The 144,179-nt window shown below is 35.9% G+C and overlaps 1 protein-coding gene and 1 long non-coding RNA gene across 6 annotated transcripts; one reads left to right on the plus strand and one right to left on the minus strand.

Moving 5' to 3' along the window:
* Nucleotides 1-1,427: 1,427 nt before the first annotated feature.
* Nucleotides 1,428-30,412, minus strand: LOC126816393 (uncharacterized). Its single transcript, XR_007678329.2, has 3 exons — nt 30,303-30,412; nt 2,706-2,839; nt 1,428-1,945 (listed from the first exon to the last, which is right to left on the minus strand). It is a non-coding gene; the product is annotated as an uncharacterized LOC126816393 (long non-coding RNA).
* LOC126816388 (fasciclin-1) lies at nt 28,249-115,818 on the plus strand. Of its 5 annotated transcripts, none has more exons than XM_050542858.2 (23): nt 28,249-28,473; nt 33,303-33,675; nt 95,187-95,355; nt 96,713-96,822; nt 98,159-98,313; nt 98,889-99,048; nt 100,549-100,666; nt 101,334-101,478; nt 102,175-102,349; nt 102,552-102,666; nt 103,724-103,871; nt 104,433-104,595; nt 104,805-104,922; nt 105,739-105,886; nt 106,464-106,623; nt 108,326-108,440; nt 109,054-109,198; nt 109,848-110,010; nt 110,589-110,718; nt 111,386-111,539; nt 111,845-112,013; nt 112,417-112,531; nt 113,965-115,818. In XM_050542858.2, exons 2-23 carry the CDS (start codon nt 33,493-33,495, stop codon nt 114,249-114,251), a joined length of 3,345 nt encoding a protein of 1,114 aa, XP_050398815.2. In that variant the 5' UTR covers nt 28,249-28,473; nt 33,303-33,492; the 3' UTR covers nt 114,252-115,818. The 5 variants fall into 5 exon arrangements, with proteins under 5 accessions (XP_050398815.2, XP_050398816.2, XP_050398817.2 ...); XM_050542859.2 differs by having other exon boundaries at nt 33,306-33,675; XM_050542860.2 differs by lacking the exon at nt 28,249-28,473 and adding an exon at nt 30,564-30,662.
* The last annotated feature ends 28,361 nt before the right edge of the window (nt 115,819-144,179 follow it).

Consider the following 144,179-nt stretch of genomic DNA (forward strand, 5'->3'; position numbering starts at 1 on the left):
ATTCTCACGGGAAAGGAGAAAAAAAATACTTAAAAATGGTAGTGATCCCCGTCGTAAATTGGTGGTCCCTGTGTCCTTGTGTGGTGACTTGGTTGATTGCCCATCCGTCCTCTCACCGAGGGTCATACATATGCCCAGCCCAATGTAGTGAAACAACTTTCGTTTAGCTGTAAATATTGTTAGTAAAGTTAATCAACCGGTGTTTCTAACAGAATCGACAAGGCAATTCTTGCGACCTTTAAAGGCTATCCTACTTTCCGTGTATGTTGATTTTTGCCTGTTTTATATGACATAATGTTTAGCCCCGACTTCATGATGTAAAGATGTCAAATTTAAAATGCCGGGAAAAGTAAGCTATTATCGCTTCGATTTAAAAGAGGCGATTTGTACCTGGGTCAGGTAGGATTATAAGCTTAATTGTATTTGGGTGTGGCAGAAATGTTATAAATAATAATCAATCGATGTTTGGAAGGAAAAAATATCAATTTTGCTTATTTGATGCCCGATGTGATCAGCATTGGAGTTTGCCAGTTGGATCTACATAGTACCATCTCTTATCTCGAAACACGGAGGGTTGAGAGATGAGGATTCTTGTCAAGATTGGGACTAACGTCGCCTGTCCGGGCTTATATGTTTCTCGTTGAGTAAGGCACTGGATCACTTACCAGGGGGTCCATGGTTCGATCCCGGTGATAGCCGATACATTTTCCTGGAATTTTCTGTCATTGCAGACCCCATAGCACACGGTATGGCGCAGGTCCATCTTTATTATCTCGGTAGGTGCAGAAAGGCAAGTATCCCTCTGTCAGTGGAATACAGGGCGGGGGACCTGGCAGTGTCTATAGTCATTTGGATGGGACGAAAACCGAGGTCCCATATACACAATGGTATGTACGTAAAAGATTCCTTAACAGCTGGAATTCGAAATAAGAGTAGGCCGTAAAATAACTAAATTTGATTGACTTTTAGTTCTTGCAAGTGTTATCATTTACTCGCCCAATTCAATCTGATTAAAACACTGATCCTATTTCGTTTCGTTTTTATAGTTCAAAATTTCGTTTTACTTGTCTTTACTACACTAGGATCTGGAAGAGTTGTTATCATTGACGTGTTCTAAATAGTGCGAGATATTAGCCAATGAAACGGTCTGTTACGGCGAGCTTTAGGCGTGTTTTGCACGGAACTGTGGGTAATCCACTAGTAACACTACTTCTGATTGGTTAATCAAATGTCTGACGTGATAGGCTCACTTGCCGCTCGTTTGACCTCTGACGTGACATATCGCAACAACCGGTCTAATCTTCATGGAATGTAAGCCATTGAAAGTATAAAAACGAAACGAAATATAGATCTGTATTTTAATCAGATTGTCGCCCAATTATACTATATGAATTAACTTTTAATATGATTAATTAAAAACATGTATGAAATCTGTTAATTGTTCTTTATTATTTCCATTCGAAATAAATTTACTTCTCAATAAACTACTTATAAACATGTTTTAAAATTGTACTTCATTTGAAAGATAATAATATTTAAAGCACTCCATCACCTTAATAGTCAAAATATTTGATCTGTAAAGCCGTTATAACAATCGTTTTCAAGCCTCCCAAAAATCATTATATTATATGCAATTGATGCTGTTTATGCCAGTTTTATATTTTTGGCAGACTAAAACAATTAAAAATGGCGACAGGAAGCCAATAGACACAATTATCAACTACCAAAAGGATATAATAGTTATAATTTTATGGATTCGAATAATTTTAGACCAACAGTTGTTCTTTAGATTTTTTAGTTTATATATTTGATTTCATACATTGCTGTTCATCAAATTGGTCAGGATTTAATATGTTATTAAAATGCCCAGCACCCAACTTGAATGTCGTCTTTATACCAATTGTTGTTACAGGATACCTGACCATCTACGGTGTCACATTCAAATCTGAAAATATACATTGAAAATGGTGGGGGTTTTTTTCATTTCTAATACACGATGTCGTGGGGCCGCGGGGGGGGGGGGGGTATTTCTTTTCATTTTCAAGTCGTGAGAAATTTGGGCGAAAATGAAATTGTCGCATCGAGCATTTTCATATGGTTCTTGGTCAAAACATTAGATTATATTTTATCTAATAATTTCAGTGTTTGATGTATATATGGTTTTTATTTATGCTCCGCTAAATTGCTAATATGGGTCACAAAACATATAATAATGTAATATGAATGTATATAAACTAATTTACATTCAATCTTTTCCGTTTTTACTCTAATTTAAAATCAGTTACGTTAGGCGAAAAAAGCGAGAAGTCTCAATCGAATGGCAATCTCTAGCGTCTTTTTATTCCAATCTACACCGGTAGTATCTATTGCACATGCTCTCCAGATAAGAACATGGCGTCACCGTTTGAAATGACTTGTGGAATATGTCTAGCCTCGTTCTTCGAGACCCTTGTTACAAATGGCGTTGAAACGCATTCGCAAAATGTTTTGACTTAATTATTGGATATCAGAAGCCCATCTTTTCCCGGTAAGATTACAACATCAGCGTTGATTTAAATTGACAAATAATTCGTGTTTTCAATGTCGAAGACTGGATGATATTGAGTTAAAGACTTAGCTACTTTAAATAATTAAGTTACTCGTGTTAAAGCTATATAGTATACTGTATACATAATAATTATAGCGTGACATGACAGGGAACCAACCTGCACACTGCATCCGGAACAAGAGGGCATCCATTTTGTTCACCTTGACACTCAACAGCATTAGTTGTAGTTACAGCCAACATTACAACAACCAATAACACTACACAATACATTGTTTTCATCTTGAACGTCTCCTTAAAAAGTAATTTTCATAATTATAAAGAGGAAGTAACTCTTGTAAGTAACTGTCACTGTAATTTATGAAATGAACCACTTAAAGATACATTATGGGAGATAAGATAAAGAGATGGCAGTTCTCGCTATAATAGTTAAAAACTATATAGTGTAAAGGTAATTTTCTGAAAATTTCTGTCAAATTGATCCACTATGAGCCGAGAAAGAAGCGGGTGAAATTTTTGCATAGTCTCGGTCATCATTACTAAAATCATTAATATAAACAGCATAGTCTCGATTATCCACTTTTTTGATTTAATTATCAATGGCCGTTAGCGGCATATAGGAATCTAATCCAGCCAACATCGAAGGCTAGCCTTGACATCGAGAGTTTATTATGGTCTGGATAAGTTAATTAATGTCTAATTGATAATTTAGATAACATTTCAGGCCTAAAGAAAGACTTGTAATAAGCAGATTTTGCTCTTGCATAATGCATCTTTAATAAATAACCACACATCATTTGAAGCTTTTAAAGTGGACATATTGTTCTTTACAAAAAGAAACTGTTGGAAACATATTATATCAATTAAAGACCAAAATTGAGGATGGAAATTAATAGCGTTAATGGGCTTATAACTTTATATTGTCCATAACATTTACATTAAACATCACGAATTATAATTTAATATTGGCCCATTTCAGCCAATATTGGTGTTATTATCTTACCGTGGGCTCCATTTAAGGCACGGTGCATGGCACACAATTAATTCCCAATGTCGGCTTCTCTATTGTCTCGAGCACCATTTGTAATGAAGAAAGCAAAACATATCCCACAAGTCAGTGCGGGAGTAATAGTAATGGTTTGATCCACAAACGACAAAAACAAAAAGAGAAAATTGTTTTGGATTGTACAAACCAGATGCAAACTACTGACATTTGATTTGGACTGCTCACGTATTTCGTCGAACATAACTGATTAGAAATTACAATTTTAATTGTAATTTTAATTTTAATTATTGAAATAAAAGTAAACCATATGTTAATCCCGAAATGACCTAGTTTGTGTCGAGTAGACGTTAAACCCCATTTCTCTTTCTCCCTCCTTGTGTAGTGTCGCAATGAGTAACAATATTGTTATTAATTTATAAAAATCAACCACGCACAGTCTTTGGATGGAGTCATTATAATATGAAGTTTTTTTTATATTATGGTGTTGTACAAACTTATTGAACTTCACAAGCGTTCACATTTCTCAAATACAACTCTTACAATTCTTGAATTGGACGACTACCAAAACTCTTAAACCTAACCCGGGACCTATAGCCCCAAATTCTTAAACCTAACCTACAATCTCGCCAACATGCAACAATCACGCGCCCTGACAAAAATTGTGCTGGCATTATCAAATAGATTTAGCTATCGAGTGATACATAATCGACATTATTCAAGAATATTGCAAGTAACGGAGCTTAATCTGTAAATTTATATGAATATTCAACAATTGATTAAAGACAACTATTTATTTTTATTTTAATCATTGATTATTTGAAAGTCGTTGTGGTCTGACGGTAACCCAAATGAAAAGATGTTTTAACACTTTAACTTATTAATAAATGAATTGCTACTTACTTTCCAAGTCGAATGGTTCTATGTAAAATGGGTTATTATAATATCCAATTGTCTATATACTAACATTTGATAATTACATAGATGCGACATTTATACGAGGGGAAGGCCTATTATTTCTATATTTCCTATCTATATACTTTAATATGTCTGACACATCCTCTAATTACGAGACTGACATTTTAATGCGTATATCCAGGGAAGTTAAAGTAGTCAAGCCTTTAACTCAATATCATCCACTGTCTTCGACATTGCTAACACGACTTATTGCCCAATTTAAATCCACATTGACGTTGTTACCTTACCATGAAAAGATGGGCTTCTGGTATCTAATATTTAAGACCAAATTAAAATTTTAAAATTGGCACACGAATCGCGTGCCAGAATGCTTTGAGCGTTATTTGTAATGAAGCGACTCGATGAACGAGGCTAAACATATTCCCACACAGGAGAATACTACAGGTGTAGACTGGAATAACCAGACACCAAAGACTGCCATTCTATTTGCACTCTTCGCGTATTTCGCCGAACACAAGTGATTAGAAATTACAGGAAAAAACAGAAACAATTCAACTTAAATCAGTTTATATACATTCATATTACATTATTATATGCGTTGCGATCCATTTGTGTCCATTTCTAGATGCCTAAGAATACAGATTTAGCTCTTTTAAATGAAGGGAATAAAGCCGGTTTAACTGCAGTGGTTTACCCGACAATATTTCTTATCGGATGAATAGATTACAGTATACATGCAGCGCACACACATAATTTATCATTTATATTGCAATAATTAAAAAAATATGCACAGATGACAATAATATTAGGGTAGACAATTTTATTAAGCATGCAAAGCCAAATTTTATTGATATCTTTCAGTTAGGCTAGTTATTCGTGTATGAACTTGGGTGATTGAAATGAATTGACGTTTAACGTCCTACTTTCTGCACCGATTGGGCTAATGAAAACGTTCGTGTGCTATGAGGAGGTTTTCTCCGGGACCTCAGGGTTTCCTCCCACTGCTACAGACCCTACGCGCAAGAGAATTATTGAAATAAAATTGAACCATATGTTAGTACCGAAATGACCTAGTTTGTGTCGAGTGGACGTTAGATAAATTGCCGCAAGGTATTAGAATTTTATTCAGCAATCTCCGAGGAGAACCCGCGGAATAATCAAAGTAAGTATATCTACTAGTCGGTCGGATGGGACGTGGCTGTGTGGTTTAACTTGCAACTTATATCATCAGGTCAGTCATGGACTGAGTACGGGTTGTCTACCTACGTGGGTCTTACTCCGGGTGCACTGGTATTCTCCAACTGCTAAAGACACTTCTCTCACGAGGTCCCGCATAGACCCAAGTGCTGTTTGTACGGTGAGAGAGAGAGAGAAATGGGGTTTAACGTCCACTCGACACAAACTAGGTCATTTCGGGACTAACATATGGTTTAATTTTATTTACATAATTCGCTTGCGCATAGGGGTCTTTAGCAGTGGGAGGAAACCGGAGGCCCCGGAGAAAACCCACGAGGTTGGACAGGCGACCCTACTCCTTGCCACGTACAACCGGGGATTCGAAACCACGCCAGTCGACTCAATGACAGACTTTATGATACAGCGCGCGCACGCTAACCATTCAGCCATCCAACCCCCCTTGTTTGTACGGTAGCTTGCCTTTAACTACGTGGGTTTTACTCTGGCGTTCTCTAATTACTAAAGACACTACTCTCTCTCCAGACCAATTCTTATTTCGAATTCCAACTGTCACTTAGGTGAGTGATAATAAATACATAATCCTTTCACAAGATGAGGTTTAACGTCTACTCGACACAAACTAGGTCATTTCGGAACTAACACATGGTTCAATTTTAGTTCAATAATTTGCTTGCTCTGAAACCGGAGGACCCGGAAAAAACCCAGGAAGTTGAACAGGCGACCCTACTCTTTGTCACGTACAACCGCGAAATCGAAACCACGTCAGTTGACTCAATGACAGGCCTTATGATACAGCGCGCACGCGCTAACCATTCGACCATCCAATACAACCCCCGGTTATATTTATAAACGAGTTGACTTTTGACTCATATTTGAGCGCTATCCAATCACGTACAGACCACTACCACTATAACCGGTTTTACGATCATATTGATTGCATCGTACCTTGCTGAATATATATGTCGAAAATCATGTAATTATTTTTTATCATAAATATTTCCAGGCAAAAATAGCCGTCACCGATTTCTGACTGTGACAATTCCATCCCAATTGAGTTTCCCAAAAAAAAACGTCTTCATTAGTCCAGTAGGAGGAGAAAATTATGACGTTTGATTTCATTTCATTTTACTTGTTTTCAAAATTTTATTAGACTTGGCCCACCAATGTGTTCACTCTTAGTTGGACGTTAAACCCCATTTCATTTTCATTTGCGTTAACTCTTTAGAGAGTTGTTTCCCTTTGATCATAGTCACGATTACGTTTTGGCGTAAAATCCAATCTAAATATAACATAAAAAACAGACACACAAAAATATAATTAGGTATTTTTAAATCTCCAAATCGTATCAATTATTAGTTTTGAAAAAAAAACAAGCAACAACGGGTATCGTCTGCCATCTACCATAATAATAATTTTAAAAATAAGTGGCAAAATGTACGATATATTGACAATTTCAGTCAAATTACTTTATTAGGTATGTTTGGAGTTTTGACAAAAATAGCATAGTCTCGATTGTCATTGCAACGATAATAAACGAATTCTCGATTTTCCACTTCAATGCTAACCGATTACATAGCGCGGATGATCTAATCCACTGAATACACAAGCCATCCTATGCTCTAGAGAGTTGATTATGGCTTGTAATGTGAATACTAATATAAATAATAGTCTATTAAACATTTGAAACCAGAAAAATATCTCTAATAGGCAAATTTAGCTCTTGCACAATGCATATTTAACCTCGTTTCCCCAATTGCACCCGATCATCACTAAATAAACTGTCATGTTATAACTAACTATTTAAAGTACAATCTTAACTCTTCCATAATACACCTCTAATTGTACGGCTACTGCAGTCACTAGTATCAACAAGTTTTTTTCATCTAAACTGAATATTACGGCCGCATACTTTGTTCGCCCTGTTAACACCTTGACTCCAGTGATCCAGTATCCCAGTTATCCAGTCTTATAGTGCTCCAGTTATCCAGTGTTCCAGACTCTTGTTTTCCATTATCCTATTTACCAGTTTTCCAGTATTCTATTCTCCAGTTCAGCAGTATTCTATTCACCAGTACTCTATTCACGATGAACCCCATAATCAAAACCTACGAAGTCCCCGAAGACGAGACCAGCAGGGTGTCCTACCACGTGGCGGTCAGTAGCACAGAGAGATTGACCGACAGGTCTATCTTGAAGTGCCTGATCGACCTGCTCGGCAAGTGGGACGATATATTAACAATATATCAGGTTAAAGAAGAATGGCATGTCCACGTGAAGACGAAAGAGGTCAAAGCCACACTACTAGAAAAAGAAAGCCACACCTACATGGGGATAGAATACAGATTCTTCAGACGATTCTCGAAAGTAGTAACCCTCACCGTATATGACTTTCCAGTCTCTTACTCAGACGACTATTTTCATAATATTATGACCGATATTGGGTACGTCAGATCCTTCAAAGACCAAAGACTGCCGGGCACTAGAGTTTACAAGAGAGTAAGAGAGGTGGAAATAGAAATCAAGACGGAGGAAATGAAAAATATTCCACAGATAATAGTTCTGAAGACCCCTCACGGAGATGCCAGAGTCCGAGTCGTAACACCAGGCCAAGCTTCTCCATGCTTCCGATGCGAGAAGTTGGGCCACTTACGCAAGGAGTGCCCTCTTCGAGGCCCAGAAAGGGAAAAGAACAAACGGCCAGCACAACACCCAGTTCCAGAAGCAACAAAGCCAGTCGAGGACAGTAAAACAGTGATCGAAACAGTAACCCAGTCACCGCCAGTAACACAGTCTCCGCCAATAGAACCAAAGGCACCGAAACGAAGGAGAGAAGAGGGAGGTAGAACAACAGCAAAAGAAACAAGCTTCGAATTTACAAAGCCAAGACCACCTGCAATAAAAATAAATGAGAGCAGCTTTAACATCCAAGAATGCAGCTACCATCCCTCAACCTCAACACCTCTTGAGATCAGCTTCGATCCGAACATTGACAGTTTTATTGCTATCGACTAAAAAAAAAAAAAAAAAAAAAAAAATCCTTAATCAAACATAAAACGTGATTGTCTGCGATATCACCTCGGTGGAAGCGGACGTAAAATACAACAAACTACTACTACTGTTTCAATTTTAAGGACATTTTAACTCTTCCATAATACACCTCTAATTGTACGGCTACTGCAGTCACTAGTATCAACAAGTTTTTTTCATCTAAACTGAATATTACGGCCGCATACTTTGTTTCAATTTTAAGGATATTTTATAATCGCAGTAATGGGGTTTAACGTCTTATGGACAAAATAGTTGGCAATATTCATTTCAATGTAAAAGCCTGACAGGAATTTTACCCAGACATTGGTGTGTTTGCCTACTAACTCTTCTTTGAATTCATGCCGCCAATTAAGGGGTCTGTTAAATGTGCACCCGACATGTACACGATGGACCTTTATTTATCGTTCAATCCGAACGGCTAGGCACACACGGATTATAAGTGAGAACGAAAGTGTTTCTCGACCCACTCCGGGTTTGGCGTCAGTAGACCAATAGAGAGAGCAGTGCTCTGCCGCATCAATCACCGCGTCCCCTATTTTATAATGCAACTCGGCCCTAAATTACGATAGGATTGTTCCTATGGAGTCCACGATCTGGTACGTGCAGATACGTTCGGATACATTTCGATACGATCAAGACCACAATATAATATGATAAGACCTGATAGGATCACCACGATTGCTCCACGATTAAAACCACGATTTCGATCGTAGCGCGAATCGTGATAGTGGGAACTTAGCATCAAATGGGATACAAACCGTGTCAACTACACCGCCAATTGGATCTCGAAGTTTGCGGGAATGCCGCTTTCCGGGGAACATTTTCCTTATAGCACACTAGCCTATGTCCGTCGTCATTTTCCCGGTTGGTGCTGAAAAGTAGGACGTAATATTATAACCAATTTCATTTTAATTATAAAAAAATACTATAGACCTACTATTAGTTACACGTGAAGTGCACAATTTTACCAAGAGCTATAACTAAGGTTAGGATTAAGACAGGTTTATTATTAGACTTTAGTAAATGAGACTCTAAAACCATGGAATATTGAAATCTCCAAGGAGAACACTAGACTGATTTGTAATTGATTGTAAGAGAGATGTTTATTATCCTCATCAACACCGTCTTTAATAAATATTGTCCGAACGAGGATAATCGGCCATGATGGGAGAACTCTTTGATTTTCACCATAAGAAATGAATGAACAAATAAGTCGTTTTGTAATATTATTCCTGGCGATGAGATGAGGAGAGGTAGGGTTGATTTTTTTAAAATTCTTTCTCGCTAGATATTATCGAATATTAAACCAAAAAATATTAGTTGATGCTTCGTTTTATGATTGATTAAAATGAAGTAGATTGGAATTTCTCTTAACTTTTATATTAGAAAATATTTTATGGTTTCAAAATTTATTTAGTTTACACTTGCTTCGACCTAGCGTATTTTTAGTGTTTAGACAACTTACTTAACATGTAATTGTATCGTTAGCTGTTTGTCCGGGGAAGGTACAACGTATAGTCGTTCGGATGGGACGAAAAACCGACGTCATGTGTGCACATTGGTGTGCACGTACAAGATGCCTTGGCAGTTGGAATTTGATATAAGCGTCGGTCGTAGCATCGCCGTCCGGGCAAAATTTCTCTATAGTCCATTATATGGCGTATGCCAGTCTTCATTAGCATTTCGTTTCAGTTGTCTAGGGTTACTGTCCACTCGTTTCATAACTTAATCTAGAACATCTAATGCCACTTCGCATATTATTAACCGTTTGTATTGCAAATGATCAGATTATTTAAAGTAACTTTCCATCATCTTTGATTAAGTCATCCATACACTGGCGTAATCAGTTGAAAATAAAATAAATGGGCATGGGGGAGAGGAGGTCTGTATTACGTTGCTTCCGATTGACTAGAATTATGTCCTTGCCGCCCGACCAAATTTCCACCCCCGTCCAGCACCTTAGGGAGATGGGCACTTGTGTAGACATGTATATACGATCTCGGCAAATACAAGGATCAAGTTCGGGACTCTTGGTCAGTGAGCTCGCTCCGTACTTACTAAATCGCCGGGATCCTTCTCGACCAATGCCGGGATCGAACCAGGACTTCCTGCTTAGTGAACTAGCGCCATACTCACTGATGAACCTTGACCCCATGTTATATAAACTTAATCAATGAACTTCATGAATTATTAAAAATTTAAACTGCTGGATAATCCTTTTATATTAGATAAGGTAATCCATGTTCTATATTTACCGTTAGTTGAATATTAATCAATGGTTAAACTTATATAAGGATGTCTTATCTTAATACGACAATACAAGATTGAGATTTTATAAACATTACTTCTGATAAGCTACAATAGGGAATTTATTGTTAACAACATTTTAAAACATTCTTGGAAAGTCCCACCCACACGCAATCTGATTAAAACACATATCCTAATTCGTTTCGTTTTTTATAGTTCAAAATTTTGTTTTACTTGTCTTTACTACACTAGGGTCTGGAAGAGTTGTTATATTACCGGCGTTCTTGTGAAGTGAGGGATTAGCCAATGAAATGGTCTGTTACGGTGAGTTCTTGGCGTGCGATGCACGGAACTGTGGGTAAACCACTAGAAACGTCAACGCCGATGGGTTAATCAAATGTCTGACGTCATAGGATCAAAAGCCGCTCGTAATATGATCACTGACGAGACCTTCCAGTACAACCGGTCAGATCTTCATGTAGTGTAGGCCATCGAAAGTATAAAAAACGAAACAAAATATAGATCTGTATCTTAATCAAATTGACCTACATGCAAGAGATGGTGGGTTTCAGAGTTTCAACTACCAGGGGGAGTTGGATGGCTGTATCATAAGGTCTGTCATTGAGTCAACTGGCCTGGTTCTGATTCCCCGGATGTAAGGATGTACGTGACAAGGAGTAGGGTCGCCTGTCCAACCTCGTGGGTTTTGTCCGGGTCCTCCGGGTTCCTCTCACTGCTAAAGGCCGCTACACGCAAGCGAATTATTGAAATAAAACTGAAATGACCCCGAAATGATCTAGTTACTCTCTTTCTCTCTCTCTTTGGCCGCACAAAATATTCTCTGTTTTAAAAAAACAAAAACAGAATAACCCACTCTTATATTGGATTCCCACCGCCAAGGGATATTTTACGTGCACGCCAATTTATACACCGGACCTCGGGTTTTCGTTCCATCCGAAGGACTAGGCTAGACAGCTGTCCTTGTCGGGCCCTCCATCCTGCACCACTAACAAGTGGAAACCAAGTCGGAAAATCCCAATGAACTTCCTCGGCCAATGCAGGGATCGAATATGCGACCTCCAGGCTAACGAACCTACGTCTTACCTACTTAGCCACCGTTTTTATAAAGGAAACGTCGTTGTTGTTTATGATTTATGCTTTAATATAGTATAATTTATCAAATAAAAAGAAGAATATATATTACACATGTTTACTATAGTAGGAGAGATGAACACATAAATTATGTTGTTCGTACTAAATATATCATCTAGCCTTTAGGGTACATTCAACTTAGTTCACCTAGTTTATTTCGGGGGGGGGGGGGGGGATCACGTGGCTAAGTGGGTAAGACGCTGGCTCGCTAGCCTGGAGGTCGGGTGTTCGATCCCTGCATTGGCCGAGAAAGTTCATCCAGATTTTCCGGCGTGGTTCTCCCTTGTCAGTGATGCAGGACGGAGGGGCTGACAAGGAAAGCTGTCTATTCGTTCGGATGGGACGAAAAACCGAGGTCCCGTGTACACATTAGCGTGCACGTAAAATATCCCTTGGCAGTTGGAATTCGATATAAGAGTAGGCCGTAGTGCCACTGCCCGGGCAAAATTTCCCTCATAGCACACAGTATGGCGTATGCCCGTCTTCATTAGCCCAGGTTAGGAGCAGAACAGTAGGACGTTACACCCCATTTCATTTAATTTCAGTTTATTTCGGTTGTTGGATTTACCTTGTACATAATACACATGATCCGCAGAACGTGTACCACTGGGGGTGAGAAATTGGCCTGGACAGCGCATACTCTACGTCCAGTTCCAACTGCCAATATGCTTCAATTTTAATGACTAGCTTTAACGTCCTACTTTTCACCAACCGGGATAATGAAGACAAGCATATATCATGCAGTGTGATATTCTATTCACATGCTATTTCCAATTTACCATTCTGCACACAGAAATCCATCTACTTCATTCCTCAAGAATAGATCTCTGCCCTAAATGGCCGCCATATCAAGAAATTAGTATACTGATTTGTAATGCGTTTCTACTCCGTTTCACATCTGTCATACACACAAAGACTAAATCAACTTTTTTTTTCAATTTTAATTGAATGGAAGCAAAATATAAAAAAAATCAACAAAATTCTCGAAGTATACATAGTGTATTCGGCTAAAATCGTCGATTTAGGACTTAAATGTCGGTCAACTAGCTTAGTGTCTGTTGACCTATACCTAAGTTTAGTATGCCAATTTAAAGGACAATATTGGTGTCAGTCATTATAAAATATGTGATAGAACTGGTTAAATACATCCCAAATATAACTGAAATTCGATCGTTTGTCTGTTACCGCTCGTTACTTCAGTCTGTTATATAGAAGGACAACTCGTGTTTGTCATGTTTGGCGTCACTTCCCGTTTCTTCACGTGCTTGTTACACGTCTCCCGTAGCAATGATCTCTGTGTTAAAATTATATTTGGAAAGTATTTAACCAGTTCTATCACATATGTAATTATGACTGACACCAATATTGTCTTTTAAGTGCACGCCAACAGGACGTTGTTTTGTCGCGTAAAAGGAACAGGTCGATGCTGTTCCTTGTCAGGTGCTCCTGTGAACCAGTCTGGAAGATCCCTTATTTTTTTTTTTTTTTTTTTTTTGCTGGGGGGGGGGGGCACTGGAATCGAAACGGAACCCCCATGTCAGTAGGCCAGCACCATAGCCTATCCACCGAACCATCGTGATAATTGTTTTAAAACAATGACACAGCTCGAATTATAATATCTCGACCAAAGAAAAAAAAGAAAACAGAACATAACAAAAGACTATAAATAAATAAACATCGAATGAACATTGATATATTATTTGGTCACGTGTCACTGGTTCATGTAATCTACACCTTTCAGCGCGTTCTATCATCAAAGACACAAATATACATATATATTAATAAATAAATTCAAAGCCTAATCTTATCACAAAATCTAACTTGATTCAGAGAAATCTGAAGGAAAAAACAGTTAAATGATTTGGAGTATATTAAAAGATCTCGACATTAATAATACAAAATAGTATTTACAGGTATTTCTCGTTTAACACCTGTTTCTCCTCAATAACTATTAAGTCATGCAATCTATTTATAGAAATGACGTGTCTTATATACATCTATCATGTTATTAATCTGTTTTTGGTCTTCAATCGTTTAATATTTAAGTGTGATTTTCTAAATTCCCAAAGCGATCCGACTTCATTTATAGTCCGGTGATTTTAACTCCGATTTTAGTCCGATTTTTAAATTTGAATTAAGAAAACCACTTTGATGACAATAATACAAAATATAGATATATCTGATTAAAACACAGATTCCTATATTTTGTATTATTGTCATCAAAGTGGTTTTCTTAATTTAAATTTAAAAATCGGAGTCTTTTAGCAGTGGGAGAAAACCGGAGGACCCGGAGAAAACCCACGAGGTTGGACAGGCGACCCTACTCCTTGTCAAGTACAACCGGGGATTCGAAACCACACCAGTTGACTCAATGACAGGCCGTATGATACAGCACGCACGTACTAACCATTCGCCCCCCCCCCCCCCAAAAAAAAAAATCGGAGTTAACATCACCGGACTATAAATGAAGCCGGTTCGCTTTGGGAATTCAATCTGATTAAAACACTGATTCCTATTTCGTTTCGTTTTTTATAGTTCAAAATTTATAGTAGAAACATCAACGCAGGGATCGAACACCCGACCTCCAGGCTAGCGTCTTACCCACTTAGCCACGTGATCCCCGCATTGGCCGAGAAAGTTCATCCAGATTTTCTGGCGTGGTTTCCCCTTGTCAGTGATGCAGGACGGAGGGCCTGACAAGGACAGCTGTTTAGTCGTTCGGATGGGACGGAAAACCGAGGTCCCGTGTACATATTGGCGTGCACGTAAAAGATCCCCTGGCAGTTAAACCCCATTTAATTTTATTTTCATTTTTTGTATCAAATTGTAGCGTCTTTTATTCTATTCCATGCTGGAAGATTAATGTCGATCGCGATAAGATAATATGGTCATGGATCAATTTCAACAATAATATCGAAAACACAGATATTTCATAAATATTTTTTAACTGTTTTTTACATTTAATTATAATGATAAGAATTTATACAGTATATCCTTTGTTGTATAGAAACCCTGGCACCTAGCGTTACATTTTACTTTTAATTGTGTTAAGTGTTCTGTTCACCTAGTGAGTTCACAGAGTTATGTCCCTTGCATGTAAGCTCTTTAGTGATAGAGTCAGTTGTATAATTTTGTTTTTCAAAGATGCTAATTCACCCTGGATAAATTAAAATGTAAGCCTTTAAAATATCTTTTTGTAGTATATACTGCCATAATTAAGCCATTTAATATGTTTTCTGTATATCTTATTCAATATAAGTCTTGTTTGAAATAGAGAAAATACTTTGTTAGTCTGGGTTCAGCTGTCAAATTTTAGAAGTATGGTGACTTGTTTGGGGCATATTTTTCGGTGAATGTCTACACTTTAGTAAATAATAGTGAATGGTTGTATTTCTTCTTTAATTATTCGATTATATTTCGTTCTGTTTTAAACTGAGATTTATGATTGCAATTTCTGTATTTACAGTCTTTTACTGTCGGCTGGTTTTTGGAATGACATGACACCTACCTGTATATTAGTTGTATTAAAGCCTACTGTACACGAGACTAACTGTTATCGTCTTCATTGGGGTTACAGTATAGTAAAAGAATTATGATGTCCAGTGATGAAGAGCAAGATCCTTTTGATGTTGATCCCGAGTTTCAGTTCACAGGTGATAGAAAAAGACTTAGGAAACTAACTCCCAAGGCTCAGGAGGAGTTTACACAGTCTGTTCTTCACAAACTTAGCACGCTCGGAAAGTGTTGGGCTGAAATACTACAATTAACGAATTCTGTTTCGAAAAGTGAGAAAACCGAAACAAATGCACATACGTCTATCAGCATTTTAGAGCAGCAGTTTACTGTATACACTCAGCTATCTAACTCGTTTATTGATTTTCTTGAAAGGACACGAACGGAAGAAAGCCTTGGACTTAAAAATGAACACTTAGATGAGTACCAGCAACAAAAGCAATTAGTTGAGTTAACGTTATACAAGCTCAATACCATGCTCGCTTCAGTTTCAGAAATGTCACCCAATTCTTCGTATGGTGGTACTGGTAGTATACAGAGTAAAGCAGCAAATGCTCGCGCTAAGGCTGAAGCAGCTAAGGCTCGCTTATCGTTTATGGAAAAGGAAGCTAAACTAAAACAACAAAAGGCTGTCATAGAAACTAAATTAGATGTCATAGCTGCAGAGAAGGATGCCGCCGTAGCGGTGGCTGAGGCGGATGCTCTAGATGCGTATGGATCATCACGGCGATCAAGAAGCTCGCTCATTTCGCTGCCTTCAGAAAATAAATTGACGCGTACTAAAAATTATGTGGAAACCATACAGTCACAAAAAAGACCTACCGGTAGTTCCCCTGTATCTCAACAAGATGTACATGTTGCGGAAAGAGTTACATTGAATCCAAGTGCATCGCCTTTTAGTCCACAAATTAATGCAAACACAGACACGTTCTTTGCATCGGAAATAACAAAACTACTTCTGAAAAAGGATTTATTATTCGCAAGTCTCACAACTTTCAATGACTCCCCAGAAAACTATCAGTCATGGAAATGCAGCTTTAAAGATAAAATGAAAGAACTCTCAGTGACCCCTTTAGAGGAAATGGATCTTCTTACAAAGTGGACTGGTGCAACATCGAAACAGCAGGTCATCGCTTTACGGTCAGCTTATTTCAATGCCCCTAGCAAAGGTGTTCGTGAAATTTGGAAAAGACTTGATGAACGATTCGGCTCCCCTGATGTGATTGAGTCGTCATTGAAGAAAAGGCTCACAAACTTTCCAAAACTTTCCTCTAAGGACACTCAGAAATTGTATGAGCTTGCTGATATTTTAACCGAAATAGAAGCAGTTAAAAGTGATACCAGGTATAGTTCTGTGTTAGCTTACTTTGACTCATCAACTGGTGTCAGTCCCGTAGTTAGTAAGTTACCATATAGTCTACAGGAAAAATGGACAGCGACTGCGTCTAAGTATATGGGGACTTATAATGTGACTTATCCCCCTTTTACCTGTTTTTGCGACTTTATAAGACAACAGAGCTGTATACGCAACAATCCTAGTTTCACTTATGATAATAACATTACACGTTTTAAAGATTCAAAGCCAAACATTCATTCTCGAAAAACCACATCGGACGTGAAAGACAGTGCTGTTCCAGTGATAAACAATGGTGTCACAGAAATATGTCCGGTTCACAACACAAACCATTCGCTCTTAAAATGTAAACGGTTTAAGTCTAAACCTATAGACGTTAGAAGGAGATTTTTACAAGACCGTAATTTGTGCTTCCGATGCTGTTTACCTGGACATTCATGGAGCGATTGCAAGAATATAGTCAAATGTGACGATTGTGGTAGTAATAAACACAGCACAGCCATGCATGTACACTTTAGATATGACCCAAGTAAATCTCATGGGAATCAAGATAAAGAGCTAACTGATCTTAAGCAGTCGGTCACTTCAGCTTGTGCTCAAATATGTGGAAATAGTTTTAAAAGTAAATCGTGTTCCAAAATCGTGCCTGTCTGGATATGGCATAGCAAGTGTCTAGATACAAGACTGAAGGTTTACGCTTTGATCGATGATCAAAGTAATAAATCACTTGTAAAACCGGAACTCTTAGACAGATTTACTGATATCTGTACATTTCCTGAAGTGCAGTATTCGTTGACATCATGTGCAGGAGTCACACAAACTTCTGGGCGACGTGCTAATGGGTTTGTGATTCAAAGCTTGGACCGAACAGTAATACTTGATTTACCTGTGCTGACTGAATGTAGTCAAATTCCTCAGGATAAAGATGAAATACCCACACCTGATGTTGCGCATTATCACCCGCATTTAAGTGACATTGCCAGAGATATCCATCCATTGGATCCAGATTGTGATATTTTGCTATTACTAGGGAGAGACATCGTCGAAGTTCATCATGTTCACGAACAAAGAATCGGAAGTAAGGGTTCTCCCTACGCTCAAAGGCTGAATCTTGGATGGGTAGTGATAGGGGAAACATGCCTAGGTGGAGCACATCGTCCTGAAGCCGTCGTGTCTACGTTCAAGACCCATTTACACAGCAATGGAAGACCTTCATTGTTACCACCTTGTCCGTATCAGTTTAATGTTAAAGTAGGCCAAAGAGACAATCCTTTTTTGGACTCGCAAGACATTTTCGAGCGGAATCTAGACAGTGAGAGACCAGGCAGGTCTATCGAAGATTCTCAGTTTCTTCATCTGATGGAGGCGGAATTTAAACCAGACCCTCATTGTAAATGGACTGCACCTCTTCCATTTAAATCCTCACGACAACGACTACCTAACAATAGACAGCAGGCTTGGAAGAGAGCACAGATACTTCATAATTCCTTGGAGAAAAATGACTTGAAGAAGGAACACTTTTTTAAATTTATGAAGGGCATAATTGAAGATGGTCATGCCGAGATAGCACCTCCCTTGAATCCTGGAGAAGAGTGTTGGTATTTGCCCCTCTTTGGAGTATACCATCCTAAAAAAAGGGATAAAATTCGAGGAGTGTTTGACTCGTCTGCGGTCTACGATGGTGTCTCTTTAAATGAAGTGCTTCTTAAAGGCCCAGATCTCACCAACAGCCTTGTGGGTGTTTTGCTTAGATTTAGACAAGGAACTGTAGCGATCAGCTGTGACATTGAACAGATGTTTTACTGTTTTGGCGTTAGAGAAGATCACAGGAATTTTCTAAGATTCTTTTGGTACAAGAACAATCGTCTCAGTGAACCTCTCATTGAATACCGAATGTGTAAACATGTTTTCGGAAATAAGCCCTCACCAGCAGTCGCCAACTTCGGTCTTCGAAGAATTGTTATAGATGCTGATGATGACGTCAAAGAGTTTATTGTCAAAAACTTTTATGTCGACGATGGACTAACATCTTGTGATGACACAAACTCTGCCATTGACTTGGTTAAGAGGACACAGCAGGTTCTTAAAGAGAATGGACATGTTAGACTCCATAAAATTACTTCAAACAAGAAAGAGGTCCTAAAAGGTTTTGATGTTGAAGACATCGCGAAAGATATCGTGAAATTAGATATGGAGCTTGAAGATATCCCTCTCCAGCGAAGTCTTGGTATACAATGGGACTTACGTGAAGACTCATTTACATTCCACTTAGATTCTAAATCACGACCGTACACGCGTCGTGGGGTGTTATCAACTATTAATAGCTTGTACGACCCGCTGGGATTTGCAGCACCAGTCACTATTAAAGGACGTGTTTTACTTCGAAACATGATGGCAACTACCACAGATTGGGATAAACCCCTGCCAGAACACTTTAAATTTGAGTGGGACTTGTGGGAGAAGAGTCTAAAAGATCTTGATATTGTTAAGATACCCAGAGCGTATCACAAAACACCTAATCAGGAAGTTGTCAAATCAGAGCTGTTTGTGTACTGTGACGCATCGGAGAATGCAATAGCAGCAGTGGCTTTCATACGGACGGAGGACACTAAAGGCAACCTTAATGTTGGATTCGTCTTCGGAAAATCTAAGGTAGCTCCCAAGCAGGGACATACTATACCGCGCCTTGAACTGTGTGCATCTGTGTTAGCCATAGAAGTGGCGGAAATCGTGACTCAAGAACTGTCACTCTCGCCTGAAGCAGTATCATATTTCACAGACAGCAGAGTAGTCCTAGGCTATCTTAGCAATCAGACCAGAAGGTTTTATGTCTATGTTACCAATCGAGTCCAGAGAATTCTGAACTTTTCAAAACCTGGACAGTGGCATTACATACCCACTTATGAGAATCCTGCTGACCATGGGACACGATATCTATCCCCAGCACTACTTGGAGACAGCTCTTGGCTTAAAGGACCACAACATATCTTCTCAAAAGATGTTGAAGTTTCTCAAGACTTTGATCTAATTAAACCAGATCAGGACCGAGAAATTCGTCCAGATGTTTTTGTTGTTAAGTCGGAACTTGAAGTATTGGACGCTTCGCCCTTTGTTTCTAGGATAACACGATTCTCAAGATTATCAAACCTTATAAGAACAGTTGCGTTCCTCAGACACGTGGCTGTCAGCTTTTCACTACAAAAGGAAGAACCTTGTTATGGTTGGCATAAGTGCTCAGAATACAAGAACATTGAATCGTACAAACGAGCTGAAACATTCTTGATTAAAGTGGTCCAATATGATATCTATGATAGAGAAATCAAATGCCTGAAAAATCAAAACCCACTTAAACGTGACAGTCCTCTGATTTCTCTGTCTCCAATTCTTAGGGACGATGGAGTTCTCTGTGTAGGTGGCAGGTTACAGAATGCGGACATCCCTGTCAAACTCAAGAATCCTGTTCTCATACCTGGGAAACACCACTTAGCTCTTCTTATTGTACGTCATTTTCATGAAAAGGTTAATCACCAGGGACGCCACATAACAGAAGGAGCTATACGGGAAGCTGGTTATTGGATCATAGGCGGCAAGAGATTAGTTTCGTCGGTAGTTCATGACTGTGTCACCTGTAAAAAGGTTAGAGGAAAATTAGGAATGCAAAAAATGTCGGAACTTCCTTCTGATAGACTAACTCCTGGTCCTCCTTTTACTTCGGTTGGTGTAGACTGCTTTGGTCCATGGCATGTCATGGTTCGTAAAACTCGAGGAGGCCAGGCCAATAGTAAAAGGTGGGCAGTTTTGTTCACTTGTCTCTCTTCTAGAGCAGCCCATATAGAAGTTATTGAAGAAATGAGTACCTCGTCTTTCTTAAACGCGCTTCGTAGGTTTATTTCAATCAGAGGAAAAGTACAACTCTTCAGGTCTGACCGTGGAACAAACTTTGTTGGTTCGACAGAAAAGATTGGTATCAATATTGAAAGTGCTGAAATTAAAGGGTTCTTACTGGTCTCTAGTGCAAAATGGATATTTAATCCACCTCATGCCTCTCATATGGGAGGAGTGTGGGAGAGAATTATAGGAATAACACGAAGAATCCTGGACTCGCTCCTGCTAGACACATCTAGAGGTATACTCACACATGAAGTGCTTTCTACCTTCTTGGCTGAGGTTACGGCGATCATAAACTCAAGACCTCTGGTACCAGTGAGTTCAGATCCAGAACACCCATTCCCTCTCAGCCCTTCACTTTTACTCACACAGAAGAGTGATGCTGTTTGTAATGTTGTCATCCCTTCAGATGTCCGGGACTTATACAGAGCGCAGTGGAAGCGAGTTCAACTACTCGCAGATATGTTTTGGAAGCGGTGGCGGAATGAATTCCTGCAGATGCTTCAAGAACGTCGAAAGTGGACAGATGATCAAAGAGACTTCAAACCGTCCGATGTCGTGCTTCTACGAGATAAACAGATTTCGCGCAATAGTTGGCCGCTTGGTGTTATAAATCAAATCTTTCCTAGTGCTGATGGAAAAATTCGAACTGTTGAAGTTAGGACTGTAACTAAGAACGGAAAGATAACTTTATATACCAGACCTATTCATGAGTTGGTTTTACTAATTCCAGTGTAATAGACAAACCTTATGTGTTCGGTTCAAAGTTTTTCATAATTTCATACACTGTTATTTTGGTCTATAGATTTGACATATTGCTTTAAATAGTACTTGAATCTTTTTGTGTTCTAATATTTCATAAAATATGTTTAGTTTCATCGTTTGCATGTATACAAAGTATGTAAACACATTTTGTTCCAGTTTAGTTTTTGTGTATATGCTGGATTTTGGTTTATGATATCCTGTGGGTATCATGGGGGGAGTGTTCTGTTCACCTAGTGAGTTCACAGAGTTATGTCCCTTGCATGTAAGCTCTTTAGTGATAGAGTCAGTTGTATAATTTTGTTTTTCAAAGATGCTAATTCACCCTGGATAAATTAAAATGTAAGCCTTTAAAATATCTTTTTGTAGTATATACTGCCATAATTAAGCCATTTAATATGTTTTCTGTATATCTTATTCAATATAAGTCTTGTTTGAAATAGAGAAAATACTTTGTTAGTCTGGGTTCAGCTGTCAAATTTTAGAAGTATGGTGACTTGTTTGGGGCATATTTTTCGGTGAATGTCTACACTTTAGTAAATAATAGTGAATGGTTGTATTTCTTCTTTAATTATTCGATTATATTTCGTTCTGTTTTAAACTGAGATTTATGATTGCAATTTCTGTATTTACAGTCTTTTACTGTCGGCTGGTTTTTGGAATGACATGACACCTACCTGTATATTAGTTGTATTAAAGCCTACTGTACACGAGACTAACTGTTATCGTCTTCATTGGGGTTACAGTATATTAAGATAATTTGGTATAAAATATACTTTAAAAGAACGCTTGTAATATGAAATTCATTTTTTTTCTTCTGTTCATTGTAAAAGAATAAATGTCATAACATCAACTTCTTTATTCAATAATAATGACACATCGCGTTATATTTTTTGTATAACATAACTTTGCTAACAATAGAAGTTCAACACGTTTTTTTTTTCCAGAACTTCTCATTCATTATCAGTGAGTCAAATAAGAATCTGTACATTATAACATCGCCCGCTTCCCCATAAGTCGCGAATACGCCAGACGCAATTTCCTCAATACTTGGGGGGTACTCGATTGAACGTTCCGGAATTGAATTCCTTCCATTCCAAGAATAGTGACAATCGAGTGAAAATGTGATTTCGGGCTACAGCGCATGCGTCGACTGAATAAGTAAATATCTCAACCAACCGTGCAGCCGAAACCTTTTAATTACGTCACGATTCTACTCACGCAGTCGGCACATGCATTGTAGCCCGAAATCACCCTTTTCACTCGATTGTACTTTTGGGATTGAGAGAATTCTGCTCCGGAACGTTCAAACGAGCATCCCCAGGGGTCATTTGCGTATTCACGATTGCATTTAGTAAATGAAATGGAAATACACAGGCCGTAATTATATGAAATACAACAATCTGATTAAAATACAGATCTATATTTCGTTTCGTTTTTTTTATACTTTGGATGGACAAAATTTTGAACTATAAAAAAAAGAAACGAAACAGGATCTGTGTTTGAATCAGATTGTGGAATACAATTACTGAGCGATGCTTCGACTAGGCTTCTCCATACTTGTTGGCCCTAGGCCAAACCCGTCGGTGGACCCACCAATTGCAGATCATTGTGGGCCTACTTATTGCACAACAACCTCCATATTCCGAACCATATACCGATTGTATAGGTGACATTATGGTTAGTATACATTATATAATTAAATACCTGGAGTACAAATAGAACAAGGTTATAGGCTGACACGCTGTGCGACGAATTAGTTTCATTGGGCCCCTAGATACCCGTGTGCCCTAAGCCAATGACCTACTACGCCTATTGGTAAACCCGGTCCAGGGGCGGATCCAGCAATTGTTGCAGGAGGGGGTTCACCAGGTTCCTGTTATGGAAATTTGACAGTGAATCATGCCATGATCACCTCCATATCACGTAGGCATACATACACACTGAGCTTTAAAAAGAGAAAAATCCAACACCTCATGTGACGTCAATTGTGAGTCAATTTCATCCATGCAAAGCATTAATTGTGATATCACATGTCTATGATTATCTCGCGCTTTGAATGCCCATCCCATTCCACCATCTGACGACAAAGGATAAAGCACACGACCGTGACATTTTTCTCATAAAAAGTGTTGTTTTACAAATTTTGTTATTTAGCTGAGCACGGTGGGGTGGTGGACCCCCCACCCCTCTCTGGGTCTGCCCTGCGGATCTGGAATATGCGGAGTGCCTTGATTACCGGTGGTATGAGACAACGTTTCACTTAAAGGGGCATTATGGGGCATATTAAAACTGGGTTCGGGGAACCACGAGAACATCTGTCAAGACAAAATGGTCTTGGTGAGACTAAAACAGGTTATATATTCTATGGTCACCTATGCAATGCTAGGGAGGAGAATTTTGCCCAGTTGAATTCCAACTGACAATGACTCTTTCGTGTACGCTAATGTACATCATCCGAGCGCCAAGGCAACGTTTCCGTTGTTAGTCTCACAGGAGCTACTCCATACTAAACTTAGGCTGCCTGTCTACAGTTAGCTCCGCTTAAGAACAGAAACTAAGCTTGTTGACCAACATTTTAAGTCCTAAATTGACGATTTTAGTCGAAAACACAAAGAATACTTCAAGAATTTTGTAAAGTATTTATTCTGCTTCCATTTAATAAAACTGAAAAAGTTTATTTAGTCTTTGTGTATGTGACAGATGTGAAACGGAGTAGAACCGCATTACAAAACATTATACTAATTTTTTAATATGGCGGCCGTTTAGGACAGTGATCTATTCTCGAAGTATGAAGTAGATGGATATTTGTGTGCAGAATGGAGCTACTCTTCGGCACCGGGGTTGAAATATCCTGATACCAGTATTTGATCCCCGGGAGATTCTAGTCGACTGTCACGTACCCTTACCGCTTGACTACCACTGCGCCGCTGACTGGAGCTTAAAGTAGCTAAGTCTCTAACTAAATATCATCAAAAATCTTCGACATTGAAAACACGATTTATTTGTTGTGGTCGTACAGGAAAAGATAACCTTCTGATATCCAATATTTAAGACAAACTAACATTTTACAATTGGTACACGAATCGTGTACCATAAGGCGTCCAGCGCTATTTGTAATAAGGGACTCGAAAAACGAGGCTAGGCATATTCCACAAGTCATGTCAAACGGTGACGCTATATTCTTATCTGGAGAGCATGCCCAATAAATACTATCGGCGTAGACTGGATAAACCAGACGCTAGAGATTGAAATTCGATTGAGAATACTGGCGTGTTTCGCCGAACCTAACTGATTAGAAATTACAGTAAAAACAGAAACGATTGAATGTAAATCAATTTATATACATTCATATTACATTACTGTATGCGTTGCGACCCATTTGTGTCAATTTCTAGGTCCCAAATATTAGCGACTTAGCTCCTTTAAGTTAGGTGAAAAAATTCCATCAGCGCATCGGCGTTATCACTGGATAAAACCCGAGCCCGGGCCCACTCTCGATACGATGAAAAGATTTCCCAGGGCGAAGAGACACTTACGATTTTTTATTATATTTTTGTATTATTTAAAGCTATAAAATGTGTGTAGCATGTACATAAAGATTTGGGGAGATATAAAAGAAAGCTGGTATTGTATAGACTGTATAACTTATCCACAGACATATCACAGCTGGTTAATAAACCTCATATTGTTCAACAAAATCTGGTCTGTGTTTGGTTTTTGTAACTTGAATCGTGTAAGCTATCGACAGATCTCTTCTCAGGTATAATAATAATAAAAAAGTTACTAAATCGGAGAACTTAAGAGGAGTATGTGAGTGATAAAGGGTCGAGAACTCCGTCTGAAGTCGACACATAAAGGTAAATAGGTAGAGTGACCGTAGCTGGCGTGTGAGCTAGAGATTATATAAGAACTGTTAACTATGCGAGTCATGGATTCGATCCCGTGCTTGACACAAACACATGGTTCAATTTTATTTATGGGGGGAAACCGGATGACCCGGAGAAACCCCCCGAGGTTGGGCAGGCGACCCTACTCCTTGTCACGTACAACCGGGGAATCGAAACCACGCCAATTGACTCATTGACAGTCCTTATGATATAGCCATCACCCCCAACCCCCCCCCCCGGACATTAAAAGGAGTTTGGTCGCCTGTCTACATCGTTCGTTTTGTGCTCAAGCGAATCATTGAAATAACAATAAACTTTTTGTTAGTCCTGAAATGACATGGTTAGGGGCAAGAGGATGTTAAACCTCATTCACCTGTCTCATATACAGGTAAAACACCGACATTAGAACAATCCGATCAACATATTAAACATACATTATGCAAGAGCTAAATCTGCCTATTGCAGGTCTTTCTTTAGGCCTGAAATGTTTTCTAAATTATTAATTAGAAATTAATTAACTTATCCAGACCATAATCAACTCGGATTTCTCCTATATTAAATAGATTAGAACAGTTCAGCCATATTTTGATTTAAGCTAAAAATGGAGGAGCGAGACTTAGCTTCGAACAACCAGTACGGTGGTTGAAATTATTGCGCACGTCTTGTCACAGCTTCAAAGGCTAATATCTTCGCTCGCAATAGAGTAATTTGATGAAATTTTCAAATTATTAATTTTACATTATCTATTTTCGAACTATTATAGCAAGAATGGCTAGCTCTTTATCTAAATCTTACATAATATATGTTTAATTATTCTTTCTTCGTTTTATATAATTATACCAAGCCTTCATTTCATATACTGTAGCCAAGAACACAAAAACAAACCTTATATTTATTAAAAGGAAACGAAACATGATATTGGGTAAAAGGTTGGCCATCATTGATATCAATTTATAGAAAGTATAAAATATAACCAATATCACTGACTTACAAAGGAAGCGGGATGGGTGGGGTGGGTGAGTAATGTTTCGTTAATTTTCCGACGTGGTTTCCCCTTGTCAGTGGTGCAGGAAGGAGGGCCTGACAAGGACAGCTATCTAGTCATTCGGGTGGGACGAAAAACCGAAGACCCGTGTATACATTGGCGTGCTCGTAAAATATCCCTTGGCAGTTGGAATTCGATATAAGAGTAGGCCATAGTGTCGCTGCCCGGGCAAAATTTCCCTCATAGCACACTGTATGGCGTATGCCCGTCTTCATTAGCCCAGTCTGAGCAGAACAGTAGGGCGTTAAACCCCATTTCATTTCATATGATTTTCTATTTAAAAAAAGGCCTTATAGAACATGGCTACTTCTTCGAAAGGGAAAACTGTTGTTTTCGTATAAGACACAAGACGTGGGATATGTTCATTCTGAAACAGTCCTTGCCATTTTCGCCTGTCATATCATTCAGCTTATTGTTCCTTTAAATCTAGTGTAATTTAATATAAGAATTCTCAATCCCTAGTGAGATAGACGTGATTCATATACTTTGTCATTTTAACGATTATCTTAAAGCACCAATGCAACACAGTACGAGTGAGAAAATATTTCGTGAAACCTAATCGGTTTTAACGTCATACTTTTCTGCGCCAACCGGGCTAATGAAGGCGGGCATACGCAATGCAATGTATGATAAGAGATATTTTGCCCGGACAGCGACGCTACGGCCTATATACTCTTATTTTGATTTCAAACTATCGTTGATCTTTAACGTGCTACCATTAGTTTAGACTAGACCTCGTTGGAAATTGAAATCAATGAGAATACGCCGGGTTAAAACTTCAATCATAGTGCACCGTATAGCACATACCTGTCTTCATTAGCCTGGTAGGTAGGGCGTTAAACCCCATTTCAATTCAATTCATTTTAAATTCCAATCTCAATTTCAATTCATTAATAACCTACTGTACTATATGCATGTATTCAATTAGATATTTATCTTATTTAAAGTGGGGGTCACAGTAGCTAAGTGGGTAAGACGCTAGTCTGGAGGTCGGGTGTTCAATCCCTGCATTGGCCGAGAAAGTTCACCCAGATTTTCCGGCGTGGTTCCCCTCCCCCCCCCCCCCTTGTCAGAGATGCAGGATGGAGGGCCTGACAAGGACAGCTGTCTAGTCATTCGGATGATACGAAAAACCGAGGTCCCGTGTACACATTGGCGTATACGTAAAAGATCCCTTGACAGTTGGAATTCGATATCAGAGTAGGCCGTAGTGCCGCTGTCCGGGCAAAATTTCCCTCATAGCACACTGTTTGGCGTATGCCCGTCTTCATTAGCCCAGTTCGGAGCAAAACAGTAGGACGTTAAACCCCATTTCATTTCTTATTTAACGTTTGACATTTTGATGGCAATCGTCCTGTCTGGTGGTCATCCTTTCCCATCCCCATAAAATGACATCAACCTGAACCCAGCAATTATCAATTTAGCGTCATTGTTATCAACACTTTAAAACATATAGTTGAAAACAATGCTTTGAAAAGAGCAACAAATTGTGTCTGGAGGGGCCATGACGAGAAAGACACTTTTGTTCTTAAATGGGGGATGTTAAGTTACGGGGACCTTTACAAGTAGTAGGTAGTAAAATATAAGTACATAAACAATACAACGGGGTTTAACTCTTTCACATTTAATTAGACAACTCCTTTCATTTTCTACGTAAGTTTGGGTAAACACCTTGTCGTTTGTAATAAGCTCACAGTTGAGTGCTTGGGATAATAGTATAGGTAGCGTTTCGGTTGAGTGGTTCCAGGAGACTTTAACAGTCGGTGTTGCTTGCACGGTGTGTCACCCATAAGAAACCGCTATCCATGTCATGTTCGACGCATAGCTCTTTAACTGAACACACATATCTGTGAACTAAAGGTCCGCTGGAGATACCAGAGAGGTTTTTGTTTGTGGAATTAACGGTGACAGGTAAGGTGGTCTTTTAAATCGATGTGATTTGTGATTAGAAAAATATAAAATTTTCTCAAGAACCAACAGGATTTCTTAATTTTTTGTAATTTGAAGGATATGATAGTACAAAATATAAATCAAAAGACTGTCAAATGGATACCCTTTCTCGTAAACATAAATCATTTTATAAGTTGTTTGTTTCGGAGAGATATGGGTCGGAGTGTAATATTAATGAATGCTATAAATCAACACATAATGAATTACTTGTGGCTGTAGATCTGCTCCCGTCAAAAGGCAAAACCTAGTAACTCAATTTTTTATCAAAATTGAGTTAGGACCAAATTTGTAGTTACTAGGGTATGTGCTTCCTGTTGTTGTACTAGAGCTTCCAATCTTTTGATTTTGTAAGCAGTTACACCCATGACAAAACCTAGCACCTTCCTTCAAATTGCCTAGAATACCACAGCAAAACCTAGTAACTCAATAGTGAAATCAAAGGATGAGCTGGGGTTTAATATTCATTCATTACGTTTTCCTTTGTTTTCTCAAAATAAGAAAAAAGTGAGTTACTAGGTTTTGCCTTTTGACGGGAGAGTCTGTACTCACTTATTTATTTCAATATAGACCTATGTTGATATGACGTACGCTAGTCTCAAACCCTAATCCAGATAACTATGAGGAAGTATTAGTCTCATAAACTGCATTATGGCTATATAATATATTGAGAAGTCTCAAACCCTAATCCAGATAACTATGAGAATAAATTAGTCTCACAGCATTACGGCTATGTAATGTACTGAGAAGTGTGGAATCATCACACGTAAAAAATAAAACTAGACCCCCTGTTCATATTTTTTGACGGTCGATCGATTATCTTATAACACACGAGATTATTATTTTACAAACCGGTCGAGCCTGCTTTCTTAAGTCGACAAATTCTGCATATATTGGTCGCGATAAGCTGTTTAAACTGATATAGTATATATCGTGTTTTAATATTTAAGATATGACAAAGAACATATTACAGGAGGATCAAAATCAGCAGTTTTAAAACGATGTTATTTAAGAAAAAACAACATTTATGTTATCAATCCGTTTAATACACAAATTAGACAAATTTGGAGTGTTTGTTTCGTGGTAAAATCTCAAATCCAGATCTAGGTTGATCTGTGATGTATGGTAAATAATAGTTGATCAGTTTTTTTTGGTAGTCTTTTTGTCTTTTTTCCAAGCCCGTTAAAGTTTATGGGATACCTTTAATCGAAACGAAACTAAAATGAAGCGAAGTAATAATAATACACTTTAGAACTATATACAGTCTAACCTGAATCACGTGAACATGATCTGTCGAAAACAACAATTAATATCGGAGGTGGATCTTCCACTATCACGTCACATATCAATATGAAACGAGAGAAAATAAGTTCTAATTTGCTGAATTCCCTTTAAAATAAACTTTGTTCACAAGTTTTTAACTGTTTTAAAAATAGCTGCTAGATTATATAACTCAATAAACATCATTATACATCACGTGTGATTGTTCATCACGTGTGATTGTTCATCGCGTGTAACGGGTCGATCTTTGTCCTAGAAAAGATCTTATACGGACAAACCGATGAGTTACGATTGCATTTTTGATGGTTGCTAATCTGGACGTGATTTGCAACCCTGCTTCATATCAGGATCGGGGAGATCAGGACTTCGATCAGGGTTTGACATAACAAAAACACGGGTTTACAAAGTTCAACACATATCACTCCGAATCAAACACTTACGCAACATTTTATAATTACTTACATATTAAAACAGCAGATATAGCCCTGAATATAAAAATAACATCCACTTACTTTTATTTTAAAACAAAGCGACTAAATATGTCGGCTTAAAATACAGTCTTTCACCTCAGTTCAACCTACTGTGTCAACATAGTTGTGGAACATATATATTCCTTGAGACATGTTGTTTTCCACCTTGTCTGCGATATGACTTATTGTGAAAGCAGGCGTTAATCACCATGTAACAAGCAAGTTAGCATGTACGTTCACCACGTACATGTATCGGCCATTTTCCTTCAAATTATTATTCAAATGTTACATAGAAAAGGTTTGGTTGTTTGTCAAAACACTATGCCAAGAAAGCTGTTTTTAATTGCTGCACATGTACCTCTAAAGGAAGTACTAGGAACGGGATGTTTTGGAAATGTCATGGTTTGTATCAGCGTTTGGTTCAATATAATTTATATAGAAACGACCGTTAACATTACCTGTTTACATTTAACATCAACGTTTACAATAAGCGCATTCAAAACTTTCATGGTGTGGTTTCGATTCCCCGGTTGTACGTGACAAGGAGTAGAGTTGCGTGTCCAACCTCGTCGGTTTTCTCCGGTTTCCTCCCACTGCTAAAGACCCCTACGCGCAAACGAATTATGGAAATAAAATTGAACCATATGATAATCCCGAAATGACCTAGTTTGTGTCGAGTGGACGTTAAACCCTCTCTCTCTCTCTCTCTCTCTCTCTCTCTCAAAACTTTCAATTAAGACACGAATGTTTGGAATTATGTTTCGAATGTTCTTTGAATATAGTTTATCATAATGTTGATTTTAAAAGAATGGATATTCTTCCAGTTTCTTTTTGATCAAACAAATTTCAAAATAATAAAAACATGACTGCCACTTACAAAGATGAAACTGGTCACCATAGCGTGTCATAGTCAATCGATATTTTTAAATTACAAATAGCTTTTTGAACAAAGATTCTAATTGTAGTTACACAATAATTTCTACTATAAAACTACTGAACAATCGGAAACATTATAAATATTAATATTACATTGTCACGTATGCACTAAATTTAGTTGTTTCGTTTCGGTTATTGATGGGAAAATTGTTTGGTCCTGAAATATCAAGCGGGTCGGCTTGTTTACAAATATTAGTTAAATTTTTGCTTTAAAATGTCGAGAATTGAACACAAAAATCAGTCATTTTCTTAAAATCGGTAGTTGATCGACCATATTATTTTATACCTTAATGAAGGAGGAATTCTCATTTAAGATATTATAAACATCTAATTAAATTTGACTAAAGCATAAACAGATGGCATTTTTACATTCCAGTGGAAAGGTAAGATTATCGTTAAATCAACACAATACATTGTTTATTGGGACTAACAGGGATTTATTTCATGCCACGATAGGCATTAAAGTGTTTGCTGTTCACAGTCGATTTCAAATGACAGAAAAACAAATTCTTTAACTTAGTTTCTGACCGATTTACGGGAATACAACAGCATTAGCTTAGCTTTGTGAATCTCACTATTAGAAATGGTATTACACGTAGGACCCATAAACATACTCTGCCTCATACACGATACCCACCACTATAGCTCATCAGCGTGGGCTTCAGAAGCTTTTGACCTAGTTCAGTTAAATAATGATTTTTTTCTATTTATTTTGGTGTTATGATGGTGACAGGTAATGCATGATGCTCTCAATAAAAAGCTAAGCGAACAAATAAAATCGTGTATTTATACCAAACTATTGAAAACATGCACCATGTTTGCGTTACAAAATTCGCATTATGATCTGAATAGGATTAAAAGCCCATCACATAAACTTCTATATCATTTTGATAAAATTATTTTACTATCCTACAATAGCCATACCCTTAGGGTAATTAATGAACAAAGAACTTTACGCAGTTCGTCTTTGAATTAATATAATAATTCGCTTGAAAATAAAGAAGTAAAACTAAACTTGTATGTTGAGTTCAACTCACCTATTATCAGGTTTTCTAATCGTTCTTTGCACTGAAGTAAAATTGAATCAAAACTGTCTTGCAATATTGTTTGTAGATCCGTGTAATATGAAACGTGTAAGAACGTCGCCTTTTATAAAGCCGATGTTATCGTGCATTATTTGCACACCAGATCAGTCTTTTATTGGATATACCTTAATATTTACACACACAAAAAAAATCTTTTGTCGATGTTTGATAGATAGCAGAGAGATATGGGGAGGGGGGGGGCTTGGGTTTACCGTCCTCACAACACAACTAGGTCGTTTCTAGACTAACATAATATAAATTGTTTCAATAACATTTGGTAATTGAACTGAACTGTAAATACAAATGACTCAATTCTATGGAATATAATTGCTACCGAAACGTGGCTCAGTAATAAATAGTAATTGTATTCTATGTAAGCATTCCCTGTTTATTAATATATATAATACAGTGTCCTTTTCACGCATATAGGTAAACATAAATTAAAGAAAAATAAAACATATAAAACGCCGTGTAAAACCAGACTCATGATGATAAATACATAAAGTGTGGTGGTAATTTATACTATTAAAGATACAAATGTGCAATAGCTATCTGTTAGATGTGTAATCAGATGTTCTATAAATAGTTAGCTTGTAATGCCTTGATTTTGTCTGTTAATAGTTCGTGCGCGCTGTATCATAAGGTCTGCCATTGAGTCAACCGGGGTTGTTTCGATTCCCCGCTTGTATGTGACAAGGAGTAGGGTCGCCTGTCCAACCTTGTGGGTTTACTCCAGGTCCTCCGGTTTCCTCCCACTGCTAAAGACCCCTACGCGCAAGCAAATTGTTGAAATAAAATTGAACCATGTGTTAGTCCCGAAATGACCTGGTTTGTGTCGAGTGGTCGTTACCCCCCCCCCTCTCTCTCTCTCTCTGTTAATAGTTCACCCTTTACAGTAATTTTACTTGTAGCTTATGTCAAAAATGGTTTTAACTTCATCATTCCTGTCGTCCATAAGTTGAAAACCGTGTGTACTTTGTATTGTTTTGAGTAAATAAAGACTATGTTTCTTGTATTTCAGTAGATTAAGACGGAGCACCTGTGGGATTAGATTAACTTTCAACAAGGACTACAATCATTTACAAAGTTTTCAAGACACAAGTACGACTTAAACTGGTGATTAACGGAGTATTTGTGTTAAACATATGTACACGACCTACGATCCATTCTCACTTTTCGAATAGTTCGAACAAAACAGTTGAACCACAACCATGGATATTATTAAAGCTTGGAAGTGTGTTTTAGTTATTCTTTCGTTTATTTCAAACATTTCTGGAACATCGGTATCAACAACGGAAACAACCACAACGGAATTATCCACAACGGAAAACCCAGATATTTCTGTTGGGAAACCGATCATTGAATATCTGAAGACAGAACCACTGGTTCGATTTGTAAGTACCATTTTATGCCATTTTATTGACAGGACACCAAGCAAATAAACAACTCATACTCTGCTAAGTGTGTTGGTTTGGAAGCTCAAATTTTCACAGCTTGTTATTTAAGGGTTGAGACGACTTGACACATTATATACTCTTCAAAAAAAGTACGGGATATTGAAATGCAAATACCTATGCAGGTTGTGATATGATAAATAGTCATGGACACTTGACATGCTTTGAGAGTATGTTCATCGATGAAGAACTTATCGCCCCAACAGAACCACTGAGCTGCACATGCGACACGCAATAGCGCCATACACGTGGGAGGGGTTCATTGTCAAATTTGACACTTCAAGGAAGGGTTGATGAAAACTGCGCGTGCTGGTTTATCTATCCATGTTAGCATTCCTATCGGTTCTGGCATAAGATTTACTGTTTAGCATATCTTTGCTTTAGTGTGTTACGTTTATTTCCATCGGGAGACGTGTTCGTCGAAGTCAACGTCAACCGACAACACTGCAAGAATTGGCCGTGGCACTGCAAGAGGAGTGGGTCAGATTGCCCCAAATCGTGATCGGAGGTTGATTAGGAGCATGCCACGACGAATTGCTGATGTCTGAGGATTGGTGGAGCAATTACTCATTATTAAGACAAAAATCAAAAACGTCCATTTTCACTTTTGACGGTGTATCTCTTTGCGAGTGAAATGGGACCATCAGATAAGCCGCCCATATGAACTGTTTATGTTCATGTGTAGGCAATTGGCCTGTTATTAACATACACTGGTTACCTCTAATAAAAACAGCAGTGTATTTCCGCAGTTTTGTATTGTTTCTGAATATTCCCTACTTTTTTTGAAGAGTATATAACATTATCATCTTTTCATCTTTTGATAATAGTTTCTTTTATACATTTTAAAATTTGTTGATGACAACAATATTAACTTTTATCTACATTGTAAGTTCTATCATTGAGTCAAGTACATGTAGTTTGATAGCCCCGCTAACACCGTAGCTTTTCGCCCAGTCCTCCGGTTTTCTCGCAAATCTGCGTTGCAATCAGAGGGGATAACGGGCATTGGTGATTTCTTCGTTTCTAAAATCTAGAAGCGCAACACCTAAAATAGTGTTGTTTTTTTTTTTTAAAAAGTTGAACATCTCTAGTAGATATAATCGGTGATCTTACACTATATATCTTCATGTGCATAATAAAGATGGGAGTACCATCATCCTCGAAACGATGTTATTCAATATACTGTAGAAGTTTTAGTGTTTTATTCTTCAATTAGGGGGATTGGATGGCCGAATCGTTAGCGTATACGCGTTGTATCATAAGGTTTGTCATTGAGTCAACTGGCGGGGATTCGATTCCCCAGTTGTACGTGACAAGGAGTAGGGTCGCCCGTCCATCCTCGTTGGTTTTGTCCGGGTCCTCCGGGTTCCTCCCACTGCTAAAGACTCCTACGAGCAAGCGAAATATTGAAATATAATTGAACCATGTGTTAATCCCGAAATGACCTAGTTTGTGTCCAGTGGACGTTAATCCCCATTTCTCTCTCACTTTTTATTTTTTAATTAATAAATTCTTTTCAAAGATATTATCTGTGGTTTCCGAGGGGTGCATGCAAAAATTGACACTTGAACTTACTGTGAGAACGCAAGAACCAAGTTTTTGTTTTTATGTATTTCTTCTCGTGTCAATTTTGTAGAAACACAACTATTATATCTAGACTTACTAACCTATAAAATCATCGAAACACTAATATTTTATTATGTTCTATAAAATCTATAACTTTAATTTTTTCAAAATTCGTTTTTGGAGCCAAGTAGTTATTCTAATTTACACCCCCAGAAAAATACAATGTCATTGAAGTTCTTTATTCTGTTCTTTTAAACGATGAACTTGGCTAGTTATTTTTCGAATTGACTTGTTATTTTCGTCTTAAACACGGTATTTTGCAAGTTGTAAATTATTGTTTATTTTCTATAATTACCTGCTTTGGCGTGTCTTTTATCTTGAGGTTAGAACAACGTGTGAAATATTTGTAAAGGTGTAAAATAAACAACAATGTACTGTATTTAGCCTACCTGTTTATAGCTACTTTTACAGTACAACTCAACAGTCATATAATCACTAAATTCTAAGGGAACGAGAACGACTTATTGCACCGAGAAAAGGAAAAGGAAATTAAATGGTGGTTTAACGCACTACTTTTGCCCCGGAAGTGGCGCTACGACCTACTCTTATTTCGAATTCCCACTGTCAAGTTTTCTTTTACGTGTATGCCAATGTGTACACGGGACCTAGGTTTTTCGTCCCATTAGAACGACCATACGTTGTCTCTAGTCAGGCCCTCTGTCCTGTGCCACTCTCCTTCGAATTCCGACGTTCAGGGGTTTTTTCACGTGTAGACCAAGTCTGCACGAGTGAACCTCGGGTTTTTTTCCCATCCAAACGACAAGGCTTAAATTCCTTGGCTACCCCGCAGTCGCCATCCCTAACAGTATCAGAAAGAATGTCCCGGCTTTCAATCGGCGAAACGTGGTTGATTGTCATGTGTGATTGTTTTGAAACAGCTAACGTGATGCATTGTTAAACAAAACCATCAGTACAATATAAACATTGTATAAAAACAAAAGGTTTTAACCCCTCGGTTGCTTGCTCGTAGGTGATAATGAAGGGGGGTTTATCAAGTGAAGGGTTCAAGTATGACCATAAGGGCGTAACTGAACTGCTCAAGAGCGAGTTCGGCTCAAAGGATATCAGGGTTTAATTGGAGAAAGATTTCGCTAGGAGGGGAAAATGCTGTGATTTATAAATTAAATGTATTTATAATTGACTGAATGTGTCATAAACGTTAGTGATTATTGAGGAGTCTAGCTAATTGAGCATTTGTTTATTCCGCATTTGTTATTTACAGTAACACGTAAATCGTAAATATACATTTTTAATGCACTAGGATGAGTTCGGAAATGAAATCAACTGGGTTTTAACGTCCTACTGTTCTGAGCCGACTGTTTACATCAGACGTAGTAATATAAACATGTCCGGGCAGAATCGGTGCCTTTTACTCATTTTATGCCTTCGCGTACTATTTTATGTGCCCAGATAAACTTTCAACACCTATATTTTTTTCTAAATAATTTAAAAATTGTTTTAGAATTTCATTTGCAAAATAAAAGAAGTTAAAAATACATTATGGGAGATTGGATAAAGAGCTGACAGTTCTCACTATAATAGTTAGAAACTAGATAATGTAAAGGCAATTTGCTGAAAATTTCAGTCAAATTGATCCACTATGAACCGAGATTTTAGTGATTGAATTTTGGGCCTAGCCTCGATCATCATTACTAAAGTCCGTACGTTTAACATGTTTAACACTGAGTGGGTGTCACATAGTCCTTTGTGAAAAGTCTGAAACCCGGCTGTCCGGACAAGAATCACCCCCTAACATATTGTAGACGTGCGCATAGAACACGTAACAATGTGATTTCGACGGGACTTCATTCCCATCCTAATTTCAAAAGTCAGTATGACTAGGGCATTGCTCTACGAGAAGTGAAACATTCAGAAAGTTTATGAACGAGCACGGATGAAAGATTTTAAGTCAGCTACAGTTTAACTTCTTTTATCAGTCTGATCATAATACTGATGTAGCGTTTTCAATAACAACGTATCACCTTAAAAAACACGCCATTAACAATCTTTCTATACATATACTGTATCATTATTTAACATCAGCCATCTGTGGCGTAATAATAATAATAGCGTCGCGTGCACTATAGAAATAAACTGTTAGATTTAACGTATTTTCAACGATGTCGCCTTTTTTGACATTTTTGCAACTATCTTAACTTTTAAAGAAATACAGATACTAATTGAATACTATCGTGTTAGTTATAAGATGGGTCACGTAACTAGTGGTGTTGCTCAACGGGTGCTGTATTCGTGTAAACCTGCTGTTTTTTCTTGGCTTATTTTTTTTTTAGCAGTTTGAGCAGTTGGGCTTATTGTGTGTAGTTCTTATGAGATATGTCCCATCACCGATGAAATGAAATGTAATAACGTTCAAAGTTCTGCACCGACTTGGCTAATGACGACCATACATTGTAGTGTGCTGCTATGGGGGTTAGAATGCCTGGACAGCGACGATGCGGCCTACTCTTATTTTGAATTTCAACTGTCAGAGGTTCTTTTACGTGCACGCCAATGTGTACACGGTACGTCAGTTTTCCGTCCCACCCAAGCGACTATACGTTTCTCTTTAACAGTGTATATTGCAGGTAAGAAAATACAATGGGATGGTGTCGTGAGAAATGTCATGTTTCTTTCAGTCAAGTGTTATATAAACTTCTTCTTTTCTTCCTAATCATGTGACACAGATTTAAAGTAGCGAAATCTCTTTGATTTAAACTAAATATATAATATTATGGTGATTTGTTATTATTAGTATAATATCATTTAGATAGAACAAGACCTTTAAGATTATGTGGAAATAGGTTTATTTAATATTAGTTACGATTTTGTTTAAACTGCTAAGTGGATAAGACACTGGCTCGCTAGCCTGGAGGTCGGGTGTTCGATCCCTATATTGACCGAGAAAGTTCATCCGGTTTTTCCGGCGTGGTTCAGTGATGCAGGACGGAGGACCTGACAAGGACAGCTGTCTAGTCGTTCGGATGGGACGTGGCTGTGTGGTTTAACTTGTAACTTGTATCATCAGGTCAGTCATGGACTGAGTACGGTTTGTCTACCTACGTGGGTCTTCCTCCGGGTGCACTGGTATTGTCCAACCTCTCTCATGAGGTCCCGCATAGACCCAAGTGCTGTTTGTACGGTAGCTTGTCTTTAACTACGTGGGTTTTACTCTGGCGCTCTCTAACTGTTTAAGACACTATACTCTCTCTCTCTCTCTCGCTCTCTCTCTCTCTCTCTCTCTCTCTGTGATATATTATCTGTGAAGTGAGTATTGGGTAAACCACCTAGACGACATCCACTATAATATATCGCTGTTCACCAGACTGTAGAAATATCATTGATTGATTATATGATTATCATTAATATTCCATTTCGACCAACTGACTTTATTTTACTACCACAGTGTTCTCTGTCAATATAAATATTTCTCCACTGAGTTAAGAAACATCCATTTACATCCCAGACGTGATAATCCCGTTCCCATACGTTTTCGACAAATATATTGAATAGTTTTGGCGTTAATGTACTAGGTCGGGTTTCTTCTGTGGGTATAAATATTTCTCCAATTACTGTTTAATGGTAAAATATAAAACACAACATATACGGAAGCATCTAATCTACAAACTTTCATGTCCCGCGTCGTATAGTTTCGCGCTATTCAATTTTGAAAAAATATTTCATAAAGTTTGTCCCAGTTTCCTTTGAGTCAGGCCCGTAACTAAGGGGGGGGGGGGGCGCAGGCCCTGCAAAACGTTTCACTCCCCCCCCCCCCCCGCCGTGAAAAAATTGTCGACCATAGATATACATTGTCCGTCAATTTTACAGCACCCCTGAGAACACTTTCCGCGCCCCCCTCGTTGCTCTGAGCTAGTTACTGTCCTGCTTTGAGTTCATGTAAATATAGTTCTTGCTGTAAATGTATTTGGTTCCTATTATGTCTTGCAGATTAAATTATTTTAATGATTTCACATCGCCACTTATAAAGTATTGACATTTTGAACTATAAAATCGAAACGAAATTTTGAACTGTAAAACACGAAATAGGATATATGGTAAATATATTTTTACTAATTGTGCTATCTTTTTCGAACAAGCAAGTTCATTCTATTATAAGATCTCTAATACCCAGATTGTGTGCTTTATTCCATACTTACAACCATCTTTAAATTAAAATTGTGCTTGTTAATGACTTTGAGATACACGTGAGTTGTGTCATAAACTCGGATTTGTGTATTGGCAATTGACGAGTTAGCTTATAGTATTACAAGTTCGTTATGTGGACCGTAGCTTCAAAATTAATTGAAACGAAAACAAAGATTTTTAAAAATCAGATTGGTATGCAACGGTGACGACCATACACTGAAATGAGGTTTAACGCCCTGCTGTTCTACTCCGATTGGGCTAATGAAGACTGGGCGCCTTAAAGGAATTCTTAATGGCTATTGAGGCCAATGAAGAAGGACATGTTGAGCACTATAATACCTGCAATTGGAGGTTAATTATAAGCAACAAGAAATGGTGTGAACGATATATTTACTGTCCTTATCAGACCATTCTATCAAATGATCAAGGACCTGCATGACTTAACACAATTTTCATTATAGACAACAATAGAACTGATGAAAATGAGTAGCGATGTTTATGTATTCTACCTGATACAGACGTGAACCAAATATTTCCCGTATCTTTTATTGACGGTTTGCTCCCCCTTACCTGTAAGTTCACACCCTTGATGATCCTCCGAGATATCACCCATCTTACTAGCACCCACATGGACGAGATATGACAGACAGATCTTGTTTGATTATAATAAAAGAAGACACGAAACAATATGTACAAAGGATCTCCGATTTTCAACCCACCCGAACGACTGGATACTCTTCCTTGTGAGGGGAAACTGTTAGGGGGAAACTACGCTGGAAAATCCTGATGAACTTTCTCGTCCAACACCGAGAGCGAACTCGAGACCTCCCGGTTAGCGAGCCAGCGTCTTACTCACTGAGCCATGGCGGTTCACTATATGACAAAGAACTACTCAAAATGATAACAATAAAACCATCATTTTTTTTAATTTTAATACTGAAAAATTATGCGGATATTATATCAAAAAATGTTCAGCAATAACGTATTCATATACAATTCATTATTAATAACATTCTTTGCGTTTGTGTACAAAAAGCGTTTGCATATATATAATACACAAAATTAAAAATGGCCTTCTTATTAAAGAATCAATGAGGTATATTTTATTTATAATGAAAGCTTAGCCCATTTGTACATTTATGGAGATCAGAAATGTATTTTTTATTTCAAAATCGAGTTAAAAATACAAGATGTATTGATTCATGATATTTTTTAAACCACAAACAAAAATGCTTTTTGTGTAAGTTTCAGAGATATATCACTGTGAGTCTAATTACCACCCAAATCCACACAAAAGCTGATCTCATCTTAATGGTATGCATAGAACTAACTCTACTTTGATGTAATTATTTTTAAATTTATCAAACAGTATAGCTTAAAAAGTAGATCTAAATATTTATATGTTTTCAAATCACTAAACAGTAAATATATTTAATTGCTTTCTTTGATGAACCGATCAGAATAATATATGTTTGGGAAGATTTTATCAACAGTAAGAAATAAGTCAATTAATATTAATTTGTCTCTTTGTAATATACATGTTCATTTATACGCTACAGCAAATCCAGAGTAAAATATTTTAGCACGTATGTGAAAACACACTATTTTAAAAAGTAATGTCATATCGATCTGTGGCTTATATTCCCAGAAAACATTTTTTTATGGGAAATAATCACTAGTTTTATTCTAAAAGCACCACGTCTGTGATTGATAACGATAAAAGGATACTTGTCGAAACGTCGTGATCTTAGGATAAAACTAGTGATTGATTCCAACAAAAAATGTGTTCTGTTAATGTGTTTCTCAATCGCTAATTGCCACTTAAAGATTAAGACTTAGATTTTATTACCCTGGTCCTATAATACAGCTTACTTATTATGTTCTCGGGGTTTGGATGGCCGAATGGTTAGCGCGTGCGCGCTGTATCATAAGATCTGTCATTGAGTCAGCTGGCGGGGTACGTGACAAGGAGTAGGGTCGCCTGTCCAACCTCGTGGGTTTTCTTCGGGTCCTCCGGTTTCCTCCCACTGCTAAAGAGCCCTACGCGCAAGCGAATTATTGAAATAAAATCGAGCCATATGTTAGTCCCGAAATGACCTTGTTCGTGTCGAGTGGGCGTTAAACCCCATCTCCAACTCTCTATATTATGTTCTCAGAGAGGCGGGTCAATTTCTTTAATACCATATATGAAAGTTCTCACTGTATGAGGGTCGCCACTTTTCATACCACGGAATTGTCTAATATACTTTCAATCTGTTATAAATATTGCATTTTTAAAATTCAACTTTATCGTTGCATTGAAACCGGGTAGGGGGCTATGTAAGCATGATTTCTTCCAAACGCGAAGAAAACGTTAGCATATGTTGGCGTAGACCATATAGGCTAGTAATAACTGTAATTTAAGATATTTATAGAGATATCAAAATCTTGTATATTGCCTACTATTTAATTATACACTAGAATGTATAAAATATTACTTCGAGTTACAAGACTATTTCTTTAAACATGCCATATATCAAGGTAACATTTACGATTAGTAACAATGAAGAACTAAATCACCATGTTTATATATGAGTTGTGCACTGATTATTTTCTCTTGTTTCCTCTTAATAATAGTTCCTGGGCGATATAATACCTTAAACAAAGTTCAAACTTAAGGTTTTTTACTGCTTACAGACTCACATCATGCTATGTAGCAATGACGCTAAATGATCGCCTTTCATACAGATATATGTGTTTACTAACTTGATCATGCAACAAAACTAACACGGATACATAAATTTACGTCCTTAAGACCCCACATAAATTTGTTTATATTCGTTGATTATAGTGTTTAAATGGTAGCTAGCCTCTGTACGTCGTTTGTATACAAATTACTCAGGGATATCATTAAATCATGTAAACCAAGTATCAAAATTGTTTAAAATCTCATCCTGATTACTATCTGTTATTTTCTACCGTGTAGCATAATCATGTACGTACGTACGTAGCGGTTGCACTCTATAGTCCAAAAGGTATAACTTGAATATGATTCTTATTCATGGCTTGGCTGTGCATCAAGAGTCCAAAGTAAATTTCCACTATATGCAATTTGGGCCACACCTACACCCATACCCCCACCCCTCCTCCGCCGGGGTCATATGATGCTGATAGCAAACACGAATTACTTTAAACATCCCCATCCCACACCTTTTCTCCATACATATTACCAACTCTATTCGACAATTGAATATTTCGCATTGTAATAATTCAGTTTTGATTGTTGAGGATATGGGACCCGTTTCACGAAGCGTACATAAAGTTACGTACACGTACGTTTAGTGGCGCTATATAATACAATATCCGATTTACGTGTACGCAATTCTTAATTTTTTCAACGTTTGGATATTTCAGGATCTACTCTCCATTAAAATTTGGTACAAATTATTGGTTAGAAATTACTATTCTGTCGTTTCTCTCCAATGGTAATTTTGATGTATTGTTTTACAAGATTTTATTAGCTTAGTTGCACCGTGTGATAAATGTAACATAACTTACAATATAGAAATTTACGCATATATTGTTGGTAGAAATCGTATACCCATGACGCCAATGAGAAAGGTTAACTCTCTTATCAAAACCTTTGATAGAGTATAAAGTTTACAGATTGGAAGCTGGGGTAGAATCTTTCTTTGTTTCAACAGGTATTACATACTTGATGCCACAACACGTGTCTTTGATAACAAAGAATTCCTTGTTGCTTATCTGATTTGTTTCTTAAGAGATCAACCATCTTAAAAGACAGAACACGTAAAAATACAAGTTCTGTTTTCATCAGACCACGTTCAAAGATTTCTGGCTGCCGTAGGTCAACTTTCCATATTCAAACGGAATTTACTCGTACATATATATTTGACAATCAACAATCAAATCAAACTTTTCAAACTATTGTAGATCTTTTGGAGGTAGAATTTGTCTGAGGTAGTTTAAGTTATTGGAAAAAACGAATACATTCAAACACTACATTTCGAGCAATTGTCATTTTACCTTCCAATTTATGGATAATTTATTCATATATAGCGCATTACAATATACAAATAATATCTCAACGCGCTTTACATAGTTGTGCGCAGAAATTGAAGTCAAGTACTTCAATATTGCTAAACAATTAAAAATTAATGGTAATACTCTTTAAATATATACGTTTCCAACGATGATTTAAAGGACTCGTATTTTTCAGTATTTCTCATTGGGTGATTCATTCCAAGCCTTTAGTGTGCTGTATATAAATGCTGGACTACATAGTTGGCAAGTTGAGTCTGATTTGAAATTAACAATTTATTGTCTCTTTTTTTTAACATGGCAAAGTTTATTTGAGAACTTAACACAAAAGGAGGTGATAATAATATATGCGTGTATATGTTTGTCTAGTTTATCTTTCATCTAAATGGTAAAAGTTTACTGGAATAAAGAAAACAGCCCGGGTTTTTTCTATGTCCTATTTGTGATTTACGTTTGATTATATATGATTCTCCTCCTTTAAATCCTTTAAAAAAACAGCAATACATATATTTAATAAATCATGTTGATGGATGCATAATAAAGTATATTGGTTTATGTCCTATACGGCATATAAATCAAAGAAACACAAATTCAGAAGAATCAAATTTATGGGTAATTAAATATTGACTTTGATCTTGGTTTTTTTTAGACTACATGTATGTGCATAATAAAATGAATAAAAAAACATAATATATCTATCATCTATTTCAATATAATATTTAATCGCTTGATTAAATATGAAAATAACCTTCGTTTACAAGCAATATGCACAATATGTTTACAGCCAATCTGTTTGGGTGGTTAAATTATCATTGTCTATTGTAGAAGAGTACGTTTATACTGTGGGATATTGTGTTATGGGGTTCCAGTCTGATTAAAACACAGATCCTATTTCGTTTCGTTTTTTTATAATTCAAAATTTCGTTTTACTTGCCTTTACTACACTAGAATCTGGAAGAGTTGTTATATAATCCGCGTTGTAGTTAATGTAAGGGATTAACCAATGAAACGGTCTGTTGCAGTGAGTTTTTGGCGTGAGATGCACGGAACTGTGGATATCCTACTAGAAACGTCAACGCTGATTGGTTAATCACATGTCTGGCGTCATAGGGCCAAAAGCCGCTAGTATGACCCCTGACGCGACCTCCCACTACAACTGGCCAAATCTTCATGTAGTAGAGGCCATCGAAAGTATAAAAAAACGGAACGAAATATAGATCTGTATTTTAATCAGATTGATGGGCTTCCAACATAAATAATCCTTTCCGACATAATTCGATTTTAAAATTAGGTAAACTCCATATAGTAGGAGGAAATTTAATAACCAATCAAATATGTCCTGGTTGATTCATTCTGGATAAAAAATGAATGGAATGTCTAACTATAGGGTCATTTTTCGCTTTAATTTAAAGTATTCTCTGACAATAAGAGTATCTAATTACATTGTATTTGCTGTGATAGCCGGTGGGTTGTTTCCGGTAATCAGAGCTAATCATTAAACATACATTATGCAAGAGCTAAATCTGCCTATTTCAGGTCTTTCTGTAGGCCTGAAATGTTATCTAAATTATTAATTAGACATTAATTAACCAATCCAGGCCATAATCAACTCTAGATGGCAGCGCTAGCCTGCGATCTTTAGTGGATTGTAAGCCGATTTACTGCATAACTTTCCTTCTCGATTAAACGATTAAATGGATAATCGAGACTATGCTGTTTATCGTACTGACTTAAGTAATGATGACCGAGGCTTATGGGAATTTCAGTCGCTTAGTTCTCGGTTCATAGTGGATTTCATTTGAATGAAACTTTCACCAAATTGCCTTTACATTATCTAGTTTTTAACTATTATAGTGAAGACTACCAACTCGTTATCGAATCTCCCATAATGTATCTTTAATTTATGCTACATGCGATTCCACCATCAGGCCATATTGGAGCTACGATTATGAATTTATATTTTGCCAGGTGAACACTCATGAATTTGAGACCAAAGGATAACAGAGTCGGTTATGTTGAAATGTAGGGTTATGGTGAACGTCATACATGTTTTTGATTTTGAGCAAGGCGTCCATCACATCACCTAATTTGTATACTAAGTTAGTTTAAACCTTACTCCTCCGGCCTTGATTATCGAATACATCCAATATAATGAGCTTATACATGTAGAATAAATTAATATGGCGATATGATATGGTGATTATTATTATATTGATCAATCAACCTATTAAAATTACTCTAGTGTATAATCCTGACTCCTATAGCTCTTCATATTCCGTGATGTAATATGAACATCATTAGATACGGCTTATCAACTAATACTCATCAACTATAATCTCCAGTAGCCATGGGCGGTATTAACATACCAATAATAGCATTATATTCACATCTCCGCATCTTCTACATGAAACTGGTGAGATGTTTATTCCACCTCAAGCCAGAAAAGGTCACATTTGTGCAATTAAATGCAGATTTACATCATCTTAACTGCAGTTTCTGTGAAAGAAGTTCTCGCTCTGGTATTGATTTGAGTGGCATATCTATACATGTCGTGGTAATTCCCCCGGGGGACTGGACCCGTTCTGACAACCACTACCCATGTAATTATCACTTATAACTCCAAGCAATTAATTATCACCCTATTGTTGAGGTGTCACGTGACATAATACGCCACCAGAAAATCACGTTTCGGGACAGCTCCGCTATTCTTCCAAAATGCACGCGCACGACTGCCCTTCAACCGCGAGAATGTTGCGTGCCTAAAGGGACTAATTAGATCGGAGTCAATTATTTTATTTAACAAAACTTTGACGTTTCTAATCAGCATGCCCTTGGATGGTTTTAAGCATTTTTGACAAAGTAGCACATCATTAAAAGTATTAAATGTATATGGCATCTGCGTTCAAAATGTTTGATGACTGAAAGCAAATAGAGCAGAATTGAAACGTGGGAAGTCAATTACAATTTTTTAAGCTAATTGGTTCGATTTCTTCGCACCATGAATGTTTTTGTTATGGGTGCAACTCACCGCCTTAAAAAGAACCATATGTTTCACCAAAGAAATGCACAGAATTGGTTTCGTATCCGGTTCTGCAGACAAAATTTGATCTCGACTGGCTAGAATTTTTAATGTTTATCCACCATTTTAATGGTATTATTGTAAATTGTGTGCCTATTATTTACACGTAATTGATTTGATGACAGGGCATACAAATAGGGTACCAAAGGGCAAAGACAGAATTTGATTTCACTCTATATACAACATGGGCACAGAAAATGTTAATGTTTTTAAATTTAAATTAAGGCTGACATCACGGTTTCCAAAAGGTTGTTAAAATATGCAAATCAAACACCACAGTGTGCGGAAATTGTCCATAAATAGATGTACTAAAAATTATAAGCCATTTTATATGGGTTGTGTAACTCTAGGGCGCCCATATCCAAACAATTTTGGATCCTGGGCCCTTTTCCCCCAATAGAGCAAACTGAAATGCGGATTTTTCATTGGACGATTAATTATAAATTGCGCAAGAACTTGAATGTCCTCGCCAATGAAAAATATACAGTGTTCTTGTCAGTCTGATTAAAATACAGATCTATATATCAGTTGTAATGGAAGGTCGCGTCAGGTGTCATATGATCGGCCTTTGACCTTATGACGTCAGGCATTGATTAATCAATCAACGTTGACCTTTCTAGTGGTTTACCCAACGTTCCGTGCTACTCACGCCAAGAACTTGCCGTAAGAGGCCCTTTCATTGGCTAATCCCTCACATCATCCATAACGCGGGTTATATAGCAACTCCTCCAGGTCCTAGTGTAGTAAAGACAAGTACAACAAAATTTTGAACTATAAAAAAACGAGAGAGAGAGAGAGAGAGAGAGAGAGAGAGAGATGGGTTTAACGTCGACTCGACACAAACTAGGTCATTTCGGAACTAACATATGGTTCAATTTTATTTCAATAATTCGCATGCGCATATGGGTCTTTAGCAGTGGGAGGAAACCGGAGAAAACCCACGAGGTTGGACAGGCGACCCTACTCCTTGTCACGTACAACTGGGGATTCGAAACCACGCCAGTCGACTCAATGACAGACTTTATGATACAGCGCGCGCACGCTAGCCATTCAGCCATCCAACCCCCCATAAAAAAAACGAAACGAAATAAGATCTGTGTTTTATTCAGATTGAGTTCTTGTTAATGATCACCCAGGATTTCAGGAGCCGGAGTTGACATCGGAACCAAAGTTCATCAGCAACATGTGATATTAAAATCACATATTTCTCGACCCGTACTATAGATTATGTAATTCATTACATTCTGTGTTTATAAAGTATATTATTATAGACATATAAAGAACGTATGTTACCTGTATGTTGAAGGTAGATAAGACAATGTTTACACTATAAGTTTTACTTACCATGTTTTATTGTAATTTATATATAGAACCAGAAATATTTATATCCACATGTTTTACTGTTATAAAACACCTGTGACTTGTCTAAATAAATTAAATTTATATGTCTAGGAAAAAAGACACCAATTGGAAATACCAAGTCTAATAAAATCGGACATGGACACATTAGTGTGATGTTATCTGTTATGGAAACTGGGCCTCCTAACTCGCAATATCCTAGATTCACATATGCACACCACATAAAGACAAACCCCAGAAGACACCAACCCAGAAAAGGAAACTGTTCCGCTCCAACCGGGCTATTGAAGAAGAACATACGCCTTGCAGTGTGCTATGAGGATGTTCTTCCGAGGATTATTTTACGTGCACGTCAAGCTTTATACGGGACATACGATTTCGGTCCATTCGAACGATATCCTTGTTAGCGAGCCAGTGCCTTATTCACTGAGCCACCGTGGCTTCCGATCTTATTCACTCAGCCACAGCACCGTGGCCCTGAATCTTATTCACTGAGCCACCGTGGCTTTGAATCTTATTCACTGAGCCAAAGTGGCTCCCGATTTTATTCACTGAGCCACTGAGGCTTTCGATCTTATTCACTAAGCCACTGAGGCTTTCGATCTTATTCACTGAGCCACAGTGGCTCCCGATCTTAAAATCAACACATGTAGGAGAAGATACGGTTTTACTATTAAGAGTGTTTGACTTGTTTAACGACATCGTTCAAAATACTCTTTTGATTGATCTATAAACAAAACACAGGTATTCTTGGTTTACCTTTAACTGGGGAATTTATGAGCTAGGTGGAACTAATTGGTTCCGGAAAGAAACCAGACTGGTGGTCTGTCATGCTTCTGTTGAAGTGAAGTTAACTTTATATATGTTTTGGCTTACTGTACAAATTATTTTCTTGAACAATTTCTGTGCTAATATATTATGGGATTATAAAGGTACATTATTCAAGAATCAAATCATCCTATTACAGGTCTTTCTTTAGGCTTTAAATCTTATATAAACTATTATTTAAACATTTATTAACATGACTAGCCCATTTTGACCCCGATTTTAAGTAGATTAGAAAACTTGGTCACCTAATGACTTAATTTAAAAATGGCGAAGCGAGACTAAACCTCGAATAATCAGTGGCGTTGTTACGAAAATAAACAATCTATGCCATATCTTGTCAAAATTTTAAACAGTGATATCTTAATTTTGCATTACCTATTTTGGAATCCTGCAGAAGGCGATCAGTCGCATACAATTTAGATTACAATTTCGTTCTGCTTTTGTCCGACAACATTATGAAACGAAACGAAATTGAAGACCACAGATATTAAAACTACAGACATTGGTTAGTTACCACTGTAACCTCGATTAAGGTTTAGATGACGCCGAGACGACAGACGATTACAAGACACCAAATTGCAACTGTGAACCTTCAACCTCAACCTTCCTGTTAAACCGTCCTTATAGCAGAAATGGACTACAGACTCTGTGTAGATTATCCAAGCCTTGTTAGCCAAATTGGAAAATCTTCGCAGAGTTTTTCCAAGCGCCTTCATAGTCAAATCCCCGTCTGCATTATCCCAGTCGGTACAGAACAGCAGAACGTTAAACCCATTTGACTTTTTATGTTGCTCTTTCGATATATGATTTTACCACTTATATTCTACTCATATGTTTACACAAACAGATGGTTTGCTTTATATACAAGGTGGTTTATATTAATTGTCATATCGGATGATCAATCTTTGCTTTTGATTATAAAGACCTTATTATTCCGATACCAATACTGGAATGAATCCAAAATCATAATTTGAACGGTTGTATTCCATAGTGACTATCCCACCAGGTTTCTCGTAAACATAATATGAGGGCCATAAAAAAGATTTCTTCTTTTGATGAACGACAAAGCTGGTGATTGTAGAACATCCTGACATCTTGTATAGTAAGATCAGAAGAGATTAATGATTTCCATAATAACAGTTTGTGGCCATATGTATAGACTGTGAGTCGTCCAATACAATAGTTGTTACTGTGGGTTTGCTTTTTTTTGGTTTGCAGTATCTTGACATTAACTATAGATAGATAGTCAAAGTATCTTGACACTAGCTATATTCACAGTATCTTGACACTAGCTATAGACAGTCTCAGTATCTTGACACTAGCTATATTCACAGTATCCTGACATTAGCTATAGTCACAGTATTTTGACACTAGCTATATTCACAGTATCTTGATACTAGCTAGTCACAGTATCTTGACACTAGCTATAGTCATAGTATCTTAACACTAGCTATAGATAGCCACACTAGCTTGCATTTCTTATGATCATGAATTAACGAAATGTTTTTTTGAGTTACTGAGTTCAAATGTATTTAAGCTTTTTAAATACAGTGTTAAAATGTACAAACAAGAAAATATTTGTAATCTCATTTTAAAACATATATCAGTAGAAAGTTTGGCTTGTAAACACACAAACCAATATAGAGTAAATTTTGTGTTTATATCGCATAGCAGAATCTGCTGTAAAAGCAAGCAAACTTTGTCTGTGTGAAAGAAATTTTAAAATGCGAATGGTCGGTGTTCGTAATATTTACAGGCCGTATTTAATACCCTGCTAAATTTAAATTGGCTGTCAATAATTTCACGCCATCATGTTTTCTTGTGTTATATCATATCATTGGATTTAATGCTCTTGGGACTGATATTGACCTCAATTTTAAAGATATTGTCCCCAGGTCCAGATGATATTGATATATTATCAGGAAGTTAAAGACTAGATGTATATAAATTGATCACATCACAAATAAATTGGAATTCAGATTTATTCATTCGTTACTCAAAAACTAGGCAGATCAAACCGCTTTTACAGCGTTGAAGATTGAATTTTATTTCAGTCCCAAATCGTTTTGGCTGCAAGGGTTATTGCGTACCCCCACCGCTGAAAGAAAGTGCCCCACAATCACGAGCACCTGGCGCTCACATCACCAAAATCCACTGAAGTTTTTTTCTCGCGTCCAGGTGGATGGGGTGGGGGATAATCGCCCTTGGCCCCAATGCTTCAGATTCTTAAAAAAATGCCCTGAAATGTAACCCTCCGCCCTCGTACACCCGGTCCATACGCCATTGATGTAAAATAAGGTGTAATACTGATATGATCATGTTTTGACTTTGATTCTAACATTGTTTATATTATATAGTTTACATCATCATTTAAAACTTTACTATCAATAACAAACACGGCGGTATATAGCTTTATAGACCTACATGATGAGAAAGCTACTTTGGCTGTTCGAGTTCCCAGGGTATTCTTTCTTCCCCCCACCGCAACGGCGTATCAAAATCTTTCTTAAACCAACAAGTAACACAGCTGGTGTGAAAGGTGTATTGTATACATGATAAGAGATTTTATGGCCATGCCATTATGTGATATTTTGGAGCCACGGTGGCCTAACAAGCATTGATTCACTAAAGCCTAGCACACAGCCCGCCGTACGTGTCTAAGGGGGGAATTTTAGCAAACCCGTTCGTGAGACATACGCGTCTATTGCGTGTGTTTGGCACCGTAGAAGATCACAGACTGGCTGTAGAGACTTTTAGTCCTGCACATTTTCACCCAGTTCCTTGCGGCTGGTCTGCGACCTACCAAACCTTACGACCCTTGCATGTCAAAACACTTACGGCGGGTTGAAAGCTAGGCTTTAACAGAAGGTCCCGCATATACATAAAAGAACACCTGGCAGTTGGAATTCGACGAAACGTAGACAGAAACAACGCTGTTCGTCCGGGCAAACTGTCTCCACGAACTCCTGCATTCATGGGGAGATTTTATGTTTCAAATGCTGATTGGCTGACAATTATGTTTTGTGAACCAATAAAAGCTTACAATACAAATAACCGCGGTAAACGTCGTACGTTCTTAACATGGTTAGTTAAATACATCAAAGTAGACTTTATAGGGTTAAATTCGCCACCTTAAGCATGAATTATGCAAGAGCTAAATCTGCCTATTGCAGGTCTTTCTTTAGGCCTGAAATGTTATCTAAATTATTAATTAGACATTAATTAACTGATCCAGGCCATAATCAAATCCCGATGCCATCGTTAGCCTGCGATTTTTAATGGATTTGAATACATTTTGTGATCGATAATTAAACGCAAACGTGGATAATCGAGACTTGTAAATTATAGAACCAACGTAGTAGCCTAATGGTGATCGAGGCCAGCCGAAAATTAAATCGTTAATATCTTGGTTCAGCGTGAAGCAATTTGGCTTGAAGTTTTAGCATTTTCTATTTTTTAACTATTATAGCGAGAACTGTCAGCTCTTTATCTAATCTTACCTAATGCCCCTTTAATTGAGCTAAATATACAAGAATTAAATATAAGTGATAACAAGGGCATGTGTATGTGGCAGCTTTGAGTATATCCAGATTAGTAAAAAGTATTCGCCAAGTACATGTGTATGCAATGTGTACAATATCAATTTCTTGTCAGCGTATTTGTTACTGTTAAGTTTTGTTGGTGCCAACATAATTCGCAAATATCAGTTTTCTGTGCTGACCTTCCAATAGGTACTAACACTTTGTCAAGACCCTATCCTTAAAGTCGTGGGATGGTCTAGTTCTAGGACCACGATAGCGCCATTTCATTTGAAATTGAATTGGGGAATAGGCTAGGCCTATTTTGATCCCTCTCCAGAGTATTGTTTTAATGATCGAAGCTCATTGACGTATTTGGTGACGTGGAGATCGCTGTTGACATCAAGCTTTACAATATAATTAAGTTAAAGATGCATGATGTAAGAGCTAAATCGGCCTATTGCAGGTCTTTCGTTTGGCTTCAAATGTTATATAAACTTTTAATTAGACATTTATGCTCACATCAAGCTTATAATCAACTCTCTAGGTCATCGGATGGCCATGACTTAAATGGATTTGAACACCCGTTAGATTTAAAATTTAACGATAATAAACAATCTACGTTATATCTTGTCAAAACTTCAAACGCTGATGACAAAAAGGCAAGTATAATGATTCGAAAGGCTGTTGTTAGAACACTGGCGGCTCACAGTGTGAACAGTGTGTCTCTTTAAAACTGCAAAACGGCCTGAGAAACTGACCCGGATATAGAAGCTCTGCCGTATAACAATCACCCCTTTTGACATGATATGCGCGACTATCACTTACTTTTGGCTCCTCCAGCCCCAAACATAATGTGAAGTTGGGAGATATATTGTTAACCACACTTGAAAACTGATAATTTCTATTTAGTCATAAAAGGGGGGAGAGAAAGAAATGGGGTTTAACGTCCACTCGACACAAACTAGGTCATTTCGGGACTAACACATGGTTTAATTTTATTTCAATAAAATGGTTGCGCGTAGGGGTCTTCAGCAGTGGGAGGAAACCGGAGGACCCGGAGAAAACCCAGGAGGTTGGACAGGCGACCCTACTCCTTGTCACGTACAACCATGGAATCGAAACCCCGCAAGTTGACTCAATGGCAGACCGTATGATACAGCGCGCGCGTGCTAACCATTCGGCCATCCAACCCCCCTAGTCAAAAAGGATTTTCCGATAACGATACTGGTTTCGATAATAGTTTTTTTACAAGTCTGTCACTCGGCATTAACTAGTTTTATTCAATAAAAACTACCCTTGGTAGCTTCTTTAATTAGTACAATATATTGACTGTACTCGTGTTAAAATAATACGACTGGAATTTTTTAGTTTGGAAAGTAAATTAGAACGGGTTCATATGCACAAGAAATAATAAATACCAAATCTAATATATGATGATACAAAACAATGATTTCTTTAAATAACTTTAAATTATTGAGAAAGTAATCAAATCGTATTATTTCCAGTTATCAAATCGTATTATTTCCAGTTATCAAATTTCAGAAATAAAATTTAAACGTAGAAGTAAAATGTCCCCAATCACACAAATGCAAATTTCTATAAAATTAATTCACATTTGTTGTTTATAATTTCGTAAAGCCCAAATATGCCAGCATACAGGTTAAATATAGACTTTTATATCATACATAATCAAAAATACTTTCATTACAAAAATTGAAAAAAAAATAGTGTTCGTCTAAAAATTATTCAAATAGATTAGTTAAAGATTTGCTGAAAATTTCAGTCAATTGATCCACTCTGAACCGAGATTTAGCGATTGAATTTTGGGCCTAGCCTCGATCATCATTACGATAAAAAAAACATAGCCTCGTTTATCCATTTCTTGATTTAATCATGAATAAGTGTTGGGCAGCAGATCGGATCATAATCCAATAAATATCGCCGGCTAGCGATGACACCGAGAGTTGATTATGGTCTGGATTAGATAACAAACCTCATCTCTCAACCCTCCGTGTTTCGAGATAAGAGATGGTCCTATTTAGTTCCACGTAGCAAAGCCGAACGCGAATCACATCGGGCCTCAGTGAGCAAAATTAACAATATTTTTCATCAAAACAACGATTGATTATTGTTATTTATGACATTTCTGCCACACCCAACTAGCTTACAATTAAGCAGAAAATCCTACCTGACACGGGCACAAATCCTCTCTTTTTAAATCGAAGCGATAAAAGATTGCTTTCTCCGACATTTTAAATTTACGTCTTTAACACATAAAGGCGGGGCCTCATGTGCAATAGCCAATCAAAGTACTAACCTGATCATTGTTGCGATGTCCGTATCAATTTTGATAAAAAAAACAACGCTTGATTTACTTTATTGTCAATATTTGCTGATAAATGAATATTGTTTCAGTAGACTGGGCTGCGTATGTGTAATAAGTACGAATAGTATAAAATTAACTTATTTTTAAGATGGTACATGCATTAATAAAGAAATTAAGTTTGCCAGGTGAAACTAAATGCACCCAATCGTAGCTAAAAACAGTCACATCAGTATATCTCAACGTTTTAGTTACGTTCTCGTAGTTAGGTCTGGATAAGTTAATTAATGTCTAAATAATAATTTAGATAATATTTCAGACCTAAAGAAAGACCTGCAATAGGCAGATTTAGCTCTTGTGTAGTATATGTTTAAGGCTTTTTAATGTTTACATTGGATTCTATTGAAGGCACCGCGACCTTTGTGTGTCTTAAATAAACAAAGTAATAATAATTCTTTACCTTTCTTCGTACCAGCTGCCTATTTTTAAAACTCGAATGTACATAGTAACATCATTCTCTCCATTAAAAATGGTATACATATTTTTATTTGCGTGACATACGTGAACAGTCTGATCACAGGCGGATGGGCGGATGGGGGGGGAGTATCGGGGCATATTAATCTCTGCAGGCCACATCAAGTAGCAATTAACAAAAACAAACGTGGCAAAGCGTGTGCACAGTATTTTAACTCTTAGTTCCACATAAAATTGTCTTAATCTGTCATTTGTGCGCATTATGAAAATTGAAGCCAAGACCCAAAGCGTGATATTATGATTATTTGGCATTATTATATGATTTGGCATTATAATATTCCTAATTCTAGTATTTATCAAACATGACTCCAACAACCATACTTATAAAACATTTTCAATCACATAATAACCATATTAAATATAGAACTTTATGAAATAGACTATAATAACAATATTTATGGAACTTTATAAAATAGACTATAATAACCATATTTAGAAAGTGTGTAGATAAACTAAATGTTGCTTTTTGTAGCAGACGACGTGGAGTCACGAACGTAAAGAACATATTAATATAGATTTCCGGAACGAGAAACAAGAAGATTGAGATTTTCTAGCAATAATTTCCTGTGGGCCTATATTATTATCATATATCCATGTCGACATGATCACGTTTCTTCTCATAGTCATAAACAATGTGTATACATTTCATTTTCAAATCAATCGTTAGCCGAAGCCTTTAGAAGGTTAGTTTGCAGGGTTTTTCAAGGAACCAGGGGCAATAACTCGGAGAGTAATTAACAGGATATCGGTAACAACTTATAGCAGTTTAAACAACCGCTATCATTTAGTTTTCGAGCGATAGGTTCGGGTGAACCGATAGCCGTCTTTTTCCATATTCCTCAAGAAATGGCCCGAGAAATCCCTCTCTAGCCATTGCTGTATTGAGAATGAAAACATGAGTCTTTGACGGAGCGTGTCCACCCTCATCAAATTTCTCCTGAATAAAATATAGAGAATTTTCATGACTTAACCGGGGTGACCTCTTTTTTTTAAAAAAAAACCCTCCTCGTGTTTGTTAGTGCTGATTTCAAGAAAAAAATTACCCTTGGATGCACCGGGAACAAACATCGATACTCGCAAAGGTACATTTGGCTGAAACTCGCTATTGGAACGAAAATTCTTTGACCCAAATCACCGATATAAATTCTATAAACGTGTACCAATTATTACTGCCTACCTTTAAATATGCGATAATATCTATCCATTTTTGTGAAGAAAATCCATGAATTATTTATTTCATTAAAAACACACGTCGTATTTCTATCCAGTTTGTTGACCCTTCTTTTTGATCTGCTGTGTGGTCCAAGAAATGAAGAAAAAACAATTCCACGTGCGCTATGATTACCAAATGTTTACATTGTAGCTATTTTGGATAGCCTCGTTTATCACACAATTAGTTACTCTGCAATATTATGTTATGCACTATGTAATATTGGGCGCACGTTCTGACTTAATGTTGCCGCGTTTGTCACCAGACACTTTACGGTATCATATTTAGCGCTCTGATTAATCCCGATTGATTTTGTTACGTCCTTGTACTGGCTGTTAACCAGTCATATTTTGGGACAGAAATTTGCGCTGAGTATAACAGTGTTTGAGTGGGATTAGGTCTAATCAAACGAAACACGGCGAGGAGTATGTCTTCGCCCTATGAACTTAAACATTGTGTATAAATTTCAGTCAATGATAAATGTAGCCTCTACGGACGAATGGACAGAGGTGACGACAATGTACTCTAACATTTCAGTCTGAACGTGTAAAACCGACATGTTCTAGATGACCTTTAATCTAGCCAATGAAAATTCGCATTAGCTCGGGAAAGAATGTTTTAACCAACCAATTTGTATAGTATATGTACACTTTAGAGTTTTGAATTCTTCTTTACATGATTTAAAATTTGCTTTAAAGCGATAATTTCATATTTTCTAAGAAAGTCAAAACATAATTATTTCTATGTCTTTTGCTCAATAGGTTGTCAACTCACTATTATACGGTCATAGGTATTATTCTCCCTCTTAAAAATCCTTTGACCCCGGAAATAATAACACAATTACATCCCTTGTTTTTCTACCCCCCCCCACCCATGGAATAGCTATCTTCAAATGTTTGAATTTGAAGTTGAAAATGATATTTTTGCCAATTTCTCAACTGGCAATAGTGAATTATAGGATTAATAGGATTATTCTTTAACAAGGTAGGACTGTTTATAGATACCATCTATTTAAAGGCTTTATTTTAATAAATTTTAAAAATAAAACTTAAAAATATGAAATTGCAACTTTAATAGTAAGTGTAGATATCTGTGATATACATTAAGAGAGAGAGAGAGAGAGAGAGAGAGAGAGAGAGAGAGAGTTTAACGTACACTCGACACAAACTAGGTCATTTCGGGACAAACATATGGTTTAATTTTTTTTCAATAATTCGCTTCCGCGTAGGGGTCTATAGCAATGGGAGGAAACCGGAGGACCCGGAGAAAACCCACGAAACGTACAACAGGAGATTCGTTACCACGCCAGTTGACTCAAAGATAGGCCTTATGATACAGCGCGCACGTGCTAACCATTCGGCCATCCAACCCCCCTATACATTAACAAACATAAACACAGACAAGATAAACCCGCGGACAAGACACACAAAACACATAACACACGGACATTGTAAATAATAAAATAATAAAATAACTATAAAAGCAAGAACATGTCAATGAAATGGGATTTAATGCCCTACTGTTCTGCACCGACTGGGCTAATGAAGACGGACTTCCACCATACAGTGTGTAAGATAATGGAACTCTAGAGGACGTAAGATGTGGGCCTAATATTCCTGTAAGAACTGTATAAAAGTGGTTTGTGCTATCGACTGTAAAATGAGTTTATTTTCCATACGAATGATAGTAGTTAATTAAATAGGTATAGCTATAATTTATCATTGATGTTTAACAGCGAGTGGACAGTCTGGGTCCATATGCATGACCCCGTGCGGTCTTTCATTGGTCGAGGGTGGAATCTAGTGCCCATTTTAGCCAATAAAACGGCTGTTTACTTAAAATATTTCAGTTAAAGTATTCGTGAATAAGGCACCTGTTTTTTTTTAATTGGTCACTTTATAACCAGGGGCGGATCTCCCCCCCCCCCCCCCTGCTCAGCTACATAATTTTTTTTGTAAATCGCCCGTGTGCTTTATCCTTTATCGTAAGATTTGGGACAGTTTGGGCACTCAAAGCACGAGATAATGATATAGACATTATGTGATATCCATGAAATTGAATCCCAATGTCATTGTATTAATTCATAATAAAAATTGACGTCAAACGAGGTGTTGTTGAATTTCTCTGTTTAAAAAAGCTCAATGTGTAAGTATATACGCCAAAATGACGATAGAGACCATGCGGAAGGGGGGGGGGCGTGAGATACATTGTCTTAGGAACATGACCCCCCCCCCCTGCAAAAATTCCTGGATCCGCCCCTGATAACTGTTCATTAAATGTTTCAGACGAACTGCACCACACATAATATTCAATTAGAAACCCTGAAGATACGCCCGCGGACAATATACGTAACGCATACGACACAAATACATTGTCAATAATAAATGAAAGTTCGATCAAATCACAAGACTTGTTAAACATTTTACCATTGGTACACAAATCGTGTACCAGAATGCGTTTCAGCACCATTTCCAATAAGGAACTCGAAGAACGAGGTTAGATATATTCCACCTGGGCTGACGTCATATTCTTATATGGAGAGCATGCGCAATAAATACTACCGGTATAGACTGGAATAACCAGAGGCTAGAGATTGTCATTCGATTGGGACTTCTCGCGTATTTCGCCGAAAATAACTGAATTGAAATTAGAGTAAAAACGGAAACGATTGATTGAATATAAATCAACTTATATACATTCATATTACATTATAATATGCGTTGCGATCCATTTTTGTCAATTTCTAGGTCCCAAATATCTGCGATTTAACTCCTTTAAATATATCGTTATGTACATATATTGCACAAATTTCTTTGTGACGTCCAATCTTTGTACGATTTGATTTTCAACAAATATTATTATTCTGCATTCATTGGTGAACTAGCCAAGAAATGACAAGGGCTCTTTGAATTTTATTTCATCGGTGTTGATTTCAAAGAAACATTTTACGTCTATAGATAGTCAGGATTGAGATATAACTGAATGTCTCAATTCTGATATCGATATACATTAAGCCCAACTTAAACTAAACAACTTCCGCTTTATCTATCGAAACAAAATATTAATCGTATAAAACTTGTCCCTTCACTATTCGAAAAACATAACAGATCAACTAATTATAAAGTTTTAACAATACCTATATAATGCCACAAGTCGTATTGTACTCGTGGTCATTGAAATATAAAGACCTAGCTAGGCAAGATGTTGACAAGACGTTAAACCCCATTCCATCCCATATATACATACATTCACTTGGTGTATGTCTCTATAGTGTGCAATTATTCTTCATAATGCGTTCATGTAAGTCTTAGACTGCAAGTTTTCTTATAAAGCTCTCGTTTGTTTCAACTACACACTACACTAGCCTACAATCACAGACTACACAGTTCGGCAATTCAAGATTTACAACAAGTCGTCTCAGTGACAGAATGGCACCAACAAGTATATACTTAGTGTAAATAGTCAAACATTACTAGAAGTTCAGCAAAAGATACCGTTTCAGGAATTCTTCGATGAGACAATTCTTCTTTTGTCAACACAATACTAATCTGGCCATCAAGAGAAAAATCGAAGCACGGCCAACAGGAGTGTCTCTCTGTTAACTGTATTTGAAATGGACTCGCCCAATTTACGAAGTTTCTGTACTAGTGACTTAAGTCGGCACCAAAGCGATACAATTGTTCCTGGAATAACGCGTAACTTTTTACAGATTTTAGCGTCACGATTGCCAGAAAGATATGGAATATTATAATATATTTTACATGGCATTGAAATAGTGGATATTTACCGTTTTTAATAATATTTTATTCTAACTCTAATTCCGATAACTTTATTTGATTAAAGACAGACTTACCTGATAGTCTTGGAATTTTACAAGAGAACAATGAATATTCTGTAACTAATCTCTTGAATTGTTTGCTGAACCCTGGAGACGTCCTTGTTCCTCAACACAAGCCATGTGTCGTGTGCTAATTTCTGTGTTAGGAAACTTGGTGGTTTTGTTTCTATTATCTCAACATGTGGTTCCTGGCAATTCTGAGAAAGTGTGGGATATTATTCGAGAAGAATATCTGCTAAATAAGGTAATGTCATTGTTTATATCAAGGAGATTGTAACCTTCTATGGGAATTTGTTGTTTAGAATGTTGTGAAGATAATTTTCGTTAACAAATAATAAATAAAATAGATTTAGCATGCTACTACTTTTCTGAAAATAAGATGAACATACGCGATACAGCGTAGTTTCTACCCACTGCCAAGGGTTATTTTACGTGCACGCAGACTAGTATAACGAAGGACCTCGGTTTAACGTCCTACCCGAACGACTAGATGTGTTTCCCTGCAAGGCTAAATAAGCACAAACATATAACAGATTCGTGATCGTTAAGTATCTTAAAAGGCTTTACAAACTCCAAAACTAAGAATTTCTCGAATTCGTCTTATTGCAATTCATTTCTCTAAAGTCTTAGTACCAAATATTAACCATGTCGGTCAGAGGCTAAGCATTTCCGAAACTTTTCTAAACTTCCAAATGAAGGATTCCCTTGAACACGTACTCTTCTTACATGCAATGCATAAGTCAATAACCTGCCCTGAAAGTTATAAATTAACCATTGAAGGCCTATACATATAGTTAAGTAGTTCCGAAGTTTTGTAAACTCCCAAAGGTTCGGCTTTCTCGATTTGTAATTCATTTTCATCTAATAACGGGTAAATTTGGAGAGATTATAATTTGATTTGAGCGTGGTTAGTATTTTTCCTTAAATGTATTGTCAAACATTAAATTTAATTCAGAATATTCAACCAAATTAAGAAATTGGTAAAACAAACCTAAACGATATCTTATATTCCAAACAGATAATTTTGATTAGATATCAAATTGAAATGCCACTGATATTTTATTGTTTTGATGCAATTAGCAATTGCATAAAAAGTTAATTGGGAGTTTAGCCTCCATTAATTTCCCTCGTCGACATAATAGATCAACACTTCTAACAAATTTTAGCGTATTTACTTTCATTTTCTGCATTACGTAATTCAATTTGTGTATGTAAAAAAGTTTGTATTATACAAACTCTACTCCTGCCACGAGTAATGGTTTGGGTAGGAACTGTGATTATCGTAACGTGTCAGCGGCCGGCATTCATCAGATAATGTGTCGCTTGGAGTTAATTGGGTAAATTTATATGATCTGCGGGGTGTTTTATGTCATCAGTCAGGTCAAGCGTGCTCTTGTAATTTTAAACTAGAAAAGAGTCGTAGAAGCTTGTTGGTTGGTTCTTAAATACCAACCAGATAGTAAGCGCAAGCTACTTGATCTTTCTAGCGAAGAACTTGGTGACATCTTCAAGGTTTGATTTCTTCGGTCAGTAATGTCAGTGAGTTACTTCGTAGCAAATAATGAAGCTTATTTTCTAGATTTAATGATGGCAGATTCATGCGCATACTTAAAAAAAGATAAAAGCAACATGCACTTGTAGTAAATGTTTTGTGTAAAATTTGTCATGGCTTCAAGATTTTTTGTCTCTTGAAAAGCTGTGAAACATTTTTTTGTGCACTTTCCGGAGAGGGCAGAAAATAGATATTGCTTTCTCGGGAAGATAAAGAGGGAGGATATGGAGCAGAAGATTTAGTCTGTAAATAGGGTAAAAGTTATTATAATTTACAAAAAATGTCCGAAAATGATGATAGCCGTGATAATATTGACTGAAGGGTGCCTCGTGGGAACTATGTGTGCGGGGATAATGGGCCATTATGGGAAGCCGGGATAGGACCCCGATATAGGTAATATAAAATCATGTGAATATCATATAGACCCGAGATACATAATACTGTATAAGGTCAGTTTATGGATTTTATTAGCAGGATTTATCACGAATGTTTAGCTTTCTAATGTACACAATATTATAAAAGACAGTAATTTACATGGGTTTTTTTTGGAAAGATAATTTGTGTCCAGTGTTGGCATCGTACAGTATCCATCTGGATCCACGTCCCACTGTTTTCCCCATATGACCCCCAAGACACCTCCACACACTAATGTCGTATTGACAGATCCAGTATTACCGAGGACGTTACCGTCGCGTTCTTAAATTAAAGATACATTATGGGAGATTTTTATAGAGAGTTGGCCATTCTTGCTATAACAGTTCAAAAGTAGATGATGAAAGAAGAATATATTGAAAAATTCAGTCAAATTACTTTATTCTGAACATAGTTATCATCGTTGTAATATTTGCCTAGAAATGGTAGCGAAATGTGTCTTCACCTTCGCCGATCGTTTGATTGACAGGCGTTAACTCCACCTACATATCTCGATTATCAAGTAAAGTTTTCAATGGCATACGGAAACGCTTTACAGCGGCCTCGCTAAGTACACTCTATCATTTAGCCTCGATCTAACTGACGTATTTTCATCAGGTTACCCCTTATCTGATTTAATCAATTAGTGAAATCCTATTTAAATCCGAGCTGTAGCCGAGCCATCCGTGGGTCTACAGAGTTGATTTTGGTCTTGTTGTTTAAATAAAGATCTAATTTATAATTTCTATAACATCTGAAGCCTAAATTAAGACTTGCAATAATCAGATTTAGCTCTTGCATAATGCATGTTTAAGGGTTGAGTTTGAAAGGGGAACGGATAGGCTATTTGGTGGAACTTAAAATCCGAAGGGTGGAGGTGTGTATGCATCATTTCCTTTACATTAGACGTACTAAGCGAAGACAGGAGCAGTTCTTCTACAATCCAGGTTATCACGCTGTTTAGCTATTAATATTTCGACGGTGTCGTGTGCGAGGCAAGACATGTCTGCCATTTCTAGAACACACATTAATACACCAGTACTTGTTATTCCACAAATAGTTGTTAGTGTGTTACTGTTCAATTACTAAATGCCACTCAAAGAAGAAGTCGTATGGTTCTGGAATTTAGGTTTAAGATAAAGGCATGGCAAGGATCAGTTTCTAGTCGTTCGGACAGGACGAAAAACGAGGTCCCGCGTAAATAATGACGTGCTCCGAAAGGAGCGCTATACAGTTAGAATTCTAAAATAAGAGTATGACGTTGCAAAAGTTCCCTTCCCTCATAACACATTGTAGTGCGTAAGCTAGTCTTCATTATAACCCGGTTGGAGCAGAAAAAAACCCATTTCAGATAAATGAAATGGGGTTTAACGTCCTACTGTTTAGCTCTGATTGGGCTAATAAAGACAAGCTACGCACTACAGTGTGCTATAAGGGAAATATTGCACGGACAGCAGCTCTATGGTCTACTCTTATATCAAATTTCAACGGCCAAAGCATCTTTAACGTGCACGCCTTTGTGTACACAGGATTTCATTTTTTTGTCCCATCCGAATGACTTTACACAGTCCCTTGCCAGGTCCTCTGTCCTGCACCACTTACAAGGGGGAACCACGCTAGAAAATCCCGATGAACTTTCTCTGCAGAGATCGAACACGGGGACCTCCAGGTTGACGCGCCAACAACTTACTCACTGAGTCACCGTGGCTCCCCCGAGAAAACGTGTGCGAAATAAAATGAAATGGAGTTTAACGTTCTTCTTTTCAATACCAAACGGACTAATGAAGACGGAAAAGATATGGGATTGTAAATCAGACATGGCCGGAACTTCATGGATTAATTAGAAATAGCTTCCTACGCTAGTGGTTTGATGAAATGACGGAGAAGCCACTGATATCATCGTTTGAATGTACTATTTATAAACATGCATCCTTATTAACTTTACATTATGATGTCAACGTGGGGTTGACTGATCAAAGTTTGTCGCGTCTGGAACCTGGTTGAAAACCCAGCAAGACCGGGTTAGTTTGATATTGACAGTCGACTGTGTACTGATTACATCATTACCAAACGATGGATTATTGACCACAGAGACAAGTGATCACTTTGAAAGGTCAGGACGATTGATCAGGTCAGATTGATCGGCGACTCTAGGTACTTTGAGTATATTTGGAATGTCTGTGGCAGTCCATCGCCAATTTGGGAAGTTTGCGTACTGAATAAATTCTACTTTGACTTTTATCGAATCGTAAGTCTCGATTTTCCATCATTATTCACAGCCGAATCACAGGAATTACCCTTTGCCCGCAGGAGAGGATCGAAGGGATGGGTACGCCTTTAACCCCATTTGATCTACCAAATAATTATAGGGTACAGGTGGTGGAGGGTGGCTAGTGTGAGGAGGGGGGGGCTAGACCTGTTATCTATGTAGGTCATGGGTTCGATCCCAGGCTTGTAGGCCTACATGCCCAAGAATTGGATCGTCTGCATAACCTCGTGGGTCTTCTCATGGGTGATCTACTCGTGCTTCCCACCACGCCCATCCCTATCAAACCAATCAACCCAAGACAACTTCAACCAATCATTATCCGAGTAACAAGTGATATTAGATGTTCTCGTGTAGAACGGTTGGCACACTCCGTATTGATTAAATTGCATGATGTGGGTGGCTGAATATTTGATGAGTTTGGAAACGGACATTTCTGATTTCAAGAATATGCGTGGTTGTTTTACAAGTTAAAATTTGTTCTGAACAAGAATAAACACAAATTTAAATTCGGTTAAAATTGTCTGTTCTTTAGGTGTTTTTAAAATTTTGTTACCATTTAAACTTTTAAAATACGGAACGAAATAAGGATTATTATATTAATTATTGAATGCGTGTCCACCCACCATTGTGGTATCTATAAAACAACTTTAACCCCAACGATCATGTCAATCATTCCACCAAACCAATCATTAATATATATCATGTGAACTATAAGTGCTGACTTCGACGCCATGACACTTTGACATTATCCTGCGCAATCATGGAATTATAAATCTTTAGATCTTTATCACTAAATCCCTGCATTAATCTTTGTTTTGTGAATTATACATTGAAGTAATATGGTCTAATATAGCAATCTTCCCAGACCTTTATCCCTTAACCCGGTATAATTATACATTTTTTGTAAATTTGACAATAATTTTAACTTTTTAAATGATATTGTCTAATAATAACATTCCTGTGAGAAATTTACCGTTATATCTGAAACAATTATCTTAGATATGTAAATTTTAATAGAATAACATGTTGTTAAGTTATCTAATACCAATCTTGTCTTTGGATATAATTTACACTACGGGTGTCAAAACTCAAATTATCTTAAATTATAATAGTAAGAAAATGCCAGGAAGTCTTTTGTCACTTTTAGTTGGTAAAAAGAAGGCTTTAATCATAAAAAAACACCCACGTACACAGTAAAATGAACATGTAAACAGATAGACTATATTTTATTCAGTATAAATTGTTGGTTATCGAGTTATTAACTTGTCACTATGTAATCCATTACTCATTTGTTCACAGAGAATATTATTTAAAGGAACTAAATCTATATTCTTTAGAACCCAAAATGGACGAAAGTTTGGCATTTCACTTTCACATTGACGTTTAGTCTCGTTCACCAAGGCGCCTCATTACAAATCAAGCCCGAGAGCATAGCCTATACGCCAGCGTGTACTGGATTTAAAATTGTTCACTGTATATTAAACATACATTATGCAAGAGCTAAGTCTGCCTATTGCAGGTCTTTCTTTAGGCCTGAAATGTTATATAAATTATTAATTAGACATTAATTAACTTATCCAGACCATAATCAACTCTCGATGGCATCTTATGTGTCGGATTTTCACTGGATTTGAATCTGATTTGCCGCTCAACGTTCATTGATGATATCATCCAAAATGGATAATGGAAACTATGTTTTTTATCGTATCGACTTTTGTAATGATGATCAAGGCTAGGCCTAAAATTCAAACGCTAATATCTCGGTTCAGAGTGTGGCAATTTGACTGTCATTTTAAGCATATTCACTTTTACATTATCTAGTTTTTAGCTATTATAGTGAGAACTACCAGCTCTTTAACGCCCACTCGACACAAACCATGTCATTTCAGAACTAACATATGGTTATTTCAATAATTCACTTGCACGTAGGAGTCTTTAGCAGTGGGAATAAACAGAAGGACCAGGAGAAAACCCGCAAAGGTGGACAGGTGACCCTACTCTTTGTCACGTACAACCGGGGAATCGAAACCACGCCAGTTGACGCAATGACAGACCTTATAATACAACGCGCATGCGCTAATCATTCGGCCACCCCACACCAATAGTACAAATTGAATACAGCAAATATTCAAAGACAATAATATATTCTTCTATAGGCCCTTCTGTTTAAGATCTAGTCTGTTTAATGTTTAACAAGTGTAACGATTATTTAATAGCACATAATTTACGATCATTATACTCAATCCAAAATATCTTAAAGAAATTGAAATAAGAAAAAGGTGTTTGACTTCTTACTTTTCTGCACCGATGAAGTATGCTTTGAGGGAAAGTATTCCTGGCGTTTCCGCAGATTCTTCATTGAATTCCAGCAGTCAACATTATTTACGCGTGACCTCACATATTATAAACTATTGCACCGCGTGTATACACGTAAATCAGTGCATTGTTTGCTATGCGAACTTAAAGTGGTTCATAAAGCGTCAGCATACTTTGCCTCGTGCACAACATTTTTTTTCGAAACGGTACAATTTTGAAAAAAAATAAAATGCGTGTCAAAGTTGACCCAAGTATTGCCTGATTTGATAAGTAGAATTTATATAGGCCAAATTAAGTCACTCAGATAACCTAGGTTATCCGGCCAATCGCACAAGTTCTATCTTAAGCAGCCATTTCACTTCGATAGCGTAGACCCCTTTTATGTTTTACAAGAGTTTTCAGTTTGTTGTCCTATCAAAAAAATTCTGTTTTATTGAAAATAGTCTATGACCGCGTTTTATATAATAATTTTGACAGTAGCAGTTGACATCGTTCTCAATTCAGGTAATCTTTCCAATTACTCTTCATACATCTTCAATAGAAGGTTTGACCTATCTTTAACTCAGTACATCTTTTCAAGGCCTTCACGCAATACCTTACATTTTTCGGCACAAACTGCGATTGGTTCTTGACCCTGCTGGCGACCTCTCAGATTCCTCTATAGAAAATATTATTGCGAATACCTAGTCGCGCGCTTTCCAACTGAAATGTCTAGCTGTGATAATTCAGTTGCAAAGTTCATGGATCGTTCAAAGTCACGGTTGCTGGAGCTCTTCGCGTTTATCTTTTGTTTTTCCATTATGCAAGTAAGGTTGCCTTTCATTGGTTTTCCGTGAGATTTTCAACTTAAAAATACCAGCTTTCAGCGGCTGTAAACGAATCTATTCCTTTACGTGTTTGTATCACGTGTAAGTGGTAAAGGGAGATAACTACCTAAAAGTTTGGGAATTTCAGACTAGTCTCGCAACGGCTAGTAGTTGTAATTCTCTTCATATGGTTATGATAAGGATAATTCTAATTTATTTCAAAACATCTGTAATATCGTCTTTAAAAACTAAAACCTGTATATTATGTAATAAAAATTACCGGTTTATAAAAATACAACGTTTCTACAATCCAGACTTTATTATGCAAATTTAATTTCGAGCAAATAAGGCTGGATTTGTGCATATTTTTGTTTGAATATTTTATATATCTATTGTTAAAATTCTTTTTCACTATCTGATATTGCATGGAGTTTTTTTTTTAAAAAAAAGCAGAATGTTTTAAGCCTAAATGGAAGAAAACTGAATTATGATGTAGGGGATTAATTCCTCTGAATATATAGCCGATTTGACCTCATTGTTTTATTTAAAGCACCATGGCCATCCATTGCTCGATGCTTTACTATTTAACTTTATCGTCATTTAATGACACCGAGAACTGTAGCAATTCAACATGTTCATGGACTATTATAGGCATTCATCAATGCTACGTAATCAGTCGTATTGTATACCGGTACTTAATATAAAATCTTTACTATGTTTTTATAGTTTTATCAATATTGAACCACTTGCTTGCTAGACAGATGTGTTTTCACCCCTTCAGGATACAGTGCTTGTAAAAGGCTAATTCACTGCACCATTACTAGAAAATAAGTTTACATGAGCCAGCTCATATATTGTGTAGAACGTTTACATTACAAGAAACATAAACTTCACAAGGCGTCATCGACAAATCATGAAAAACACCATAAACATGTTTATGTTGGCTTTGTTTTAAAGTGTAGCCCAGTACGAGTTTAATACATGGGAATTATTTCACAACATTGATGGGGTGCCCCACCATAAATAAATATCTCCAAATATCTCGATAATTACACCACAATATTTATACATATACCAAGCTTTAAATCAGTTTCGCACATTTATAGTGACTAAATAAACGGCCATGTTGTACTTAATAAACTGTGACCATTTAACCATCCATAAATAATAGACTGACAAATGGTTACGAGTGTCGGTCATAACATCCTGACACTTTTGAGTATAAAATAGATTTCGTGTCTTTGTTTTGAAATTAGTCTCGCTTAACCAGTCTACCGACCATTCTCCGTCTGATTGACAGGCCGGAATAAGACTCATTTGTTTTTTTTACGAAACGTAACAGAAAGCTGGAACAAGAAATTGAATTTAGAAACACACACGTTAGACAACTTAACAATTGTTTTAAGAACCTTGTAAAAGTAAAATGAAACTACTGCTAGTATCATGTTCTTGCCTAAGGCAAGTGTTTCGGAGATATTATTGGAAACCAAAAGATGCCGGTCCTAACGGTATAGTTAATGATAAAGCAATTTAAAAAAATTAAATGAACTTAATTTCTAAAGCTGCTGTAATAACCAAAAGGCTTAATATTACTGCTATTCAGAATCGTCAACAATAGATTTTTTACGGCTGTAATAGTTGGACGTATTTTTTACGGCTGTAATAGTTGATAGATGTGTAGAGAATTTCACGTGCGATAACAATTTAAAGACACATAGACTCTTGCGCTGAGTGTTATCGTACCGCTTGACTAGCCAGAAATCACTTCGAGACAAGTCACTGAAGCGTGCACATTCGCCGTGTCGAGTTCAACTTTCAGTAGGGAAAATTTTCGCTGCACGAGGCACCCTAACATTGAATGAAGCCGGTATCCAGGGTCGTCTTAAAAGCATTATTGGTCCCGGGGCAAAGCAGTGCACCGTGGCCCCATCACCTACACTCCCAGGAATAAAAATGTAAATAGTCAATAATAACTGTCCAACACAACATTCATAGATTAGCATGGTGTCCCTAGACTTGTGCCCCACCCCCAGGACCACTGTCCAACGTGCCAATGCGTTAACCAACAGACGCTTACAGCCCGACCCCGAATTCATTCACTTGATTTGGTAGCACTGTACTAATTATATATATTATTACTTTCAGTGTCCAAGTGATATGGGGTTGGGTGGCCGAATAGTTTAAAGTGTGAGCGTTAAATACAATCATTAAGTCAAGAGGCGTGGTTTTTACTCCCCGTTTGTACATGACGAGGAGTAGGGTCGCTTGTTCAGCCTCGTTGGTTTACTCCGGGTCCTCCGGTTTCCTCCCACTGCTAAAGCCCCTACGCGCATGTGAATTATTGAAATAAAATTGAATCATATGTTAGTCCCAAAATTACATTTTGTGTCGAGTGGGCGCTACACTCTCTCTCTATCTCTTTCTCCCTCTCTCTCTCTTAATGGAGACCGCTTGGTTTCACGAGTCGTAATAGGTCCCAGATGTTTTTCTAAATGTATATTTAGCGACAACGAATGAAAATAGATCATGGTCGTACATTTAACAGAATAAAAGCATAATCTGGTCGAATTTTGTAATACACGTATATATTACCCTTATTTTTATTCGTTAGCTGTTTAGCTACTTACTGTTTGATTGGAAATATGTCCTGGACTAGAATTCAGGAGACAAATTTCCTGTGGTGGCCGATTTATCTAATGCATACGCTTTAGATCTTAAGGTCTACCATTGAGTCAAGTGACGTTGTTTCGTGACAAGGAGTGCGATCGATAAAAACCCATATACAATACACCTAATCAGTTTATTTTAGTCGTGAAATAACCAAGTTTGTGTTGAGTAGACATTAAACCCCAATTTCTGAAACAAATTTGCATTACAACATCAGAGATTTTATTTTCCCGAAAAAATCTCCCTATATCTTACTATCACCACAACAGAGTATGCGGGGGTGTCCCTTTAAGGATATTGGAATTTGATCAAATTGTACACTGACCGATTCCATACATATTCTTAAACTGAAAATAATAACCCCAGTAGATTGAATATCCAGGAGTATTCTGACCCTTTGGGTGCATTTAGACATTGACAAATGACTTTGAAGGTTTCTGCTCCGATTGGAAAACAATCCGTTAGATGGCGCAATAGAAAGTGGGCAATAAATTGGATCTGATATATGAAATGATGAACTTTCGGTCAACGTTGATGTATCCCTTTAACTTATCGACTATTTTGGATTTAACAGATGAGAAAAGAAACTGGTGAACATTTGGTAAGCGTCTAGCTGCAGCCATTAATCAGATCTGAAGATTACAATATTACACATTTAATATCATATCATATCCTCGTTCATATAACTAGAGAAAGAGGTGTGATCAGTTGACGTTACTGACAGTCTGACATAGATATTGTAATGGTCTACACAGAGAGAGGGGGGGGGGTCTAAACAGATTGAGAATACCAGAGTACTCGGAGTAAAACTCACGTAGTTAGGCAAGCAGCTACTATATTGTCACGCACAAACAGTGCTTGAAATGATGACGAGCCTCATGATCTAAGTTTGACCTCTCAGCCACACCGCAATGAGAGAGAGAGAGCGAGATAGCGAGAGAGGGTGAAGGGGAAGGCGACACCACAGTGGTCTTTAGAATACCGGCAGCAAACTTATGATGTTGGACAGGCGACCATATAACAGAATCATATATATTTCAAACACGTCCAATTTGAGGTGAAACCAGGAAGACATTATGCATATATACACAATTCAGGTCAATCTGATTAAAACACAGATCCTATTTCGTTTCGTTTTTTATAGTTCAAAATTTCATTTTACTTGTCTTTACTACACTAGGATCTAGAAGAGTTGTTATCATTGACGTGTTCTGGATGATGTGAGGGATTAGCCAATGAAACGGTCTTTTATGTGCTACGGCGAGCTTTTGGCGTGAACTGCACGGAACTATGGCTAATCCACAAGAAACATCAATGCTGATTGGTTAATCAAATATCTGACGTCATAGCATCAACAGTTGCTCGTATAACCTCTGACGCGACGCTCCAAAACAACTGGTCAGATTTTCATGTAGTGTAGGCCATCGAGAGTATAAAAAACGAAACGAAATAATATAGATCTGCATTTTAATCGGATTGAATTCGGGTGCCGTGATCTAAAACGCGTGGGGTTTATTTTATCTAAAAACATATTTTCACTCCTCAAAAACGGGATGAACTGTTTACCATTACGCCTTCTGATGTTTATACTGCCACAGAGTTAAATTTATATAAATTCATAATTACGTGAATCCATATCTATACATATTCAAAATAAACATATATCTATAGTAGAGCATGGGATTTTAAACAATTTCTAAAACTTCTTAGAATTTAAATAGTTGTACACAGTCGGGAATCTGAGAATGTTGGTGTAAAACGAGTTTAACCCTGCAGTTTTGACACGTCTTGTGGTCACACCGAGTGGTGATAATGCTACTCGAATTCGATACTATTTAATTATTCGAATATCATTCGAATATTCGATAGACTTGAAATCATCAGTTCTTGGCGCGTTCTCATCAGTTCTCGAGATAACGATTCGAAATAGAATATTTAAATATTTGTGTGTGCGTATCTAAATGTCATCAGTGACAAGCTCTTGAAGATCTACAAAGATGCCCGTAACTAAGGGAGCCCCCCCCCCCCCGTGAAAAAATGTCGACCATAAAAACAATAGATATACATTGTCCGTCAATTTTACACTTCCCGCCCCCTCGTTGCTTTGAGCTAGTTACTGCCATGTCTTCAAAAGACTATACAATCCCGTTTTTAGACCCTGTAAAACTTGTCAAATGGGGTTTATACACAAGAGGACAAGTTCAGTCACGATTATTGATGAATTGGATTGTGTTATTAAATAAACGAGCAATACATGTTTAAAGTATTTTGGGTAATTTGTGTTCAAAATGTTTATGAACATTGAGTGTAAACAAATTAAGTTTCGTCAGTGACGTTTTTATTAGCCACATAATTAAATAATATTTCGTTAATTTGACTATAATTTTTGACGTCTTATTACATAAAAACAAAGCTAGCTCTGTAGTCATGATATCTGATAAGTTCTATGGTGTGGTGGCAGAATGATATTAAAGCTAATTGGAACCCTTCAGAGAATGTCACGTGATCGCGCTAGATTTGTCACGGTCATGTCGACATTATTGCTTGTTGTTTGTTTATAAAATATGCAATATAGACATACAGGTTAATGATAACAGTAAGGATTGGTCTTCTATTTTTTTTAACCAAGTTATAATATATTTCGTACAGGAAACTGAAAATGAGAGTATATTGTTTTCATACCGACCCGCCCGTTCGTTCATGGATCTTTTGAACACTATCCACAGGTTCACGTTTTACAGATTTTATTTATAATGAGGAATACCCTTAAACTTCACAGTTGAATAACGATTTTACACGGAGTTATTGTTCCTGTCGAGGATGACTGAGATTATCCGGCTAGTCATAATGAGGAACCCCGGGAAACCCCATTGAAAATCGTCGTTGCTCATCTGTTCTACATAGAATGGAATTATTGTACATGTGAAGAAAATCTTATAACTAAATTTTTGTTTAGTGGTTTTTCACATCTATTTTACTGAGTTATTGCCCCTTATCACAGTTAACTTGCAAACCATCTACAGAACAGACTCTTTTTTTAAGAATCAGCTTAGATTGATCAGTTTGGCATAAGGGGGGAGTTTATCGAAAGTCAGATCAATTAATTTTTATGACAACGTTATTGCCCTTTGAACTGAAACGTTATAAATATGCTGTGACGTTATGCTTCCCTTCACAAAGATGCTCGTGGGCGTATATTCTTTGCAACGCATTGTTATATTCATATGTGAAATGAAATCGGGTTTATGTCCTGTTTTTCTGGGTCAATGAAGATACGTTATAAGATGAATTTTAGCCCGACAAACTGTCAGGGGTTCTGCCAAAGTTTTCACTTGATCTCGGTCTTTCGTCCCATCCGAACGAACCACTAGGCGATGTTTTTCTTGCCAGGTCCAATATTCTGTACCACAGATAATGGGGAGACACGCTGGTAAATATTCTCGGCCAACACCTGGATCGACCCTCGGACCTCCCAGTTAGTGAGCCAGCGAGATACTCATGGTCTCCGCATACATTCATTGGTATGTGTTATTTAAGATTTAAGAGGTAAAACGTTTGTTTTCATTTAGTTTTAATATCTTTATAATGTCTAGTACTCAAAATGACAAAAAGTTTTATCGTTTAAAACAGAATTTTTGGATATAACATTTCACTTGAAGAATGCTGAATAGTGCAGTGTGGGATTGTTGTGTCAAACTGAACTAGCTGTGTCAAACTGTAATTGCTTTCCTGTCTCTTACAAATAATTTACTAATAATGTATCACCATATTTAAAATATTCTACAAGGTCATTTTGAGATTAACACATTTCATTAATAATAATAAGCTTGTACTTAGGGGTCTTTAGCAGTGGAAGCTAGGAGACCAGCTCGATGACCTAGAGAAAACCCATAAAGTTGTCACGATTAATTAAGTTCCGAATCAAAACCACACCAGTTGACCCCAAAACAGAGAGAGAGGGAGAGGAAGAGAGAGAGAGAGAACACTCGTCCACCTCACACTACCATAGAATTAAAACCCAGCACCCAATTATTTATCTTTATCAAAGATATTTTACTTTGTGATGTCTGTCACAAAGTTTGATTCATTCCATATACCCCATTTATTGACATTACTTGTCTAGAATTTGTGTAATATATCACTAAGCGTACACTACAGATGTTTAGTGCTTGGATAATGTTCCGAATGACAACAAACCACTCGGATAACTCTTTCTACTTCAAATACTTCGTGTCCACTCCAAATCTATTAATGAGCCACAAGATCTCGTTAAATAACGTCAATTCTCGTTTGACAAGAAAGCAAATTTTGAAGGAATTGATTCGAAAGAGATTTTGACAGATTGTGTGTCGATTACATCCTGGATAAATACCATCAACAATCTTCCCATGGCGGATGATAGCACGCGCCTTCTCGCGCCCTTTCTCGTGACAAGTAGCAGTTTTTAGACCCCCCTCTTTGTCAATGTCACGACTCGGGAGAAACTGCGAGGGAGAAATTATTGATTAGACGAGTTAATACCCAACTTCGTAGATTTTTTACACGCTTATCTGAGATTATTTATTTGGTACATTTTTATTAAATGTTTATTTTAATAATAGACGACTTGAATTCTTTTCGTGTTGTACGGTTTGTAACAACAGCTTAGGGTGGTGCATCGTTCTGACGACAAGCGCGTTGTAAGCTGACATATGTGGGCTTACCGAACATGTCGGAAATTTCGAGCTAATTTGAACTGAAGTTTAATGAATAAAAAATCTATACTTCCTCCCCTCCAGTGGACAACAATAAACACTCGTGACAAGTTTAGTCTAGACTTGAAGTAAAAAGACAATCTAAAATAGAAATAACAAAAGAACAAGTGTGAATTAATTGTGCTCTAATAATTGTTCTAAATTGATTGAAGAAGAGTTGCGCACCTTGTCACAAACCGTACAGAAGTATTTCATCAAGATGTCTGCACATCACATAACGATGTGTATAGCACATACAAATTTACACTATTTTAATTATTGTACTGGAATGAAATGGACGGTTTTAACCTCTCGACTACACAATACTTCTACTATAATGGAGAAAAGCCAGAACTCTGTCCATCGAATTCAATCTGACATCAGGGAAATACTGGGGAACCGGAGGCAACTGAGCCAAAGATGGCTCCCCACCCTTCCCCGGGATCGAGAAAAGTTTTGAAAAAACGGACTGTAAGTGATGTTTTCTAGAATATATTCTGTGTACCAGATCTAAGCGTGTGGCAATTTTACGAATTCATCAAAAAAGACGTAAATGCAAGACTAAAAAGTGCCTCCAAACTATATGAGCACATCTGTCTTCATTAGCCCAGTCGAAGCAGAAAAGTGGGATGTTAAACCTCATTTCACATGAGAACATTTGACTTCTTTAGGGGCTCCGAACCTACTATACTCACAGGCTTCGTCTTAGTCTATCCCTGCCCAACAGGCCATCTTGTATCTATTGTCGTCCGTTTGATTCATGTTAGATACAAAACGACTAGACGCTTTTCTCTGCAAGGCTGGGATATCTCCTGTAACTTTATCGGCAAACACCGAAACCGGGATGGTTTAAACCGGGACCTCTGGTGAATGAGCCAGTGCATCATGCAGGGCACTTAAAAGTAATTATTAGATAAACCAGTTGTAGACCACATTGATTTGTGTGATTAATGAAAAAATAGCTGGACTTGGTATATATGCAAATTCACAACAGACTTCAGAAGAGAACCTGCCTATTCTTTAATCATCGTGGTTTAACAAATAGCCCAGTGACTTCCAGATTCGTGACAGAGAATAAACTGAGACTTGAAGTCAAAAAATATCTTCGTGTGCTCTTCGTGGTGATTTGCTTGTTCCTATTTGCTCTACTGTTTCAGATAATTGGCATTGTTCTTTAGTCAATGAAGTGTACACTGTAACACCACCAACACAGATGGATCTGTTCTCCTTAGTTTCCCTTTCCATTCAAATGGACCGTTCCTTCCTTATTATGTATAAATTCATTGAGTACGATATCCGTGTTATACAAACACGTTAAAGCTGCTACATCTGAACTTTATCAAACATTAGAAAAGCTTCGTCAAAACAAAACCTATGAAGACATGTTGGCTTATACCACAAGCAAATTGATTTCTAACTATGAAATAATATTTTATAACATCTATCTTTCACGATCTGGAACAATGTTATGTCACTGTTTGCTGAAACTGAATTGCAGTAATTTGCCATCGATGTAACGAAGCATGCTGAGGTTGCTATAGTCCGCGCTGCTTCTGTTGGTAGATGAGAGAGAGAGAGAGAGAGAGAGAGAGAGAGAGAGAGATGGGGTTTAATGTCCACTCGACACAAACTAGGTCATTTCGGGACTAACATATGGTTCAATTGTATTTCCATAATTCGCTTTCGCGTAGGGGTCTTTAGCAGTGGGAGGAAACCGGAGAACCCGGAGAAAACCCACGAAGTTGGACAGGCGACCCTACTCCTTGTCACGTACAACCGGGGATTCGAAACCACGCCAGTTGACTCAATGACAGACTTAATGATACAGCGCGCACGTGCTAACCATTCGGCCATCCAACCCCCCTCTGTTGGTAGGTACATTGGTGGGTCAACCCCTAAAAAATTAAACACGGTAATTGTATTCGATGTGACTTGTATATTTTTTAATAAACACTACAATTATCTGGTCAGAAAGTTCTACCTTTGCTAATTATTATACGTCAATGAAAGGGGCAATGGCCTCCGTTACTAGTGTGCCCTTTAGGGTTGTCCCACCCACACATTCTCCGCACATAGTTGACTTCAAATGCTCATAATTATCTCTGATAAAGGTAATTTTATTCCGGACCCGATTGAAATGCAATGATATAGGTCGTCGAAAGCTCTAATCACTAGTTCAGTAATTACAACTTTTTATTCGCCCCCCCCCCGTCCCCCCCCCCCCCCCGGCTTACACACACCCTCTCCTACAGTTTTTCTTCCACTTCAGCAATGATCTTTTTTTGTTAAAAATAGAAACACAACAAACACAACTGTGTTATCACAGATCTCTCGAATACGCAAATTAATGCAGTAAATTCAGCAAATTATTGATGCAAGTAATTCGACTCCCAGTTGGGTTACCTTTATTCTTACCAGTGTGAATAGTTCAGCCCTTCTCACCAGTTTCCTGAATTTAGTTTCAGAAACCTTTCAAATGCTGCAATCACACCCATACTATTATATAAAAATGGACATCAACCTTTTCCAAAAATCGTAATTTCATTGAATCTAATTTGAATCGTAATTTCTAGTAATCAAGAACGGCAGTTGATGACAGATAGCTTACTCCTTATCTGGCCGGATTTTGCGAAAACCTGGGTTGTGCGCAGGGCTGAGAGCTGAGCCACCCACCCCATTTCGGAAAAAAATGATACGCGCCTGGTGTTATGAATTGTCAGCGTTGACTTTAATGAAGTCGATTGTTTTCCTTCCAAATTGATTCACTTCCAACTCATGAGATAACAAAGTGGCAAGCTATTTTATATGATAACATTGATCTATTGATAAAACTCTGTGAATTTTATTTTTACTTAACGATACAAATTCGATCGATATAAGGAAATCCCTTATTAAATATTCAATCGGTTACTTTTTTCTATAATGTAAATTTCTTGTCATTCGCCATTTTGCACAGTCGCTAAAGAAAATGTCGACGATATTCCAAATTGTAATTACAGATGACGATTTGATGACGGTTGGTTCATGGCATTGGGCCTTCGAGGCTATTAATATTTGACTCATTTGAATATTTCTTTATTAAGATATGGAAGGGTATAATGAAGGTTATTGTTGGCAGACTTAACAGTTTCTTGTAGCAGAAATAGCGCATTGAATCAGACGTCAAATTTAGTCAACATTAGTTGATTAAGCGTGAAATGTTACAATGGCGTCCATGACAGATTAGTCACTCACAAACTAAAATCCCAGTGTTTGATTTTATTTATCATTACAGATCAGCCATGTTTATTGGGTGATTTGATATCCTTGATGCCACGGGGTTTAACGTCTTTCGTTTAGACACCAACTGGGATATTGTAAATGGATCTTTTACGTGCACGCCAATGAGTACACGGGTGAATTTTGGGTTTTCGTACCATGTAAACTAATAGACGCCCCGTCCTAAACCGCCGACGGGGGCAAACCAGATTGGAAAAATTAAGCGAAACCCGGGATTTTCATATTCCTAAAGCAATGGCCCGAGAAATCCTTCTCTGGCCATTGCTGGATTGGCTTCTGATACTTGAGCTTTTGAGGGAGTGTGTCTGTTCTTCCTGTTCAATCAAATATATCCCAAATACAGCAACATGACAGCCCTTCGTTTAATCTGGGGTCTTTCCTAAAACTTTGGACAGTATTGTTTACATTATATCCGTCTTGAATGCCTCGGTTGTCACGCAATTTGTTTTTCTGCAATATCCTGCTACGCACTGGTTAATAAAATCGTGAGTCATAATTTAACGTTATGCAAACATATTTGGTCTAATTTGGAACTCTGTTTAAAGCTTAATGATATTGTTACGCAGTTAGCTTTTGGTTGTTAATCGGACTATTGACCAGTCATAATTTGGCACAGAAATTTGCTTCCATTACAGCAGTGTTAAGTGGGATTAGCTCTAATCAAACGAAACACTGCTAGGAGTATGCTGGTTAGTGGACCACTGCAATACTAACTGTGTCACCGTGGCCCGGGTCTGGTATAAGTAGGGCTAGGCTTGTGCAGATGATATATTGGAGTTATGCCATATCTTGTCAATCTTCATTTTGATTTTTTTTTATTTTCTTTGTAATATAAACGTTTATATAATTCGTGATTATAATTTTAAACAATATATTTATAATTTGTTTTAAATAATTTCTTACGGGAGATAAATTGATAAAGGGTCAGATTTGTTTTCAGATTCCTTAAAGTTTTGTCGTATTTTACAAATATTATGGAATAAATAGTGTTATAAAAAACGACACTGCCCAAAACATGGCAGAAGTAAAAACCAACTCCTTGTGGTGTTCAGGGTCGGTGTTCGTTTATCAGTACCAATCAGAAATTACGACCGTTTTATGTTCTCCACCAATATGCCACGTTAGTCAAAAGTTTCATAGAAATGAAATAAAATGAAATGAAATGAGGTTACCAACTTACTATCTGCACCCACCGGATGTTTCACAGCTAGAAAAATGGCGATTTGGTTTGTTCTATTTTCATTCCAGTGCAGACAATTAATAGTTATGTTGTATTCATATTAAAACACAGATACATAGAAATAACATACCTAATATTATCATGTCGCGATATACTGACTCAACACGAGATTTAAATATTGGTCGATGATAATAATTATACAAGTTGTAACTGTAGCAACCATTTTATTGCTTTATCGCAAATTTGAAATATCCTGTTTTGAACGTTAAAGTTTTATTTTTAGGCGATTTACTAATCAGCGCTAAGATGTATTCAAATTAATTATTTAACATTTAATAAAAAGTTGTAACTGTAGCAACCATTTTAATGCTTTATCGCAAATTTGAAATATCCTGTTTTGAACGTTAAAGTTTTATTTTTAGGAGAATTACTAATCAGCGCTAAAATAAATTCAAATTAATTATTTAACATTAAATAAAAACAAATCAAAAGTAGATAATTTCCCGGTTTGGATTGAATCATAATAAAACTAGACCCACCTGACATCTCACTTACAGGGCTAACTTGTTTATATCGTTTTTATGTGGTGCCGGATGTGGCGAATTATTCAATTCGTCATATCCTGTACATACTGATGGGAATTGTACCATTTATTGTACTGATATTCAACTTACATAATATTGTAGACCAGCGGATGACGCGGCGCTGCTCGGGTTGAAAGTAGTATAACTCCAAAACCGGATGCGGTAGGCCAGCGCCACCTTATAGCCTATGTTACTCCCCGGCCCGAGCACTGATATTCAACTTACATAATATTGTATACAACTCCAAAACCGGATGCGGTTGCCCAGCGCCACCTTACAGCCTATGTTACTCCCCAGTCCGAGCTATCCCTCTACTAAGATTTCAACCTCGGGACAGTCCTAGTAAAGCCGCCATCCCTTAACAGACAGAGAGACAAACAAATGACAGTCACAAGTATTAGTATAGATTGCAAGATATTCAACATCCATTTAATGACAATCGACAGCTTTCACATAGCTATAGAACAGTTTCCAAAATCTTTCTAAGTCTAGTTGTTTTGGTGAATTCTAATTCGTGCTTGATTGAAATAAATATATCATGCTAACTTCAGGAAATGAATTTATGGGGTAATGGGTTTATTGACATTTTGTTTAACACTTTGAAAATATACACACCCGTCCTCTTGCCCTCAAGTTACAGAAACAGTTGAGAAATTGAAAGTCAGGGGAAAACTTGGCATATTCACAGAAAACCAATTATAGCCTTTAGAGTTTTAAATGAAGAAAGATAAAACGGGTTCCGTCTACACTTATAGAATATATGTCTTCCTGCACCTCATCAAGTATTTTAAGAGTTAAATTAAGAGGTATATTTTTAGTAATAAAGACATCTAAACAACAATTATAAAGCAGCCGGTACATGTTGCGAATGAAGTGTTTATTAATCTGTATATGTGTGTGCCAAGTTGGTGTTAATATGATTGTATATTATTTGTGAAAGAAATCAGAAAAGGGTGGAACCGTTTTTGATGCTTTTTATGTGAAAATGATATATTTCTTACTGAAGTCTGGTGTAGGTTGCAAAGCATAATGCTGTTCGGATTATATGTGGAGCTCGGGAAATCTTCATTGGCTGCCAGTAAAATCCCGCATCTTTTTTTAAAACACTGTGCAACACATATAAATTGCAATACTTCGATTCCCGTACCCAGTCTACCTGAAAAAACTTCTTACATATTATTTTAACCAACGATCTAATCTGAGATCAGTCGATGAAAGAACACGCCTTGTTATCTCAAATTTTAACAACCGAGTTGGCCAATTTTCACACATACCCCTGTAATTCTGGATCAATCTTCCTGTAACCATTAGACAATCAAATTTGTATCATATATTTAAGCGTAAACTGACAATTTATCTTTTTGGACAGCGTTATGATGGGTCTTGTGTTTTTGTGAAGCGCTTAGGACCATTTTGATATGTAATATAGCGCTATATAAATAATAATAACATTTGCATAAGTATACAAATGGAATGAAATGGAATGGGGTTTGGCGTCTTATATTTCTGTACCAATCAGATTAATGAAGATGGTCATACGCCATACTGTGTGAGCTATGAGGGACATTTCGCTCGGACAGCAGCGCCGCGGTCTACACTTATTTCGTTTTTCAACTGCCAGGGGGTCGTTAACGTGCTGTCTATGACACACGGCCTCGTTTGTCATTCGAACGAATAGACCCTTTCATTCTGTCAATGGTATACACAGGATATATTTTTTGTGCCATCCATACGACTAGACACAATTCCTTGCCAGACCGTCCCGCAACATTAAATAGTGGAAACAAGCTCTGGAAAACCCAAGGAACCTTCTCGGCCAACATCAGGAGCGAACCGACGACTCCTTGGTTAGTGACTCATGCCTTACTCGCCGAGCCTTTAAAATGTGGAAGGGGTTTTTCTTGTATACCCTGATAAGTTGAAAGAAATAAATGAAAATAAATTTTTGATTTAACGATAGATGAACATTCTCCCGCCAATAAAAGGAATAGTTACGTTGGTTGAAGGTTAATTGTGAGGCACTGTGAATCCTGTTTGTTATGGGAATGGCAAAATATCAAAACAAAATCCCTTTATCGTAGAGCGTATACTTTTGTATTCAAATATCGCTTATTTTGTAATGGAATATATGACATTTCAAAATGTTAAAGCTCCCCGTATGTACATATATCATTAAAATGAATGTTGTAATATTCATATAGAGATTTTCAAATTTTACGACAGATTTATTTCCGAAAGGTAAGCTTATCTTTCCAATTTCCTAACTAATAAAAAGGTCTCATATATCGATTTTTTAGAGGCATTTAGTAACTGGATAGAGCAATAAACTATAACACATACTTATGGAAGAACAATTACTGATTTACTGATGAGAGAATACTCTTCGAAACGTCGCCCAAATAAATCAGTAATTGTTCTTCCATAAGTATGTGTTATAGTTTGATTGTCTCATATATCGTGTTGTATATACTACTCCCATGCTAATAACAATCTGACACAGATTTCATTGTAATTATAGGAAGTGAAAACGTCTACAAGGCTTAGTGCACTATCTCTCTGGGTGGAAATCCACGATATCCCCCCAACAAGTAGTAGTAGGTTACACAAAGCTTGTTCCAATCTGATTAAAACACAAATCCTATTTCGTTTCGCTCTTATAGTTCAAAATTTTATTTTACTTGCCTTCACCACACGAAATGAGATGAAATGAAATGGGGTTTAATGTCCTACTGCTCTGCTCCTTAACTGGGCTAATGAAGACGGGCATACGCCTACAGTGTGCTATGAGGGAAATTTTGCCCGGGCAGCGGCGCTACGGCTTACTCTTATATCGAATTCCAACTGCCAAGGGATCTTTTACGTGCACGCCAATGTGTACACGGGACCTCGGTTTTTCGTCCCATCCGAACGACTAGACAGCTGTCCTTGTCAGACCCTCCTTCCTGCATCACTGACAAGGGGAAACCACGCCGGAAAATCTGGATGAACTTCTCGGCCAATGCAGGGATCTAACACCCGACCTCCAGGGTAGCAAGCCAGCGTCTTACCCATTTAGCCACGTGATCCCCCTTCACTACTCGAGAATCTGGTAGAGATGTTATATAACTAAGGTGTGAGGAATTAGCCAATGCAATTGTCTGTTGTGGCCAGTTCTTGGAGTGCGGTACACGGAACTGTAAGCAGATATTCGCAGCGAAGACAAAGCAAAAGTTGTATTTCCAAATACCCACTTGAAAAATCAAAGCTGATTGGTTAATCACGTGTCTGACGACATAAGACCAAAAGCCGCCGGTATGACCCCTGACGCGATCTCCCACTACGACTGGTCAGATCGTCATGTAGTGGAGGCCACCAAAAGTATAAAAAAAACGAAACGAAATATACATCTGTATTTTAATCAGACTGAGCGCGTTTATAAATATGTGACTACTGAAAGTTTGCAAAATGCACCAATGAGCAGGGCCCCCGGGCAAGGTAGTGCACTGGAACCACTACCTACCTACATATCCACTCACAGGAATATAAATGTAGATGGTCGATAAAATCAGGCATATTCATTGTTTAAACTTTAAAAAAACATGCCGTACAGCAACGATTAACCAGTCACAACATATATAGATTAGCAGGGCCCCCGGGCAACCGCCCAGTGTTCCCATGCGCTAAGATGACCCTGCCAATGAGATTCCGATAGTCGGGCAGAGCCGGGAAAGATATTTCGAAATGTATTCCACACACTATTAAAGATACAGTATGTAAGATTTAGATAAAGAGCTGGCCGTTCTTGCTATAATAGATAATGTAAATTTCATTCAAATTATTCTGAGCCACGTCAGCACTGTTTGTAGTTCTGACAAGATGCAGTGCCGGACTGGGCCCACCTGTCTACCTGCCCGTGACAGGTGGGCCTAAGCTCATTAAAGAAAAGTGGGCCTAAGCCTATAAAGAAAAAAAAAGAGAAAGAAAAAAGAAAAAAAGAGAAAAGAAAAGAGAAAGAAAGGAGAGGGGGGGGGGAAAGGAAAGAAAGAAGGAAGGAGGGGACAGGACAGGACACAGGACAGGAGAAAGAAAAGATCGGAAAAAAATGACTGACAAACAACACAAAAAAGAAGTGTACTAGAATTCTCAAATTCATCTAATGGTAGTGCTCTTAGGTCATTCTCTTATCTAATTGTATCAGGAAATCAAAATTTTGCCTTCTGCTTTGGTCTGAAATGCTTGGAAAATGGGTTTGCGGTTGTCAATTTTCAAAATTTTCAAAAGACCCCCTCGGACGTTCGCTTGCCTTCGGTGCGCTCGTGACGCGCCTTCGGCGCGTACTTATATGGGCCTTGGTCACTGACAAGATGTGTGCATAGTGGTGACCAGGGTACTGGTATATTCGAGACTCAGCCTCGCTTTCCCATTTTTAAATTAAATTTTTTTTAAATGGTGAACCGTTCTGATCTAGTTAAAAGCTGGAGTATTCGATGCCATCGAGGGTTGATTATGGTCTTGTTTTGTTAATAAATGTCTAATTAATAGTTTATATAAAATTCCAGGCCTAAAGAAATACCTGCAATGGGCAGATTTAGCTCTTGCATAATGTATGTTTAACAGGCTTGATTCACTCAAACGTATATCCAGAAATGTTCCTGTAAAATAATATGCCATGCCTTCCAAACCCTCGATTTTCTATTTTATTTTATCGTTTGAAATGAGACTATAGACTACAACTACGCGTCAGTATAGATCTATAATTAAGGATATTAAGTATTTCCTCGATAGATCTAAAACAAAAAGTTAACACAACTCGATCACGGAAACCTGTTAATATATTCTATATATCTATTGTCAAAGGTACCACGTTACAATAGGTTTAAGTTATTAGTCTACAGCACGCAATGGAGACATACGACATTTAAGACATCTATGTGTAAAGTTTAACAAGTTAAGTGTTGTTAAGAGTCAATTAAAAAAGTCAAGACAGGTGTTTCTACATTTTGATTGATGTCAAATTAATGATTTTATTGCATGTTGTGTCGTACATTAGCTTTGTTTCGTATAACAAGACTTGGCTGTCTGTGCAAGGGAATAAAATACAGCTTATTCGCGTTAAATTCGAAACCTTAATCAGTGCGATTTTAACTTTAAGATAAACATAAGGAAATTGTCCATTAGTGCCGAAAAGTATTAAAGAGTCCTAAAGGGTAATTTAGCGAGAGTATAGTGGAACTGCCTTGTTTTATTTATTTGTGGTTCAAATGATACGGGATACACCAAGAATAAAGTTAAGTTCCCCCTGTATGACTTGAGTTCCGAAGTTTGACATATTTGTCATTATCAATCACAATGTTGAACTGTGTTTCTGACTTGACTGCACCTCCATACTTAATGCGACTCCTTTTGGAATTGGGGAGCCACGGTGGTTAAGTGGGTAAGACGCTGACTCGCTGTCTGGGGGTCGGGTGTTCGATCCTGCATTGGCCGAGAAAGTTCATCGGGATTTTCCGACGTGGTTTCCCCTTGTCAGTGGTACAAGACGGAGGGCCTGACAAGGACAGCTGTCTAATCCTTCGGATGAGACGAAAAACCGAGGTCCCATGTGTACATTGGCATGCACGTAAAAGATCCCTTGGCAGTTAGAATTCGATATAAGAGTAAGCCATAGTGCCGCTGCCCGGGCAAAATTTCCCTTATAGCACACTGTATGGCGTATACCCGTCTTCATTAGCCCATTCGGAGCAGAACAGTGGGACGTTAAACCCCATTTCACTTCTTTTCCTTTTGGAAATAAATCTATGTTTTCTTATTGTCAAAGGTGTATTCTTGCAAGCCACATGTGGTATTCCGAGGTTATCTTATCAGGGGTTGAACGCAAAACTCATTGTGAAAAATGATGGGTGCTTAACTTTTTCCTTTGTGTATATTATTATAATGAATATCACAATTAGCACAACCATTATACTTATGGGTCAAATACCCACTATTTTTGTTCGTTCGTTCGTGGGGCCTAATGCCCGCTAGCACCGAGGTTGATATCGCTGATAAATTGTTTTGGTTATGAATGTTCAGCCTATGATCGGATCTATTTGAAATCCTGCATTAGCTAGGGCTTTAGGAAGATTTTGATGCAACGTATCCGAATCCTCCGGCTTTCTTTTTGGTTTTTCCCAGGTCAAATTGGAATGAAATTAATACCAACACAAGAAATAGTTACTCACAATCAAGAAATAATTTGAATGTATAAAGGAGTCCAGATTCGACCACGCGCGGAAAGACAGCAAACGTCTTATCATTATATAGGAAAACCCTGTAAGGTACTGTCTAGAATATAACTTAAGTACAATCCTTGGCATTTGAAATTGTAAGATCTATTCTTGAAGTGCCATTTAATATTTAATTTAGGACAGTATTGGTCAACATTACATGTACCGGTATTAATCCTTCTTCATGGTGTGTGTGTGTGAAATAGCTTTATTTAACGTCCGCTTCCATCGAGGTGAAACCGCAGACAATCCTTCTTTGAGGACCAAATTAGATGAAACTTTTACTGAGTTGATGCATTTATAAAACTCCACACTCCACGACTTATAATCTGAAATTGCTGATTTCAGATTGTTCATGATCAGAGCATGCATATTTTAATACTTTTTGCGATTTCAAGTAGCTGTATTGAATATAACGTGGGCGTAATAAACTTTATAACCTCTGATCGTATGGCTATCATCCGTGTGAATGCTATACATATGTATAAGGTGTAACGCCGTTTTAAGCTAGCTTATTTCGACTACAGCCGTAAGCTAAAATCAGTGGGGATTCGTCTTGAGTCCATAAATGATATGAAGTTGTAGATGGTGTATACCTCTCTTTAGTGAAATTCCAGGATAGGACTGGAGAAAAAAGCACCAAGGGAGCTGAAGGGGGAAATCATTGTAGACAGATGTACCTGATTAGCGAGATATCAGTAACGGTAACGAAGTGGAAAACATGTACCTTTACCATGTTTGTAACCCGTAACCTGTTAGTGTGAAGGTACAACCAAGAACAATCTCACTGAACATGATCATGATCTGAATTAGAATGTGACTGATAATCTCCGGAGCTTTCAGTATAAAGGAGACCCACCTCGCGTGAGATCAAATAGTATTTATGTTTTTTTTTTCTCTTGTGTCAAGATATTAACACGTGAAGATTTGCTTCATTGGATAGACACCAGAAATCATAATCCAAGCAATCTCTACGGCTTATAATACAATAAGGTCTGGTTTAAACGCTCGATATCTTGGCTGTAACAAATAGGAAAGCCTTACTCACAGACTTGAACCTTTTATAAACTTTAAGATATCACAGAAAAAATAGGAAATTGCAAAAAAATGTTGTGGAAAGATTATTAACAGTCTTAAAATGGCAAGATATATTTTAGAATATATTTATTATTCAATGGATATTGTTGGATTTTCCTGGGAAAAAGCAATAATTTATCGGGCTTTTATTTTCCAAATTGTCAACTCATAAATAAAAGCTAATTATTATTTTCAATTTTTTAAAAGATTTTCTTTAGGCAATCTACCTACATTAAGTTTATCTTAAATTGTAACTAAACATTATTGAGTACAATATTAGAGAGAGAGAGAGAGAGAGAGAGAAATGGGGTTTACGGTCTACTCAACACAACTAGGTCATTTCGGGACTTTTTTTATTTCAATAATTCGCTTGCGCGTAGGGGTCTTTAGCAGTGGGAGGAAGCCGGAGTACCCGGAGAAAACCACGAGGTTTGACAGGCGACCTTACTCCTTGTCACGTACAACCGGGGTACAAAATTATAAGGAGATATCTGTTTATGATCTTTTATTACAAAATATATGATTAGGCAATATTTGCTATGAAATTACTCTTTTTGTTTAATAGTTGATAGTTACATTGTATAGGCTGGGCCAAATGTAGGTGGCGATTGACCCATGTCCCCTCCCCACCCTTTGGTTTGTTTTGTTTTACCAGATACACCTAACTGACCTTAAATCGGGTAAAAAAAACATCTTCTCTTGTTAAATTGCTACAAATTAAAGATACATTATGTAAAATTTAGATAAAGAGCTGGCCATTATTGCTATAATAGTTCAAAAATAGATAATGCAAAATGAATATATTGAAAATTTCATTCAGATTACTTTATTTTGAGCGAACTTGTCTGTGCATGTAGTTTTGACAAGATGTGTGAATTGATTGTAACCATCGTACTGGTCATTCGAGTCTTAGCCTCCATTTTTAAATTAAATCATTAAATGTCCAAATCATTCTAATCTAGTTAAAATCTCAGGCATCCGATGGCACCCAGAGTTGATTGTAGTCTTGTCATGTTACTAAAAGTCTTATTAATAATTTATATAAACACCTGCAATAGGAAAATTTAACTCAAAGGCAGACATGTTTATGTAACTAAATTATACTCTGTCAATTATACGTTTTAAATGAATCATACCCCAAAAAAGACCTATAAATAAATCACTCCATAAACAGAATCAAAAGCCTTCCTATAATGATATCATCTTATTGAAATACAAAAACCCGCTACATATGTTGTTTTTTAACAACTTGTGTATAATTTGATTATATTCTGTGTTGTGAGGCTTATCTTCAAGTTGCAATAAGCGATAAAAATAATGAAACATGTATAGGGAATTACTGGTTATTGTGTTGTTATTATCGCTAGTATGCATGAAAGGGAATCGTAGTAACAGTGGTGGACAGATAACTAGCGAGTTCCACGTCTTAACATAATTCATAGACATGCTGTACACGTTTCTTAAATCAATATAAGTTCACATTAACGATATCCCAATGAGTGCGCATGTCTCTAGCGTATACGTCTGGATAACTATCGGATAATTTTTGTAAAATTCTTGGCCCGTAAAAGGATGTCAAACTAATCGACAATGCAGCTAGACTTCCCAGCTAAAAACAGAACAAAACCGTTATGAACACAGCACATGCCACCCCTTCTTTTTTTTTTCTTTTTTTTTTTTAGCAGACACACTCTTTAAACTTCGAAAGAGAGCTGGCCATTCTTGCAAAAATAGTTTAAAATGAATATATTGAAAATTTCATCCAAAATACTTTATTCTGAGCAAAGATAGCCTTTGAAGGTTTGAAAAGATGTGTGCACTGATTATAACCAGCTTTGTCTAGCTTCACCATTTTTGGATTAAATCTACTTAAAATCGGATCTTTCCTATGGCATCAAGACTTGATTATGGTCTTGTCAAGTTAATAAATGTCTAATTAATAATTTATATAACATTTCAAGCATAAAGAAATACCTGCAATAGGTAGATTTTCCTCTTGCATAATGCCTGTCATCTAAAAAAAATACTATTTTAAATGCAGAGTTTTGTTTCAGGTAGTAAAATGAAAATTTTGTACCCCACCCGCGCATCAGAATACTGCATACACTTCTGTAACCAGATGCCATGCATTAACACATTTTAATATTATTATCTTTTATATACAAGGGGAATATTTCTGACCAATGTCTAGGTCATATGTTATTTATTATTTTTTAATTTGGTTTTTAATTTCAAATCTATATTTTAATATTCATTAATGCTTGGTTAGTCATTAGAGGCAGACAGCAATCAATCTGCCAGTCAATTAATCTCTCTTTCAATTGAATCATGACAGGCTGGTAATTAAAGTGGTTGATCTGTTAAGTTTCTTTAACTATTGTTTTATACGCCTTAAGACTTAATGTCAACACCTTTTATAATAACTAATTTATATAAAAAGACAAATATATGTAAGGTTTTTCTTTAGTTGTGGGGACCAGCTTAGGGAACCAATATAATAGTTGGAGGTCCGATATATAGGAAACTATAAGTTGTTAAATTGCTGCTGTTATTTATTTGCTCCTGAAATAAAGTGTTGAAGATCCATTCCCAAAATCTGTATTCATTTCTGATACTTAAAGAACACACGTTGATGAGCTACATTCCGTGCAGTTCGAACGGTGTTATATTGATAAATTTTACAGATTCTGATGATCTTAATGCTGTGTTAGTATTAATTACTAGAAATTTGGGGTATTTTTGATTTGGGTATTTTTGGCACCAAGATCATTCAGTATTTTTTTTTTAGATTAACCTGGTAGTTCTTGTTTTACTGAAAAAAATAAACACAACAACGACAATTAATCTGTAATTGAGGTTTAACATCCACTCAATACTGTCGTGGCCTTGAGTTCACAAAGCATTCTCAGACTTAAGTTAAAAATTTACTCAAAATTTTTCGCCTTATTTTAACTAAAATATAGCCCTTTATAAAACTTTTGTTGTTTTAATGTATCATATACATCAATAAGAAACTATGTGCAAAGTTTTATGTTTCTGGATTTCTCCAGTGAACAGTGATTTAAGTTGAGTAAATTCTTAACTTGAGTCTGAGAATGCTTTGTGAACCCGAGGGCAGGTCTTTTCAGGAGTAACATATTGTTTTTAAAAACAATAGTTATTGACAGAAACTGGATTGTAGGACAGGTTTGAAGCCTATAGACCTCCTCTCCATAGGATTAACATATGATATAAGCAAAGGAAATGAAAATGAAATAAAATAGTGTTTAACAGTCTACTGTTCTGCTCTGACTGGGCTAATGAAGACAGGCATGTGCCGTACAGTGCACTATGAGGGAAATTTTTCCCTGACAGCAGTGCTAAGGCCAAATCTTATATCAAATTCCAACAGTCAAGAGATCTTGTACGTGCATGCCAATGTATATAAAGGACCTTGGTTTTTCATCCCATCCGAATGACTAGACAGCTGTCCTTTTCTGGCCTTCCATCCTGTGCCACTGACAAGGGAAAGCCATGCCGAAAAATCCCGATGAACTTCCTCGGCCAACACCGGGAGCGAACCCACAACCTCCAGGCTAGCGAGCCAACATCTTACCCACTTAGCCACCGTGGCTCCTATAAGCAAAGGCTTTATGAGAAACAGACAAACCTATAAATATAAATTTTAATCATACGAAATGTCTGAGTGATATTGATAGAGTCCTGTTCATTGTATTATACACTACCAGTTCAGTTACCCCATATTCTTAAGACTAGCTTCACTCATGTGATAATAATTTCAGAGATATTATTTCAATTAACTGGTTTTACAGGCAATATATAAAGAACTTGACGCAGAGGAACTGCTGTGATAAATTTAGTAATCTGTCAAAAATAATTTCCACCTAATCGAAGTTGCCCAGATCTAAAATACTTTGTAAAACTATAGTATCCGAGTAAATCAATCACACCATGTATGGAACTATTGGCTAGTAATTTTATCTTAAGTGGGAACGGTATCTAGGAATACACAAATCATGTAATCATAAAATAAACAGTACTTAGTAAACAGTAGTAAGTAAATAATACATAATTAATAGTATACAAACAATATTATGCCATCAATAATAAGTAAATAGTATGTAAACAATAATATACAAATAATATTATGTCATCAATAATAAGTAAATAGTATGTAAACAATAGTAAGTAATAGTATGTTAACAATAGTACGTAATCAATAGTATACAAACATAGTATGCCATCAATAATAAGTAAATAGTTTTAAACAATAATAAGTAAATAGTATCTAAACAGTAGTATGTAAATAGTATGTAAACAGTAGTAGTAGTACGTGCATTCCAATGTATACACGGACCTCAGTTTTTCGTCTCATTCGAAGGACTAGACAGCTGCCCTTGTCAGGCTCTCCGTCCTGCATCACTGACAAGGGGGAACCACGCCGGAAAATCTTGATGAACTTTCTCGGCCTATGCAGGGATCGAACACCCGACCTCCAGGCTAGCGAGCCAGCATCTTACCCACTTAGCTACGTGATCCCAATAAGATAAGAAATACAACTCTTGATGTGATGGGGCGGTGTCGGGGTTTTTTTGTGTTTTTTTTTGGTTTTTTTAACAAGCGCAAGAATTATCACACCATAACTTGTAAATCCAGAAAAATAATTTGTATTTAAAAGTCTTTTTTTTAGGGCTATTACTCAACATGGTGTGACATTGTATCAGTTTACAGAGATAGGTGTCTGATGTTAACAACACGGCCCCCCTAGTTGAAGCTTCATTCAACAGTTTATGTTTTTACACAATAAATCTTAAACATTTTTTTTTTCTTACTTTAAACTAAAACAAATTAAAAAGATTTGGACAGAAGTCATTTGTTGTAAATATTATCTTATCGAAAAGAGTGAAAATCTGTGAAGGAAATTAACCTCTCTAAAGTAAAAAAAACAAAACTAAATTATTTAAACGATTCCATAGACCATAAGTAACATTTAAAAAATCGCTGTAATTGTTTAAAGTGAAACAGTAAATATTCCATAGACCATAAGTAACATTTAAAAAATCTCTGTAATTCTTTAAAGTGAAACAGTAAATATTGTTTTGCAGACATTCAGGGTTATATATGCCTTCAATAAACGAGGAATAAAAATATAGCTCATGTCAAACTAATTTTTTAATTTTGTTTTTTTAGGGTTTGATAAATAAATAGCCACTTAAAAATATATATGCAAGAGCTAAATCTGCCTATTGCAGGTCTTTCTTCGAACCTGAAATGTTATCTAAATTATTAATTAGATATTAATTAACTTATCCAGACTATAATCAACTCTTGATACCATCGCTAGCCTGCGATATTTACTGGATTGGAATACATTTTGTGATGGATAATTTAAGTAAAAATGGATAATCAAGACCTTGTTTATAATTACCAACATTAGTAGGCTAATGACGGTCGAGCTAGCCTAAAGTTGAATCGCTAATATCTTGGTTCAAAATAGAGGAATTTGACTGAAATTTTCAACATATTCTCTTTATATCATCTATTTTTTTAACTATTATAGCAAGAACCACCAGCTCTTTATCTAATCTCCCATAATTACCCTTTGAAAGAGCTAAATCTCTATTCTTTAACACCTAGAAATTGACACAAAATGGGTTGCAACGCATATGATAAAGTAATATATAAACTGATTTACATTCAATTGTTTCCGTTCTAACTGTAATTTCCAATCAGTTATGTTCGTCGAAATACACAAATAGTCCAAATTTAATGGCAGATTTTGGCATTTGGTTATTCAAGTCTACACTGGTAGTATTCTCCTGTGGGATACATTGAGCCCCGTTCACCGAGTCTCTTCATTACAAATGACACTCTAAAGCATTCTGGCACACGATTGTGTATATTGAAAATTTTCATTTTGTTCTAAATATTGGATATCAGAAGACCATCTTTTGATGATATTGAGCCAGAAACTGGCCTCCTTTTAAGTGTCTCATGAAAAATATTTTGTTCTGAATTTTAAAGGAAGCAAATTTTTAATTGGTGTGGCCTTGTAAGGGGATATACATGGCATTAAATATCTACGATTTTATCAGTATTAAATTTATAAGTGAGTTATCACTCAGGTTTTTGATGAATAATGTTATTTTGTAAGATTTAAAATTAGATATTATAATAAATGCTGAACTTAACTCAACCAGCAAAAAAAATGATATGCAAAATATCAGGGCTATTTTAATAGTGCACTGGAGCTCCGACACAACCCCTCAAAGAGAGAGAGAGAAATGGGGTTTAACGTCCACTCGACACAGACCAGGTCATTTTGGGACTAACACATGGTTCAACTCCACTTTAACAATTCCATTTTAACCGGAGGACCTGGAGAAAACCCACAAGGCTGGACAGGCAACCCTACTCCTTGTCACGTACAACCGAGGATTCGAAACCATGCCAGTTGACTCATTGACAGGCCTTATGATACAGCTCGCACATGCTAACCATTCGGCCATCCAACACCCCCAACCACTCAAAGGAATAGAAATGTAAATGGTTGATAAAAATAAACATATTTATTGTTTAAGCATTAACAAACATGCTGTACAGTGTGTTAATACGGCTCTGAGAAATATAACCAAAGTTTTGGTTCTGGCATGGACCTTATAACACTGAGAACTGCTAAAGGATGAATCTGTGCACAGACACCATATAAATCTCAGTCATAGTTGTTATTTGTACGTGTATCAAAAGAAAATTAATTTTCCGACTATTACTCGGTATTACCGCGTTAAAACTGTAAATAAGGTGTGTTAATTAACAAGGGTGAAAAACTGTCTGGGAGGTGAGATAATTAACGCTAGGGGTGAAAAACTATGCGACAGTGCGTTTTCAGTAGAGGTGTGTCAATTAACCGACCGGTAAAAAATGAATGTCAATGTTGTGTATTGTTTGGGCGTGTTTTCTCGCTAGTTGCAATAACTGCATCAAAAGGAGTATAATCAAGGACCAACAGGCTTTACCTGACACCTACGTGTTAAATCAAAATTTGGGAAGTAAAACTGTTTTACCGTGCGATTTATCATTCGACCGTGTGTTTTACGCAGGTCTTTGTATAATTAAAGACAGGTCTTTAGACAGGCGTGTGTGCTCGCTATGATCTGCGTTTCTCTTACGTGTCTTTTGTATTGCGTACCATATATATAAAGTTGAATTTAATGAAATAAAAATACGGACCATAATCTATCGTATACGGAAGGCAAATGTAATGTCGTCATTTATAAATACCCAGCAGTCAGCGCCCAATTTGAATATAAACGGGAATATAGAGAGTAAATCCAGCAAAAACAACAGAAATATATTTCTGTTTTGTTACTAAAAAGACACGCACTCACCGTTTGACATTTATTAAATTTATAAAAACGTGTCACGTTGCGTAAATTGTACATCTTTCCTTCAATAGCAATAACCATAATACAGAAATCTCCATATTGATAAATAATACGGCACAACCAACCGAACAGTGGTAATTTCCTCACAAATGATATATTTAAACTAAATTACTTTAGCTTTTCACTAAATTTACATGGCATACAATCCAACGATCCTCATTCCAGAACTCGTAATTTATAATAGCCGCTTTTATGCAATTACAGAATTTTCCCGTGATCTAACATATCAAAGAAGCACATACGTCCGATATGACAGGTTAAATTATTTCTTCAACTTTATTATTAAGCTGGATTGGTACATGTCCCTGGTTCTGGTTAGTAAACTGGCTTAACTGCAACATTTTTAACTTTCCCAACAATAAAGTATGTTTTATTTTATTTTCAGGTTGCTCGTTTTATTGCCAATAATACAGTTTTATCACAGATATTTGATAAAGAAAATATAACAGTTTTTATCCCATATAATGCTGCTTATTTCAACTATAATCCATTCAAGTATGGGTATAGACAAAATGATGTACAAGCATGGAAGAATATACTACTATATGGTTCATGTGAGTTTTTATTGTTTTACATTTCACTGCATTATTTTTTTTTTCAGAAGCCTTTGCCTCGTCTATTATTGACAAAACTACATTTATTGTGTATAAATGACATATAGCATAATAACAATTGACATTCTTCAATTTAATTGACATGATAAGTGAATTACAATAATAACAATTGACATAATATAACAATTACAATAATTACAATCAAACATAGGAGGGCAAGCTTCGCCATAATAGCCTACATACCAGTACAAGTTACATAATACAAAATAGCCCTTAAAGTTTTTATTGCTTGATAAAGATTTTTCATGTTAGTATATATATGCTACATCACAACATTATTTCTTTATCTGTTTGTCAATATTTTATGGTCCAGCTTTGTAATGTCTCTTAATGTCAAGGTGAATCTTCTTTAAATAGGGGGATCACGTGGCTAAGTGGGTAAGACGCTGGCTCGCTAGCCTGGAGGTCAGGTGTTCTATCCCCGCATTGGCAGAGAAAGTTCATTCAGATTTTTCAGCGTGGTTTCCCCTTGTCAGTGATGCAGGATGGAGGGCCTGACAAGGACAGCTGTTTAGTCGTTCGGATGGGACGAAAAACCGAGGTCCTGTGTACACATTGAGGTGCACGTAAAAGATCCCTTGGCTGTTGGAATTCGATATAAGAGTAGGCCGTAGCGCCGCTGCCCGGGCAAAATTTCCCTCATAGCACACTGTATGGCTTATGACCGTCTTCATTAGCCCAGGTTAGGAGCAGAACAGTAGGACGTTAAACCCCATTTCATTTCATTTTATTTCTTTTTTAAATATATGTGGTGTAAACTTGTAGTATCCTCAGAATTGCTCAATAATATGCATGTTGTCAGAGCAGTGACATATGCTGGGTTTAAATCTGAACGTGGCAGAGTTCCCATTTGTCAGGGGTAGCACTTGCGGCTGACAATGCGAAGGTGCTGCCTAGTAACTCATACAAATATCTAAGGTCTAGTCATGTACACTGAAATGCACTTGAAAGAATATTGGACATTTGAAATTAGACGAAAAGTGGTCAGAAAAGCAACTGCCTGGGCAAAATTCGTACAAATATCTAAGGTCTAGTCATGTACACTGGAATGCACCTGAAAGAATATGGACAGTTGAAATTAGATGAAGAGTGGTCAGAAAAGCAACTGCCTGGGCAAAATTCTCCCTAGCACTGCATTGCATAATGATAGTAAAAAAAAGATAACCATATGTTAAATAACATAAAAAAAGTATTATATTGATAAGATAGGCATACTCCATTCCCATCCTGTACAATCCTCTAGAGTCTAGAGTCATTATATAGAAATTACGATGATTAATCTATGTTTGTTTTACAGTGGATGGTGCTATATATCTAAAGGACATGAAAGAAAATGTCCATCTATCATCTCGTCTTGGATCAGATCAGTATTTATACTTTAATTATTACTCATCGGGAAAAGATGGGGTAAGTAATTTGTTATCCAGTGTTGAATGAAGTTGGGGTGGGTTATTAAAATCTGCTCTGTCGTTCCGCCCATTTTTTTGCGTAGCATATGTCATTATATTATTATTACAGACATAAATCTATTGTAGTAATTAGGTGTTTTGCTGCTTAGAAATTTCTCTAATTTAATAATTTTTATGTTTCTATGGAAACAAATTTGACATATTTATGGTACAGTATATGTATACAAGAGGGCGCAATGTTTTTAAAATGACTGAATTACATTATTGAGTCAGTGTCTACCGAAAAGTGTATTTCTCCCCAAAAAATTTATGGTTGGACTTGTCAATTATGGTTGTAGGGTCAAATTCCTCACATCATGGATTTTCTTTTACTCTGGCATTTCCAAAAATTTTGATCGGAGAATATCAGATAATAAAGATCTTATCCACTTTTAATATTTTGTGATGTATTTCCAAAATTGTACAAAGAGTTAAATTCACAGATCGGTCTAGAATTTGCATACTGTCAAAATTCAACATGGCAGATTTAAGATAGGGTCAGAGCAAATCTATAAATGTTTTTTACAAACCGATGTAGACATAATATGATCGCTAATGATTTAGAAAATGGCGCTTACTGATCTAATATGAAAACACAGTATTCTACCATTGACATTCTGTTTAGAAAAGTCTTCCTTCAAGTACCAGACCAGTACTAATAAACATATTATATCTTGACAGACAAAAGGGATGCAGACAAAGGCTAAGCCTGTTCCCCAAACCCATTCAGACATCCTGAATAAAATTATTGTTACCCCCCCCCCCACCCAAAAAACACCTCTTTTATTCCACTCCAGTTAACCAAGTCATGATTCCACTCTACTTACATTCATCATGATTCCACTCTAGAGACAGTCAAGACTTAACATAATTCCATTCAAGACCAAGCATGATTCTTCTCTGGACCTGCCATGATTCCACCCAGAATCTGTCATGATTACACTCTAGACCTGGAATGATTCCACTCTTGACATACCCTGATTCCTTTCTAGACCTGGAATGATTCCATTCCAGACCAGTCATGAATCCACTCTAGACCTGGAATGATTCCACTCTTGACATACCATGATTCCTTTCTAGACCTGCCATGATTCCTTTCTAGACCTGCCATGATTCCACTCTGGACCTGCCATGATTCCACTCTAAACCTGCCATGATTCCACTTTAGACTTACCATGATTCCACTCTAGACCTATCATGATTCCACTCTAGACCTGCCATGATTCCACTCTAGACCTACCATGATTGAAGAATCTGAATAATTAGTAAAGAATTATTATATCTTTTTTTTTCAGTATCATACTGTAAACGGCGCTCGCATTGTACGAGGTAATATCAGAGGAGATAATGGAATAGTTCACATAATTGATCGAGTTATTGCCCCTTACTGTAGCCATAAAAACTTACCAGATTATCTTTCTCATCCTGATATCCCATCTTATTCATTCTCGTAAGTATATTTAGAATTTGACTTATAATTGGAAATAAAATGGGGTTTAACGTCCTACTTTTCTACAGCAACTGGGCTAATGAAAGCACCATGCAGTGTGCTGTGAAGAAAATTTTGCCTGGACAGCGCTTTACCTCTTATTTTGATTTCCAACTGTCAAGGGTGCTTTTACATGCACGCCAATCCACAAGACTTGACACTGTCCTTGCCAGGGCCGCTATCCTGCACCACTGATAAAGAGGAACCATTCCGGAAAATGACTTATAATTGATTGATAATTATTTCCCTTTATATAGTGGTTCTGTTTATAGTACTGCTCACCCCACCCTATATTGCTTGACATTTACTTTGAATATTTTCGTATAGAAGTAAAGAAGAGTGTTTGAATAAGAATTTTCTGAGATTGGTAAACGATCAGAAAATAGAGTGACACATAGGGAGATCGCTTAAGAAAATGCTGTCACAGCCTATAGATTCCTTTTCAACTTGTGTAGAGATTGTCACCCATCTTCAAAATTATATGTTATCATTAATATATGTTTAAATGCTTAATAAAATGCCATTTATATTCGTAGATCAATTATAAAAGCAAAGATAGTGGTACCGATACTAGCAGCAGAAACTAACAGATCTGATTTATTCTTTACATCGTTCTCACCTAATGATTCCTTTCTTTATCCAATGCCTCAATATGGACAGGATAAACTCTTCCAGGATTGGCTACTCCTGCAAAAGGTAATATAGAATAATTTAATTAATGTTTAATTGTATCAACAGTAAATCTGTGATGCTGGGGCAGATCCTGAAATTTTTACAGGAAGGGGTTTGCCAGGTTTCTGTTAAGGAAATTTGACAGATGACAATGTATGATGCCATCATCGTCTCCAAATTACGTAGCCATACATATGCACTGAGCTTTTTAAAGAGAGAAATCCCCCCCCTCCACCCGTTTGACGTCAATTTTTATAATGAATTAATAGGATCACGTTGTGATTGAATTTCTTTGATGCAAAGCATTAATTATAATATCACACATGTCTATATCATTATCTCGCTGCTTTGAATGCCCATATAATCTCCCATCCCACCATCTGATGATAAAGCACATGTAGCTGAGCAGGGGTGGGGGGTGTTGGACCCCCTCCTATGGATCTGCCCGTGATGAACAGTAAAATTATTTATGACAGTGATCGCAGTACAAAATGTACAAAATGGCCTGTGAAATATTGCAGACTTTGTATTTAGTGAAAGTGGGAGAAGCTACATGCTGGCTAAATTGGATCTTGGTCTTGGACCTGAACTGTGTGTCAAATTGTTTGTCAAGAATAAAGACACTTGATCCCTGTATTTAAGTGGGCACTGGCTGGATGAGGTATGAATTACACAAAAAAACTGTTCCAGTCTTCATTAGCATTTGGGTCTCTTTCTACGATTTAAAAGCTCTTGGGTAAAGGGAGGTAATTAGACAATACCTGTAGAGTGGATAAAACACATTATAGATATAGCCATTATTACTGATGCACTGCTTTAGAGAAAGAGAAATGAGGTTAAACGTCCACTCCACCCAAACAAGGTCATTTCGGGATTATAATATGGTTCAATTTTATTTCAATTGCTTGCACGTAGGGTTCTTTAGCAGTAGGAGGAAACCGGAGGACCCGGAGAAAACCCATGAGGTTGGACAGGCGACCCTACTCCTTGTCACGTACAACTCGGGATTCGAAACCACGCCATTTGACTCAATGACAGACCTTATGATACAGCGCGCACGTGCTAGCCATTTGGCCATCCATCCCCCACACTGCTTTGGACAGAGGCATAATACAAATTGTAATAATATTGCAATTTGAACTTTTCAAATAAACATGAAGTGGGATCAGTTGTTTTTTCACAGCACAAGGTATAGTAAGATCTATTTGATAAGTCTAACTTCAAGTTTGGTCAAAGGTCACGAGATGTAAATAGGGCTAGCACTAATCCCAACCCTAACCCTAACCCTAACCCTGGACCTATCCCTAATGCTTACCCTAAACCCTAACCAAGTCACTCGCCAACAATCACATGCCCTTTACATTATTAACACCTCAGCGACCTTAACGAAAATTGAGTTGGCCTTAACAAATAGATCTAGCCCTAGGTATATCCAAATGTAGTGATATAAAAATGTGAACCAAACTTTAAGAAATGGATGCTGCTTATTAATATTGATTGCAAATACAAATTTTCTATTTCTAGGTTTATAAAGCCCATATTATACCATATAGTGTACAGTTTATACCTACAGTCGGAACTATACCAGATTTTACAACATCAGCTGGTGATAAAATAACTTTTACTAGACATAAAGGAAGTGGTAGGTATACATTATAAAATAACTTTTACTAGACATCAAGGAAGTGGTAGGTATACATTATAAAATAACTTTTACTAGTCAGGAAAGACCCTTGCATGCCGTAAGCATAATAAGATAAGACAACTTGTCTGTGACATCACAATCGGTGGAAGCAGATGTTCAACTTTATTAGATGAAGAAGAAGGCCCATTCAAAAATCAGCTAAAGCACTCAATGTAAAACAGATCGCTTTTCTCCCGGAACTAATAGGGTAGTCATTATTTTTGTGAATCAGGTACTAAAGGGTAAATGCATGTTATCCTTTCATCTGTAGAGAGCCACGGTGGCTAAGTGGGTAACACACTGGCTGGCTAGCCTGGAGGTCGTGTGTTCGATCTCTGTATTGGCTAAGAAAGATCATTTTCTGAAGTGGTTTCCCCTTGTCAGTGGTGCCGGGCAGAGTGTGCCTGACCAGGACAGGTGTCTAGTCGTTTGGATTGGACGAAAAACCAAGGTCCTGTGTATGGCGTGTGCCCGTACCAGTCGGAGCAGAACAGTAGGATGTTAACCCCCATTTCATTTCATTTCATTTGCTTTCATCACAATACATACAGGTGTCAATAAGAATGTTCAGTATTTTTTGCAGCAGAAAAACGATTGTATCCAGTCATATCTTCTTTTTTTTCAGTATATGTATCTAACAACCGAGTTCGAGCTAGAATAGTACAAGCTAACATACCTGTTACAAATGGTGTATTACATGTTATAGATGATTTATTACATTATATCTATCAAAATATTCTACAAAAAATGGCATTTTTACCTGATGCAAGGTATAGTACAATGAATATTTTGATCTTTGTGATAAAGAGTAACATCATAACTTAACTCATTTTGCTTTAATTATTTTTTTTACCAAAATCTAGGAGAACTAAAACGTTTGTCCCTAGTGTCCGATTAAGACATAAGGTAAACAATCTACAGTTAATATGGTGCTAGCTCACTCACCAGGAGTTTCAGGTTTCTGTCACCTTTTTGGACAAGAAAGATCCTCACAATTTTCCAGCTGGATTTTCTCTTGTCAATGGCGCAGGACAGAGCCTGGCAAGGAAAACCGAGGTCACATGTGTACCATTGGCAGTATATTAAAGATCTCCAGATAATCAACATTGTCTGCGAGAAAGTTCTCTGGTATATAATACATTGCATGATGTATATGCATCTTCATTAGCCTGGGACAGGGAGGTCATCTTGTCAGCGGTGCAGGACAGGGGACTTGGCAAGGACAGTGTATAGTTGTTCGGATGAGATGGAAGAAAAAAAGAGGTCCCATGTACACATTGGCGTGCACATTAAAGAATCCTTGACAGTCAGAATTCGATATAAGAGCAGGCTATATCACTGCTGTCTGAGCAAAATTCCACTAATAGCACACTGTATAGCCTATGCCCGTCAATGCAGAACAGTAGAACGTTAAACCCCATTTCATTTCATTTTCTCAAAGTAGTAATGGTATTGTTTGATTTCAGTAATATGTTAGGTTATATGAACCGATTACCAGACGCAGTAAAACAGAGTTTACAAAGAACGAATGAAACATTCACTGTATTCGTACCAACTAATTGGGCATTCGGTAAAATACCAATTACACAACAAGAAGAACTGAGAAGAAATGATGAAGAGGGTATGAAAACACTCAATTATGTAAGTAGATCGTCTGTTTCAATGGCATTTAGTAATTGAATTTGAAATACACAGGTCACAATTCTATGGAATACAATTTTAAGTTAGACTTCGAAAAAAGAGTAGGGCAAACTTTGCCTTATAGAAGATTAATGACGAATGCCTGTCTTCATACGCTCAGAACAGTAGGACGTTAAACTTCATTTCATTTCTGTATTTACAGTTAATACAAGGTCATATTATATCAGGAGTAGATTTAAGTTCAAGTGATTTAGAAGCTGATCAAACTCTGACTACAATAGATGATAAAATAGTTTCTATAATACACGTACAGGGAGGTAAGATAACATATTTTTATCAAGAAGAAGGTTTATTCATGGAATCAATAGGTAAAAATCATAAATGAACATTGCTGAAAATAAGCATGCCTATTTTAGAAATTTAGATATAACACATATAACCGTTAAATATAGCTAAAAACGTTGAGATATACTGATGTGCTTGTTTTTAGCTACGATTGGATACCTTTAGTTCCAAGTGGCAGACTCAGTTTCTTTATTAATGCATGTAACATCTTAAAAATAAGATAATTTCATACTATTATGACTATTTAAACATACAGAGGCCAATGTAGTGCCACAACTATCACATAACTCCAAATATTCACGTTTAAATTAATGAAGCGGTGTTTTTATCCGACATACACCGTCGTACATCTCCCATGTAAAAACGGCATTCCTAGTAACGGCTTAATTCCTCGATTTTAAATACGATGATTTATACCTGGGTTAGGTAGGATTATAGGCTTAATTGTAGTTGGATGTGGCAGAAATATTATAAATAACAATATAATCAATCGTTGTTTTAATGAAAAATATTGTCAATTTTGCTTACTGATGCCCGATGTGATTTGCGTTGGGCTTTGCTCGGTTGAACTATTATAGCACCATCTCTTATCTCGAAACATGGAGGGTTGAGAGATGAGGTTTGTTGTCTAAACGGTTATATGTGCAATATGACATCCCACATTTGATTTTTTGTAATACACTGTAGTATTAATTGGACCATTTGGATTTTTATCCGGTTTCTCATGTCTTTGATGGACGTATATCGATATCAATATATATTTATTTAACTAATATCTCTAATATCTATATATATTGATGTATATAGATATCTATCCATATTGATCGATATCGTTTTCTATCCATATTGAGTTATCTTCATATATTTTCATATTGATCTATCTAAATATATATCCATATTGATCTATCTAAATATATATCCATATTGAGCTATCTGAATATCTATATATATTGATCTTTCTAAATATCTATATATATTGAACAGTGTTATTGTGTTATTTAAATGTGTTTTTATATGTATTTATTTTAGAGACGTATATAGAAAGTGGTACAGTTCGTGCCAAGATAGAAGTAATGGATATTGGCTGTACTAACGGTGTTATTCATTTTATCAGTAATGTTCTATTTATGAGAAATTTTACTTTATGGGAAGCCATGGAAAATATTCCACAATTAAGGTAAGCTTAATTATACCAGTTGGGTAACATGATATTAGGCCTGGAGGACGTAATTTTTTGATGACCCGGGTGGTACCATAAGGTTGTGAATGCTGACTTTTGCACTGTTTGACAGCTGCAATTCTAACCAGGAATAAGCCATAGAGCCACTGCCCGTGCCCATCTCTCCTTATGCGCCATCCAGATCTTTAAGATCCCAAAATGAACAAAAACTTGCAGTTTCAACTTTCAGGCTTAAATCTTTTGGACACCGATGTTTTGCTCACTGTGCGCCTCAATTGTGGAACTCGTTACCATACAACATTAGGAACTGAAAAAGTCTAGAATGTTTTAAGTCACAGTTAAAGACACACCTATTTCTAACAGCCTATGATTAAAGTATTAAGATAGATTCTGTTTGATAGTGGAGAGCCAAATATGCCCCAGGAGCAGTACTTTACGTAATGGAATGAGCGCTCAACAAAAACTCACATTATTATTATTATTATTATCTTAATTAGCCTGGTTAGTGCGAAAAAAAATAAGAAATTAAATCACATTTCTGACATGTTCTTATTTCAGTATAATGTACTCGTTTGCTCTCGAAGATCAAGATATTGAAGACAAGCTGCTGTCAGATAATACTGGTCCTAGAACAGTTTTTATGGCGGGAAATTCAGTTTTAGAACAAGCCGATCAGCAAGTAATAAAGACATTGAGATCATTCTCCTATATTGTTCATGAGGTAAGTACCGTTAGGTGTTAATATTGCTTTTCAAAGTGTTGCAGGACTCTCATGATTTGCTCTACATAGAGAAGTGCTTGCATTTTCAATAAGTTGGTGATATTATATCAATTGAATTACATTTATTATCTTGTTGAAAATGGATGATCAGATGTACTGTAATATCCAATTTCCAATAATAATCTCACAATATTCTGTATAACTTGCAGGCAATAAAAGGTCAGATAGTGCAAGGAATTCACATGTCATCTGATATAGCAAAATCTGTACAAGTTGGAACTATGGCCGGAAAAACTCTTACATTATTTAAAGATAAAGAAACAGGAGGTCAGTGGAAAAATTGGGAATGATATTGATATTGGGAATAATATTGATATTGGTAAGATCAATAATATTGATATTGGGAAGATTAATAATATTGATCTTGGGAAGATCAACAATATTGATCTTGGGAATAATATTGATATTGATCTTGGGAATAATATTGATATTGATCTTGGGAATGATATTGAGACTGATATTATTAATAATATGGATATACATTGATATTTATATTTATAGTGGGATTGATATTGGTAATGACATTGAGATCGATCTTGGAAATAATATTGGGAGTAATCTTGAAATTTATCTTGGAAATAATATTAGTGATATTGGGATTGGTATTGAGATTGATATTGGGAATGTTATTGATATTGTGATTGATTTACAGTGTATGTATATTGGAAATACTAATGATACTGGGAATAATATTGATATTGGGATTATTGTTTGACCCTTCAAGTTTTTGATATATAAAGAAAAATTGTCTAACTTAGATTGGTATTCATTGACACGTACAATACACAATTCTTTGGAATAGAATTACTCTTGATTACTAAGCAACGCAATGAGTAAACTCTGAAATCCACAAGTACAAGGATGAATTCCATGACTTGCATAGGTAACATACTGTATGATCTACACTGCCATAATGATACCCAAATAATATATTGAAACCAAACCAAGGACATTATTCTATTGGAATATTCTAGGGATGTGGTTAGAAGACATTATTCTATTGGAATATTCTAGGGATGTGATTAGAAGTGGATAAGTCTTTCTGATTTTGCAATGACTAACTAACAAACTTTTATTTTGTAGAGTTTGAGGTAGAAGGAAGTCATGTTCGAGCACGTGTAATAGTGAAAGATATCTGGTGTTCTAATGGTGTATTACATATAGTAGATGATATTCTACATTTACCAATCAGAAATATCGTACAGGAAATAGCTAAACATAGCGATCTTACGTAAGATTATTAGCAAAATATCAGACACTTGTTTATTTCAATAGTCCTGTTCATGTAATAAAATAGGATGGGTTTTAACTCTTTCTCTGCCGAGTGGCACTAAAAGACAGTACAGCTGAGTGCTAAGCCATTTAGGTATAAATAGCTCTGATTTGGAATGGTTTGGTGACCATGTGTTAGTCCCAAAGTTGCTCAGTTCCTGTCAAGTGGACGTGTGGATGTTAAACCCCATTGCCCTCCATCTCTCTGTTATCAGAAAGTGGTATTTACTTAAGGCAGTGGTTATTAGTCTAGGAAGGGTAATAAAATCTTAACTTACATCCTGGATCACTGACAAGGGGAAACTACTCTGGAAAATTCTGAGGAACTGTTTCGGCCAACACCGATATTGAACCAGGGATCTCCTAGTCAGTGAGCCAGCGACATACTCACCAAGAACCACACTATATCCTTTCATCTTTCGGATTTCATATGGTCTTGCTTGGTCCTGCAATGGTCTGGTTGTAGCAAATGGACGGTTAACACAAATAGGAATTTATAAAAATCAGGATCTGAATATTAATGTTTTATTTTCTAGTTTTACGTCTGCTTTGATAACAGCTGTACAAGATTTAAATGTTCAACTATCTAATTTATCTGAGAATTATACAATTTTTATACCTCGGAACGATGCCTATTCTAAACTACAATGGTCTACTATAGATGCTGTATTAAAAGATATACCTCGAGCTAGAAAGGTAAGTTTGACTAAATAAAATAGAAATTAAATGAAATGGGTTTTAACTCTTAACCGGTTGACGTCATTTTGACGTCGTGACGTCAAGTGGTCAGGCTAAATAAAGGCTGACATCAAATATTTTGTATGCCTATTTCAATCGACTACTGTTGAATAATTATAAGTGATAGACTCTTGACACCAATTAAAAAGTTGAAAGGGATAAGTTGATCTATAATTTGCAAATCATTCTAAGTATTTCAACTACTTCGAGGGTCTTTAACGTTCAAGACATTGTCAAATTACGTTTTTCATCAAAAAATGTTGAACAAAGACATGTTTTTCTCAATTAAAAAGTTGAAAGGGATAAGTTGATCTATAATTTGCAAATCATTTTAAGTATTTCAACTACTTCGAGGGTCTTTAACGTTCAAGACATTGTCAAATTACGTTTTTCATCAAAAAATGTTGAACAAAGACATGTTTTTCTCAATGCCCTTGAGAAGACAAGTTCCTATCTGACAGGCATGCTTGGCCATATCAATTAAATACGAAACTAAATACACAAATGCGGCTTATCAAAAAGGTTCTTGCTGTGGTCGACTTTAGTCAATCGTGACCACTTAGCAGTATAACGCTGTGGTGACTATAGTCGACAATGACCGGTTAAGGGTTAATGTCCTATTGTTCTGCACCAACTTGTTTAAAGCAGATAGACATTCACCATGAGGGAAACGTTTCCTGGGCAGCAGCATTTCTCCTTCCTAATCTTTGTCAAAGGTTTCGTTTACACGCACAACAACTTATACACAGATCATCAGTTAATTTTTTCTTCAATTAGCTCCCATTCCCTTTCATAGACTTCAACAACAAATATTGTGTTTTCTTCTTTGAGCGGCATTTAGCAATTGACATACGTAATACAAAAACATAATATGGAACACAATTACTATTTTACTTAAAACGACGTTTCGTTGAGGGTTCTCTCAACGCTTTCAAGCAAATGATAATGAAAATAATGTACAGAGGGTTTATATACAAAAACAAGTAACAACTAATTAATCTTAATTAATAGGGAAACCATTCAACATCTTAAGGGTTAGGCCTTCTCGGTGTGATATTCTTATCGCGACACCGTAACATGTTAAATGGTTTCCCTATTGATTAGATTAATTAGTTGTTACTTGTTTTTGTATATAAACCCTCGGTACATTATTTTCATTATCATTTGCTTGAAAACGTTGAGAGAACCCTCAACGAAACGTCGCTTTAAATAAAATAGTAATTGTGTTCCATATTATGTTTTTGTATTAAATATTGTGTTGCGTAGCAAATGGTGTTCTGAATAATATTGATGATTATAGTACCAAAAAATAGGTAGATCTCGCTATTTTTTATATTTAATTTTATATGGGGTTCAAATTCCTGTCAGTAAAACTCCTCAAAAATTAGATGTTATGGAGTTGTGACTATTAAAATGAAATGAAGTAGGGTTTAACATCATAAGCAGGCCTGGAAATAACTTAGTACCGAACATGTATTAATAATATCAATAAAAAAGACAAATCAGTGCCGGACAAAATGACAGTTACCAGAGGTTTAGTGCCTGACAAAGCCTGAATCTGTGCCTGACATTGTCAGTGACAGCTATAAGGTGCCTTATTTCCAGGCTTGATTCATAAGGTCCACTTTTCTCCATAAACCGGGCTAATGTTTACTTTCAGATCTTACAGAGTCATATAATATCTGGTGTAGCTAAATATATAGACGAGATAAGAGATCGGGAAATGTTAAAAGCAGATGAAAATGTTATTTATATTATCAGAAAAAATGGACATGGTGGGTACTTATACTTTAATTAAGGGTGATCATAAACCATTAACAATGTAAAGATTTATTCTCTGTGGCTTGACGTACTTGGGTGAGGGGCTACAATGGCCATACCATCTTGCTTTGGGTCTTCAGCAATGACTAAATAATCCACATTTCCAGTACATAATACCTTATACATCTCCAATGAAAAAACCTAATTTATACATTTAATTAACTTTTAAATATCGTGCCCCCCCACCCCCTTCCCCACACACACACACTCATTTTTTCGTAAATCTGCCATACATCTTAGAGTCTGCTAATATAATTATAATATAATTAAAAAGAATTATTGAAGGAAATTAATGTCCACAATGTATTTAAGTGGTATCGGTTTTTTTTAGTTCAAACTTCTAAAGATGTTAAGTAGGGAGAGAATGCATTATATGTATTAAAATCTTTGAAAGTTATTTGAGTGATTGTTAATCCTTTAAAAACTACAGTATTTCATGAGTAGTTGAATCTCTAACAGGGAATATCATTTCCGAAATGGTTCAATTCTATTCGTATTTGTTTTAAAGGGATTACTGACAATATTTTTTGTATTTCCATATATTTATAAAGTTGATTATATTTTCAGTATTTGCTATAAATAATAATTTATGGGCAAGAGTAATAAAGCCTGATATACCTGCATCTAATGGTAGAATACATGTAATAGATACTATATTCTATCTACCTTATATGACTATTGCTGAAGCTCTGGAAAATATGGAGGAACTTAAGTAAGTTTATTATAATTAACATTGATAAATTTTATTGACTTCTGATTCATTTATTTGTGTTGTAAAACCTGTAGCCCCCCAGGCAAAGCAGTGCACTGGATCCCCTTCTTATGCAACCAGGAATACAGATGTAAATATGGTCGATAAAATTAAACATATTTATTGTTTAAACATTAACAAATATGGTTGATAAAATTAAACATATTTATTGTTTAAACATTAACAAATATGCTGTAACACTGAGATTATAATATACTCCTAATTTGTTAACTTCTATTTTGCCCCAGGTTTGTACTACCTCTGGTTATTCAGTTTCTATTTGTATCCCTGGTTAATTACTTTCTATCGGCCCCCCTTGTTAATCAACAGCTTTTGTACCCCTGGTTAATCAATTTCTATTGTAACCTTGGTTAATTAGCTTCTATTTGTACCTCTGGTTAATCAACTTTTATTGTACCCTTGGTTAATTAACATATATTGTATCCCTGGTTAATCAGCTTCTAATGTAACCCTGGTTAATCAACTTCTAATGTAACCCTGGTTAATTAACATATATCGTATCACTGACTAATTAACATCAATATTAATTAATTAATTAACATATATTGTACCCCTGATTAACTAACTTCAAATTCCATTTTTATTTCAGGCCCTTTCAAGATTTGATGAGTTTAGTCCCTGAATTTAATGATTTAATAACATCAAATGATAATCGTTTAATGACATTATTTATACCGTCTGGTGATTATATTCAATCTTTAGATTATCATAAATTAGATAAAATACAAAAATCTCCAAAAATACTTAAACGGGTAAGTAGATCTATAGCTATCTGTATCCTATTGTGTTTTATGATACAATTTCAAAATATTAGTTTTATTATTCATAAAGTTATTATACACTACTACAGCTCCCCAGAGCAGAATTTGTTATTTGTGAAATAAAGTGGGGTTTTTAAACGTTCTAATGTTCTGCTCCTAAACTGGGCTAATGAAGACAGGCATACGCCATACAGTGGGCTATGGGGGAAATTTTGCCCAAGCAGCAGCTCTATGGCCTACTCTTATATCGAATTCCAATTGTCAAGGGATCTTTTACGTGCACGTCGATGTATACACAGGACTAGACAACTGTCACCACTGAGAAGGGGATACCATGTCGGAAAATCCCTTATGAAATGAAATGAAATGTGATTTAACATGAAACTTAATTTAGACATTGTCCTTAACAAGCCCTCCGTCCTGTACCACAGACAAATGGAAACATGTTTGGGAACATAAATTTACTTTTTCTGTATACCCTTTTGAAGCGCACACGTCTGTATACCCTTTCTGAAGTCCCTTAATTTAATGATTTTACCTTTTACCCTTATCTCTTTTATTATTTTCAGTTATACGCTGGTCATGTTTTACCTCAAGCTAGATATGACGATGCCTTTCTACGTAAATATCCTGATTCTGATTATGTTACTACCAGATCAGCATTAAATGTTACAATAACTATCAGAAGATCTGCAACAGGTACATTCATTCATCATTTAATATATCTCACTTCAAATATACAGTAGTGGTAAATTTGGTGTTGATTTGATAAAGAGTAGGTGAAAACTGCTGATGTCCTGGCAGAATTCTACTTATTGGCATTGCATATACGAGCTTATAAAAAAATAACCATATGTTACCCTCACAATGACCAAGGGATTGTGTTGACAAAACATTAAAAGCTATACCTTGTCCATATATTTTACTGATTAAAACTATCTTGTCTTTGTTACTATTTCAGTCCTCTGTACGATCCTGGCATAGCTCCCCCTTGTCAGTGATACAGGACAGAGGGCCTGGCAAGGGAAAATGCATAGTTGTTCGGATGGGACAAAAAGACTAAGTCCTGTGTACACATTGTCATGCATTAAAAGAACCCTTGGCAGTTAGAATTTGATATAAGAGTAGGCCATAGTGCCGCTGTGCAGGCAAAACTTTCCTCACAGCACACTGTATGGCGTATGCCCATCTTCATTATCCCAATAATCAGGGAAGTAGAACGCTAAACCCCATTTCATTTCATTACATTTCATTTCCCTTATAGCACATATGATACCTGTCTTCATTAGCCCAGTCAGAGCAGTAGGACGTTAAGCTCTATTTCATTTCATTTTATTTCATTTCGTTTCATTTTGAATATTTACAGGTTCATTTATTGATGCTGGTTACGAGAAGACTGCAATTGATCTTGTAGCACAAGGTTTTGCTTTTACAAATGGTGTTATCTACATCATTGAGTCATTCCTTAATTATTCTCCTCTCACATTATTAGAAAGACTGCAATCTGAAGACAGTATCAGGTAAGTTCTTCACCATCTGTGTATTAACCAATTTAACATGTTTCAGTAATTTAAAGGTGTGGATCATCATTTGTATTTTTCAGACAATATCTAAATCTTACATAATGTATCTTTAATGTACCTAAATTTGACATTTAATTACCGGTAAGAAAAAAATCAACAGCAGATAATCTTCATATATAGATTCTGTCAGATTAAAAAGAGGACCATCCAAAGATTATAGGTAGCGCTGACCATATCCTGTTTATATCGTCTGCAGAGAATGCCAATTGGCATAATATTAACTTCTTTTGGGTTTTTTCCAGAACATCTATTGCATTATTAGATTTATTAGTAACACCAAATGTTACAGACCTATTATCACGAGATGGTGTTACTTTCACGTTCCTGGCACCAAGTGACAACTCGGATAATTTAATGGAATTTTCTGATTATGCAAAGAAGCAAGGATTATCTCGAGAGGATAAATTAAAAGTAAGTTAGAAAGTTCTTTCGGTCGCAAATGTCTTTAAAAATTCTTTTCCACTTGGACCAATACTGTTCTCTCTAGCTCAGGGTTGTTGAGTGGTCTAATGCATATGCTTTAGATCGTAAGGTCTGTCATTGAGTCAAGTGGTATGGTTTCGATCCCAAGTTTATATGTAGGGTGACCTGTCAAACCTCGTGGTTTTTCGATTCCCAGCTTGTATGTCACAAGGAATAGGGTCACCTGTCCATTTTCCTAAGGCTTTTAAAGACTTCTACTTGCAAGTGAATTGTAGATTTAAAATTGAACGATATATGTTAGTCCCAAAATGATCTAGTTTGTGACGTTAACGCTCTCTCTAAGTAAATCACTTTACACAATTAGCTATATGCTGTCATTTTATTATTGTAGGTATTTTGGCGTCATGTTATAAATGGGAGTGAAGTGACTTACATCGATTTAAAACAAGGCTATGTTAAATCTGATTCATTACCAACTAATGTAACATTACAGACAGCTAATGACGGTAAGATTCTTTTACAAACATCTCAATATACAGGGTGAGGGCCAAAGGCGATTGGATCTCACAGAAGTGAATGCTCTCAATCCCTTAAAAGGAGTCAGTTATACAAGATTATTGGGTGACAAGGCATGCACCAACTGAATATGATGCTATCTCGACCAGTCATCAGAGCTGAAATATTTCATTCAGCATCATATCTGTGATAGGACTCTATTTAGTGTAATTCTATTGTAATACCATCTATTCGGGAAGTTTCAGGCTGACAGTTGAGCACCCTCAAAGAGTTAAGTGAAGTTCCAAGTTAAAGTTGCCGATCCCAACAATTTTTCAGACAATATTTAATTTCTAACAGCTAAATCCATGATCACATGGATTCAACCTGAACATTTAGTTTAGAAAACAAATCCAAAATATCAATGGTAGATAATCTCCTGTTTAAAATGTCAAGAATCTGACTTGATGCCTGTTGTAGCCTAGATCTGGTGAGAAAGTGTTGATTTGTACAACAAGTGTGTATGACGCCCCCATTGCAAATCATAGGTCCTTATGCAGTTGAAAATCCTTTATGGTCACTCTGATATGTAAAACCTATCTATTGTTTAGAGAATGCATGGGAGATAACCTCATATTGTACACTGGAAATAACTCTTCTTAAAAATGTCCTCAATATGTTACGAGTGAGTGTACATTTGAGTTATTTGCCCTTTGGTTTGCCCTCCTTACAATATTATTGTTTTGGAGGAAAATTTATACACTTCTTTGATACAAACTAGTAGGGCAGATATGACCTCTTGACAACGATTGAAGATTGTTGGAAAGCAACATCTACCTTTAATTTGATTCACATTGTTCAATATGCTTGTAATGTGACATTGAACCAGTGGCATACAGATGTTTAGTGATGCCAGGGGACAACTCCTTGATTGTATATGCCCCTGAAACTCAAGGAAAGAGCCTAGTACTCAGAACTGTGAGAGAAAGGAAGACGCTTTACATATTTCAAATCCGAAGAAATAAACTTTACATTCAAATTATGTAGGATAGCTTGTACAACAATTTTTACAACAATAATTTCGAATTTAAAGAAATTTAATTAATTTCTGTCTTTGATTGAATGGCCCCCTGAAATGGATGCCTGGTGGGGCTGTCATCCGCTCTGCATGTCACTGCATTAAAGGGACCATCCCGATTTTTAATAGAGCTTGGTATACCAGTCATCATTTCCATTTTAAGTTGTTTCAAAACGTATCGCGTATATTGAGTTAGTTGCTCAGCCTAAGCTGGAGGTTTTTAAGGGCTTTTAACAAAAATTAAATGGTTTTACTCTCCCAAATATAATCGAGATTGGCCCTTTAAATCAATTATTCACATTATAAGAGATTTAAATTCATTTATTCAAAGATGTCTGATTAATACTAAATTATTTCTCTTTACAGACGTAATGTTCAGCTGGAAAGATGTTCAAGGTCGTATTATCAAAGCTAATTTATTGGCATCCAATGGAATTATCCACGTCATCGATAATTTCTTGTATTCAACATCATCACCAACGACAACTGCAAAAACTTCCAGCAGAGTATCTGACAGTGTGGAACATAGGACACCGCCTGCAACCACCCCGAATGCACAGCCTGTACTCAGTGGTGTATCATTACGCTTGGAAAAAATGCTTCTTATATTAACTGTGATGGTGAGCTGGACATCAATGCAGATTTATTCATGACAGTGATATCAAACCAAAAATATTTTCTTACAAAAAAAAAAAGACTTTCACCAGAAATCCATTCTTCATTTTTTAACATAGATGTATATAGAAACATTTGTATCATATCATTTTGTATAAATATTCATCAGTTGTATATAATGCCTTCAAAGAAGGAATCCTCCTTTTATTGCACTGTCAGAGCCACAGCGGACTAAAAAATAGCCAATGGTGCTCCTAAACTATGATTTAGTTTTTAATTCATTGGTATTTATCAGTAGGCCTATCTATATTTACTTCCTGTATCTATTTTTGACTCTGTACATGTAATGGTCACTATCTCTGCTAAAAGTTCTTTTAACTATAAATCTGAAATGTCCACTCAATGTTTCAATGATTTGTGCATGCATAGGGGTCTTTAGTAGAGGGAGGAAACCAGAGGACCCATAGAAAAACTACAAAGTTGGCTAGTGACCCCCGCTCCTTGTCAAGCACTGGCTTGGGATCAAATCCACACCATTTGACTCAATGACAGACCTTATGGTCTAAAGCATAGGCCTACGTGTTAGATCAGTCGAAAGGGAGTGCTGTAAATATAAAAGCACAAGAGGATCTTTCATAGCCCCTTAATTGAGACTCCTCGATTTATTCTGCTGAGCTTATGGTATATTATGCTTTTAAGCCCTGGTTAAAAAAAACCAGTAATCTGAATTTTTTAGGACATATCAAATCCCTCAATGCTATGTTTTGTTGGTAAGTTATATTGTATATAATAGGTGCCATTACAATGGTTGTTGAATATGTGTCTAGTTTAAGTTAGATTGGTATTTTCTTCTGGATCTAATATTTTTGTCAATTCTACATGAACATCTGTTTCCTACTGAAGTGATTATCTTAACTAACTGTTTTGGTGAACAGATCAACCCCCTCTATCAGTTGGTTGTTCTGAAGTTTGATCCTACACTACGACAAGCAATGGGGTTTGCCTTTCTACAACATCTCCATCTGTACTCTTCTCAAATTATTTAAATATATGCATAGACCTAGTCCTCACATTAAATGTTGTTTGACTATTCCACTTTAAAAGTGGGAAGAAAATATAGTATGCAGAGAAAACCCATTTATGTAGGCGACTCTACTCCTTGTGACAGACTCAGGATCCAACTCATAGATACCAGGCCCTGGTTTCACAAACTTAAGTTTAGAATTTACTCAAAATTGTTTGCCTTATATTAACTAAAATATAGCCTTTATAAAACTTTTGTTGTTTTAATGTATCAAATACATTAATAAGAAGCTATGTGTAAATTTTTGTGTTTCTGGATTAAAGATATTTCTAATAAACAGTGATTGAAAGTTGAGTAAATTCTTAACTTAAGTCTGAGAATGCTTTGCGAAACTGGGACTAAGATGATCTACACCACCCACCCAGTGAAAATAGGGGTTAATATTAATCCAGCTGGTTAAATATAAGGACTGTTTGTAAATGTATAATGTCCTCTAGTTGTAGTGCTAGTTTTTGTAGATACATTTTTCATAATAAAGATTGCCAATATATAAACATATCAATTTTATTATATATACTAAACGGCTTTGTTATTATTTCATATGCCCCACTTGTTATCAGCGAGGAAAATACTGAAACTGATTCCAAATTCCTCCTCCTGCCAGATAGTAGAATATTTAGTAGTTTCCCTCCAACCAGCTGCTCATTTATTTTGTCCGATGGTACACACCAACACTGAAGCTCTCAATTAGGTGAAGCAAAGTAGCAACAGATATTCAATACTAGATGATCTGAGCTGATATTACTTCCCTTTGATAATTTTTCCCTTGCAGTATATGCATCATGGACCATTTTAAGGAGCAACATCGAGTCAATCTGGGTTTTTTTTAATTCGATTTAGTACACCAGTACAAAATCTGTGAGAATTATCCTTAACAGCAACCTTGTGGTTAAAAGACCAACATGCGCATAGGGTTCTTTAGCAGTGCGAGGACCTGGAGAAAACCCACACGGATGGACATGCGATTCTACTCAATGACAGACCTTATGATACAACACGCACATGCTAACCACTCGGCCATCCAACCCCCCAGACCAACATGTATTTTTCGACAAGTCAAGGATTTCCACCTTCATGGTTTTGCTTATCGAACATGGCGAACATGGCGTATTCAATTTTTGGCATGATTCTACTTTTGAATTCTCAGTGGGAGTTAGTTCTGGCATGTGGCTAGAATCTGACTTGAATAAAATCCATCATCATCACCTGATTCAAAACCAGAGATTATATAATTAAGAACTACTCTGTTTTGTTTTAAAATTGCCTGCAATTTTCATTTCCTCACAATCACATCCAAAATATTTATATAAGTGTTGAGAGGGGAGAGTTATACAGAGAGAGAGAGAGAGAAATGGGGTTTAACGTCCACTTGACACAAACTAGGTCATTTCGGGACTAACATGGTTTAATTTTATTTCAATAATTGGTCTGCGTGTAGGGGTCTTTAGCAGTGGGAGGAAACCGCAGGACCCGGAGAAAGCCCACGAGGTTGGACAGGCGACCCTACTCCTCGTCACGTACAACCAGGGAATCGAAACCACGCCAGTTGACTCAATGACAGACTTTATAGTACAGCGTGCATGTGCTAACCATTCAGCTATCCACCCCACCCCCCCTCGAGGTATACATTTACATAATAATACCAAACACAATTTTATAAATACTTTTTTTTATCCTTGTTCAAACATTTTATAGAAACAAGAAAAAGTGAATTAATGTTAAGATAAGGTGAGTTTTGTAAGCTAAAGTATTAATAAAGGTTTTCTAAGAATATAGGTGTATTAATAATATCTAATAGAATATAGTAAAACAGAAATAATATAGATTATGAAATATAAATATTATATAATAAACAATATATATATCTCGACCCTAATTCAATTAAATAATTACAAAGAAGAAAAAAATATTTAGGTCCAATTCTTGTAATCTACAAGGGGGGGGGGGGGATCATAAATGTTCATGAATGAAAGATCGTTTTCACTTGAAGATAATTTCTTAATTGAAATTGGGCCCTGATAAAGCAGTAATAATAAGTGTCTTAAATATAACAACTTTCTTAAAATATATTTATATCAAAATTATCAATTTGTTCTAGAATCACCAATGCCTGTTATCAAATCCTCTCAATATATTTGTGATAATCCAGGGAATGATATCTGAATTGTTTAGGCTATATATAGAGCTCAGTCAAATATCTATCTCTATGGTGCATGGGGCAATACCCTTATGAAAAATGTTTTAACAGCTATGTGCATATATGGAGCAATATCCTTACAGCGATATGAAATAATCTTTAAATGTCTCTTAACAGCTATTTAATTTAAATCTATATTATATAATTTACTGTATATTAATTCAGGTTTATACCATTAATGTAACTATCACAGAATCCAAAACTAATGCTGAGTGGAGATCAAATTTTGTTCTTAATATTTCCAAATTGCTTTCTGGAATTTGGTTTTGAATTTTAATGTGTTCTCCACATTTGTATTAATATATTCTTCAGATGTAATAGACGCCACTTTTACATAATTGAGATTTGTTTTGTTTTTCTTTTTTAGTGTGTATATATCAGAAAAGTAAAATATTTTAGTTAAATTTTCCTTGTTTGATGCCCCTTTAAATGAAAGCCAGACCCTAAATATACAACTGAAATAAAGTGTGCTTGTTAACGAAATTCTTAAAATGCAGCAGCAACATAATTTACATTTCACAGCCAATGATGGAGCTTGAAGATTTTGATTTTCTTGCAAAATAATAACAGATATAGAACTAAACAATAACAAATACATACAGAAAAATAGTTATAATAACAATTTACATTTTTATTTCTACTTTGTTCGCAATCGAATTAGAATTACTTGAGGTACTGTCATATTGTTCTGATTGGTTTCAAGTTCCACTCAAAACTATCTTAATTCCCCAAAAAATCATATTCAAAATTATTGAATACAGAATTTATTTCTACTGCACTCAAAGGCATAAATTTTCTGATTTAGGATAAGGATTAATTTCCAAAATCACCAAATCTAAAACTAAAATTCAATCACTGCCAATGGCATGAATTTGTGCACAGGATTTAAATGAGTATCAATTTCATGTTATGAAATAAATATTTTACAATAATTGTGAGGGAAAGATTATGAAAGACATTTTATTTTTATACTATGCTTTGTCGTAATTAGAAGAAAACTGTAATAAGTGTATCTATCTATATACAATTGAAGAACACCTTGAGAAATATAAAACAATAAATAACCACTGTAGAATACAAATATCAATAATGGTATTAAATATAGAAAGGGGGGGGGGGGAATCCAGAAATATCAATAATATATAATAAAATAAAGGAGAGACCTTTCACCATCTAGTAAAGTATTATAATTATTTACAATATTTAATAAATCTTGGTTTAAGTTGCTTAGGTTTGTAAGATAGTTTTTTAAAAAGCAAGCGAGATGGTCATTACAATTTTTAAACAAGTACATCTATTGTTAAAACTTGTTAGGTTCCTTGTTCAATATCATGATAAATAATTTCCTGTACAGCACAGTTCAATAAGGTTATACAGACAATGATATAAACTCGGGATAAAACCCATGCCTTGCATAGATGACATATCTTATGATTGAAATATAGTGCCTGTTGTAATAATATAAAGTTTACTTTTCATAACGTGAGATATCAGTGCAACAAACACTAACTACAAAAAAAAACCAAAACAAACTCAACTAAGAAAAACAAAACCTAGCAAACATAGAACTAAAATAGATTTTAAAGAAATATATTTATAAATGAAGTATTAATTAACAAACACTGAACAAGTTTACATACAATACAGTATATAAACATTTTAACAATTATAAGTACTCTAATTATATTATTCATAAAAATAACAATAATAGTGTTATATCCTCACCTATTGAGAATTTTTTATGACAATGATGAAATCTTTAATTTCTATTAAACTCTGTCAAGGAATTTTAAAGATTTCTCTCTTAAATGAAGGGCATGATAAAACCCAATCATAAAGTATTGAAAAATACATAAGTAAAGGGAAGAGATATATCATAAAATATTAGAAACCGGTCCAAATCCAAATTTATCCATGTTACTTTAATTTTTGCTTGGGGAATTCTACATATATTTTATTCTATTTCCTTAAATTTTGATTACTGAAAGAAGCACTTAATAATATTTCACTTGATATATTTTAATTAATATATTATGATATTAAATATCTAATTATCTAAAATTAAATAAGATTAATTATTGTTATAATTTCTGTGTATATTAATTACCCTTTTAGGAGAAACTACATTTAGTTATTTATTATGCATATTTCAGATCTATTTAAATTTGTTTAATTGGTTATTAAATAAATTTATAATCATCTGAAATATAGGTTATCATTAAATGTAATATTAAATATAATACCTTCGAAATAAAATGCTTATTATTAATTATATCAATTATCAACTTCATCATTTATTATAATCATTATCGCCAAATTACATAAATTTCATATATTATGATACAGTTTAAATCTTTAACATTTATTACTCGTGTATATATCTATATCTATTGCATATTTATAGGCACTTCTGAGCATGTAATATCACATTTCTTCTAGGAAGATTAAAGGTAGTTTATATATTTTCTTGCTTTGACACTATTTTAACAAGTAGTATAATAAATATAATATTATAATATATATGATCGATTTCAAGTTTCATATCCATCAAAATATAAGAATTTTATTTTTATTTCAGGGCTTTCGCTTCCAACTTTGCTGGCCAGTCAATTTTTGACAATTAGATATTTTTTCAAAGAATAGGATATTTTTAGAATTATCTCAATTGTTTTATAAGTTTTAAAGTTTTTTGACACAAGCAATCTATATATTTCAATCCCTGTCAGTTATGATTGGCAAATATGGCTGAAACAAGAACCTAGGCATTGCAGCTGTATATTATTTGTTGAACCAGGGGTATTAAATCTTCTATAAAGCCCACATTGGACTCAAAATTAGATGTCATGGGTGTTAACTCTTATCGGTTTATATGCAAAAAATCACAGTAACTATGTCTAATTCAACAGGAATTGTACAATAAGTACATATAAATTTCTGTAGACAGTGTTTTACAGTAAGAGAAATAGACTGATTTTGTAGGAATATAGTAGGAATATCTGTCAATAATTATGAACTGTATATATATGATATTTATAATAGTATCAGATGACTAGATGATGATGATACACTTTAAACACCAACTATCTTTCTTGATATTAATCCCTGAAAAAATACAACAAACAAACATTTTAGGTTTTATCAAAACAAGGCTACATATATATGTAATTGTTAGAAACACCCTTTTACCTGAAGTTGCCATCAGACAGAGAGGGGAAATGTCTCAAACACTGTTATTTTCTACTACCGAATAACCAGCTACATCCAACTTAATCCGATACCGAGTCATTATCGGCATATATTATACTTGACACAATGCTTCAAATCACACATGGTAATTTTTTTATGGTGCGCGTACAATGCGAGGTAGGAGAATCTTACCCAGACAACTGCATTTCCACCCACTCTTCAAGAGTACTTTTATGTGAAGTCTAATCTGTATACGAATGGACTCTTAGTTTTTCATGCCATCCGAACAACTAGGCAGATTTTCCTTGTCATAATCAGTCCTACATGACAAGTGAAGGATTGGCTTAATAAATCCTGAAAGTTCATCTCAGTTCATGCTGGGATTCAAAATTGGCTCATTCTAGTCCAGTGATTTCACCCGTAATCCATCCATCACCACCCAACCCCCATACGACCCTGTGGAATCAAGAGTTGTTATAATAACTTACCGGGAAAGCATATACAAACAGTACAACAAGAGCTATAAAGATGAGGAAGAGAATACCACCAATAAAGTACCACTTGTATCGTTTCCATACTATAAATTTAAATGTCTTCCATGGAGATGTGAACCAAAGGAATGATGTTTCTGGTCGCCTAGTAACAGAAAACAATTATATGTACATACAGCTAAATTAAAAGAGTTTATTGTATTAGGCAAAGATGTTTAAATCTCCAATTATATATTCTCCCCAGAATCTTACTTATATTCTGTATACAATCACAAGTTAATGCAGCGGTTCTTAACCTTTTTATGTGCTTGTACCCCTTGAGCTTTCATATTATTTGCCTATACCCCCTGCCTAAATTAATGAAATTATAATAATTGATATGAAATACAATGTAAGTTTATTTATAGAATGATTTAATTACATACAAATATACTGAATACATAAATAGTCTTTCAAGTACAACCGTACTTACACAGTACACAGACAATCAGACTATTACTAATCTATACAGTATTGAATTTGACACCGTATCTCCTACCCCCTGCTTTGATGCTACGGACCACAAGGGATACACGTATCCACAGTTAAGGACTACTGGGTTAATGCATTATGTAAGAGGTGAACTGCCTGTTGCAGGTATTTTGTTCTGGCTTCGTACGTTATATAAATTATTATTTAAACATTTATTAACCTGTCAAACCTATAATCAACTCTCTGGCCTATCAGCAGGCTCTGATTTCAAGTAGATTAGATCAACGATAAAATATATAATCAAGACTTAATCATGTACTGTTGCTACAATAATAAACAATCGCCATATTGAATAAAACTTTCAATATAGGCGTTTTTCATATCTATTTGTGAACTAGTATAGTAAGAATGGACAACTCTTTATCTAAATCTTACATAATGCTCTTTAAATGGATATTAACATATATTTTTGATAGGAAATACAAGCAACTATCTTACTTTGGTGGGTCTAGTTTAGGATACATGTTTGGTTCATCTTGACCACAACCAGAAGGTCGTTCTTCAGCTTCAGCAGCTGATATCAGTTCTAACTCCATTTCTACCTTACCCTGTCAATAATAATTCACTCCTTATCATATTAATGATATCAATATTATTATCTAAATTATAAAAATAATTACTATATACAGTAGTGTGATTCTCCTTTACACTTACAAACCCAGACCCTACCATGATCACCATAGTAGAATATACATCAGTTTGCCCACACAATGGTGTTTCCACATACCGGTAGCTTCATCAAATTCCAATGTATACACAGGTGAATCTCATTTATTCATACCATTCAAAGAACTGGGCAAGATTTTACTTGTAAGCAGGATATTCTAGAGATCCAGTACAACAAAAATAATCCTAAACGAGAAGTGATGAAGGGTGTTCCAAAATCACTAACCCTATGGTCCTTCAATCAAAACTTCTATCCCTACTTAAAAAGTTAATTCAAGGCAGTATTGTTCAGCAAACTTTTCCAAGATGAAATGGGATTTTACATAATACTTTTCAGGTTAATGAAGACAGGCATACGCCACGGAGTGTTCTATGAGGAAAATTTTGCCCGGACAGCGGCATTACAGTCTAAGCTACTCTTGTTTGAAATTCAATTGTAAAAGTTTTCTTTTAGGTGCATACCAACGTGTACATAGGAACTTAGTTGTTCGTCGAATCCGTCCTGCTTCACTGATAAGGGGAAACCATCGGGAAAATAGGATAATCAGCAAGTGACAGATGTTTAGTTTTTGTACTTACCGTTAATATCCTTTCTCCCGTTTCATCATTGTAACACGGCCAGAATCCTCGTAATCTCTTTGACTCAAATAATGAGACAGTTTTAACTGTATTAGTTGAGTTAATATCTGGTATCATCTTTAAATTACATGAACGGGCTTTCTTAGCTGGTAATGGCATATTGTTCAGATTTAACTCCAGGGTACCTGATAATAAAACCAATCATTTTATAAAATCATGAACAAGATAACAATGGGCACTGGATTGAACGGTCTAGATTTGAATTCTCTAAACCCCCAAAATAATGACAAAACGAGTGAAAAGAGTAATTTCAGGCTACAATGCATGCACAATAAAATATAGAGCCAACCATGACAGCTGAATCATATTCCTTGAGTTAAAATACGTCACGATTCTACTCACACCACCTCAGTATAAGGTCTAACAGAACTGTGAAAAGATTGAATTCTGCATCTATCGAATACAGTTCTGACAATTCGAAACGTTAAACTAAACACTGACAATCGAGTATGAACCTGATCATCATATGGATGCAACCAATTTTAAAACAAAAAAAGAGAGTATCTTTGAAAGGCATTTAGTGAAAGCGATATATAATAAATAGACAGTTTTATGGATAACATTCACTAGGTTTATTAACTGCAACGTTTCAATGAGGATACTCTCACCGTTATCAAGCAATGATAAAGCTGTCTGTTTATTAAAACAAGAGAGACTGTGGTGGTATAATATTTGTAATGTTTGAGCGATACAAGATTTTCAATGCTTACCGAGGAAATCATCGGCCGAGAATTTGTCATTGTCCCAAATTTGGGTCATGAGAATTGGAGCCAAATGCTGTTCTGTTTCATCTAAGCTCCAAAAGTGTTCCTGAAAAAAATTGAAATGAATGTTTCAGGGATGATTACAACAAAGATTTCACCATGGTGGATTAAAAGATAGATTTCCCCAGAGCAGATTAAAACATTCACCATGGTGGATTAAAGATAGATTTCCCCAGAGCAGATTAAAACATTCACCATGGTGGATTAAAACATAGATTTCCCCAGAGCAGATTAAAACATTCACCATGGTGGATTAAAACATAGATTTCTCTAGGGTGGGCTAAAACCATATATTTCACTGTGTTGGATTAAAACAGATTTCAGGACAGATTAAAACATACATTTCACCATTGTGGATTAAAACAGATTTCCACTAATTGGATTAATAACATAGATTTGCCTGGGCAGTTTAATAACACAGATTTGCCTGGGCAGATTAAAAACATAGATTTCCCTAGTGTGGATTAAAAACATAGATTTCACCATGGTGGATTAAAACAGATTGCACTAGGGTGGATTACAACATAGACCCTGCATTTCATGTTGTGTAAAATCTATTGATAGGCTTCCTATGTATTCCGATCGAATACAAGTCAGGATATTATCTGTCTTTTAGTTTCCTTATTAAATTTTAAATAATCTAACAGAGTACATCTTAGCATGGATTAAACAAAGAAAAATTTGATATTGTACAAAAACCGAACGATCTGGATTGGTGACTTTCAGATCTTATATTTATATTTTCTTTATTCTGTTCATGCTTTCGGAGAATCTTTGAAATGAAAGCTTTACCAAGGAGTCAAATATTTTAAGTATTCTTACTTTTTTCTTAACCACCATACTTTGTTCAGCAGGTAAATAATCTATTGGAAAAACAAATCTCCAGTTGAAATTTCCTTCACCATCAAGAGATCTGTAATGAACATCTGTTTTCTGTCGTTCGTCTATTCCTGACATCCACCCAACTACATAAATATCACTCATCTTTTCTCCTGTTATAGATTCCTCTTCTAATACAACATCCACTGTATTCCATATAATAGCTCGTAGAACGTAGCTGTATAAACAAAAACAAATATTGTAATATGAATGTCTTTGAGAGGGAAGGGAAGGAGAGAGTTTAGATTCCATCTATCAAACTAGATAATTACTGGATTAACATATTCAATAATCAGAGACATGCTGGCTAAGTGGTAAGATGCTGGCTCGCTAGCCTGGAGGTCGCGTGTTTGATCCCTACATTGACCGAGAAAGTTCATCCAGATTTTCTGACGTGGTTTCCCCTTGTCAGTGGTGCAGGACGAAGCGCCTGACAACGACAGCTGTCTAATTGTTTGGTTGGGACAAAAACCTGAGGCCCCATGTATACATTGGCGTGCAAGTAAAAGGCTCCTTGGCAGTTGGAATTCGATATAAGAATAGGCCATCCCTGATGCTAAAAATCACCATAACAGAGTCAATCTGATTAAAACCCAGATCCTATTTCGTTTCGTTTTTATAGTTTAAAATTTCTATTTACTTGTCTTTACTACATTAGGATCTGGAAGAGTTGTTATCATTGACGTGTTCTGAATGGTGTGAGGAATTAGCCAATGAAACCGTCTGTTACGGCGAACTTTAGGCGTGTTTTGCACGGAACTGTTGGTAAACCACTAGTAACATCAATGCTGATTGGTTAATCAAACATCTGACGTCATAGGCCACTCGTATGACCTCTGAGGCGACCTATCGCTACAAAGGGTCAGATCTTCATGTAGTGTAGGCCATCGAAAGTATAAAATAACGAAACGAAATATAGATCTGTATTTTAATCTGATTGTAACCGAGTAAGATTTAGGTGAATAAGTTATGATTTATGATATACATTATAAACTTACCCTTTAGGTTTTCTGGGAGTAATATCAAAAGGAGGACCTGGAGGTCCGAGTGATTTGGGGAAGATGTCAACAAACATTTGGATTTTTCCCTGAAACAAAAAAAAAATATTTAATTATTGTGAAAATATAAAAATTCCAGAAAAACAAAAATCATCGCAAGACAAATTTTTTAAAGATTGTGACAATTTTTACCATTATCCCATTTTCTTTCTATATTTTGTAAACTAATGCAAATTATTGGTGGCGGGGGGGGGGGGGGGGGGGGGGTAAAGACCACACCCCTTACAGAACCCACACTTCCTGACACCCCTGGTTCCAACTGTCCTGTTTATAAGAAAGATTAAGGTAAATTAAATTATTCTGATAAACGTACCTGGTCAATACCAGGTTGAAGAGGGTTGTATATTGGTCGAGTTTCTACATGTTCTTTAACCAAATGGAACGTATTGAGTACATGAAGAGCTAATCGTTCTTCCGGTAATCCCCAATGGATATTTGATCTTGCGTTTTGTTCTGAAATAAATATAGTGATACATTTTAAATTAAGATAACTCTAGAGCAATAACCATTAAGTATTCTCCCAAGCAGGGTTGTCTTCCATTACTGTTCAAACTAGCCAAAATGAAATGAAATGGGATTTAAAGATGGGTTCCCAGACAAGTATTTATCGCGCGGTTATTTCCAATAAAAGTATGGCAATTTTGGTATATATGGAAGGTAGAGATATCCAATCTTACTAGAAAAATACTGGATTCCCCGAAAAACACTCATGGAGCGCATACAGGACAAAAATGTAAGGGTTTCCCTAATCGACAGCCCGACGAACATTGAGCCCTTGATGTACAATTTGATAAACTTTATCATATGAAGAGTTAGACGTACAACACTTTCTGAGATAAAAATGACGGAAAACGACGTGAGTAGTGGATAATCCGAGAATTTAATTAGGATTCGATATTTGTAATAAATAGCAAGCGATTAAAGACAGCATCGTCTTATGTATACAATGAATTCTCCTCTGACTTCCAAGAGAGGTAAGTCACGTGACTTAAACATGACCTGGTTTGATCGAACTTTTATAGCAGGGCATTCCTTCGCAATTGCAATGTTTGAGAAGGATTTGAAGCAAAATTATGACAAATTAATTTGTTAGAATATGTTTTTAGTCCATATATACCATTAAATCACCCAGTTTGTACGCAGGAAATGAAAATGAAATGAAATGGGGTTTAACATCCTACGGTTCTGCTCCTAAACTGGGCTAATGAAGACGGGCATACGCCATACAGTGTGCTATGAGGGAAATTTTGCCCGGGCAGCGGCACTATCGCCTACTCTTATATCGAATTCCAACTGCCGAGGGATCTTTTACATGCATTCCAATGTATACACAGGGCCTCGGTTTTCCGTGTCATCCGAAGGACTAGACAGCTGTTGTTTGTACGCGGGAATGTATCTTTAACTTCCTACTGTTCTGCTCTGGCTGGGATAATGAATACGGTTTCTCACTAGCCACTGAAAACGTTAACAGCTCACTTTAATACATACTAAGATTCTTAGTTTTAATAGACAATTATAAATAATTTGATGAAAACCAAATAAAAGGTAAGATATATATTTCTGTAACTATATGAAAATGGGGGTCCTCATGATGGTTAAATAATTAAATAACTTACCGAATTGACTGAGATTGTAAACTGTTTTACCAACTTTAACACTGTTATTACCATAAAACATTGGTCCAGTGACGTTATTTTTACGACAATATTCATCCAATAATTCTTTAGGTTTTCTACTGTCTCTCCACTGATTAGTACCAGTTCTAAAATAAAGGAGAGTAGTGTAATCTTATGTCACTTAACAAACTGATTCATATCCAGACTAACTTTGTATATATCAATAATTCCCTTTACACATTTGTGTGCGGCCGACCTTCTTTGTCATGAACAATACAAGCCTGGAATCGAAACCACATCTCTTGACTCAATGACAGACCAACCTGAACTAGATGGAACCAAATAGTTTCTTGAAATGGCTGTATGTGGTTATCTATGGCTACATGTACACTACTAGGTGAGAAATTGTCCCTGATAGTGGCATGTATTCCAACCATATGTATTTACCAAGTTGTCCATAAGACCTCAATTTACCGTATAAACAATTTGAACAACTAGAATGCTTTCATCCTTAACCACACTTTTCGTCTGGTAAAGAAGAGAGAGAGAGAGAGAGAGAGAGAGAGAGAGAGATGGGGTTTAACATCCACTCGACACAAACTAGGTCATTTTGGGACTATCATATGGTTCAATTTTATTTCCATATTTCGCTTGCGCGTAGAGGTCTTTAATAGTGGTAGGAAACCGGAGAAAACCCACGAAGTTGGACAGGCGACCCTACTCCTTGTCACGTACAACTGGGGAATTGAAACCACGCCAGTTGACTCAATGACAGACTTTATGATACAGTGCGCACATGCTAATTTAACCATTCAGCCATCTGGTAAAGAGAAGTTAAGAGCAAGTAGGAAGATAAATAGTGCCACATATTGTTCATTATTCATTATTCTATAATAGTTAAAAGTCATTGTAAGCAATAGGAATTCCTTGCAAACTACAATGGTTCAAGTATTTACAAAGTTATGATACATTGAAATTTCATCGATCTATGCTGCTTTGTAGTAACAAAAAACATCCATCTTTACTTTAAATCCGACTGCATCCAAGCCAGGATATTATCTAGCATTAGTATTCTTTGTTTTCTAATGTTAAATAATCAATCTGTGTACATATTTAATTAGCTGCGATTAAGCCGTGAGAAAAATGAAATTTTAGGGAAAAATGCAAATTTTGCATGATTACTTTAATAAATCCATCTACTTACACACAATATGATTTGGGTAGACCACAAAGTGCTTGATGTTTAGATAAATAACGATTTTCTAAATCTATCGTCGTTTCACCAATAATATCATCAGCACTAATTAAATCATAATCTTTTACCCTTACAGTCAAATCTTTAGCTAATGGTATCTTAGCTGTTATTTCAAACATTCTGCAAGAAAAAAAATAAAAGGTCATTCATATTTATTCCTGAATAAACCAGGTACCTGGTTAATTGCATAAAATGCTTTATATGTTTTTTTTATCATATCCAAAAATAACCGGTGAGAATTTATCTAGATTTAAAAATCGAATACAAGTCGAACTTGATTGTTTTATTTATCTAAGGTTTAAATGGTAGAAAACATTAACAAAAACATTCAATTTTATTCACTAATTAATTAAGGAATGGAGAAACCAAATCACTGACTTATAAAGAATATTATCTGAAGCATTTATGTATTACAGAATAGTCGAATAACATCATGTTTTTATATTAAACTTACTTTCCAAACACAGGATCTATTGAGTTAGGAATATATTCATCTCTTGTGTTAACCTTTTTACTACCTAAAATCACCTCTAAATATGGATCAGCCTGCAAAAAAATATCATTCAACATTCAGAAAGTATTTCAAAGAAAAGTATTTCATGTTCTTTTGTGCAATAGTAATTCAATTTTTGTGTGTTATAAACTTTATGAAAGTGGTCTTTAGGTATATTTCTTAACCCTATAGCTAGGTTGTTACAATATATTACTTAATGTCTCGCTCTTGACCATTAAACAATACTTATTTATGGTGGGTGTGATTTTAAATATTTCATCTTATTTCTGTTGGGTGTGATGTTCAAAACCAGTGGTTACCATACAAGATACACCCACATTTTGCAAGAAATGGACAGGGAACAAGCTAAAAAAGCAATTTTTTCATACCATCAGGGGCCATAATCCAGGATGTTACAGTCCGACATGCATCAATATTGAAACAATGAAAGGATCTGAGATCTTTGGGATATAAACATATATTTAAAGTTTCGTCAAAATCGAATAAAAATTGTGACCTCTAGAGGGTCCACAACCTTGGTATTACATGGTTATTATACTATTTGCGAAAAGGGGAACAGTAATTTTGTCAGACAAAATAAATATATTTACCAGTCCGCTAGAATCATTAGGTTGTAATTCTATGGCTTTGATCACATAAACTCTTACAATACACTCCTCAGGGGCACTGGGAGGTAAGGCACTTAATGCCTTGGGAGGGAGGGGTTCGTTTGGATCTTGAGGTAGAGGATATACTCGGAATGTTCCCTGAAATAAGAACAAAAATTACAATTTAATTCCATGGCACATTTTAATACCTTAGAGTCAATATTTCTAATATAGCTAATACCAAAACTTTCGTGCTATGCAATATATTATTTTGTCATATATGCTAAGATGACTGACATTGAACAATCAGAAATGTACACCAAGTATAAGCATAAAATTGCACCGCTTTACCTACAAAAGGTTTCATATCAACTTAATACATCTCTTTGAATGTGACAAAAGCAAACTGAAAAACATTTGGATCAAAAACCATTTGACGTTCTCCATCCTTATCCAAGTGTCAGTTAAAAACATGGTTGTTGAAATGATACAACTGATTTATAATCAAGTGCAATACAAATGCAATTGGAGGAGTGTTATTTAACACATGAAGAATGAGATATATAAATATTGTTGTTATTTAAGCCTCAGTCACAGGGTAATCATTCTGGGTCATTAACCTTTTTAGAATAAGGCACACACATACCTTAAACTCGCCAACAACATTGGAATCTTCTTCATCTTCATCTTTACCACGACACAGACCAAATGTATTACAGAAATCCGTAAAGTTCTTGAAAACTTCATCTTTTTCCAATTCCGTTTTATAAATCTGAAAAATATATTCGATTTTTGACAATATCCATAATACAATTTATCCTATTTTTGTGGCGGCTATATTTTTGGGACAGTCTATATCGCTGACTCATCAACTACAATGGTCTCTAGATCATTTTGGGACTAACATATAGCGAGAAAGAGAGAGAAATGGGGCCTAACTTCCACTTGACACAAACTAGGTCATTTCAGGACTAACATATGGTTCAATTTTATTTCCATAATTCGCTTACGCGTAGGGGTCTTTAGCAGTGGGAGGAAACTGGAGGACCCGGAGAAAACCCACGAGGTTTGACAGGCGACCCTACTCCTTGTCATGTAAATCCGGGGATTCGAAACCACGCCAGTTGACTCAATGACAGACTTTATGATACAGCGCGCACATGCTAACCATTCAGCCATCCACCCCCCACCCCACCTAACAGGCGACCCTTCTCCTTGTAATGTACATCCGGGGATTCGAAACCACGCCAGTTGACTCAATGACAGACTTTATGATACAGCGCGCACGTGCTAATCATTCAGCCATCCACCCTCCCCCACCCTCCTAACATATAGCAATCAGTTTTTCAATAATTCACAAGATCTACTATCAGCAAAGTGCGGCTTGTATCAAGAAATTGTAAATTTTCTGAAATGATTCCTTAATTTCTGCATCAACTTGAGGAAAATGTTGCTTGGACAAAGGTGTTTCACCTTCTCTTCATTCTGACAACTTTCTCAGGCAACACTGGGATTAAACCTGGAACTTTCTGGTTAGTTAGCCAGCACCTTGGTCACTGAGCCACCTTGGCCCTTATCGATATTGTTCCCAGGCTCAAATTAGAGATAGATCTTTCATCCTTGACACCTGATCCTTCTTCCTACATGGCATTAATAGTTGATTATATTTACTGACAAGAGTTTCACAAATTCTGTAAAAAAAAATGTCAACTAAACTTACCTTTATTTTATCATAGCCTTTCTCCATATATTTTTTACATTTGTTAGTTTCACCAATGGAAGCATAATATTTTGACCACCAGTCAATTTCATCATCAACCAGATCTTCTTTCTAAATACACAATCAATAGATAAATTTATTTGTGTTTATTACTTCAAGTAAGATTTAAGTTTACAATTGATTTAGCAAATATGGATACGAATCTCTTTGACATGTGAAATAAAGACGGGCATACAAAATGCAGTATGCTTTAAGGGAAAAAATGTGCTCGGACATCAGGAATACAGCTTAACCTTATTTCGATTTCCAAATGTCAAGTGATCTTCTTCATTGGGGGGGGGGGGGGCTCGGTTAGGTGTAACATTCGATTGACTAGCTTTTCTTGGACAGGTTCCAAAAGTAAGTCAGATTGGAATATCTCTTTTGTTCGGTTATCTCCAATAATTCTGTCCAGACATTACATTTTATTTAGTAATGATATTATTCAAACAGATCATGACAGACCTTAGTCATATCGTTAGCCACCCTTGGTAATTAATAGATGATTCAGTCTAAACACTACATAATCAGTCCGATTACATTCTTTAAGGTCTATAAAAGTCTGGTAACAATATCATTTTGACAATCACCTTCATCCTGATGAAGTACCTGTCAACGGTTATTAAATAACCTAGTAATAGACTCCAGAAAAGCCAAAAAACTATTGAACAGGTAGAGTACAGGCAAGGATTATGTACCAGTACTTAGTGAAAAAATAAAAATAATGTCAAAATCAAGAGCGGTTGCATCATCTTTTCGATTACATTATTTTTTTTATTTTTAATTAACCAGCAAAGCTTCTGCCAATAATACCATAATGAAAGACATTTGCTAAAAAGACTGGTCACATCTCTTAGATCCCTTTTTTTTATATCTGGACGATCTTTTGTCCATAATGAAAGATATTTGCCACCAAGATGGGTCACATCTCTCTGATCCCTTAACTGGAAGAACTGCTTATGCCCATAATGTTGTATTACATTACATTCATTCTGACATTTTACAAGAACTTTTTCATTCTTGTATATTATATATATAATTTAGTTTACTGCTTTATCATTATTTATTAGTAATAATTAGTTTGTTAATTACATAAAAAACATAGTCATTATAACTCTTACTTGAAGAGAACATTCAGATTATATTATGAAAACAAAAAAAATCAAATGAGTAAATCCAACACCTTTACATGCAAAGTAAATAACAATTTCCAAAATAAATACAAATTTAAAGTTGAAAATCAATCAGATTTCTTTATAAAGACAAAGGGCTTGGTATAAAAAATATTTCCTATCGCCATTGTATCAACAAAATGGTGCCTCTCCTTGACCTGTATTCCAGTATCTGAACCACACTCTGTAATTTTGATTAATCCCATATTTGACTAAATAATATCGTATCGGATTATACAGAAAATTTCAAAACCGGGTGATGATTATCACAACTAATTTTAACAAGAGGATAAATTTGTAAGCAATACGCATGAAGTGTATGTTAGATAATTTAAAAAAAAAAAAGAGAGCGAGGGATGCTTTACAGTTAAACAAGAGAGAGAGAGAGAGAGAGAGAGAGAGAGAGTTTCACTTCCAATTGACACAACTAGGTCGTTTCAGCAGGAGGACAGGCGACCTCTCCTTGTTCTCCTTGTCACGTATACGCGACAATCTCCTTGCCATGTACAATGCGAGAATTAACACCACTCTATTCAACTCAATCACTGACCTTATGATCTTCGGTCACCCAAAAGCCCAAACGACAAAAAGTTGGGGCTTAAAATTATGTCCAATAATGAAACTCATAATAGAAATACAGTAACAGAAAAAGGAGACAGAAGTTGTAGGAAAAAATTGGGACATAATTTAAATATAAGCATATCCCTCTTTTGTCTTTATCCTCTACATTATATTTCAATTGCACAAGAATCATATCATTATGCCCATTACATAGGTGCAAAAGGGACATCGGATATTCAATTGAACCAAACTATCAGAACTGTAAATGCTACACATGGAATGAAATGGGGTTTAACGTCCTACTGTTCTGCTCCGAATTGGGGTAATGAAGACGGGCATATGCCTTACAGTGTGCTATGAGGGACATTTTACCCGAGCAGAGCAATATGGCTTACTTTTATATCGAATTCCAACTGCCAAGGGATTTTTTACGTTCACGCTAGTATATACACGGGACCGCGGTTTTTCGTCCCACCAGAACTATAAAAGCAAGAAAATGGAAATGAAATGGGGTTTAATATCCTACTGTTCTGCTCCGAACTGGGCTAATGAAGACGGGCATACACCATACAGTGTGCTATGGCTACACATGGAGAATAGGAACCCTATGATAGTTTTAATTACCAGCACCTTGAATTTTTACATTAGGGATAAAGAAACATGTCCACAAAACTAAAACTGTACTAAAATATTCACCTCTGGAGGTTTTGTTTTCAAGAAAGTGTGCATTACGTTGAAATTGAAATAACAGATTTGACTAACTCTATACCATAATAAACTAGATTGTGCAACATATACAAGAAATATCTATTGATATACTATTTTAACAAAGTCTTATCAAAAAAATAAAATTTCAATAAATTGCTCAAATATTCAAAATGTTGAAGTAAAAAATGTTTTAAAAAATTTCCAAAACACCAAAAATGTGTGATCAAGGTTCAACCTCAGCTGTTTCTTCTGTTTCTTTCTTATCTACAGGCAACGGCGGCAAATCAAGTTGTGGATATGTTGTCTTCTTTTTAAACCCACTAAATAATCCTTTTTTCTTCAGAAAGAGAGGAAATAAGAGTCATAGCAATGAAGATTTAATGAGGAGAGGAAAAAGCGAAGAGTTAGTTATCAATTCAATCAAACTATATAACACAATGGCTATTCTTGTATAATTCTGACCATCATTTTTTCTCAAACTTCCATCATTACAATAATTAATTCAAACCATGTTTTATTATTTGATTGAATTGATAACTACAGAATCACATTCAAATACATGTAGTAGTTCCCTGAACTGGAAACAAGGTACACTGTACTTAACATAAGGACGGAAACAAACATAAACAAAACCATCAGCTGAAAATAATAATCTTTTCTTTTGTCAAAATAATGGTGAAGTTGCATTACACAAGCCAAAAGGCAAAAAAATTGATTTTTATTTCTTTGGGGTCTTGTTAAATAAATAGCCAGAATGTCTTGTTTAACATTTCAAAACTTGAAAATTTGAACAAAAAGCTTCGAAGAAGAGATGTGTTTGATTTTATCATTCAGTACTGTTCTATATTTTCACTGTAATGAATAAAGAAAATTATATTTTCTGTCTTAGTTCCAAACTTTCAAGTCCTACAAGTAAATATTTCTCCAAAGATACTGTTCAGCTGGGCTTATATATTTAAGACTGATTACCATTAGTTTGACATCCTGTAAAAAAGAATTCTTTTTTCGAAATAATAAAATACATCCATTGTATTGATCCTCACATTGCAGAAATAAAGTCCAGGACCAAGCCAAAATAATAGACAACACAAGGAGGTAAACAACTCTCTTCATATATTTTACCTTCCTATGTATTTTGTCAGTAAATCTATCAGACAAGCGTGCTACAGCTGATCTGACATGCAACGTCTCTTCCTTGATTAAAAAATCAAATACATTACATGATTGGCTTTGCATTTTTTAGAATAAAAATATACATATATCAGAGAAAATCATTAAAAAAAAAGTAGATTAAAGTCAAGAGTCCTCATTTGCATTTTTTGTACAATATCTAATTTTTCATGGATTAATATACTAAAATAATTTAAAAATTAATTTAAACAAAAAACAAATCAAAATATCAACAATAAGTAATCCCACTGGATGGATTCAATCGAGTATGTGGTTGTCATGTTGAACAGGTCATTTCCTATATACATATGCAACAGGCCAAAATTCTATATTAGAGTAATCGGTAACTTTCACATTCGTTTTCTTTACATTTTATGTTTGATTTGCATCTGAAAATTTAGAACCAGGACTTCTCCTTTAAGCTCAAAAGATTTACATAATCACAACTAATAAAGAATAACACTCTACCAAATAGAATACCTTAGGCAACAAACATCTCAATGTGTCTGATATTAGGTGCTCTATATTTGCTTACATTACATCTATATATTTCCAATTGTGATGACATAATTTCAAATACAAAATAACATATCAATTTACAATTTTCACTCCTACACCATTAAGCAAATACTGCTACAAATAAAGAAATGTCTGACAAAACTCAAACTTATAGATACTTCATCATGACTAAAGCCAGAAATACATTGATTCAAGTCAACAGATTCATATCTATTATGTAATACCCCCAAAAACCGCATATTGCCCAACAAATTACATATAAATAACATCATTTCAAAATGATGCAGTTTAGTAAAGTTAAAAAATTGTCATAATGATACTGGCGCTATGTTTGTTTATTTGAATCAGTGTGCGTCTATCTTTAGGCATTTGAAGCTAGTTCCTTCGTGATTAATTAGATCATCTGTTGCGCCCTCAAAATTTCTTTAAAGACCAATTAAAATAAATATATGGCACAAAGGCTATTAACCCCTTAACTGCGTAGTTTTTAAAACTTTAACTACCCCCTATTTGGTAGTCTGAAACCAAATTAAAACTAACGGTAAATAGAGTTGTCTCCCTTCAATTAGATTTCCTCGGCCAGGCGTAATATAACGTCTTACACATGCTGCGATCGTGTTCGAAGAATAGGTTGGAGAAAATACCGCCAGGACGTTATATTACGTCCTACACACGGTGAGTGGCAGTTGTCCAGGACGTTATATAACGCCCTACGCAGTTAACGGGTTAAGCCTACAATTACTAAAATAACAAAGTCATCTTACAGTGCCAACAACTAAGTCTATATCATATGAAATGATAGGCTGTAATGCCCAGTACTGGCAGTGGTTTTAGAGTTTGGTTTGTCTCATGAGAACGACAAAGTGAACTTTACTTGTCAGCTTTGTAGGCGTTAACTAAATAAGCAGGTCCCCGGTACATTTCCTCAACAGGTAACATTGCATGAAATAATAACTCTATACAACTAAAAACAAAATCATGAGGTTTTGATGCACGTATATCTTTCACCACAATTAACTACTACACATCCCTCCATTAACCAGCCACGTACCATCTAAATCTACAATATTTGTGTATACATTAATACCACTACCGTTGTTGTTTTCCGTGCTTCCAGTACTGGCACTAACAAACTCTCCTTAGCTAATTTCTTTATCTTTTTCTTCTTTAAAGTGATAAATATTCATCAGAATTTGATTTTATATAATAAATATGTTATTCTAAGAATATATGAAAGCACATATCTACATATTTCATTGTGGTAACATGCATTTTTTTTACTGTCAAACAGTTTTGACGACAACAGATATTTGAATCAGAATTTCTACATTTTATGGTGTCCAATGCATCAAAATAGATAAAGAAAGTCCATGAACGTAACCAGTGTAGAATTAACAATGTTCTTTGTTGAAAGTTAATAAAAGGTTATCAGAAACAGTTTCAAACAAAGGACGCAATCATGTTAATTGTGTTAGTGGTTTCTGTTTAGTGAAAACGACAATCTGATTAAAACACAGATCCTATTTTGTTTCGTTTTTTATAGTTCAAAAATTTGTTTTATTTGTCTGTACTACACTAGGATCTGGAAGAGTTGTTATATAACAGCTGTTCTGGATGGAGAGAGGGATTAGCCAATGAAACCATCTGTTACCGCGACTTCTTGGTGTGCCATGAACGGAACTGTATGGGTAAACCACTAGAAACGTCAACACTGATTGATTAATCAATATCTGACGTCATAGGGTTAAAAGCCGCTCGTCTGACCCCTGATGGAACCTTCCAGTACAACTGGTTAGATCTTCATGTAGTGTATAAGCCATCGAAAGTATTAAAAAAAACGAAACGAAATACAGATTTGTATTCTAATCAGATTGGTGAAAACGACAAAAAAAGAGGATTCCCAGAATATGTAACTGAATCAATTTATTATGAAATAAAACTCAACAATAACGAAAACATGGAACAAGCAGTGACGTGTGGTGCCCCTTCCAGAATGTTTTAGATCATATTAAAACGTGATCTTACATCATCTATACAAGACGTGGATTGCATAGAGTCATAGCCATTTCTTTTACGAGTTATGCCACCTTTTAATTTAGCATCAACCTCCATCATGAAATTTGTAATGGCAGTGTCTACTGACTTGCCCTGCTAAATAAAACATCTTCATCAAATTATTATAAATTTTTACTGAATATAATAGTATATCTATATGCATAGGCGTATGGGACAGTTTAATTTTGGGAGGGGCACAGGCTCGGTAGAAAAATTTCACTATTTGGCCCGTATATATCACCACAAACTGATTTAGCCAAGTATACAAAAAAAAAATCACATTTACAGGTTTTTGCATTTTTTTTTGTTGAAAGGTTAGGAATATTCATACTATTGATTTGTATATTAGTCTTGTAAATCCCTGTTTGTACTTGACCCCTAATGTTCACATATTGTTCAGATAAATAGATAAGTGCAATGATTGCCCAAATTTTTGTAAACGCAGTGCCCAAATGTACATAGCCCAAATATTGGGGCGTAGGTGGGAGGAGGGAGCACTGTGCCTCCCTGTCCCATACGCCACTGTCTATATGCTGCATGCATGCTTTATAAAAAAAACAACAGAGAAATGTGCATCATGCATTTTTCTCATTCATTCTATGTGTTTAATGTCAAATGACGGATAAACGATTTATATATGTGCGAGCTGCAACAAATTTATAGAGATTCAGACAATATTCATGAACCCTCTTTCTTTGATAGATATAAGATTATGAACTTAAAATAATTTATCAATAAATAGCAAAAATCAATTCACAAACTTTATTACATTTCTCCCTTTAGCACATGTAAATATTGACTTCTGAGAAAAGTGAGTTTTGTAACTCTTTTTCAAAACAGCCTGAAACTACTGCACCCTAGACCACCTCTGAATGCCTTCAGTCACAGACCAGTCACGGTGACTCCAACTGAGGTGCTAGATCTGCAGCAGTTTCACAAAGTCCACGCCTCGGTTTCACAAAGCATTCTGTGTTAAGAATTTACTCAACTTTCAATTATTGTTTAAGATATATTTGATCCAAATACACAAAAAGTTGCGCACATTTTTTATTGATGTATTTGATACATTAAAACAGCAAAGGTTTTATAAAGGACTATATTTTAGTTCAAATAAGGTGAAAATTTTTGAGTAATTCTTAACTTAACTCTGAGAATGTTTTGTCAAACCGGAGCCTTGTGCAAAAGGGTTTAAATTCCAAATGAATAGTTAAATACTACAAAAAGAAAGTTTTAACTCAAATACATCATTTTCAGACATATTTCAAATATGTTAACAGCAAAATCTATCTCAAACTTTCCATGCAACTATATGAACAACTGGTTCAGCTTGCAAACATTCGTCATTGGTATTTTAAACATCAACACTATGCAAGATACGAGGATTAGGACATGCGTTATAAACACATTGCGATACAGCCAATTATTTTCACATCAGTCATTAGAAGAGTTATACATATCTATAGATTGTATTAAATGCAATTTTAGAATCAAAATGCTTGACTACAGTCATGAAATAACAAACAATAAAAAAGTGTCTAAAATCCAAAACTTTACAAAAATCCTTGTATTATGCTACTGTTTACATGTACATGAATTTTAACAAATTAACTGAAAGAAAGCATGTTTTCATACTATTCAATATAATGCTCTATTTACGGTAAAGCAACAGTAGAGTGAAACCATTAATATACTAAGTTTCATATCATGATTCATTTAGCAGAAGACCTGTATAATGATTTTTTGTGACAGCCCTATTCAAGATACATTATATACTTGTTAAGCATCATAATCATCAGTTAATATGCAAGAAAAGCGATATTGTAGAATATTTAGACATACCTTAGGTTTTTCCTCAACTGGCATATCAATAACATGTTCAGCACCACTATTGCCAATACCACCTAAAATACACACCAATATACAGGATAACAAGCATAGACACAATAAACAAAGGAGCGTGGTCTTACCATAGTTTCTCTATGTCAATAGTGTTAAGATTCTATGGGGGGGGGGACAAGAACCAATGGTAAAATGGGTTTTTTTGTCTTAAAGTAGCTAAGTCTCTAACTCAATATCATCAAAAATCTTCGACATTGAAAACACAAATTATTCGTCAATTCAAATCAACATTGGTCTTGTGATCTTACAGGGAAAAGATGGGCTTCTGATATCCAATATTCAAGACAAAATAAACATATTACCATTGGTACACGAATCGTGTACCATAATGCATTTCTTCAGCGCCATTTGGAACAAGGGACTCAAAGAACAGGGATAGACATATTCCACAAGTCATGTTATCTGGAGAGCATGCGCAATAATTACCATCGGTGTAGACTGGAAAAACCAGACGCTAAAGATTGCCATTCACATGAGACTTCTGGTGTATTTCGCCGAACACAACTAATTAGAATTTTTAGTAAAAACAGAAACGATTGAATGTAAATCAGTTTATATACATTCATATTGCATTATTATATGCGTTGCGACCCATTTTTGTCAATTTCTAGGTCCCAAATATTAGCGATTTAGCTCCTTTAAATATTGGATATTGATTTGAAATGACAAATAATTCATGTTTTCAACGTGTAAAATTTTGGATGATATTGAGTTAGAGATTTAGCTACTTAACAGCAATAGAGATTTTTCTGAAACCCCAGATCAAGTAACTTTTCAAGCTTGTGAGTAGGACTGAAGAATAAAAATAGCTGAGAAAATTTCTTTACCTTGAACGCCATCATCATCCTCATCTAGTATAGACAATGGTTCAATTCGGAACTCTTCTAATGATTTTAATACAAATACACCTACGTTAGGTTTACGTCCAAACTGACGATGATCTCTAACACGTATATTTACAGGTGGCATATACAGTTCATCTTTCGGCAACATCTAATTGTTTGAAAAAAAATGGATAAGATTTTAGATCTATTTACCAGTACTGTCAAGTATTGATTTGCTGAGACACTGAAGAAGGTAACATGTCCTAATAATTTAACTAGATCCTTATCACAGAGTTTAAAACCACAGAATGCAAAAATACATTATTGTGTAAAACTGAACTTCAAAAGAAAAGTGAAACAGCACAAAAAAAGTCTACAAAATAACTAACGGCTAGTATGTCTATGTGAACAAAAGCAGTGACTGTTTTAGGGTTTTTTATCCATTTATGCTAGACGTGTCCATTTTAATTGCCAAAAATTCTGGCTGCATATATGCCAAATTTAACTAGACGTCTCGATATGGTTCATCAAACTCAAACAATTGAAAAAGATAACTGAAGGATAGTTTGTCGTGATCATAACTGGAAAGTGACATTTATGAATAAAATCAGATAATTCTTACCACATCAAAGAATAATAATGGTTCATCAAAATTTGGGTTTTTCTTGGTATCTTTTATAACCGTAGATTGGATCACATGTCCACCACATTCAAACTCTATACTTGGCGATGACACGTTAGCCAACTGATACTTCTTCATGTTTCGAACTCCCCAAGAGACAATCTCAATACCTGTTCTCTGCATAACGGGACGGATCCCATTCGGGACAAGGTACAGATTTCCTCTTTTAGGGGGTAAGAAGGGCAAGTCTTTACCAGTCATCTACAAAATATTATAAAGGATCAAATATAAGTATCTCAAAAATGATATAATAAATGAAAATAAACACTTTGATATAATAAAAAATCAACCATTTACAGAATCTTCAAAATAAAAATAAACACAATTCTTCATGAAGTACTTAAAAAATATTAGCTGCTTTTCAGTAATACAGAAAATAATGTACATTTTATATGATTTATTACTTCCATAAAATAAACAAATCTGTAGATAATATAAATTAGCCAATATGTCATTAAAATACTGTAAGCTTGGAAAAAAAATTAAAAATATGTTTCAAATGTGCGTTGTGACTTTTTAAAGATTAAAGACATAAAATATTTCATGGAAGTTCAGAAAAAAATCAGTGCACAAAAAAATAGATAACCGAGTTTTATACAGAAAACTCAAATCTTAAAAATCTTTCAGAAATAGCAAACTATGACCACCAAATATATCAGCATATATAACAGCAAATTCAATTCAATTATACTATCTGAAATTAGCAGCTACAGCAAATATTCTATCACTACAATCAGAATAACCAAAATATAATATATCAAACTATCAATTCTGAATAGTATTTAAATTACATATTAGTGTAATATTTTAGTATTTTATGTTGTCTTTAGGTCTGACATGTGATAACCAAGTGGTACATGCCCAAATAGCTAAAGTATGATAGGATCTGTAGAAACCATTCACAGTGCTATTAATTAGTGACTGCATTACAGTGACAAAATATCTTCATTAACTATTGACAGACTTCTTGTCAAAAGATATCAAAGTTAATCAAATTTAAAAAAAAAAAATATTATTAAGAATCAGAAGAATCGATTAGATTGTTGTACACCTATCAAAAAAGGAGAAAAGGAAGCAAGGAAATATGACTTAACTTCCAACCAACAGATCCAGGGACAACGTATGTATTTCAGAAATTTGTAGAGCCATATTCTTGGGATCTTGATTGATGTTTGAAAAGGCATATTGATAATACTAACGATGTAGTAAAAAGGGTAAATTTGGCAGAAAACCTGAACAATCTTTCCATACGACAAACAATAAGACCAGACAATATGTGGTAGTCTGCTGTTCCCTTTGACAAGTAATTAAGCTATCGATGTAATCTAAAGTATCTTTTAAAAAAGCGAAGCAATGTTTAGACATCATGAAATATTCTTTCTCCTTCAATATCTATCGAATAAACAAAACAAGATATTAAGGAATATTCACCAACATGACCATGAAACCAGCATGTAAATTTCAATAATCTTTGTTTGCAATCATAAATATTATTCCATGACCGAAACCACAATATAAATCAGAGACAGATCTACATAAACAACCGGCAGGGTAACAGCTAACACTGTAACCCAGGTATCATTTAATCTTGTGTATCTAGCACTAATTTCTTTCACATTCGTTTAATATCAAATCTTTGCTTAAAAATTAGTAAAAATCGTTTAAAATCAACAAAAATCATCTAATTTGTGTCCAGTTTAAAGCTGACTGATTAATTTTGATAATGATTGTCCAATTTACTAGTATTTAATTTCTCAATCACTGTTCAAAAATTAATCATTATACATCATTAATCAATCGGGTTGTTTTTTTTTAACAGTGATTGAAATGAAATGAAATGAAATGGGGTTTAACGTCCTACTGTTCTGCTCCTAACCTGGGCTAATGAAGACGGGCATACGCCATACAGTGTGCTATGAGGGAAATTTTGCCCGGGCAGCGGCACTACGGCCTACTCTTATATCGAATTCCAACTGCCAAGGGATCTTTTACGTGCACGCCAATGTGTACACGGGACCTCGGTTTTTCGTCCCATCCGAACGACTAGACAGCTTTCCTTGTAACAGTGATTGAGAAATGAAACACTTGTATATTGGACACTCACTATCAAAATTGAATGGTCAGCTTTAAACTGGACAGAAGTACAAATTAAACGATTTATGGTGATTTTAAACAGTTTTTACGAATTTTTAAACAAAGATTTGATATTAAACGAATGTGAAAGAAATTAGTGCTAGATACACAAGATTAAATGATACCTGGGTTACAGTGTAACCCACCAACTTTAATCAACATGCACGGTATATTGGGTATTCTTAAGGTGAACTTTTTTTTATTCAATTATGCATTTTATGCTGGACAACCAAAACATCTTTTAATCAGCTTTGAACAAAACAGCATTACAAAAAGGCAAACAGGAATGGTACATCATATAGTATCTAGCAAACTACCATATAGTTAATATACATTACACTGCATGGCTATAGCAAACCATGCGGCAAAAAAAATAATTGTTAAACCAACCCATTCTTCCTCACTTAATATTTCATCTTCTCCAACATCCTTCATCTGACAAGTTCATAAAAACATTTTAATTTCGATTTCGATCAGGAAAAAGGTGTGCAAAGAACTCATTCAAAGTTTTAAAGACAAGTTCCACATAATAACCTTTCGATCACAACCAGTTTATTACACACCTGGATATTTTTACACAAAAGTTAAACAGCAAGAATGATAAAATATATAAATATGTGCCTTAAAGGAGAAGCCTAGACATTATAGAAGCTTCATATTCTATGCATTATCTGCATTGCGGAAACAATTTAATGAAGGAAGATAATGAATAAAATGTAGAGAATCTGTAATGACCCGATCTCGCCTGTAAGATTAAGGTGCAAAGGAAGCTTTCGAACTTGTATTTAAGAATATATCAGTGCAGTAATACTAAGAGCAGATTATGGCTAATTGGTATATAAAGTGATCTTTTATCCTTGAGATATAAACTATATTTACAACTTTAGACCTTAAACAACGATCAAGAATTAGATTAAACTATACTCTGAATCTAGGTATGGATATATATGTTCACAGAAATTGATAAAATAAATCATTTTAAAAATTCCCCATCACCATATTTATATATACTATTCA

Source organism: Patella vulgata, chromosome 3 (genome assembly GCF_932274485.2).
Source record: "Patella vulgata chromosome 3, xgPatVulg1.2, whole genome shotgun sequence".
Classification (NCBI taxonomy): domain Eukaryota; kingdom Metazoa; phylum Mollusca; class Gastropoda; family Patellidae; genus Patella; species Patella vulgata.

Excerpts from the sequence above, each read along its gene's own strand:
- LOC126816388 (XM_050542858.2), top strand. The coding sequence starts at position 33,493 with ATGGATATTATTAAAGCTTGGAAGTGTGTTTTAGTTATTCTTTCGTTT. Across the intron at positions 104,596-104,804 it reads TCTCCTATATTGTTCATGAG|GCAATAAAAGGTCAGATAGT; the intron begins GTAAGTACCGTT and ends TATAACTTGCAG. Across the intron at positions 108,441-109,053 it reads TATCAGAAAAAATGGACATG|TATTTGCTATAAATAATAAT; the intron begins GTGGGTACTTAT and ends TTATATTTTCAG.